Below are 144,179 nucleotides of genomic sequence, written 5' to 3'. Positions count from 1 at the left end.
AACGTTTGTCGGGACAGCTAGTCTATATAAAAATGAAATGGTCCATGTATGTAATGGCATGAGAACGGCTGGAGCGATTTGGCTGATTTTTATACCCTACATCACCATAGTGGGGAGATGTTTGTAACGCCCAAAAATATTAGTCTAACACCCAACTTAAAGTATATCGATCGACTTAGAATCATTTTCTGAGTCGGTTAAACGATGTCCGTCCGTCCGTCTGGTTGGCTGGCTTTCCATGTAAACCTAGTACGCAGAGTACAGGTCGCAATTTTGAAGATATTTCGATCAAATTTGGTACATATTATTTTTTCGGCCCAAGGACCAAGCCTATTGAAAATGGCTCATACAAATGTCCTTCCGAAATTGGACTTTATCGGTCATAAATGTTTAATTTATAAATGTATCTCCACAAATTGCGCTCCAAATAAGTTTTATATATACAAAGTTCATGTCACCAAATTTTGTTACGATCGGTCCATAATTAGTCATAGCTCCCATATAGACCCGCTTCCGAAAATCACTTTTTAAATCGCTTAAAAATGTTGGTATACTCACAAAATTTAACATAGTAAACTTTCATAGAGACATAAATCACACGACCTAAATCACACGACCCCATTCCGAAAATCACTCAAAAATATAAATTATTGAAATTTTAAAAGAAAAATGTTTTTGCTCTTTTACTTAGTGTAGGGTATCATACTTTCTTACTTGTTTTTTATTCGATTCTAAATTTTCAGGAGATAGTTTGTAAAGAAAAAAAATTAAAAAATTCCGGGTAAAACTCGGCAATTTTTTTTGAGTCCGGTCAACTGTAATAAAAAAAGCTCCCTAAAGCAGTACAAATTTAGATATTTTATTTGCAAATACATAAATAAGAACAGGTGTATGTGGGTTGGAGAAACTTGAAGAACTAACATTAGTAAATGCTACCGGGCGAAGCCGCGGCGGTCAACTAGTTTATAATAAATGTCAAAAAGTGAGCGCAGTATGACATTTCATTTGACAGTTAAAAATTTCGTAAGCTTGGTTTGACACTATCTCACAATGTATCACATAACGATGTTGTATCATCAGTTGTTGCGATGTTATTCCTTTTATAACTAATACTAAGAGAACGAGTTCTTTGGAATGTTGGGTTTAACATTAACAGCTTAACTCTATATATGAAACTCAAGAAAAGTAGTACCGAAAGCTAACGGAATTTTAATTCGTAACAGTTTACATTCGAATAAATTTCCCAACCGGATCCCTTTAAAATGTCTACATATTCGAATAACGGCCATCTGTAAGACAGTGAAAACTAAGATGAATAAAAATTTTAATACAGAAACAAAAAAGAAGAAATCAAATGTGTTTATTGGCATTTTTATTGCATGTCATTTAATATTGGCCGCAGTACGCAGCGGTGGTAATGACGGAAACATGCAGCATTTTATGGTCTTTGGCGGCAAATTTTTATATTGTTTAGATGATTGGTAGTAGTTATTTTATACATATATACATACATACGTAAACACATACATATGTGTGTATGAATATAATTTATATATATTGTAAAAAAAAAAAATTAAAATAACTCTAACCGGTTGCAGAACCTCTCAATAATGTTTAGACATTAAAAAATGCTGAGAAAATAAGCAAAAAAGAAAAAAATGAAAAGAAACCTTCTTCAAGGATTAATAGCTGATTTAAAATGGACAGCTAAAACTGAAGAGAAAAAAATGTAAAACGAGAAAAAACTGATTACAAATGGAATGCAAACATCATGGCTATTAAGTATATTAAAGTTTGATGTGATGAAATTTCCCAAACTGATGATGAACTTGAAAGAACGAATGAACGAACGAAGGAATGGACTTATGAACAAACGGACGCACATTTAATTCACATTTCACACACAAATCTGAACAGGCTGAGTGACTGACTGGCTGGCTGCTGGAGCTGGATGTAGCTTTGGCAGCATGTTTGAAAGGCATGTTTCATTTAGAAGGCATTTTTCTTACGCATTTAACAGCAGACTACAAGTATTGATTTGTATCTTTTCGTTTCGTTTCATTTTATTCTTTATTTTTTTTTTTGGTTTTTGGTTTCTTATAATATTTTAGTAGTTCTAATGTTGATGAAGTCGGTGTTGGTGGTGATGTTGTTCTGTTCGTTAGTGGTTTGTGGTAGTGTAGTGTCTAAACAGATTTTTTTAATACATTTTAATTGCTAAGGGTCTATCATGTTGTTCGATTTATGATATTCATGTTGTTCTTTTACTTTTAAATTTATGTTGTTGCTGTTTATCACTTCTTCTTAAATTTCATGCATGTTTTTTTTTTTAATTTAATTTTTGAACAAAATGTCTTTGACCTTTTCAATGCCAATTTTTGTTTTGTTTCCAATTAGCAGTTAAGAGAAATTCCTAAACAGTTTTTTTTGCAGTTGGTATCAAGTTAAAAGTTCTTTTTTTCATACCCTTCTTCAGAGATTGCAAAATTGATACGATCGTTTTTTTGATACTATTTCATATTGAAAAGACTCATTTGATACTTTCAAACAATATTCAGTATTTTTCATATAAATACTAATTTACAAATTCCTATGAACTATAGAAAATCTTGTTTATCACAATATTTTCTATAGAAAATCTTGTTTATCACAATATTTTCTATAGAAAATCTTGTTTATCACAATATTTTCTATAGAAAATCTTGTTTATCACAATATTTTCTATAGAAAATCTTGTTTATCACAATATTTTCTATAGAAAATCTTGTTTATCACAATATTTTCTATAGAAAATCTTGTTTATCACAATATTTTCTATAGAAAATCTTGTTTATCACAATATTTTCTATAGAAAATCTTGTTTATCACAATATTTTCTATAGAAAATCTTGTTTATCACAATATTTTCTATAGAAAATCTTGTTTATCTGTCAATGGAAAACACGATAGGGGAAATCTAGCTGGCAGACATTTTCCACAAGGTTATAAGGTTAGCTTGTTATTGAAAATGGGCAATATCGGTCCATGATTTCATGTAGCCCCCATACAACTGGACCCCCGGAATACTGTTTGAGCAGTCAATAATTATGTTGATTATGCGGCAATCCTGATAAAATTGTGCACAAATTCGTACTCTGAAATTATACTGTAAAGTATGGCCAAAATCTGGCAACATTTGTCCCTAGTCCCCATACAAAGCCCCCTTCAGAAAATGACTTGAACATTCATAATTGTCTTATAATAATAAATATCGTGATGAAATTGGATATAAACAAGTTTTGTATGAAATTTCTACCAGCTTGCTCCTTTCGTTTGGGCCCTATGGTGGGTATAAAAACATGAGCTCATGAGCATGATACTGCATAAACCTCCGAATAAAATTAAAGTTATCGTCACTTTTATATCTGCCAAGGGATAACATAAAGTAAAAATTATCGAGTTAAATCATATACAAATCATATTTAACCAAAGCCCTTATATAAAATATGTTTTTCTATAAATTGTCATATGAATATTTTATTATGAGCTCATAGAACGATGTTCAAATTTATTTGAATAAAGATTGTACCATAGAGAACATAGAGCGGAAACTTGAAAAAAACTCAAACAAAAAAATTACTCAAAATAATCACACATACTAGTGTTGTTTTTGTTTCCACATACGATTTTCTACTAATATATTCTCACCACTTAGATATCTGACAACTAAGTTAGGTCTTTGACAGCAGAGTTTCCGCTCTATTCTCTATGGTTTGTACCATCTCAATGGAAACAAAAAGTATCAAATTGAGGTAAAACTAAAAATTGTGAAAGAAATTTTTAATAAATCTTAAAGATTGATTGAAATTAACATGAAATCCCATTCCTCTAATTCAAATTCACTTTTATTTTTTTATGTTTAATGATTTAGAATAAAAAGGACCTAAGAAAGAAAGTATAGGTTTTTATCAAAAAATACTGATATGCTTTATCTTATATTTCAAAATTTATTTGTTAAGCTAATCTGGTTCACATACATACATTTTCCAGAAGCATACTCATTAACTTGGGGAAGCTTTGTCCATCTTGGGGTTCCTCAATAAACTTAGGATAAATATTTCTAAATTCATTAATTTACAAAGTTTACAAAAATTACCAATTACAATTTTCTAAATTTTAAAAGAAAATATTAAAACAGTGATATTTCATCATCCATTTCTTTTGCGTTGCGTTGCGTTTCAAAACGAAATTTGAAAAAGGTTTAAGGTTTTTGCTGTACTGTTTCTATTTTCAACGCCAATGTTATTCATCATAGGTGAACAAACAATTTTGTAAAAAAATCCGTTTTTTAAACATGAAAATAAACATAGTGATGTAGTCAATTGGTTTAGATTTCTGCACAAACTGGGTTCGAATCTCAATGGCGACGCAACAATCTTATATACCCTTCACCAAATTATACTTCAAAATAAAAGTTGTAAATATTTTTAGGTAAACAAATTTTTTTTTTCGAATTGTATTTTTTAAATTTTTTATTTTTGAAATTTTAAAAAAAATTTTTTGTTTTTTCAAAAAAAAACTTTTGGTGAAAAAAAATCGGTTTAAAAAATATTTTTTCCGATTTTGACCCATTGTAGGTCAAACTTACTATGGTTTTATATACGTCGTTGCAAAGGTCTGTGAAATATCTATCATTAGAAATCCATATTGTCTATATTAAAGACTTAGTAATCCAGATATAGGTCAAAATAGGTCAAAAATCGAGGTTGTTCTGGTTTTTTCCTAATATATCAGACATCCGGACCGATTTTCCAGAAGAATTCCGGAAAATTTATACCCTTCACCATCTCACGAAGGTGAAGGGTATAAAAATTAAATAAAAGTACATAATATAATGTAGGGAAAAATATATTTGAAAAAAGTACCAAAGTATGTTTTGGCCCCTTTTACACGTTATTAAGGGAATTTCAAATAGTTAATGAGTTAGTTAGTATTATAGGAAAAGGTCCTTTGGGATCTTTTTTGTCCCCCATGTAGAAATAATTTTCAAAAATGTTCGAGTTTTAAAAAAGTACCAAGAAGATTTCTAGTCTTTATTGATGTGAGCCAGATGTATATAAAATTGTATTCCTATGTTTATTTATTTAGAAGATATACTACATGTTGACAAAGAGTTCTATGGGGATTATTTTTACCCCTTATGCCCTCATGAATTTCGAATTTCAAAAAAGCACCAGACACCTGTCGGTCCTATACGCAGAGAAAAAATATAGTTGGGCATGGTTACTGTAACCATTTCAATATTGTTACAAGTTTTTTAACTATATTATAGTCACAGTAACCATTTACATGATTGTGGTAACCATAATATGGTTAACTTACGATTCACATGATTGTCTCAACCATATATATGGTTACAGTAAACATATATATGTTTGTGACAACCATTTATATGATGAAGGACTTATCATATTATGGTGCTCTCGGCTTAAGGCTTATCATAATCTGAGAACAACATATTATGATAAAATTATTCATCATAAATATGGTTGCCACAAACATATATACGTTTAGAATATCATAACTCAAATCCAAGACCTTATTGTAAATTGTCAAAAAAATATAGATATTTGAAAACCATTCAGGAAAAAAGTTCCCTCATACCACATTTTCTGTTCCAAAAGAAGATACAAGAATGAAATTCAGGAAAAGTTCATCATGTAAGGGAAGGGGAAGTGTTGTAGGGAAGCTAAAAATTAGCATACATATATGAAATTAAGTCAATTAAATTATTTCCGAATTATGTTGTTTCGTTAAGTTAAGTTTCAGCCTTAAAAAACCGGTTTCGTTCGGCCTCTAATATTAAATATTTGCGTAAATTTAATATGCTTTTAGCTGATATTTTTAATCTTAAATACAAATGAAACAAAAATAAAGACTTCACGTCTGGGACATTTAAGAAATACCCTTTTATGTAATTTACCACAAATTAAAAAGAGTGACAAACATTAAATCATGCATTAAACCACAATATTTATAACTCATCAGGTTATTGAGAGGCTTCACTGAAATCACATTCCTTCCAAGAAAATCTAAATCTACGCTTCTGGTTATTGAAATGTTTAACACACGCATGTGTATTAGGAAGGTTCAACTAAATATAAAGTTTATTTTATATGATACCATTTCTAATGAATATTGTTCTATATTCAGATGTGTTTTCTGAAAATTTCGAGTGAAACCAAATATCTTAAGCGTAATTCTGGAATCGAAGCTCTCGTGGTAAAGTAAGGCTGAGAGTCGAATGAGGAAAGGAAGATATCATGAACACTGGATGTACACTGCGGTCATAAGACCTATTTTGACCTATGGGGTAGATATTAAAACTCACATTTCTATTCTAAACTAGGTACAAAGACTAGCATGTCTTGTATTACTGGCTCTATAAATTCTACACTTCAGGCCAATCTACAGACGATGCTAAATATAACCCCCCTTGATATATATATGTATATCAAATTTCTGATTAGTCTGCTCTACGACTCAAAGAGTCGGTGGACTGAAGCATGACGGTATTGGTCACGGTATCATCCTGCAAAAGTTAGGCAGGCCAATCTTGGGTCAAGAAACGGACTACATGATACCTACACCGAATTTTAGTAGAACATTTAGGATCAGTTTACCGACAATTGGGGATGATTGGGCCAAGAATTATTTCTTAGGGACGACGTGATCTCAATTTACACTGATGGTTCAAAGACAGAAACGGGCACGGATTCGGGATGAACTGGACCTTCTGATATCTCTTCGATTGCCCGATACCTACACAGTTTTCCAGGCAAAGATCTATAACATCGATATAGCGTCGAGAAAAAACCGGGAATTGAATATCAAAAATTCGACTACACATATCTACTTTGACAGCCTTACATCAATCAAGACTCTTAACTCCAGCGTTATTAGGTCGAAATGTCTTCTCAATTGTATCCATTCACCGCCACAACTAAGACAATATCACGTTGTGTTAACGTCCCTGGACGTAACTCTTGTGCAAAGAAATATCCTCAATGGGCGTTGAGAGAGACGGAACTCAGGTGGTTAAATATCATCACTTATGGAATATCCAGAATGCTCTGGCCCACTCTGACAAAGGATAGGACCAGGACTCTTTTGTCTCTCGGTAGGAATTCGATTAGGTTTCGTACTGTGCACTATATGATTGGACACATGTCGGAACCTAAGGGTTACCCACGTTATAGCTATTGTAGAAGTTTGTTTAAATGAGGAGGAAGAATCAGTACAACACCTTTTATGTGACTGCCCGATCGTACAAGAGCATACACTATTTACTACATCTTGGTAGAGCTCTTTTTCATAAATACGATCAGATTTATTAGAAGTACCGGTTGTCACATAGTCATCGGAATTAGGGAGGGAAACCATTCTCTCAAAATGGGCCCCTCCCTAATGTACATACATCATACACATTTTCAGCCTCTTCTGTGACTCTTAGGAACTGCACAGCAAAAATTTGCAATAAAATAAAAACGTTAAAAAACAAGTAAGAGTGTTTTATTCGGCTGTACCGAATCTTGTATACCCACCATCAAAATGTGATAATAAAATATTTTTCTGATATAGCGGGGTATGGTCAATTATGGACCGATCCTCACATAAGTTGTTAGGTTCATATAAAACTTGTTTATGTCCAATTTCATCACGATATTAATTATGCACACCTATCGTGAAAAACATGTGAAATTTATGTTCCTATGAAATATCCATTTCCCTCGAAGGGAAAATTGCTATCGTGATATTCCCATAAACTTTTCATTCACAGTAGTTGATTTTGTTCGTAACAGCTGTTTATTGTTTACAAAATTCCATCTAATAATTTCACAACATTGGGAATTTTTCACGTGAACAAAGTTCATGAACGAAAAATGGGAAAAGGGAACACATTTCATGTGAAATATTAATTCGCGATAGGGACATATATTGCCCGATTTTCGCCATACTTTGCAAAATTTTATCAGGATTGCCGCATAATCAACATATTTATTGACTGCTGACTCCAGGGGGCATTTGTATGGGAGTGAAATCATACACTGATATTGGCAATTTTCAATACCAAACACCCTTATCAACAGAGAGTATTTCGTTTGGGCCCTATATTGTTTTCAACAGACGGAAGGACATAGCTAAGAATCTTACGAAGACCCATAATAAATATACTAATGTGGATCTGCGATAAATATTTTGATGTGTTACAAACGGAATAACAAAATCAGTATACCTCTCCCATCTCTTTTGATGGTGGGTATAAAAAGTTAAGCAAAATGCAGAATATTTTTTTTGTCTTTGTGTGGTTGAGTTACTTGCTGCTGTGTTATTCATATAACAAACTTTTTTTCATTCGTTTTAGGTTTTTTAATTTAAACATTTTTTAAAAGCGTTTAATTGCTCTGCAGCATCCACAACAACACTAATAACAAATGATCATCACACCAAGCATCAGCAACCACAACATGCGAAAAAGAAGTCAATAGAATAAAACAGGGTTTTCCTAAAGTGGTAAATTATTTCTGAATGGAAAATGAGGATTACCTTAGGGCCATGGATATTTGGCTTTGGTGTCGATTCGGCTGGTTGACCGGGCTTCACATACGACCTCTTACGCTTCGGGTTATTGTAATTGCTCCATTTTTCATCACAAGTAATGATTCGATGCAAAAATGATTTTATTTTGTAGCATTCAAGCATCATTTCGGACATGCAAAATCATCTTTCAAGGTCTCTCGACTTCAATTCGTATGGTATCCAATTTCCCTGCTTTTGGATGAAGCCTGCTGCTTGCAAACGTTTTGAAATTGCAGCTTGAGTAACTCCCAATGATTTTGCAAACTCTTGTTGAGTTTGACAACAATCTTCATGGAGTAATGCCTCCAATTCTTGGTCTTCAAACATTTTTGGCTGGCCTGAGCAAAATTTGTCTGTGTCATTTTAATGGAAATATGTCTATGTGGTTCATTATGTTGCCATTTAATAAACGAAAGTTTAACTACAAATATACAGGTTCAACTTAGTTTAGGGTTTTTAATTTCCCGACTTTTTTTGATTCCCGGGAATCGGGAAAATTTTTCTCTACATTCCCGGGTACCCGGCTATTCCCAAAATATATAATAATACTGTTAATTATGAATATTATAGCAAAATTTCATATAATAACTTAGTGTTATAATCATTATATCGAGCCCTTAGCGCCAAATTATCGTAAGCGACATTTTTAAAATTTTTGTTTTATTGCAGAAATTAAAATTTTATGGACCGACTGATGTTTCAGCGTTCTTAGAATATCAAAATTGTTAATAACTTCAAAAATATAGGGGGTAACATTTTATCGTAAGTCAATGTTTATATTTTACAGTAAACAAATTTTATCGTAAGCGACACACAGTGGTATAGAAAAAAAAGAGGGAAATAAATCTGTAACTTCTAAATAGTTAGATTGGTTTGAATGAAATTTCACGTGTGCAAAGAAGAAGTGTTATCGAGTTTAAGTTTTGAACATGGATCTCATGGGCCCACAAGGAGCCCGACCAAGGGCCCTCAAAGTAGGACACCTCGGGTATGTTACATTTTTAAAACGATATTATTTCTTGGTTTGAGTTCCGATTTCAAAAACATTACACATGTTGGATCTTCTCATCGAGCCCTACAAAAAACCTCGTCGTAGCTATCAATTATCTATTATAGCTTAGGAGATATTAGCATTTGAAAATTGAATTTTTAACATTTGTACCCACCCTACTCAAGTTTTTTGATAACAGCGTATCCAAATATTTCCCGCTTCTCCCCAGTTTTCCTTTATTGGACTACCAACGCATGTATTTATCAAATGGAAAAAGAACTGTTTAAAAATAATGACTAAGTCCAAAGTTATATGCATTTGAATTTAAAAAATTTTTAAAAAGCAATTTTTCACTATATTTTTGGGAAAAAATAACTTTTTATACCCTTCAGCTTCGTGAGAAGGGTATATATAAGTTTGTCATTCCGTTTGTAATTTCTACATTTTTCATTTCCGACCCTATAAAGTATATATATTCTGGATCCTTATAGATAGCGGAGTCGATTAAGCCATGTCCGTCTGTCTGTCTGTCTGTTGAAATCCATTTTCTGAAGGCCCCAGGTATCTCCGGGATCCAAATCTTCAACAATCCTGTCAGACATACTTTCGAGAATTTTGCTATTTAAAATCAGCAAAATCCGTCCATAAATAACGGAGATATGAGCAAAAATCCGAGACAACCTCTGAAAATTTCATCAAAAAACACAATGTATTGCATGCTTTGACAAAAAAACAACAAAACGTATGGTTGGATGTGCAAGCTTTGCGTATTTTGTTTTTTTTTGTGTTTTGTTTCTTTTGGCGTTGTTGTTGTTTTTTATACAACTAACCGTTTGTTTGGTTGTGTGTTGGTTTTTTTGACAAAACAGCAACAAATCGTATGTTTGGATGTGCATGCTTTGCGTATTTTGTTTTTATTTTGTGTTTTGTTTCTTTTGGCGTTGTTGTTTTTTATACAATTAAACGTATGTTTGGATGTGCGTTGGTTTCATTGGCTTGCGTATTTTGTTTTTTCTTTTGGTGTTTTGTTTCGTTTGGCGTTGTTGTTTTTTATGTTCTTGATAAATTTAGGATGCTGTACGCTGAAAGTGGGCAATGTACATACATATATACTAATTATAAAAAATAATAATGCATCCACAACAAAGGTGAAGGGTATATAAGATTCGGCATAGCCGAATATAGCACTCTTACTTGTTTTCTTTTTAAGTTATCGCAAACATTTTCTAAGAGGATGTATAAGAAATTCCTACTTTCTGAAAGCTTAGTTTTCGTAAAATATTTTAAAGGAAAACCAATTTCAAAATTGTTGTTACCGAGGGGACCAGATCCTTTCAAAAAACACCTATTTTTTATGTAAAATTAAACTTTAGGCCAAAAATTCTCAAATAGCGTATCCGATATCAAAATATAGTAACCGATTATAGGTCGTTCAATATGTTTCTAATTATTTTGTAAAGGGTCCCGATAACCCCCACCCTGGTATGGATATTATAGGCAAAAAAACTAAAAATTACCATTTTTGGAATTTTTCAACACTTTTTTGGGAATTGCGGGATTGCTGATAATAAATTTCAAAATTCGTTTATATTTTTGAATTTTAAATAGAAAAATCTACATAACTGTGAAATTTAATTAAAAACTATTCATAAATAACAATTTTATTTCAATTTGAAAAATTTGTATCTATGCAAAAATTCAATAAAAAACATTTTTTGTCATATTTTTCTATAAAGTATTCCATGAATTTTTAATTGTCAAAAGTTATCAATATTTTTGAAAAATAGACAAATAGCTTGAACGAAATTATATTATATCGCATCATAACATTTTTAATTCTATGTATAAATTTCAAAATAATCAAAAAAAACCTTCTCCTGTAAAATTTGTGTTTTGTCGCTTACGATAATTTGGCGCTAAGGGGTCGATATATAGAGCTTCGTATTAATTAATTCAATTTGAGCTTAATTCTCTAAAATCTTAATCCGTAATTAAAAAATGTCAGCCTTTCATTTCATAAATTCATTCCCAATATCTAATTCTTTAGCTTCCTTCAAAAGCTTCATTTAAATTGAAATTAATTAATAACAGAATTTATTCAAACTTTGATTGATTAAATATTTGTTGATTCAATGTTGTTTCTTCATTCAGTTTTATTTAGATTTTAATCATTTACAAAATGAATTGAAAACACTTTTCTTAAGTCTTTTAGTAAAAGGAATGAATTCAATACAACTGAATCGTTAAGAGATAAAATTTATTTTGATCTCAAAAAAGGATTCCTTCGATTTCATTTAACGCTTTTAATATAAAAGTTTATACAAATAATTTTTAACAAATATAATGACGGAAAGTTTAAAGATGAAAATTTCCAAATTATTGGATTCAAAAGTGTTCATTCACAAAATCAAGACGATATGAATTTTTGTAAGCCAACATCTGCAAAACACACTCATTATAAAGCTGTTATTGTTACTAAGAATTGCTGTGTTTCCTTTCAAGGCCAAAATCAAATCTTTACTTTAAAATACCAAATGGTATGCCGCCATCAAAAGTAGGGGCCTTTTTTCTACTAGAGTTTTGTGGAATAATTCGCACAGATCCAGCTTGGCTTTGAAGATTATTCACCTTATGTCTTTTTAAATGTCAATTCGAAAAACTCCAAATAAATAATAATAATAATAAGCGGTCTATTATTGCCGAGATATAAACGAAAAACTGTAAAAAAAACTTTTAAATTTAAAAAAAATAGAGTTCTAACTTGTTGTCTTTGTAGTTGCGTCAGTTTTTAATTCCCGGGAATCCCGACAAAAAATCCCGGGAATCGGGTAGTGAAAAATTGGCAAAATTCCCGGGAAATTTGTCCCGGGAATTCCCGGGATAAAAACCCTAACTTAGTTCTTCGTAACTAGAGTTTTTCTTTTCCCAGGAAATCAGGATTCATTTTAAAATTTCCTGGGATCCCGGGAATTCCCGCCTAGAACAAATTATTCAATTTTAAGAATGTTGAATAAAAAATTAATTAAAAACATGAAGAAACCCCAATAATATTAAATAAAATTCAATTCCACGGAAGGTGGTTTTATTCCAAAAATTTTATTTTTACTGTTTGTGAAAAAGCAAAATACTAAAATAATTCCACTTTCAATCGGATAGAATTCTGTGATGCCGTGAACATTCACGAGTTTTTGGAATATTTTGAATAATGAACTTGTTATTGGTCTATATGGGTTTTATATTTTTTCTTGTATGAATCTTTGCATTGGTTTTGGAGCTTTAAACATCTTTAAGAGAAAATCAAGTTCAAAAAAAAATAATTCGGGAATATAATTCCCGGGAATTCTCACACAATTTCCAGGGATTTCGGGATTGAAAATTTTGCGGAATTCCCGGGATTTCTCGTCCCGGGAATTCCCGTGAAAAACTCTATTCGTAACCAACCCATATAGTTACTTTAAACGTTTATTTTGTACTGCACTTTAGAAAGTAGTTATTTTACCCACCAGATGTAATCTATTGAAGGGTAGTCAGATGAAAGTTTGTTTACAAACAATCGGTTATTGGACTGTCCAGATACATATATATTTTAACTGGCTATTTGAGGACATTTAGCTTCCGCTTAGCACCAAGTAACCATTTAAGTAGCTAGTAAGGTAAGTCTCTAAGTAACTGGTATCTGAGTCCAATGCGTTGACTACTTCGGACCAGCTATCGGACAATCTCTTTGCAATCTATGTAGGATCAGGCTTAGGACATGTTATTGTTAAAATAAGTAGTCACAAAGCTATTTACACAGAAAAAAACTATATTTCAATTCAAAACACAAAAAATAACAAAAATGTGTTTTCAATTACGAAAATTATCTATTCAATAATTTTTGTATTTAAAATTCAACCAATAACGAAAATTTTATATTCAATTGTCAAAATTATCAAATTCAATAGAAAATATCAGAATATTTTGTTTTTGAGCACATGAATACTTGATTCAATTATGAAATAATTGAAACCAGTTCAATATGTGACAAATATTTGAATTGAAACGGTTTAAGAAATAGTTTTTTTTTTTGTGTAACTAATGCAAAAATCAGTAGTTGGGGGACAGTCATCCAGAACTACTGGGAATGTAGTAAGTACATTACTAAATATCAGAAAAAAACTGACCAACAGACTGACAGACGCTATCTTTTTACATGGCATACAGAATGTCTGTATGTATGTATGTGAAGTTGTAAATTTAGTTTCTTGTAACGTTTCATCTCCTACGCTTTGCGTAGCAGTCAAGTGCCAGCCAGCCAGTCAGCCAGCACTTTGGAGGAAGGGACATTAGTTTTAAATTTGTGTGCCCCTTTTTTACAGTAGTTCTTTAGCAGCTTCCAGCCATCCATCCACATCCAGATTCACATCATCGAACGTGTGGTGTGCCTGGTGCGATAGTGTAATATGACTTCAAGAATCTTGCTGTTTCTTTTTTTTACATTTTTAAATTGAAATGTTTTCTTAATTTGTGGTTGTATTTTAAATTTCATTCCTCCATTCTGTTGCTGAAATAGTATGTGCGTGCGTGCGCGCGCGTGTATGGATCTACAAGCAAACACACTTTGTATCTGTTAACTGGCGCGCCTCACAGCCGTGCAACAATCTTTTTCCACACCACACGAGTGAGTAGCAACCACCAAACACCATATTGTAGGCATTTAATATTGTTTTACTTTGATCTGTTTGATTTCCTAGTGCTGTGTTGCGTTGCTAGCGCTCCTCTATGGTTTGTATTACTTTCTTTGGAACTCGATCAATTTGCCTAAAGAATAATGGGCAAACAAGATGATTTCGTTTTTGTTTTTTCATTTTTCATTTTCCATCTTCTTAGCCTAGATAAAATAATTGATATGTGGTCCAAATAGATTTTTATTTGTGCAAATGTATGCCTGCCTAAGTATGTAAATGTGTATTAATGTAAAAGTTTATGCTTGACTGTGTTTGTGGATTCATTAATTAGGATGAATGATATCAAAGGCCAAACATTTGGTGACACGATTTTCTGTTTGTTCACCCATTTCTTTAGAAATGTGTGTTTTTGCTGCAAGTACATAACTTGAGAATTTATGGGAAATTAATTTTCTGTGTGAATAATTTAAGGTAACCTACTAAATTTTTGTTGAAATTTCTGACATTTTAAAAAAAAATATCATTTGAGCTAAATATTTTAAGAGATAGAGATATAGTGAAATATTTTGCTAAATATCTAAAGATTTTTCTTTTGTCGTTTATGAAATTTTAATATGAACAATTCCATTATGCCGAACGTGACCATCGAATACATTTAAAGAGAAAAAAATCAAAAGTTTATTTTGACAACAGGCTTAACTTTAGCTCTCAATTAGCCCTATAATTGGTGCTAAGGTTGATTTTTTGGAGCCAACAATTCAAACACCGATTTCAGCGAAACCTCAGACAATCAGCCCTGTCACAAAATTCCATTCCGATCGTATTTCGCTTCTTCAGAAAAAATAAGATGAAAATTTCTTTCAGTTTTCAAAATGGAATTGATATTTCATTGTTTTTATAAAATTTGTAAACTATTTCTGTACCAAAAACTTAACTTTTGTTTTAATATAAAAAAAGATGTCAAGTTAAAATACAGAATCATTAAATATTTTTAGAATTAATAAATTACACTGAATCTGAAGAACCTAAAACATAATCGATCAGAATAAAAACTACGGAATTGAAAGCATTCCGAACAAAATGTAAGACAGGCCTGAATATTTCAATGTGAAAAATTTTAGAATTTTGTGCTTTAATGTCTCTTAAAACTGGTTTTTGATTTTACTTAACAAATGATTTATACTTTTTGAAAATTTAATTTTAATAACTTTCGCACGGCACATTTTTTTCCATCATGATACTTATGTTCTTCTGTTGCTCTTTTTACAAAATTATAAAGGATGTTTTTTTTAATGTCAATAGAACTTACGAAAGGGTTAACTGTCAAACGAACTGTCATACTGCGTTCACTTTTTAGTATACTCTGACAAATAGCCATGAATAGATTGACGTTTAAACAACGCAACCAAATTAACCAAATTTACTTTGAAAATCAGTCATGGATTCGCGAACTCTATTACATCGAGAAAACAGCACCGTTTGGTGCAGAATAAAAAAAGAGGGAAATAAATCCGTAACTTCTAAACCCTTACGCCGATTTGAATGTTGAAATTTGATTCTTTCCAAAGTATCCCGCAATTCCCAAAAAAATCTTGAAAAATTCCAAAAATAGGATTTTTCGTTTTTGGCTATAATATCCATACCAGTGGCGGGGTTATCGGAACCCTTTATAAAATAATTAAGAACTTATTGGGCCATCTAAAATAGGTTACTATATTTTGATATCAAGTATGCGATTTGAGAATTTTTGCCCTAAAGTTGAATTTTACATAAAAAATAGGCACTTTTTGAATGGACCGGATCCCGTCGGTATGAAAAATTATAAATGTTTTTTTCATTTAAAATATTTGGCGTAAAGTTAGCTTTTCAAAAGGTACAAATTCATTATACATCGTCTTAGAAATTTTTTAGATAACTTAAAAAGAATAAAAGTACTTTTTTCCCAAAAAAAATTGCGAAAAATCGCCTTTTTTAATTTTTTTAAATTCAAATGCATATAACTTTGGACTCAGCCATGATTTTTAAACACTTCTTTCTTTATTTGATATATATAGATCTATTGTTAATCCTATAAAAGAAAAATGGATAAAATCGGGGAATATTTGGAACCGCGGTCACCAAAAAACTGGAGTAGGGAGGGTAGAAATTTTGAAAATTAAATTTTCAAATGCGAATATCTCCTAAGCTATAAGAGATAATTGATAGCTACGAGCTAGTAGTGCTCGACGAGGAGATTCTATATGTGTAATTTTTTTTAAATCGGAACACAAACGAAGAAATATGATCATTTTAAAAATTGAACATACCCGAGTTGTCCTACTTTGGGAACCCCTGGTCCCGCTCCTGGTGGGCTCATGAGGTCCAAATTGAAAACTTAAACTCGACTACACTTCCTCTTTGCGCATGTGAAATTTCATTCAAATCGGCGTAAGGGTTTAGAAGTTACAGATTTATTTCCCTCTTTTTTTATTCTCATACCACAGTGCGCTGGTGGTATCAAGGGACCTTATTTCTACAAAAATGATGCCGGAGCTCGCATTGCGGACAATGGAGATCATTGCAGAACTATGATCAATGGTTTTTTTATTTGAAAATATCAATGACATTGATCCGTGCGAGATGTGGTTTCAATACGACCGCAACCATCGATTTATTGTAATCGAAATTTGGCGACAATTTGACCTGTCAATTGGCCTCCAAGGTCGTGCGATTTGACGCCTCTCGATTATTTACTGCGAGGTCACGTGAAGTCACTGGTTTATGCTGATAAACCTGCAACAATTGACGCTGAAGGCCATCATTGTTCGTGTTATTCATGACATATGGCCAGCAATGCTGGATAAAGTGGCCCAAAATTGGACGCCTAGAATACTTTTTTGTGTTATTATTCCCTTCACCATCGTGTGAAGGGTATATATAAGTATGTCATTCCGTTTGTAATTTCCACAATATAATTTTCCGACCCTATAAAGTATATATATTCTGGATCCTTATAGATAGTGGAGTCTGTTGAAATCAATTTTCTGAAGACCCCAGATATCTTCGGGATCCAAATCTTCAATAATTCTGTCAGACATGCTTTCGAGAAGTTTCCTATTTAAAATCAGCAAAATCGGTCCACAAATGGCTGAGATATGAGGAAAAAACCAGGACAACCTCGATTTTTGACCTATATCTGGATTACTAAGTCATATTAATATAGACAATATGGATATCTAGTGATAGATATTTCAAAGACCTTTGCAATGACGTATATAAGACCATAGTTTGACCTACAATGGGTCAAAATCTGAAAAAATATTTTTTAACCCGAACTTTTTTTCACCAAAAAAAATTAAAAAACAAAAAAATTTTCAAAGATGGAAAACACAACTTTGGAAAAAAAATTTGGTTTACCTAAAAATATTTAAAATTTGTATTTTGAAGAATAATTTGGTGAAGGGTATATAAGATTCGGCACAGCCGAATATAGCTCTCTTACTTGTTTTTTACACTAAAGTTCTATCGGGCTTAAAAAACTTTGTCTATATTTAAAGACAAACATTAATTGTTAAAATTGTTGTTTAAATTAAAAATATTCAATTTGAAGTTAGAAAAACTAAATGTGAGATGAAACATATTAATATTAATTTAATTTGATATGAACAAAATTTATTTACTGAAATCGAAAGACAGTTAATTTGAGAATTAAAACATATACATAATAATGCTCTATTAGTGGATTCACAAGGTATCCTATCATATCATATTGTCATAATGTTCTAATATTTCACGACTCGGCGGCTCGGTTTAGGTGTTCGGCGCAGGTTTCTGGTAATTGGTTACGACAGCACAATAAACATAGCATACAGAGTAGTATTATTTAAGACACCATTTGCTTGAAAGACAATAACATTTTTAAACCATTGTGAAATATTAAAACATTATTACAATATGACATGATAGGATACCTTGTGAATATATTCATTCAGAATAAGAACCTGATCATAAACTAAATTAATTCATATATTAATTTAATTTCGTTACATTCCTAAAAATATTTCCTAAGAAACGAAAAAAATGCCTTTTAACACTACCCGTCTCTGTTCAGTACAAAGACAATTTCTACAAAGAGGAGGCATTATTATAAATAAATAATAATAAAAAACAAACAGCAATAACAAAAAATCTAGAGTATAAAAGCCGGGTACTGCCACAGCATTTTCAAATAAACACAATTGCACTAAAATAACAATATACATACATACATACTTATATTTATGTATGTATGTAGTTACAGTGCATTTCATAGTTTTAAAATCACAAATTTATATTTATCAATGAGACAATTCCGCAAAATCCGGGACCAAATAATAAGATACAAAGAATCGGCAAGCTGCTCCTAAAATTTCCTTTCAGCTCGATGCTGAAATAACTGCAATTCCCATTAAAATATTTGTACCGAAAGAATTGATAATGAAGTTCCTGTTCCCGTTATTCTATAAATAATTTTAAATTATGAAAATACATATAATTGAGTTTATTGAAATCTACAGAAGTTTAAATTTAACTAGCTGACCGTCCCGGCTTCGCTCAGTAGCTATTAATAAATATTTACTTCGTATGAGAGGTACCACGTCCATTGTACCTATATATGTATGTCAATTGTAAATCTAAACCATCATCGAAATCGGCCAAGCCGTTAAGAAGGAGTTCAGTTACTAAAACACATACAGAATAATTATATATATAAAGATATAACATTACTTATTTTGACTAAATTCACTATGTTTCAATTAGAAATCCAAAATATTGAAAAATTTGGCCTTTGACCTTCACGATTTAAGGATTAACATTGTTCGAATTTAGTACAATTTTCGGTTTTTTTTTTTATTTTAAATTTTCTCCAAATTCACAGAATTCAAACCACATATCGTCCCCTTAATAAAACAATAGAGTATAATTTTTTGCCATTTCGAAATAATTGAGTTTAAAATTTTTGTGTTAATAGACATCTGGAACAAAAGTAATATTTCAATTGATCTTTTGACCCACTTTGTGGAAGTAGAATTTCACCAAATGTTGACCACATATAGAATCAGTTATGTAGATTCTTATTATTTTATTATGCCAAAAAGGAATGGTGTATATGCTTATTAAGGTGGAAATTTGTTTTTGTTTTTTTTTTCAATGGAATAGCGATATAAAGTTGCCTTTTAATGAGTAAGTTAAACGTACGAAATATTACTGACCTATTTTGATGTTTTGAGGTGCCCCAACACAATTGAAAATCCAAAAATTGCCTACTTTTCATATGGTCATTAAACAACCTTATACTTTATAAACTTTAGTTTTTATTGAATATAAATATTTTTATGTATTGTTAGGCCAATATAATAATATCCAATAATTAAAAAAAAACAAATTTTTACTTAAAAAACTAAATTCACATTTCATACGTTTTACAGCGTGAATATGCCGAAGTGGGTACTTTTATACCAAATCCACAAAATCGTACTTCTAGCTTAGGAAAGTGGGCCTAATCACTTGGTTATTTTTTTTACTGATAGAGGACATCCAAGACTACTAGACATAAGGAGGGCATTGGGGACTTCCACTCCCCCCGTTTTCTAGAGACATCCATATATACGATCCACCAAATGAAATTTTTTGTGTATATTTAGGAGTTAAAAGGCAACTTTTAACAGGTATTCCTAAGCGATTACGAAAAAAATCAAAATCGCTCCACCCTAATGCTTATACATGCAATATTTAAAATACAAATTTTAAATATTTTTAGGTAAACAAAATTTATTTTTTTTCCAAAGTTGTTTTTTTCATTTTTTGGAAAATAAATTTTTTCGTATTATTTAAATTTTTTAAATTTAAAATTTTTTTTTTTTAAATATTTTTGATGAAAAAAAAAATTCGGGTTAAAAAATATTTTTTTGCGATTTTGACCCATTGTAGGTCCAACTTACTATGGTCTTATATACGTCGTTGCTAAGGTCTTCGAAATATCTATCATTAGATATCCATATTGTCTATATTAATGACTCAATAATCCAGATATAGGTCAAAAATAGATCAAAAATCGAGGTTGTCCTGGTTTTTTCCTCATATCTCAGCCATTTGTGGACCGATTTTGCTGATTTTAAATAGAAACCTCTTGAAAGCATGTCTGACAAAATTATTGAAGATTTGGATCCCGAAGATGTCTGGGGTCTTCAGAAAATTGATGGGGTCTTCAGAAAATTCAGAAATATATATACCCTTTTCACGAAGGTGAAGGGTATAAAAAATGGAGGGAAATAAATCTGTTACTTCTAAACGCTTAGTCTGATTTGAATGAAATTTGACATGCGCAAAGAGGAGTTGCGAGTTGTTAAGTTTTCCCTAATTAATTTGCCACGTGAAAAATATATGCATATCAATGGATATGATAAATATATGTATATATAACTTTTGACTATTAAAAAATTAATGGAATACTTTTTTTTAAACTATGACAAAAAATGATTTTTATTGAGTTTTTACAAAGATAAAAATTTTTCAAATTGAAATTAAATTTTTATTTATGATTATTATTATTTTTTAATGAAATTTTACAGTTATCCCGCAATTCCCAAAAAAGTGTTGAAAAATTCCAAAATGGGATTTTTTTAAAACAAGTTCTATCGTAAAGTTAAGCAATAATTATTTGCAGAAATTATAGTTATTATGTAAACAGAAGTATTCGAAAATGAAATTATACCATATTCAAGGGAGTATTTTTAATATTTATGATTGTTATACCTTGTTGGAAAAGATATCTTGTCCAGATTTTATCTTTATAATGAGTTTTGTATATATTGTTAGCAGATTTGAAATTTATTCATTTAAAATATATAATGTTTTTTGGCTTACCTACGCAACTTTGACTAGGAGTTTAACTATTGCCACCGTTTGCCGCCGATCTAGTTTTAACATAGAATTAAAGTTTAACTTATTATCTAAAAGATATATGAAAATTAGCTGCCTTTTTGTGCCTATAAACAAATGGCATGCAAAAATGTTGAGCAACTCAGAAATTAAAAAAAAAAAATTATTAACTTTTTTCTATTTAAGTTGCTTTTCATAGCTTATTTTGCTATGATAGCTTATACAAATTCATAACTATGTATAAAGTAAATTTAGTTCTTAACAAAACAGTGTTTTAATATTTTTAATCGGATAAAAATTGTAAAAGTTATTCAACTTTTCATTACCACCTTTTATAGTAATTTCTGCCTCAGCGCATACTTATAAAGAAAACAAAAAACTAAGTATAAAAAAAATATTTTTGTACAATTTTTAACCTTCACTTTACCAAAGGTTTTTTATGTACATGGTTTACCAATACCCACCCGGGTGACACTACACTTCTATAAATATATTCGACGAACGAAATTTAAAAAAATTGAAAAAACCTTATAAAAAGTTTAAAATGTTTCTATTAAATTCTATAGAACTCTAAAATTTGATCAGTGAGTATAAATTTCATTTAAATCGAAACAAAATTAAAAAAAATATTAAACCAATAAAAACGATTTGGTCACCCGGGTGGGTATTGGTAAAGCGAAGGTTAATTTACAAGGTAAATGTTTTCGAAAAAGTTTAATAACTTTTGCAAATATAAACCGATTTTAACAAGTAAAGACTCATTTTTGTCTATATAAAATTATCTTTAAAGCACTGTGCAAAAAAATAGGTTTTCATAGAAAAAAAAATTACGAAAAAACTAAAAAAATGCGAAATTTTTTATAAAAACTTACATAATTTCTTGAAATATGCAGACATTTATGAAAGACTAATTCGATGCCTCTCCATAATTGTTTAAAATTTTGATATCGGTCTAAAAATAAGTGAGTTAGAAGTACTATAGGACTATCACTTTTATACAAAAACTCAAAAAAAAAATCCAAAAATGTGTTTTAAACTGTTCATAACTTTTTTTTAATAATTCGATTTTTATGAAAAATACATATTAAAGATTATAGTCCCACCTATTCAACAAGAGAAAAATCTTAAAAAAATCCTCATCCATTCAAAAGTTACAGATTTTTGATCCGAAAGTGACCAAAATTTTCCACTGTGCAGGGGCTGGGTTATCGGAAACCTTTACAAATTAATTAAGAACATATTTGGCCATCTAAAATGGGTTACTCTATTTTGATATCGACTATGCGATTCGAAAATTTTTGCCCTAAAGTTGAATTTTGCATAATGTAAAGTTAAGTTATACATAATGTAAAGTTAGCTTTTCAAAAAGTATAAATTCCTAATACATCTTCTTAGATTTTTTTTAGATAACTTAAAAAGAAAAGAAGTTCTTTTATCCCAACAATTCAATTTTTAAATTGAAATGCATATAACTTTGGAGTCAGACACGATTTATAAACAATTCTTTGTTTGTTTGTCACATACATTTGTTGTTATCAAAAGACTGGAGTAGGGTGGGTAAACATTTTGAAAATTTAATTTTAAATATTGACAAACTTTTTTGTCAATAACTGTGAATAAAGTATGGCTATCCTATGGAGACCTAAACTCATACACAAGTAAACACTAGAATATTTCTTAAAATCCAAACTGCGGAGCTGTTGCGCCATCAGATAACGATACAACAATAATTATATCAGCTCAAAATTTTCAATATTATTTTTTTTGGGAAAATTCAATTTTTATTCAGCCCCACTGTGTGTCGTTTTAGCCACGAAACACACTGTGCTTAGGTTAGTGTATATGAATGTATGTATGAATATTGTATCGCATATAAATTGTAATGAATGTGTCTGCGCCATCCAAATGTAATGTGAAGGCAGTGAGTACAGCGTTATGTTGCACTGTGCACAGTGCTAGTTAGTGCACACAGTTCGGTGTGATGAGTGTGTTGTGGCCATTACATGTATGAATGTACGTTGTAGCTGCTGCTGTAGCTGTAGCTGCAACTAAATATAATACATGTTGCTGCTGCTTGTTTGCTATTGTTTAAATATTGTTGCTGTGTTTTATTTTCGTTTTTATTGCCATTGTATTTGTTGTTATTATTGTATGTAGTAGTTGTTGCAGTTTTTTGTTGTTACATATTAATCTGTCTTTTTACACAAATGTATGCGAATCGATTAACACTTCAGCACAAAACCAAAAAGCAACAACATCAAACACCAACAACAACAAAAAAGAAACAGCAAAAACTGTGAGATCTTGATGCCTCGTTTTTAACGCAGTCAATGGGGATGATGATGACCATGATAACGATGTTGATGCGCTATTGTTGTTGATGTTGTGTTGGCGATGATGACGATGCTGCTGTTGCTGGTGATGAAGTAAATGACGATTATACGCTTGTACTACTCTACTCGTGCTAAATAATATATGTATCTACATATAAATATTTTTTAATTTTTTGTATGCGTTTCATAGTGACCCTACAGTTTTGTAATTTTAAATATTTTAAAGAAAATTTTTAAGTTTTTACAGTTCAAAATTTTAAAAGTAAAATTATTTCATATACATACATATGTAATAGCCAGTTGTAATAAATTTAAAATTAACTGGAACCTAAAAACAACGATCATCTGTGATCACCTATATTTTCAACCATAAATTAATTTGTTTTGTATAAAAATTAAACTTAAACATAAACGTGGCTGTAATTCGGTAAATAGTGGTCCAAATGAAAAAATCACGATCATTTGTGATCTTTTATATTTTCAAACATAATAAATCAACATATTTTTTATATGAAAATTAACTAACACATAAATTGGCTGTAATACGTTAAATAGTGCTCCAAATGAAAAAGGACTATCACCAGTGATCGCTTATACATATTTTCAAAACTATTAATTTTTCATATATGAAAATTAACTGAAACATAAACCTGGCTATAAGTTGGTAAATACTGGTTCAAATGGCAAAAGGACGATAATCGGAGATCACTTATACGATAATCTGTGATCGCTTATATTATATTCAAACCTGAATCGATTTTTAAAATAATAAACTTATATATATTTTCAAGCAAAAAACGATTTTTTATATGGAAATTCAGTAAAACATAAAAGTGGCTCCAATAATGCACTGTGGTTTAGAAATGTTTTTTTCCGAAATAACTCGGTATCTCGGGAACTATTAGATATATTTTTGCCAGTGTGTGGCCCCTCATAGTTGGTCACCTCGGGTCTCATTTTTTTTAAAAAAAATTCGCCAAAAATCCATTTATAATCCGAATGAGCTGAAATTTAAAATATAAATAGTCCTTGAGAAGATCTGCCCTTACATATCGTTACCTTAATATAGAAAGGCCCTAACTCGTGTTTTTAAGTCAAGATTTTTTGGCTAAATATGATATATGAGCTGACCATATATCGAAATAAACGAAAATTTGGGCTTACAAAAAAAAAACACGAGTTAGGTCTTTCTATATTAAGGTAACGATATGTAGTTGAAGATATATTTAGGCATAGAGAAATATACATAGAGACGAGACACTCCAATTTGTCAAACAAAAATACAACAAATCATATGTTTGATACAACAACATAATACATTGACTAGCATGTATTTTGTTGTTGCAAGAGTTAGGTTTTTGACAACAGACTTAGGTTTTTGACAATTACGTCTCGTCTCTATGTTACCCTATGTATTTAGGTTTATTTATTTTTTTTTAATTTTGCTCGATTTTTTTTTGGGATTTTTAGGAAAATCAGCTATATTTGCGATAAAATTTTAAATAAAATATAAACAACTTGCTAACTGTTATCTCGTCTCGTTCAAAAAGGACATTTAACGATTAAAATATTCTAGGAAAAATGTCATTGAGGGTCACCAAAGCTACCAAAGTTGTAAGTAAATCTCTCTTTACGGTTAATTAAAAAAATTAGGTGCCACCTTGGGTCGCACATTTTTTTAAAAAATCACCAAAAATCTATTTATGAAGTTGGAACATGTAAAAAGGGCCGTATTTTTTATTTTGTAGAAACAAATTTTCTTCGGGACCATTTTTACATGTTCCAACTTCATAAATAGATTTTTGGTGATTTTTTAAAAAAATGTGCGACACAAGGTGGCACCTAATTTTTTTAATTAACCGTAAAGAGCTTTACTTACAACTTTGGTAGCTTTGGACCCTCAATGAAATTTTTCCTAGAATATTTTAATCCTTAAATGTCTTTTTTGAACGAGACGAGATAACAGTTAGCAAGTTGACTCTGACAATATGAATTTTCGCAGAAATTAACTTACAATTTTTTTTCGAGTTAGTAGCTCCCTTCGATCAGAAAATTAAAACTTTGACCAACTGTATAAAAAAAATATTCCAGCTGCACAATAAGTTTATTCTAAAACGGCTGTGCCGAATCTTATATACCCTTCACCAAATTATACTTTAAAATACATTTTTTTAAAAAAATTTTTTTTTCCAAATTTTTTTTAGAAATTGATTTAAAAAAAAATTTCCCAAATTTTTTTTTTTTGTTGAAAAAAAAATGTAGCTTAATATTATTATAGGTCCATTGTAGGCCTTATGTACATCGTTGAAAAGTATTTTGAAATATTTATCTTTAGATATCCATATTGTCTATGTTAATTACTTAATAATCCAGATATAGATCAAAAATAGGCCAAAAATCGAGGTTGTCCCGGTTTTTTTCCTTATATCTCAGCCATTTGTGGGACGATTTTGTCGATTTTAAATAGCAACCGAGCCGAAAGATTGCCCGATATATTGATGTATGATATATTGAAACAAATTACAAATTTCAACATACAGATGGACAGACGGACATGGCTATATCGACTTCGCTATCTATAACGTTCCAAAATATATATATGTACTTTGTGGGGGTTGCAAATGAAAAATGTAGAAATTACAAACGGAATGACAAACTTTTATATTCCCTTGGCACACATGGTGAAGGGTATAAAAATGATCTACTCGGCATGACCTTTCAGAATTATAGAGTCGCTATTCTGTTCCAATCAAATATATTGTCTCTATTTGTTGGACAGTGTAATTACATATTCCAAATATTATTACAATTCAAGTACATATGATAACTGTTAAATAATGATTAACAGTGATCTGCTAACAGCAAAATGGGCTGTGCTAAAAATATGGTTTATGTCTGTGCTAGTTAAATGTAAACATATTTTTTCACACATACTTTATTAAAAGATTAAAGAATAGAACTTCGACTCCAATAGAAGACAACAAATATTTTAAACTTCCGTTAAAGTTACGAACCCTAAAATATAGTGAAATTGGTAACAAGTTATAAACCTGTTAAAAAAAGATCTGTCTATATGATCTTTCATATTTTATATTTGCATGTATTTCTATCTCTATATAATGATTGCATAAATATGATTTCTGTATGATTAGGGTGCATACATTTTCCTCATAAACTGATCGTATAGCACTCACTCCTACTGGCTACATAAAATGCAAAAAAGTAAAACACAAAAAAAGCAACATACATATGAGAGGAACAGTAGTTGTTGTTTGATGTGGAGATGCAATAACACCACAAGCTATAAAATTGCGTGCACGCGTCTTTTAATGCGGGTCACGATCACGACCACGAACCAAATATTGTTGTGAATATAGTTTTTTTTGTTGTTGCTTCTTTTCTTGCTGCTGTTGTTGGTGTTGTTGTTGTTGTAGTTATGTGTGCATGCATTCATATATGTATGTATTTAGTACCATAAACTCAAATGTATAGAATGTGGCATAAGTATATTCATCATATGAATAATGATGACAATCATTATGATGTTAATGAAGATTGCGCGAAAATTTAAATTTGAAAATGCGAAAAAAAGATCATCGTGCAAGGAAAAAAGAAAGAAAAACAAATGCATGTTTTGATAAGAGAGTGTAATGTGGGGATGCTGCTGCTGCAACAACAAAACAGAACAGAACATTTCAAATTACAAATAACAAATAAATGCAAATATTTCACAAAATTCTTTGGGTAATGTTGGAATGTATGTTTGTACTGTGGTTACAAGTATTGTGTGCTGTATTGTATTGTATTTTACATGTAAAATTAACAAGATGAAAACAAAAAAAAAAGAAACAACAAAAATATTTCAATTAAACATGCAAATTTTAAATGACACGCAATGCACATACAAACAAACAAACATTACATACGATAGCACGTACAAACATAGATACATTGATAAGTATGTATACAACGAATGCACGTACATATGAACATATGTATGTATGAATGTATCTATGAATGTAAAAATGTATGTAACGGGTGAGTAAAGTCACAATCATGTTATAAGATATAAGATGTACGTACATACGTACACTAGACCGACTCACACAAAAATGTGATTTTCAGGCCTGTCCCGCCTTTTATTCCGATCGATTTTGTTTTAGCAAATTTGTAAATTCTATAAATATTTTAGTTATTTTATTATAATAGAGCCCTTGGAGTACCACTTCAATATTGTTTTCATTATGAACGTGGATCCATTATCATGTATTAACCTACTAAATGTACTACCTCTTAAATACTAACTTTGTTAAATGCATAACAGTGCACTGTTAACTGAAAAATAAGCTCTGTTACAAAATGTGGTTTGTGTCTCTACTAGGGATGCCAATACCGAAATCCCGGGATTTTTTTTCACAAATTCCGGGATTTTTCGGAAAATTACGAGGTTTTTGATAGATTTTTGAAAGCTAAATTTCAGCATACTCATAATATTTAATTCGCTGCAAATCCAATCGGAGCCAGATTTTTTTAATTCCATAAAGGAGCTGCAGGACTCCCTTGCATTGACGGATTTATACACAAGTTAATTAATAAATTCACGTTGACTTTAACGATGTTTTCGTCAGCTCCATACATTGAATATGTATAATGAATATAAAATAAATAAGAGTCTTGTATACCCACCATCAATATGTAGTTTTGGTCTTCTATGTGGACTTGAATCAGTTATGGTCCGAACCGTACAGAATTTTATTGAGTGATTCATTTCTTAAGACTTTAAATGACTTATGTCGAAATTTATGTTAATATCATTATATCATTATACTCGTATACATATAAATTATTTATTGACAATAAAATATTTTTCTACCTCACAAAAGTTGCTAGAAAAATTTATGTTCATATAAAACTTGTTTATGTAAAATTTCATCACAATATTAATTACACTCTGCTACAAAACCCCCTAATGGGGGTTATATGCCTAGGTGAGGACATACTAAAACCGTTTTCAAAGATTTTAAAGCACCCTCAAAATTTTGAGTTATTTTGAAAAAACTGTTTTAGGGTAGGTCGTAGTACTTTAGTACCTTTAACTCACACATTTTTAGACCGATTTGAAAATTTTAAACAATTATGAATAGAAAAAGAATTAAGCTTTCCTTGTATGTAGGCATAAAATGTATATTCCAAGAAATTGTTAAAGTTTTTATAAAAAGTTTAAATTTGTTTTTGTTTTCTTCGTAATTTTTCAAATTCAACAATAGTTATTTTAAATTTTTTGTATGAAAACCAAATTGTTTTTGCACATTGTTTTAAAGACAATTTTATGTAGATAAAAACGTGACATTACTTATTAAAATCGGTTCATACTTGCAAAATTTATTAAACTTTTTCGAAAAAAGTTTAAAAAAATTTACCGTGTAAATTAAAAATTTTACAAATATTCTTTTTTGTATAGTTTTTTGTTTTTTTTTTTATTCATATGCGCTAGGGGAGAAAATACTAAGAATGGTATTAATGAAAAGTTGAATAACTTTTATAGTTTTCATCCGATTTGAAAAATTAAAACCATGTCTTTTTAAGAACTAATTTTTTGTATACATTGATATAAATTTTTATAAGCTTCCATATCAAAATAATCGATGTAAAGCGACTAAAATAAAAAAAGTTGATAAATTTTATTTTGTTTGTATCAATTAATGTATGTCATTTTAAAGTGTAATCAGTTTTCTTTCCAAACACGTTAAAAAAATTTAAAATCGGACAAAAATTTACTGAGTTACAGGTCGATAAGTTGAAGAACATCACTGAAAACGGCTTTTTTAGAATAACTTCTGAATTTGAGGGTGTTTCTGAAATTTTTTGACACAATTTGTAATGTACTCAGGAAGACCTATAACCCACGCTAGGTCGTTTTCCAAGATTTTTTCCATCGTAGCACCGTGTAATTAGTGAAATATGTTTAAAACGTTAAGTGCGTTTTTCTCGTGTTTTCAATAAATCGATTTACCTAGTTTTTCCACTTAGAGAACTGAACGTTGTTTCATTCCGAAATAAATTTTCGTTTTAGTTTTTCTAAAGAAGCAAAATGCGTAATTAATTCCACTTTCGCTTAGAATGAAATGGAATGACATGGGGGTTTGTTACTCAAAATAATTACGTGGATTAAATCACGCATCTCTAATATCTATATTGTTTAAATATTTGAAATTAGTTTCAAAAAAATTAACATTTTCATAAATACAATCCCTAGAAATTCATACTAATTATGGAATATTCCAATATTTAAGTACCAGGCTGTACATTTCATATATGTATACCGTTAGATGGGACTTTCAAATGATAACCTAAATTGTATTTGTAGTCTTGGAAGAAAATGTAAATACAGTGCACTCGCGATTATATGAATACCTTAAAATATAAACACCCCAAAATATGAACACTTTTTACTTTCATTGGCTACTCTAAAATGTGAACTTAGTGTGCAAAAGCTTTAAAATATGAACAGCTTATTTCTGTTTTTTAACATATTTTATCATAGCTTAAGAAAGCCACATGATGATATCGCACGCTCAGCTCTAGATTGGAATCCTCAGGGTAGTCGCAGAAGAGGTAGACCGGCTAATACGTGGAGGAGACTGGTAGACGTAGAAGCACTGAAGCTGGCTACACGTGGCGGGAAATTAAAAACTTAGCTTTAGACAAAGTAGAATGGAGAGAATTTGTTAAGGCCCTATGCTCCTCCTAGAAACTTTGGGAATATATCGTCACCTAAAATGCAAAACAACGGATCATCAAAAAATTCGAAATTGATTTTATTATTGATTACGATTCACTACATCATATTACATATGTGTACAAAATTTTAAACTTTTACTATCAAAATTAAAAAAGTTATAACTAAAATTGAAACTAAAATATCATCAAGTACATGATTTTCTGAAACAAAATAACGTATACGCTTTGAGTAATTAATTAATAAATTGTTTTTACCTTATTTTAGGTAGTATCCTAATTTTTTTTAATAAATTTGTTGCAATTTAATATTTTTTGCAGTCTTAATGAAAATTTAATGAAGAACCTTTTTTAGTTTAAAAAAGTAGTTTTTAGTAATTAAAATAAAAAAACATAATAAAATTAAAAATGTATATATAAACTGCTTTTATTTAAAATAAAAAAAATATTTTTATTTAAATTTTTATTTTTTCATAAAAATTTATATTGATGATACGTTTTTTTGTTTCAGAAAATAACAATTCAAAAAAACGTAAGCCACATATCTTAAAGTGTGTTTGGAAAAAAATCATTTTTTTTCATAAAATATATTTCTAGAGTCATTGTAATTCAGATTTGAAAATTTTGTTTCAATATCTCAAGTAGTTTTCAATTTATATCGTTTTTTGCTTCTCCTATAAACTTATGAAAAGTGATGTTACGTTATTTTGCATTTTAGGTGACGATATATATATTAATCTTTTGATAAATTTTATATATTTAAGCGTTGATTTGCATCAAATGCATTTTTGCGATTTATTTTTCATGTTTGCAAATAAAAGTCACAAGCTGACCTTTACGAAAAAAATAAATTATAAATCACTCATCCAGATTATTTGTGTTTGTTTCTTTTCTGTTTCTCTCAACCCCAAACCTAAAATGTTCTTGAATAAATCACTCTCTCAGTGATATATCATTTACCGTTGAAATGAAAGTGAACCCGTTATTTTCGGTCTCTGCTATCTACACAGAGTTGAAATCGAAATCAACAGGGTAGTGGCTAAATTTTAATTCAACTGCATAATAATGGGGATTTTCTTAGCTGTAGATGTGAATTAGATGCCATTCGCAAATATGAACAATCTTGCAAAAGTGAAATGGCCTGGTTTAATTACTTCATATTATCGCGATTGCACTGTATTTGCAAAATACTTGAAAAAAATTGGTTTTTTTTCATGAGCGGTTATCATTATACCGAAAATATTTTGGGAAACTTCAAACAACAAACCAAGGTATATTTTGAGGAGGTAACAAAATAACCTTTTTTCCTTGTCCATACGAAGTGAGTCGCTCTAACATACACATGTTGCGTTGTGCTACCCAGCAGTTCCGGGAAATTGTCCCGAAGTAGTGATTTTATCTATAATTTATAACTAGTTACATAACGAGCTACGTTACAAGTTATTTTAACACTTGTAGTTGTCACCCTAAATAATAGGTAAAATCACTAGTTCGGGACAGTGCCCTAGAACTGCTGGGTGTGTAGTGTAAATTTGTATGTATGAATGTGTGCCGGAATGTATGTTTGTATGTAAATATACTTGAAAATGATTCATACGATATTATTATCGTCGTACCTAAAAAATGTACTAAAACTAAACTAAACACTTTGGGAAATTGGAACACCCACTCACGCATACAAATGCACGCACGCACGCATGCTTATTTTCAAACTTACATACATACATACTTGTAAGTACATGTGTTTGTACGCTAACATTTGCATTCATAGAGATATTTAGCTTAGCCGGCATTTTGTCATTATTATTTACAAATCCCACTAAAAACAAACACTCTTTATCGACAAATACCTCTCAGAGAGTTAAAAGTGTTTATTCATTGATGTTTTAACCTAACTAAAACAATGTACGTATACTTGTTATAATTGATATATAAATATTACTCATACGTTGTAATGTAAAATAAAAACTTAACAAATGGCCCCACTATACTGAAAAAAATAGAAATAAAACTGTAACTTCCGATTTTAATAATAATAAAAGTGTAGAAGTGTTTGAATGCCCCAAAGTATGGGTACCTCATGTATATAAGAAAATACATATATACAAATAAAATAATAAATATATATGGAATGTAAATTAAAATTCTTATTTTTTACCTACCTTAGTCTGGTTTTTTGCTAATAGCGGATCCAAATCTTTCCCGATTTGTTGATATTTTTTTTTTTATTTAAAAACAAATAACAAGAAATATTTATAAAAAAAATATTTCTTGTTATTGAATCACTATTCCTTAAAGTTTCAGTATTACTTCACCATAGATAAAATAGATTCTTTGTGATGCCAATCGTATGCTTCATTTAATTTGATAGATACTAGCAATATAAAATCAGTTGACAGAGAAGAATTAAAAAACACAAATATTTGTCACCACAACGCACCCTTTAGTCTGAATTATTTTAATAAGTTGCAATAAATTCGGTTATGAGAACCAAAACTATTTTCTCTGTGTGAGAAAAACAGAAGGAAAAAGATGCTTAACATTTAAACTTCTAATGATATTCATGTTTACTGATAATAATGACAATAATATTGGTTTATATATATTCAGTTTTGAAAAAGTTTTCTTTTATCCAGATTTTACTTAGTCAGGCCACTTAAATCCTTTAATAAAAGTATATATTGTTACGAAATTGTACTTGAATTCAAATATAACGATTTGCCTTAAACTGAGTGCCTTAAAGTGTGTTGTGTTTTTCAAGTAAATTCGTGTACATTATAAATTGTGTCTGTATTTCTGCGAATTTACAAACGTGTATAAAAAACATTGAGTGACTATTTAATTCTGTTGTTGTTGGACATTTGAATAAATAAAGTGTTGTTACCATTTTCAAACTACTAAACGGCTTTTATTTGCAATCAAAAGTATCCGGTTAATTTAAAAGAAATAAACCAAACGTTTTGAAAAGGTTAAAACGTAACAATATGTACATTATTTGAAAATTTTTACTGGTTTTTGTCTTAATTTAGTATTATAAACTGATTTTTTTATTATTTCCCGGAAAGGGTTCGATTAGCAACTTATTCGGTTGCTTCGACGAATTTGTTTTTCTATGTATCATATTTCATAAATATGTTTTTTAAATAACAATTCTTTGAACTTTGAGTGAAAATTAGGAAAGTTTAAAATATTGATTTTCCTGAAATTCACTTTTGTCAAAAAAGGGGAATCCTGGATCATCGACCAATGTATTTGATTAAAGCCAGGCTAATACATATATTGTGATAAATCAACTTTTTAAAATATCAGTGTTCAATGTGTCTTTTAAACAACCTTTCAAAAAATCTGAAAAGTCATAAAATCTATATTCTTGTCAACTGATCCAACTCATCCGCGTTACAAAATGGTTTCTTAAAAGATGTTTTAGTTTTTTTTAGTAGAATCATTGACAAATTAATTTTTAAAATAAAATTGTTCAGTGAATTTGTCTTAAATATGCATATGGGCAATAACGTTTTTCTATATAACTCCTGAAATAATCGAGTCTACATCGAAAATTGTTTGCAAGAATGTAGTAGAGACATAGCAGACGATACCAAGACCTTAAAACGAAAATAGTGCGATATATTAAACAAAATCCTGGTTTTTCTGATAATGATCGCGCCAAAAAATATAAAAGCCGTCGTAGTACAGCAAGAAGAATACGCCTGGATGCTGGCTTACGGTCATATCGTAGCACTAAATATCCAAATCGTACAGAAAAGCAAAATATTACAGCTGTAAAACGGTCTCGTTTACTTTACGATCAAGTTTTGACAAAATTTAATAACTGCCTTATCATGTATGATGTAACGTATGTGCAAATGGACCTTCAATTTTATGTTGCAGAAATATAAATATACAAAAATGGATAAATTTGGTAATAATGTAATGTTGTGGCAAGCTATTTGCAGTTGCGGTCTTAAGAGTGCTCCGTTTGTAACCTCTACAACTATGACTTCGAATATCTACATCAAAGAATGTCTTCAAAAACGTTTGCTACCCTTTATTAGACAACACCATTCTTCAGTAAAGTTTTGGCTCGATTTGGCCTCTTGCCACTATTGCAAAGCTGCCATGGGTTGATATCAAAACAAAAAAGTCGATGTAATACCAAAACATATGAACCCACCCAATTGTCCCCAACTTCGGCAAATTGAAAAATATTGGGCTATTGTCAAAGCTAAATTAAAGAAAAATGGAAGCGGTATTATCGACAATAAAATAATGTTATCTGCTTAGAATAAATATGCAGCACAGGTGGACCGAAAAGTTGTGCAAAAGTTAATGGGTACGTACCATCAAGTCAAAAACTAGAATTTTTATTAAAAATAAAGATATTTAACTAGTTTTCATAACTGTTAATAAATAAGATTAAATTTACGGTTGAACTTTATGAAATCGCATTTTTCTTTACGTAGATATTAAAGCTTAAGTGCGACTGGATTTTAAGTGAACAATGCTTTATTAACATTTTAGTATTTTTTCCTATTCAAATTATCTTGAAAAAAGTTTAGTTTTTTCAATAATAGTTGTCATTCTCGTGGAATTGCTCATATGTATGAAAATTAAATTCATTATAAAGAAGTTTTTTTAGCTAATGTAAGCCATAGTCGGGCAGAGCTTTTTAATAATTTTCTATTTTTTTTTTTCATTGTTAACCAACAAATTATTAGAAATTTTAGTAAATTATTCCAATAACTCGATTAATAAAAAAATTTTATACTTTTATTCGATTAAAATTAAACTCCAATAATCGAAAAACTTACTACTGATGTGCTTAAAAAAAATTTTAAAATTTTAATTCAGCACGTTAAAAATTAAAATATTCTATAATAAATTCTATACATATTTCCAAAAAATTATATTTACTATATTTAAAATAGAATTAATTATTGCACAAATGTAAGAATAATATTCATGTATTATCTTGAAGTAACAATAAAATTAATGAAATTTGCACACAATTTGCAAGCTTAAATCAATTTAACAAATTACAGTTATTTACGTTATGTGTTATTGAAATCTCTAGTATCCATCGACTTGTTGCCATGTATTTTTTTTTTCATTAAAATAAAATAACGGAAAAAAATAAACAAATTGATAGTTAAATAAAAAAGAGCTGATGCTTCTCTCATGCATCAATTAAGAATAAATTCAATAACTTAATTACAGCATTGACAGTGTTAATAGATTCCAGTTAGAAACAATAAATTTATACAATTTATGCAGCTATATTGCAATCGTTTTTTGTTTTCTCAAACATAAATTAATTCTTTAAAGGTTTATCTCAATGACGGCGGTCACCCGCCCCTTCCTGTTTGATCTTGTAAACACTCATAGATAGACAGACAGACAGACGTATTTAGTATTAGTAGAACATAGACCACCACCACCATAACCACCCATAAGTCATAGAGACAATAATAAAAACAACAACAACAAGAACGCACACACTCAATTACAATGCAAACGCATTTATGTTTTGTTGTTGCAGTTGCAGTTGTTTTTATTTATTTTTTTTTTTGCATTACTAATAGTTGTCGTTACAATTCAATGATGATGATGAAACATTTAAATATTTCAAATATTCTCAATTCTTGTCCTCGTCTTCTTCGTTTTGTTCTGTTGTCTGTCTGTCAGTCTGTTTGTCTGTCGTGTTGTTTCGTTACTTTTTTATGTTTGTGTTTTGTTGCTGTTGTTTGTTTTTTTTTTGTTGTTGCTGTTAAATTTCACTTAAAAAAAAACAGCAGAAACACAAAAGGATTGTTGTTACACATTATTTTAAAACTGTTGTTGTAGTAGTTGTTGTTGTTATTATTATTTTCTTTCTTTTTCGTGTAATGTTTTTCTTGTTGCTGTTGTTGGTTGGTGTTGTTTTATTTGCACTCTCTTCTACAGCAACAAAACAAAACAAAAAAAATCGATAAATTGCGTTTAATTTAATTACATGCAATTTAAAACAGAAGACAACCAACACACACTGACACTCACACACAATTCTTGAAACGTTTATTTTTGTTAATATATTTATTTATTTCTTTATTTATTTATATACAATTTGTTTTATTTATATGCCCCTGTGTGTGTCCGTCTGTCTGTCTGCACGCTGTATCCGTTTATTTTCAATACTTTTTATTTATTTATTGTTATTATTGTTGTTGTTTGTTTTGTTTTATTTTCATTAAACTTCTAATTAGATCGTCTTATAGATGTTTTCTGTTTTAAATTTTCTTTTTTTTTTTGCATTAGTTTGTTTGTTGTTGTTTATTTTTTTTATTATTTATTACTTTAACCCGTTCAAACAACCAATTTGTTGCTCCTGCGAAAACCAACTGATCGATCGCAATTTTGAAAACAACTGCGTTTGCTGTCAACAACAGTTTATTTAGTTGGCTGCGCCTCGCTGTCGCTGCCACAGTGTGTGCATAAGCATTGATTGTTTGCTGTGTGCTGCTGGCAACTGGCAGCCGTTGTTAGTAGCAGCAGATTATGTTGTTAATGTTGCTGTTAATGATGTTATACTGTTAAGTAACATTAATTATGTTAATAACATGTTTATGTTTTTATTGCTGCTTTCATTTGTAAGCATACGAGTGAATATTACCGTTAATGTAATGATAATTAGTAACGTATTTTGTTATTTAAAATTATTCTGTTTATTTTATTTTAAAATGTTTAATGAAGTTATTGATTATGATTCTGAAAATTTCCCTAGATATTGTTGTTAACATCAGTATTTAATTTAAAAAAATGTTTTGCGCTATATTTTGTTAATACATATGTACATACATATTAAAAGATAATCAGTGGGAGTCACATTTGGTTGCTTCAAAAAGTTATAAATTAGCAAGTGCGTTAACATGGTGAAGCAACAGTTTATTATTTGGGCTCATTTCAATATAATCTACAATATCAACATATTTTACATCTACCTGAGCTGTAAATGATTCATTCTTTTTTGATTTTAATTCATTATGAATTAGCTAAATTTTGAATTAATTCATTGAATTGAAAAAATGAATTGAATGAAATTTGAATCAATTCAAACGAATTAGGCAGAAATGAATTTCAATTCATTTCCAATTCAAATGAATTTGTAAAAATGAGTTGCAATTCATTTACAATTCATTTGAATTGAATTGATTTTGAATTAATTCAAATGAATTAGAAAAAAGAATTAGCAATTCAAATGAATGATTCAAAAATGAGTTGCAATCAATCAAATTCAAGAGCAGATCTCTAGGGGGAATGAAAGATTTCTCCTACCAAAATGAAAATATCCAGTACAAAAATTGAAAAGCCTTGTCCTGTATGGTGTTTGGAGTTTATTTCTTCAAGAAGAACAGATTTTTATTTTGAAATACATTGAACGACAAAACATATTTAATATTCAAGAAGCAATTAATAATTTTTGAAATTTTGTGACCCACGACCACCCAACAACAAACTTTTTGCTAATATTTATATTATATTTATTTAAAAAAAATAAAACTATCTTCCAAAAATAATCAAAAATCAGGAAAAATAACAATGTATGTAGTTCAAAACACAATTGAGTTTCATAAATAAGGCTAATTAGATTTAATTAGAATGCATCATTCACCTTAAACAACAATAGCTTTTCAAAATTATCATCTGAAAGAAATCCACGTTTAGGGATGTTTAGAATAGAGGCGTACGAAAATAATCTTTCAACACCAGCTGACGATGGTAACGGCGCATTATATTTAAAGGAAGACTTTTTAACCGTCGATTAATTATACTGCATACTTAATGACATTGAAGAATCTGCTAAATATGCTGCGAATTTCGCGTCGGAGTTGGAAATGAATTGCTAATTTTTTTTCTAATTCGTTTGAATTAATTCAAAATCAATTCAATTCAAATGAATTGTAAATGAATTGAATTAATTCAAAATCAATTCAATTCATTTGAATTGGAAACGAATTGCAATTCATTTTTACCAAATTCATTTGAATTAATTCAAAATCAATTCAATTCATTTGAATTGGAAACGAATTGCAATTCATTTTTACCAAATTCATTTGAATTGACTCAAATTTCATTCAATTCATTTTTTTGTGTGAATGATTCGCGAATTAATTCAAAAATGAGTGATTCATTTACAGCTCTGACATCTAACCAGTAGGTTTCAATAGATTTACACTGGATCATCCTGAATAAAGATAATTGAATCGAATGAATTAACTTAATATAGAAAGAAACTAACTTGTGTTTTTTAAGTCGAGATAATAATACTACATTTTGGTTCATAACTTACAAACTAAATTAAATTTGTGTCCACCTTGAAAATTTGCAAGATTATAAAAGTGAGTTTGTTTTGAATTTCAAAACGGTAGGTTATTGAGATACAGGCCTTTATTCGGTAGAATATAGAATTTCTCAAATAAAAAATACTTTTTTGAAAAATATGACAAACATTTTTTTTTATTGAATTTTTGCATAAATACAAATTTTTGTACCCTTCACCTTCGTGAGAAGGTGAATTTTCCGATCCTATAAAGTATATATGTATATTCTGGATCCTTATAGATAGCGGGGTCGATTAAGCCATGTCCGTCCGTCTGTCTGTTGAAATCAATTTTCTAAGGACCCCAGATACATATGCTTTCGAGAAGTTTGCTATTTAAAATCAGCAAAATCGGTCCACAAATGGCTGATATATGAGGAAAAAACCAGGACAACCTCGATTTTTGACCTATATCTGGATTACTAAGTCATTGATATAGACAATATGGATATCTAATGATAGATATTTCAAAGACCTTTGCAATGGCGTATATAAAACTATAGTAAGTTGGACCTACAATGGGTCAAAATCGGAAACAATATTTTTTAACCCGATTTTTTCACCAAATGGTTTTTTTCGGTAAATATTAAAAAAAAAAATAAAAAACAAACAATTTTTTTTAAAATTAAAAAAAAAATTAAAATTTAAAGTAAAAAATTAATAACAATTCGAAAAAAAAAATTTCCAAAAAATTAAAAAACAACTGGAAAAAAAATAAATTTTGTTTACCTAAAAATATTTAAAATTTGTATTTTGAAGTATAATTTGTTGAAGGGTATATAAGATTCGGCACAGCCGAATATAGCTCTCTTACTTGTTCAAATTTAAATAAAATTTTTATTTATAAATAGTTTTTAGTGAAATTTCACAGTTATTCTGAATTTTCTATTTAAAATGGAAAAATAAAAACAAATTTTTTGCCATAAAAAAAGTACTTTTTTCACAAAAAATTTGCGAAAAATTGGGTTTTTAAAATTTTTTAAATTCGAATGCATATGAATACTTTATGAATTTTTAACCAATTCTTTTTGTATTTGAAAATTTTTAGAAAATCGGGAAATATTTGTATCCACTGTTATCAAAAAAAACTGGAGTAGGGTGGGTAAAAATGTTGAAAATTTCATTTTCAAATATTTTCTAAGCTATAAAAGATAATTGATAGCTATGACAAGGTTTTTTGTAGTGCTCAATGAGGAGATTCTATGTATATGCGTAACTTTTTTGAAATCGGAACACAAACGAAGAAATAGGATCGTTTTAAAAATTTAACATGCCTGAGGTGTCCTACTTTGAGGACCCTTGGTCGAGCTCCTGGTTGGCCCATGACCAAGTTCAAAAGTTAAACTCGACAACACTTCCTCTTTGGGCTTGTGAAATTTCATTCAAATCGGAAGTTACATATTTATTTCCCTCTATTTTTTTCTATACCACTGTGCGACGCATTATGTCGCATTTACACAGTCCATCCAAGAAATGATAAGTGTTTCTATTTGCGTTTGCTATTAGTCAACATTCGTGGCCCAAGATCATTACACTTTGCGAACTATATATGGTGAATGTCGAACAGTGCGATCGCCAAAGTTTTGCAGCAAAGCAAACCGATTGTTTGGGATGAGTCTATAATGGAGCAAAAAAAGTATTTGGAGGCATTAGACAGAACGTTGTATTAGACAAAACGTTGCACTACCGGTTTGGTGGTGTGATGATTCTGTTGGCAGGTGATTTTCGGCAAACATTGCCGGTGAATCCACGGCCACCGAATCAAAATCCGAACTCATCCGAATGGTGTTTCCAAACATTGCACAAAATTACAAAAATCATGATTGGTTGAGCAAACGTGCTATATTGGCGGCGAAAAACATTGATGTCGTCGAATTGAATTTTAGGTTTCAGAGTGAAATGGCTTTCGATTTGATGACGTACAAATCGGTGGATTCCGTTACTTCCCAAGATTATGTCGTCAACTATCCAACCGAGTTCTTAAACTCGCTGGAATTACCCAGATTACCGCCTCACAATCTTCAACTTAATGTCGGATCGGTAATCATAATGTTACAAAACATAAACCAAGTACGTCTTTTTAATGCGGTTAAAAACCTGATGAATAGCATCATCGAAACTGCAATACATAAAATAAAGTACAAATGAGAAGACATTTTCGGTGAACTGGCAGAAAGCGACGGGAAATTGAATGCAGTGGGTTGAAATGTCAACCGCGATTTTGCCGTTGCCAATATCCAGCAAATGTTTGGAAAATTCTTCTTCAGATTGATCATTCTGCAGCTCGACACGCATGTTCACAGTCAATTTGAGTTTCTAGATGTGTTTCCACAAAACGGATCCCAATGGCTCCGATCGGTACGGCTTGCATTCGCAATGACAATCTCAAGGACAGTTATTGCGTGTTTGCGGCATTTACCTTTGAAAATCCATGCTTCTGGCAAGATCAATTGTATGTCGCCTGTTCCCGTGTCGGAACACCATCATAGAGCATTGCAATGAACGAAATTATGATTCACAGCAAAGTAATCGAAAAACTGTTTTTATACATTTCAAACAGCTTCTCACAAATTCACAAATCGAACACAAACATTTTTCTAATTTTGACAGGACAACATCTGTCAGATCATCTAGTTAATGATTACTAAGTAAACATTTATAAATTCATTAATTTAGTTAACATTTTCTTTTAATATTATATTTAAATTTTTCTTTTATTTACAACGAGATTTAGCCATTAACATTCAGTCTTTAATTTATAAATTTTTAATTTTTTTTAACTTTATTTAAACATTAATTTGGAAGGAAACAAGCACAAAAATGATTTTACATGGTTATGACAACTGGAACTTTAAAGCAAATAACATCTTGATTGTATTCATTAACCGCTTCCCAAAGCATAGTGCCAGAGATCTGTAAAATTTTATTTGTTTATTAAGTTAAATTTGTTTATGTTTTCGAACTCAATCAAACTTACCGCTGGTAAAGTTTTATTGACCAAAACCGTGGCCCAATAGAATTTCCCATCATTATCGTTGGACAAACATTTTTGATTGCCATCACAAGGATCGGGTGTAATGTGAGCCTGAGTCTTAATGGTATTAAAAATCCAACGTACACGATGTTTTAAATATTTGGTATTGTCACCTGGTGTTGATAAAAAAAAATAAATTGCATAAATAATAAAACATATTTTCACTAAGAATGTATTTTTGGAAATTGGAATGTGTAGGGAGTAAAATAGGTAACCTAATATACATATATTCATCTACTTATAAAATTTGCAGACAAGTATCTGGTACTTTTTTGAAATTCGGACCCTTTAGGGGCTAAAACGAGTAAAAACTATGCTTTGCCACTTTTTTGGCAACTTATCTATTTAAATTTAAATATAGAAAGAAATCTTAAATCGTATTCTTAACATCTCAAAAAATACCAAATACGAATAAAAATATGGGTAAAAATATTATTTATTTTTGGTACTTTTTTTCATAAAATATGTTTTTCTGTAAATTGACATAGACATGTTCCCACTATGATACTAAAATTTATTTGAACAACTAAGAATGCTATATTCTGATGTGCCTAATCTTAGATACCCTTCACCAAATTATACTTCAAAATAAAAAGTTTATATATTTTAAGGTAAACAAAATTTATTTTTTTTGCAGTTTTTTCTTTTTTTGGTATAAAAAAATTTTCGAATTGTTTTTTTAAATTTTAAAAAAGTTTTTTTTTAAATTTAAAAATGTTTTTGTTTGTTTTTTAAATTTTTTTTTTAATATTTAGCGAAAAAAAAATTTTGGTGAAAAAAAAATAGGGTTAAAAAATATTTTTCCGATTTTGACCCATTGTAGGTCCAACTTACTATGGTTATACAGTGACGGACAATACAATAGAATCACTACATATGAATTCGATTAAAGCGGTAAAACTACAAAATTTGATTTCAAAATTTAAAATTTGTTCATTATATATTAATGCTCATAACGTAAGCAATAAATAGAAAAAACCAAAATAAAAAAATAACACATTCTTATGTTAAAAACGATGTCAAATCTAAAAGACTAAATAAAATATGCGACATTCAAATATAATCAATCAGTCTTAAAATGATTAAAAATAAAAAATCATCATAAGAATTCGTTGTTTTCTTAATATTTTGTTGCATATCAATTATTTCTAATAACAGCATCAAATCTTTTGGGGATTGAATTTAACAAACTTTCGCATGTAGATCGGGAAATTGCATACCATATTTCCTGAATTTTCTGCCAAAGTTCTTCCTTGTTTTTCAATTTTTCAGGTCCGAGTTTGTCTTTTACTATTTTCCATAGGATTTAAGTCTGGTTATTGAGACGGCCATTCCATAACATGAATTTTGTTATATAAAAACCATTTTTTGGCAAGACCTGACGTGTGCTTTGGGTCATTATCTTGCTGCAAGAGCCATTTTAAGGGCATATTCCATTCTGCATGTGGCTTTATAACATTCTCCAAAATATTTACATACAAGTGCTTATCCATATTTTCTTTAATCCAATAAATTGGACCAACGCAATATCAAGAAAAGCTTCCCCATATAATAATATTTCCCCAACCATGTTTAAACTTTTTTGGTTTTTGCCATTTTTTGGACGTCTAACCCATGTCTTATCATCACTACCAATTAAATTAATGGTCGTTTCGTCCGTCCACAACACATTTTGCCACTTTTTTATATTTTCTGGCCCACACCAATCCTTATGATTGCTCCTGGTTTTAAATGAAATATTGGTAGTGATTCTATTGTAATGTCCGTCACTGTATATACGTCATTGCAAAGGTCTTTGAAATATCTATCATTAGATATCCATATTGTCTATATTAATGACTTAGTAATCTAGATATAGGTCAAAAATAGGTAAAAAATCGAGGTTGTCCTGGTTTTTTCCTCATATCTCAGCCATTTGTGCACCGATTTTGCTGATTTTAAATAGCAAACTTTTCGAAAGCATGTCTGACAGAATTATTGAAGATTTGGATCCCGAAGATATTTGGGGTCCTCAGAAAATTGATTTCAACAGACAGACGGACAGACAGACTCCAGTATCTATAAGTATCCCGAATATATACATATACTTTATAGGGTCGGAAAATTATATTGTGCAATTACAAACGGAATGACAAAATTATATATACCCTTCTCACGAAGGTGAAGGGTATAAAAATACCTATAATTACTTTTTGACATAATTGGTGTTTTTGTAATGCATATCTTGTGGCAATCTTGCGGGTTAGAGAGTTAATAGTACTTTTTTTTGTTTAATAACAAGCTCGTTCTTTTTCCATTTGGACCACTATTTATTCTTTTAAGCACATTTATGTTTCATTTAATTTTCAAATTTAAAATTTTCTTTTGTTTAGAATAAAGTGATCACAGATTAACCAGCCATTTTTAATTTGGACCACTATTTCTCGACTTATAGCCAGGTTTATGTTTCAGTTCATTTTAATTTTCATACGATTGGGCGGCGAAGCTCACCTTTGCCTTGGCTTGTCATATGTCATCAGTTTGTCAAATGAAAACTTATATATACCCTTACCCATAGCTGACAACTAGATAGGTAACTGAGAGCCAAAAACCCAAGTCTATTGTAAAAAACCTAATTAAGACATTTCTCTCTCCTTCCGTTCTAAGTGTCTATTCCATTGTTAACCAAACTCTGACAACAATAGATTTGATTCGGATTCTAGTGTTACGATTTGTGTACACTGAACCAAATTTCTTATGAAAATATCCTTCACTGGCAACACTTGTAAAATAACTCATGTTCGTTTTTTTTAATTTCGGTTTCACATGTATAAGAAACTCACACATAGACGGTGCCCGCGGGCGTACTGCTGGAGACCAATGGTCTATTCTATGCCCTTAACACTCATGGTGCCGGGTAATGAAATCTTCAATATAATTAGCTTGCAAGTTTTAACGTTAATTTATCGTTAATAAATCGGGAATCTACTGTATTTAATTGTTGTCTACGTTTCATAATTATTATTTTATGGCCATTGTTTGCTACTGTTTCTTTAAATAACCAAATAGATAAAGTGCCTCAACTTTTAGGGATCTTATCGTCAACAACCAACAAATATACATATATATATATATATATACAAATATCAATATGTATAGAGTAGAGTATGTGCTATAAATCTTTTTATTAAAATGCCATAAATAATTGTGTCAATAAACAAATAGTAGTATGTACCACTATAAAACTATTAGCACTTTTTTTATAAACAAAATAATTTTATTGTATAAATAAACAAAACTAAAATTTAAGCGCCAAGTCAAGCAATATTTTTGTTTTAATTTGTTGTTTATATTTTTAGCACTTTGTAAGGTTCATTGAATTGTCGAAAGTAGGGTTACAATTAGAGCAACAAACAACAATATTTTCTTATTCTGAACTTTGTAATAAAATTAAAACTGTAATAAAATAGTAACAAAATTTTTCTATGTTAGCAAAAACTATTGACAACTGAAATGTATTTTCCCAAGGTGTCAAATTATTCATAATATTTTAATTGAAACTACAAAGCAATTTCTAATTGTTGTTAACCAAAGTTTGTTATTGTATTATTAACAATTACTTTTGAATTTGAAAATGTGTAAAGTTGTGTTGTACGTATTTAATAGTTTTAGGTAGCAAATTGACAGCTACAGTTTATTGCACTTTATTCCCTATGTATGTATAGTAGGGTGGCCTCAAAAAAATTAGTTTTTATGTTCTCAACTAAAACACTAATCCCCAATATTCATAAACAGTTTTTAAATTTATCAAAAGTTTATAAAACAAATTTTCCATACAAAAATTTATTTATAAACCCTTGATAATTTTAAAAACTGTTATTCATAATAAGGCCTTAAAACAAGTAAAAATATTGGCCCATAATCATAGTCAGAAATAAAGTATATTTTAATAAAAATAAAGTCGTCTTTACTTAAGAGTGGACTTTAGGTCTACCATAGACAAGTTAAAGTATATTTTTGACGTTAAAGTCAATTGTAAATATAAAACAAGCTGAAGCTGTTATTAACTCATTTAACAACAGCATCAGCTGTTCTTCGCCATATAAAAAAGTTCGGCAAAAAGTAAAAAAAAATTAAGTTACAAGAATTTGGGAGAGATTTTGCAATTATTGAACAGTTATCAATAAAATTAGTACCAAAATATTCTAAATATGATACTAATCTTATCTTTTCCATTTTTCCACCACAAAAAACTTTTTTTCTTTAGTTTTCCCGGTTACTTTTATTGTTTACCTTTTTTAGTTTTTGTTTTAATTTTCTATGTCAGCTGTTCAGCGGTGCCACTTGTCTGTATTTCCTTGTATATTGTATGAAAACATTTTCTACATGTGAGGCGACACCCAGTTAAAGTCGGTTCAATTTAAAACATACTTTAATTTTGACTATAGTTGGGAAATAATATAAAGTGGGTTTTTAATTTAAAGTTGTTTTTAAAAAAAACCGACTTTAGTGTTTGACTATGATTATGGGCCATTATATTCGGCTGTGCCGAATCATGTATACCCACCATCAATATGTGACAATAATGTATGTTTCTGATATAAGGGGTTATATGGGGGGTAGGGTCAATTATGGACCGATCCTCAAAATAATTTGGTAGAAAGATTTAGGAAGGGGACCTTGTATGGGGGCTGGGGACAAATGTTGATCGATTTTTGCCATACTTTACAGTATAATTTCAAAGTACATAGAGAATTTGTGTAAAATTTTATCAGAATTATGGCATAATCAACATATTTATGACTGCTCAAACAGTATTCCGGGGGGACATTTGTATGGGGTCTAAGTGAAATCATGGACCGATATTGCCCATTTTCAATACCAAACAGACATTATGGAAAATTTCAGCCAGCTAGCTCCTTTTGTTTGGGCCTTATCGTGTTTTCAACAGACAGACAGATGGACGGACGGACATTATGAGGACCCAGAATAAATATAGTAAAGTGGGTCTACGACAAGTATTTGTGTTACAAACGGAATAACAAAATCAATAAACCTCCCATAATCTATATATATAAAAATTAAATGGTCCATGTATGTAATGTCATCACGTGAGAGCGGCTGGAGCGATTTGGCTAATTTATTTTTATTCGATTCGAAATTTTCAGGAGATGGTTTGTAAAGAAAAAAAATTCCGGCTAAAACCGGCATTTTTGAGTCCAGTCAACTGTAATAAAAAAAACCACCTTAAAGTATGCAGTACAAATTCAGATATTTTATTTGCAAATAAATAAGAACAGGCAGGTGTATGTGGGTTGGAGAAACTTGAAGAACTAACATTAGTAAATGCCACCGGACGAAGCCGGGGCGGGGCGGTCAACTAGTAAAATAATAAAAGTTGAAAAAGTTTACCATCCCGTAAACCGGGATTCTACAAATCTAAATATCCATGGTGCTAAGGTAATGTATTTGGTGGGACCAAAAGGGTCCTATCTATTATGAGCTGACCAGACCATCACAGGGAACCACTACCGATCGCAACTGATTCGAGAGCATTGACCGAAAAACGCCCAGAATATGCAGCCAGACATGAAACTGTATCATTTCCGAAGGTATTACAAAGGATTATGTTTTTATTAATCGGTTCTCCTGGGACATTTTGCAAACAAACATATATTTCGTTGTTTTAAAGTTAACCCTCTAACCCGCAAGAGTGCCTCAAGGCATGAATTACAAAACACCAATTATCTCAAAAAGTAATTATATTTTTTTTTAATTTAACTGTGACTTACAGATTTGTTAACATTTCCCTCGAAGGTCGAAATAAATTTTGACTTTTAGTATTTGTTCTGTCAGCTGTTTTGTGAGTGATGCCATAATTTTAACACGTGAAATTTTGTGTAATTTTTTTTTAAATCAAAGTTTTACTAACTTTTTGTTGCCCGATCTATTCGAAATATTTTTTATTAGTTCTTTTTCGTTAGTTTTTCAATAAAATCGTATTATAATTATTGTTTTTTACACCTAAACCGGCAACAATGCCCTGAGGCACTCTTCACCTTTTTGCACCTGGTTCCTAAACTTAATTTGCAAATTTTTTTCTGATGGCTGTTCTGAGTTTATTGGGTCATAACTACCCTTAAAAAAATTATTTGACAACTTTTATTTAGCTTTTTAAAGTTTGCGGGTTAGAGGGTTAAGAATCAGCATACAGGAATATTTATCTATTTCCTTCCATCTAAACGTATGTTCATACATTTTGGTTTATAAAGTTTTTTTTTAATTTAAAAATCTTAGCCATAAGGGCCACCCTAACAATCATATTCCAAAATAAAATATTGCTTTAATTTCGTTTGTTTTGTTTAATTTCAGATACTTACTATCATCGTCAAATAACACATTCACATCTACCGTAGTACCACGACGCATTAGACAGGGTATCGTAGTGCAACTGGAGATATTCAAATACAATATGAGATATTTAGAGCCTGTAATAATAAAGAAATTAAACAAAAATGGGGTAAGTGATTTAAATTATTGTTAACAAATTACGAAATATAAAACAAACATGAATCATGCGATTTTAATATAATTATTTGCATTAGTACAAAGTCTATTAGGGTTTAAATTGCTGTCATATCTTTAGTATAAAGTTTTGTGGAAAATTTAATAAATATTGAAATTGTTGCCATCTTAGTTATAATAAGAGTTGAATGTTAAACAATTAGATTTACTTTAGCTTTGAAAAACTTATCGGGCAATTAAGGCACATACATACAGCCTCAGATGTGAGTATACACCAGTGAATTTTTTGATGTTTTTAAGATCATAAAAATCATTATATTTCGACTTAAATCTTCTTTTTTCAGAACCGAATCAATTATTAAACTCAATCTCCATCAAACCAAAACTTTTAAATTTGAATCAATGGATAGATTTTAGGATTTTCATTATCTTAAAAAAAATCAAATAATTTTTGGCGTTTACTCACTTTTGAGGCTCACTGTATAAGAACTTAGATAATTTAATTTAATATCCATCCGAAAATAAGGGGACCACTTTAATTTCAGCGGTTAGTTGGCAACATTTATCATTTAAATTTTATTTTAATTAATTAATGTTCGAATTTTTTATTTTTAAATCGATTTTCTTTTCATATGTAAAGGTCAGGTCAAGATTTTATGGTATATTTTTTATATAGTCACACAAACCATTTTATTTTGGAAATAATTCGGTAGTTCGTGAACAGTCAAGGTTTGTAGGTGGACTGAGTGGATAGATAATAAGCATTATCAACATGCATTTGGTATCGTTTCAAAACTTTAGAACTTGAAGATTAATATGTTATGGATAAAATGTTTCCGATCAATTTTCAGAATAACATTTACTATAAAAGCTTGAAATTTCATGATGCAGTGATTTTTCGTGAATAAAAATTTACAATTGAATTAGTCTAATATTCGAACAGATTAAGATATCGCAGTAAAATTTGGAACTTATATCTAAAGATTTATTTAAATACCAAAATTCCTAAAACGGGAAAAATATGTTCCAAAAATTTAGTTTTTTAAAAAAGGTCGCTCTGCCGTTATTTGCCCTGAGATATCTTATTATCTTTTGGTGAATTTAGATAACATATAGGACCTTCCAAAAATAATATAATTAATACATATTTTTTTATAATCTGGGCTTTGCGTTTTGTGAAATTTTTAGATAAATCTGAAATTTTTCTTTCTTTTCACGCATTTACGTATTTTTTTTTCAGTCCGTCCATCCCGACCAAAAACATGTTACCATATATGAGAAATATGACCAATTGTAGACCAATCGCCACGAAATTAGTTCCAACGTAGCGTGATTGATACGCAAAAAATTCTTAGATGTGATTTATTTGCTAGTTTAAATTTTCAAAACAAATATCCCTTGATCTAAAACAGATAACCCAAACATGTAAGGGTATTATTTAAAGATATTTTCAAGTACTATCTAAATGTATAATTTCTTGACACTCGGATAATAACTGAATATTCTGTGATTTTACTGAAGACAGGTGATTAACTGAAGACATCATTAAGTTATCTGCAATCGTTCACGAGCTACCGAATTATTTCCCAAATGCCTCCGCCAATATTATAACTTGTTTGTGTATTCCAGTATTTTTCCCTTCGGCCGTCTTACAAATATTCTCCCATCACTGGCTCTAAAATTGTATTTGGATACATCCGTAAAGAGAACAGTGTTCCGATAACATTCAAGACCTGCCGCATTTATATTACAACTAAAAATTTTTGCGGCATCCAAAATCATATTCTAATAGTACTTTTTCTAATTTCATTTAATAGTTCAATTTATTTGCATATTAGAGTAGTTTTGTGTTGCAAATCATCTATAAAATATTTTTATACTAAAGATTATGTATAAAAAATACTTTTATATTGAAGATTTTTATAAAAAATACTGTTATACTGAAAAATTTTAATAGAAAATACTGCTATACTATAGAAAATACTATAACAGAAGAAAATACTGTTATAAACAGGGCAACCAAAAATATGCAATATCATATTTTTTGCTGTGCATCGTATAAACATATGAGTTAGTTATTTATCCGTTTCAGACAATTAGAAGAATTTTGGCATCGATTTGTTAGTGCATATTTTTGCATATTTTGCTCTTTACTGCATATTTTTGCATATATTGCGTTTTATAGCATATTTTTGCATATTTAACTCATAACTGCATATTTTTGTGGCATATTTTCTTTATTTCCATTATTTTGTTTTCTAAATATAATTTTATTGCTTGTATTGTAATTTTTCATTTCTATATTTTACAATTTTGTTAAGGTCCAATGATAATTTGCCTAAGCTACTTAAAGAAAAAATTAGAGTACCCATAATCGACTTATCTTCATTAAATTTTCATTGACTTAAGGGATCTTAGTTTCAATATATTTGAATTAAATTAATAATATTCACACACAAATATCAAAATTTAACAAATAGTAAAAAATACATAAAAAATTAAAAGAAAAGAAAATGGGCAACTTCTTAACAAAATGTTGGATACATTTAAAAAAAACTTAAGGTGGCTTGAGACAGTTATGGTTGGGCATTAACAGTTTACCACTAATGCAGAATTAAACAACTTTTCAGCAAATGTTCAGAATATTAAGATCCATCGAAAATATCACGTTCAAATCACGTTGATAGATTTACACAAATTATAACAAAGATATTAGGAAATCATTAAAAAACAATCAATTGATGAGAAAGGAAAAAACATAGAAAATGTCACGGTATTTTGAGTACCAGTAATAAAAATGCAAAAATGTTTTTTTTATTTTTCCGCAGTTTTAAAGAAAACAAATCATTTCACTATTGTAAGGCTTTTTGATAATTCTGTTTAAATTTTGGAAATCAAATTTAGATGTTAATCTTCATATATGATGAATGCTCCAAAATCCAATACAATTTGTTACCAAACAATTACAAACGCTCTCTATAGTGATTTCGAAACATAATGCAAATGATAATAAAGTAGATTTTAAGGAAATTCTTGATATCCTCTCCCTACAATATTATACAACTAATTACTGAACAAACTTTTATTTACTTCTTATATTCTTTTTAATAAAACATTGAAATCAAACAATAAACAACTATTTTTAAGTGCATATTTTTTATATTTTAAGAGCATATTTTTCGTTTTTAAGTGCATATTTTATGCGCATAAAACACTTTTTTTAGAGCATATTTTTGGTTGCCCTGGTTATAAATAAGAAAATACTGTTATAAATAAGATTTTCTATAGAAAATACTATAATACACAAGATTTTCTATAGAATACTGTTATACACAAGATTTTCTATAGAATACTGTTATAAATAAGATTTTCTATAGAAAAATGTTTTATACACAAGATTTTCTTAGAAAATGCTGTTATACACACAATTTTATGTAGAAAATACAATTATATACAAGATTTACATTGATAATACTGTAATAAACAAGATTTTCTATAGAAAATACTGTTATACACGAGATTTTCTATAGAAAATACTGTTATACACGAGATTTTCTTTAGAAAATACTGTTATACACGAGATTTTCTATAGAAAATACTGTTATACATGATATTTTCTATAAAAAATTATGTTATACACAAGATTTTCTATAGAAAATACTGTTATATGCAAGATTTTGATAGAAAGTTCTGTTATACGGAAAAATTTAGATAGAAAATACTGTTATGCTGAAGACGTTCTTTAATACAACGTTTTTTTTACAGAAACCACTGTTCTATATAAGATATACAGCAGAAAATCATTCTGAGTCCATATTAATTTGCAAATTAGTATTTATACCAGGCGCGGATCCAGGTCAACCATTTGGGTGGGGGTGTATTAAAATTTGTTCTACATTTTCCTTCTTATTCCTTTTTTTATATGAAAACTTTTCAGTTTTGTGGGGGAAATTTCCTATTTCACCCCCTCTGGATCCGCCCCTGATTTATACAAATACTGAAAGTATCAAATGATTCTCGGGAGTATCATAATACTTTTCAATATTAAATAGTATCGAAAAAACTACGATCGTATTAACTTTTCCATCCCTGATTGATAAAGTCGTGGGTATTAAATTTTGGAAATTTCTTAAACTTTCTTGCTATTAAATTATCTCTCTTGGAGTAGCCAAATAAAAAAAAGCCAAATATCCATGGCGCCAAGGTACTTCTCTGTATTTGGTGGTAGCAAAAGGGTCCTATCTATTATAAGCTGGTAAAATCTGAAATCACAGGGAACCTGTACCGAACGCAACTGATTCGTTTGAATCGAGCATTGACCGGAAAACGCCCAGAATATGCGGCCAGACATGAAACCGTAATATTCCATCGTGACAACACTCGGCCACATATTGCAATACCTGTTAAAAAGTATTTAGAATGAAGTGGTTAGGAAGTTTTGCCTCACCTGCGTTTTAGTACAGATTGTGCCCCGTCCGACTACTATTTGTTTCGATGCAGAACGTTCTTTCTGGGATACGTTTCACTTTGAAACAGAATATCCAATATTCAACAATGGCCAATACTTTGAATAAATTTATATTTTATTTTATTTTTTCAGCATTTCTTCTAATTTAATTTTTGATTAATATTTCTATGAAAGAATATTAATTTGTATGCTAAATTTTAAAGATAATTTTGTATTAAATACTCTTAAATTTCACTTTTTCAAATCGTCTCATAAAGTTAGAAACTTATTAACTTTTCCACACAATATTAATATACTTTTCCACACAATATTAATATGGACACCTAAAATTATGCTATGAAAAAAATAGAAAATCAACCATATTTATTTGTATTAAAAATCAGAGACCGAAAATAACGGGTTCACTTTCATTTCAATGGTAAATTTTCATTCGCAGCCATTTTAAAATATTTTTTTGTGATATATCACTGAGAGAGTGATTTATTCGAGAACATGATAGGTTTGGGGTTGAGAGAAACAGAAAAGAAACAAACACAAATAATCTAGATGAGTGATTTATAATTTATTTTTTTCCTAAAGGTCAGCTTGTGACTTTTATTTGCAAACATGAAAAATAAATCGAAAAAATGCATTTGATGCAAATCAGCGCTTAAATATATAAAATTTATCAAAAGATTAATAACAAATTAATAAAAAAGTTCTCATTTCTGTTGCTCAGACTTCATTACTTCATATTTATCATACATATTCTTTCTATAATCAGTTAAAAATTACTAACAACAAAAGAGAAAGTAACAGTTATTAAAAACAAGAACAAATGAATTGTTTATCTCACATCTAACCAATAAAAAAAAACGAATAAAGGTCATACAAACCATTTTATAACTGTTATTTTCAGTGATTTATTTTTATCACGAAAATATAAATCACAATTTGGGTTTTTTGGTATATGGACGAGTTAATTTCGATCTCTGATTAAAAATGTATGATTAGTTGTAGAAAAAGCTTAATAAATTTTATAATTTATAAAAGATTTTTATAAAAGTTGACTTGTATTCAAAATAGATTGTTATTTAAAGAAAAAGTTTAAAAATGTTACATTAATGTCAAAAACTCAGAAATAAATTTATTTCATCAATTCTAAATCAGTGACTACTGTTGTCCTTAGAAATCAATTATTTAAAGACTTCTTTCTAATTTTGACACATTTTATTAAGTATTTTGAAAGTCATTTTAAAATGTCTATTCCTTACTGTCAGTTTCGAATTTTCTCACACACAGTGCGTATGACTAATTGCAACAATCATACGTAACGTAGGGCAGTTGTTTTAAATTCACATAGATATATAAATAAATTACATATAATTCCTATTATTATACTAAAATACTAAAACAAACATCAATAGAATTTAAAAAGTACATTTATAAAATGTTTATCAATGAGTACATTAAATTGAAAATGAGTCAACAATAATCACAGTCTATTTAATTAACAACATGTCTGACACCATTCATTAATTTTCTCTACCACAATACGCACTTTCGTTGATTCTGTATTTTTTCTTTTTGTTTTGTTTGCATTATTTTTTTCTTCTTTTTTTTTTTGTTCATTTCGTTTATTTTAATCAGTGACAGTTGAATTTCAAAAATCAAATTCATGCCAATTTTATGGGTTTCTTTTTATAACTTAGTTTTTATAACTACAAACATAAATGTTTATACATTTGTCACTAGCTAATTAGCTGCTGACCATAATTTCTAATCTTTAAATAACGATAATAATAAATACATAATAAATATTCTCAAATGAAATGGTAGCACTATAACTAATATTTAATTATTTGTTGGTTTGTTTGTTTTTGTTATACTTAAATCACCAGTTATTTGAAAGACAACTGAAATCCCCATTTATTTTTGGAAATTCTTTTTATTTCGTTTTTTTTTTTTTTTTTGATTGTCATTAAAGCAATTCAATTTGATTTATAGAGCCTCATGACTTATTGCTAACAAAATTTTCCCACCATATGTAAGTCACACGTTACCATAACTTTAATATTAATTTGCTATATGACAAGAGATAAGAAAACATTTGTCCATATTTGTTTAATTGAAATAAATTTTCCGTCTGTTATTTATTTGCCTTGAAAATGTCTAATAAAGCTGCAGTTTTTAAAATGATTAGTTTTTAGTGGAATTTCAATAAATAAATAGATTTAGCATTTTTGATACTTTCTTGCATAGAATAAATACATAGAAGAGATGGAGAGTGAAATGTCAATGAAATAAATTAAGCAAAATTACTCTCTTTTCAAATATACAAACACATGGCAATACATCCTCATGCATCCACGGCTTTTAGCTTTCTTAAAATAGCACAGAGTGATTTCATATTTCTGACCCGATTTTGCATCATGCCCTTGGCCGTTGAGGTGGCAAATCCACCCAACTATCCAGATCTTCGGCCTGTGGGAAAGTATTGGGCTCTTGTAAATAAATAATTAAAGAACACAGGAAAGGTATCCCAGGACATGTCCGATTTTAAGCGAAAGTGGACCACCTTCAAAAAGTTTTTTGTGGCTCACTCTTCACATATCAAAGGATTGATTTTCTAAATCATATTTAATATTTTAACCATTCCATTAATGCATTCATTCCTTAGTACTTCAAACATTCTTCATAGAATCATTAAAATTGTCTTCAACTTAAATCTTTTACAAATAATCTTTAAAACATATTTCAATTGATTAAATGATTAAAAACAAAATTGAATGAAAAAAAACATGTTCATTCAATTTCGATTAGATTTGAATTAACTAAAATTTTAATCATTTAAAGGTTGAATGAATATTATTATGAATTACTACAACAATGATTGGATGTTATTAAAATAAAAGCCTTTGAATGGAGCTAAGTAATTATTTAATTGGAAATTATTTAGCTCCATTCAAATTTATTTACATTAATAGAACCCATTCATTGTTGAATTAATTTGTCTTCTTCTTCCCAGGCATTCACAAAAAACGGTTTTTGTTTATAAAATATAAGAAAAACATGACCACTCTTAGTGTGAGAGAGAGAGCGAGAGTGACAAAATTTGCTTTAGAGAAATCGCAATGAAAATCAAATAGATTTTGTGCGAATTCTTTGTGTGTTTTAAGTTGTCAAAACTTTATATACAAAAACCACTGAATCCTAAGATAACCATTTAGTCCGAGTCCATAATCAATTCCAAAAAAGTAATTCATAGACATATAATTTCAAATTGACTTTTTTTGTCGGCCTGTGCTATTATAAAATAAAATCAAGTTAGGTTCTTGAGGATTTATATTAGCAATATCAGAAATACAAAGAGTTTTCAAAATCCTTCTAATACAGTCCTCATTTGTTTGTTCCTCTTTGGGATTGACCACCAGCAATTGTTGCTGATTGATGATGGTCATAATAAAAACGTTAGAAAACAACAAAATAATCCAACGATGATAAGCTTTTAAAATATATTGGCCAGTAGTAGCTGATCAGTAAATAAAAATTTGATTATCGTTAATAAAATGGAACGAAATTAAAATTACGACCAAAACAAATAAAAATTCTTTTAACTGTAAACAATACTGATAGAAATCAATATTTTTGTATAAATTTTTTTTTTTTATTATTTGCATTCCTAAACAAAAGTTTATATTTCATATTAAATAAAGAACAAAGTTCAAAAACTATACAATTACGTTAAGTTAAATTAAGTTGAAATTGAGTTTCAATGATAGCGAGTCTTTTTAAAATCTATTAATAGCTTTTATAGATTTGCAAAACGAATATTGCATACAGGGAGTTATAAAATTTAATATTTGTTGAAAGGTTTTAATGTTTTTCTATATTGATTCAGAAGCAAAGAAATTGAGAAGTTATTAGACGTATCTCTTTCACTTTAATTTTTATGTTTACATGTTGCTAAACTAAGGCGAACGTGTTTTTCATGTAAATTAAATATAATTACAAAATAAAATGTATGAAATAAAAAAAATTTTACTTTCCTTAACTCAAACAAGCAAATTTCCATTTCAACTTTATATGTAATTCAATTTTAATTTCCATTTCCATTAACGAAAGAATGAAACATAAAAATACTCAAAAAATCAATTACGTGCCTCGTTCTCCATACGGGAAATGAGAATGCCAAAACAAAACAAAAAAAATGTTTATTTATGTATTTATTTTATGCATGATTTGGGACATCAATAAGTTATGGGCTGTTCAATTTTAATTGGGCTAAAAGATCAATGACTTAATTTAATTACACACTCGTTTACAAGACGATTAACAAATTATTTTCATTTTGCTAAATAATCGTTCTAAACAAATGCATTATTTACAATAAATATACTGTGTTTCCTTAAACAAATTTTATTATAAAATAATAGTTTAGTTTTTCAAATTATTCGCTGTATTTATGTTCGTTGCTTACAGATCGGTTTTTCAGTTGTTAGTTAAACTGCAGTTTAATTAAACATATTTTGCCGAATGAATCCATAACCCCCTGCCCATACCTGATACGCCATAATGTTTGTCAAGATAAAAAATGATCAGGTATTGTTTCCATTTATTAATATTATTGCTTTGTTATGATATAATTATTAGTGCTTTTGCTCAGACAACTTTGTCTTGACAGCAAATGTCATTAATTGTTATGATAAATATTTGTCAAGTATAGACAGGGTGTAAGAGTTGGAAAATTTGTTACCATCTTAAGCGCACCATACACTATCAAAATACTCATCAAGCACTATGGTAGTATTAGTGAAAATGTGTTTGTATGTGTGACACCGACAACGCTTGACGGAAAATCAAAAACATTTTGATTTTTAGCATGCTTGATGTCACTTTTTGATAGTGTATGGTGTTTTCTCATCAATCACGAAGTCATTTACAAAAATATTTCAAGGCGTGAGGTTGATGAGCGTGTCGGATGAAGAGAATAATTTTTTATATTACATATTTCGCTTATTATTTTGTTTTTTTTTCTTTATTCTCAACATGTTCTCGTTATTGCAATTAAAGTTGCATCCGATATTGACATTTTTAAATACATTTTAGTGCAAATAAAAATTAAATATAATTCCCGCTATTGGTGTTAACACCACAAAATGGAAAATAAAATGCAGATTGACGAGTCATCAATCAAGTGTACATCAAAGCATCAAATTACACGTACACGAAAGTGACATCAAGCATTTTGATAGTGTATGGTGCCCTTTAGTTACGAAAATAAGTTTAACTTCAACATTCTTTATCAATTTTAATCAATTTTTAAATGTATCAAAGGTTTATAAACCGAATAAGACGATTAGTTAATATTATAAGTTATAAATACACTGTGAGTGAGTGATTGATTATACAAAAGAAACATTTTAAGAAAACTATATTCCATAACTTCAGTTTTCAGAATATTTAATTACAATAAGTGAATTTCAACTTTTTTAACAAAAATTCATTCAAATGTGGTTATTATACTTCTTAGCATTGCACTATAGTTCAAAGTATCACTTTTTCCGTGCGAAATTCCAATTTCGAAGTTGTTATTATTCATTATTTTTTATTGTCAACCTGTTACTAAAACTCCAATGCAAACAAATTCGCAATTGGTTCTTGTAAAATACAAAATACGGCTTGACAGCATGCCTTCAAAGTCAAAGTTTCGATAAATTTTTAAAAAATTTTGAATAGTATCAATATTATATTGTAACTTTTAACCGTTAATTGTGGAAAGTGTGTGAATAATTTAAATAATGTTTAAAATGGAAAACAACGAGACGTCTAAGTACTTAATTTTGCTTTCCTAAATATTTGGAAACTATTTCCCTTTATATTAAAAATTACAATTTTTAAACATAACCTTAAAGTAATTTATTTTGATTACAAAACTTTAACTTTATAGAAGCTTTTAAAAAAATGTTAACGTTTGTTAAACTTGAAATTAAAATAAGTAAATATACTGAAATGTTGTGAATTCATTTCACTTTATTTCATACTGCGCATTTTTGCGCTTTCTGAGTAATTTAATTTTTTCTAGGTTACTGTGCTATAAAAAAAATTAACTTTTTGAAATTTGGCTAAAATAACGCCCAAAAGACACAAAGTATGATGCTATTATTAAATATATTGTGAAGAAAATTAGTGCTCGTGTTATTCCTAAGGGCTGTAAGAAATTATTGGATGAAAAAGTCCGCCATTTTGTCTACGATTACTTAAAAGTAAAATGTCAAAAATGAAGAAGAAAGGAAGATAATTTTCGAAATGAAAACACTATATGGCTTAATGGTGATATATGCTTTCAGATTTGTATCTTAGGTTACCAATGACATCCACAGCACACAAGCTATTAATACATTCGAAGCAGATGATAGAAAACACAGACGAAGAAACAGGATCGTTTTAAAAATTGAACATACCCGAGGTGTCCTACTATGGGGACCCCTGGTCGCACCCCTGGTGGGCCCATTCGGTCAAAATTCAAAATTTAAACTCGTCAACACTTCTTCTTTGCGCATGTCAAATTTTATTAAAATCTAACTAAGGACTAAGGACTTAGAAATTACAGATTTATTTCCCTCTTTTTTTTATATACCACTGTGCGAAGTTTTATTTGATTCTTCAATTAATATTTTGAATCAAATGTGTTTACAAAATGAATTACTGATTCAACTAAATTGACTGAAAACTAATATGAAATAATTTTTTTTCTGATCAAAAGCAATGAATTTACTCTATTTTTCTCCTGATGGGTGGACAGAGGGTTAATTTTTTCTTAAATTTGTTGAAAATATAAGTATTTCTACCTATGGTCCAATTTTAGTATCAAACTTTACTGTTGGATACTAGTTAAACTTTAATAGTTATTAATTTCGCACGGAAAAAGTGATACTTTGAACTATAGTGCATTGGCAAAACAATGGAAACTTTTAAACTTCTGCAATAAAGAAGACTAAATCAAAAACACAAAAATAATATTTAACAAGTAAGAGGAGCTATATTCGGCTGTGCCGAATCTTATATACCCTTCACCAAATTATACTTCTAAATATAAATTTTAAATATTTTTAGGTAAACAAAATTTTTTTATTCCAAAGTTGTTTTTTTTATTTTTTTTAAAAAATGGTAGTTTAAATTTATTTTTTTTTAATTTTGAAAAAAAAATTTGGTTTTTAAATTTTTTTTTTTGGTGAAAAAAAATTCGGTTTAAAAAATATTTTTTTCGATTTTGACCCATTGTAGGTCCAACTTACTATGGTTTTATATATTGCAAAGGTCTTTGAAATATCTATCATTAGATATCCATATTGTCTATTATCCAGATATAGGTAAAAAATCGAGGTTGTCCTGGTTTTTCCTCATATCTCAGCCATTTGTGGACCGATTTTGCTGATTTTAAATAGGAAACTTCTCGAAAGCATGTCTGACAGAATTATTGAAGATTTGGATCCCGAAGATATCTGGGGTCTTCTGAAAATTGATTTCAACAGACAGATGGACAGACAGACGGACATGGCATAATCGACTCCGCTATCTATAAGGATCCAAAATATATATACTTTATAGGGTCGGAAAATTATATTGTGGAAATTACAAACGGAACCCTTCACCTTCTCACGAAGGTGAAGGGTATAAAAAGATGTATTTCAATATTTTGACAACCTGTTTGACGGTGCCGTGCAGTGTTGCCAATTCATGGTGAACAAAAAGGGCTAAAACTTAGAAAAAAAGGCTAAAAAAGGTCTAAAAAGTGGCTAAAAAAGGGCTACAATTTTTTCATTAAAAAAATACATACATTTGACACAAAAAACAACTTAGAATGTTACATTTGGCTATGCCGAATAGACAAACAAAAAACGCGTATATCATACGCCGATGTATTTAAAGCCTCGTATTTATCACCTGTCCTACAAAATGCTCCTAGGCAAATTTTTTTATATGAAAGACAAATTATGTATAAAGTAATCCATTGTGATAACTTCAATGGAGAATATTTTGATAAGTGAATATATGGCAAATATGCCTCTCATGTAATGCAGAAAAAAATATTCTAAAAATTATACACGTCGCCGGACAGAATTGATTTTCATTAACAAAACATAAATTTTGCCATTAGTTAGTAAACATATCAAAACTAAGATAGCCAAAATTTGGAAAAAAGTTAATTTTCTATTTTGATCAGATAAAAATGATCATAGCTAAATTATTATCGATAATGAACTGAATTTTTCTTTCTAAATTGGTTGGATTGTAGTCTTTGAAAACGGTATACTTACTACATGGCATGTGTTATAAAATATTTGTTAAAGTACTATATTTACGTCAATACATCGCCCAGATAAAGTTAAAAGTATTCTCTTTAACCCTATATATGATTTTATAAACGCCCGGACCCGCGCGTAAAACATTAACATATTTATTAACAATTTTTATTCAAATAACGTCCATTTTCTCTATATCAGTTATGGCATGTTTTTAATGTATGGAAGGTCCAACAATTTGTATGTGCTTAAATTGTTTACTGGTTCAACATTTTTAGTTAACTTTTGTCATAATATCCCTGCCAATTTTTTTGAACTGATTTTACAAATTTTCAACAGCAAAAATTTCAGATCATTAGAGTAAATATATAATTTTCATTAGAATAAATATATATGGCTAAATGAAAATAAAAAAGGCTAAAAAAATGGCTAAAGGCTAAATTAATTTTTTTGTGGCTAAACAAGATTAAAAAGAGCTAAATTTAGCCCAAAAAGGGCTAAATGGCAACACTGGTGCCGTGGGACAGTCTTTTAGCTATTGGCCCAATTCAGGCGCGGATCCGTGCTACTCATGGTAATGGGTATAAAAAGAAAAAAAATATGTAAAATGAATTTTATAAATGAAACTATGACTGAAATTGGAAACAAATCCATTTAAAACTATGTTATGTATGCCCCTAATTTTGAGATTCCAGCACGACAGTGACTCGAAATACATCTCTAAGGTTGTAAGTAACTAAGAGGTTACAATTCAATGATGTACATGTTTTGAAGTGACCAGCCAGATCTTAATTCCATAGAAAACCTATCTAAAATTGTAGATCGAAAAATATGGACTCAAAGTTATACCACTAAGGAAGCTTTTTCATGTGCGGTTAAAGGGCATGACAAAATATTTTAAAGAAAACGATTGTATCTTTAATTGGTTCAATGCATCGTCGCTGTAAAATGCAGTAAAATTATAATTTTGATATGTTAATGATAGACTTCTTCTTAATAGCTGGCATTCACATTACATTGATAACACGGAAACCAATACAACTTTATAAATACATCTTCTTATATTAATAAAAAAACAAATGTCGTTCGTTGGTAATTGCGTCAGTTGAGAACGGCTGGACCGATTTGCACAATTTATCTTTAAATGTTCGTTGTAGTCCAACTTAGTTTTTTAAGGAAATAAAAATTGTCCTACACAAAAACAGGAAGCCACTTTACGCCCACTTTTTTTGATTTATCTAAGATTGGAAAACGACTGCACCAATATGGCAAATTTTTTCTCTAATTGTTCGTATTAATCTAATTTAAGTTTTTCACTGAAATAAAAATTAACCAAGCCCACTTTAATATATATTTCTGTGTTTATCGTGACACACAAAAAACTTCTTGGTGAATTTTGTTTGTTTTTTGTCCGGTATTGTTCTTGAACATCACCATGTCCATCAGCCACATAAAAGTCTTGACCCCGAAGTTGTGAAAAGTATTTTTTTTTTTTTTTGCTTCAAAATTCTTTAACGCTTTGCGATCTGGAATTATCTGAACTTTCTAAGACTTCAACCCAGCATTAGCTTTGGTTCTGAGCACAAAAGAATCAGAGTATTTAATTTTATGAGCTGCTTTTCTGATAGAAGTGTTTGGTGCTCTTCGAAAGAGTCGTTCGACTTCTTTTGGCCTACCAATATCTGTTAAAAATTTGTTTCTTCCTGATCCAGATTTTCTTTACTTATACTGTTTAATGGCTTTTGAAACAGTGTGACGATGAACCTTTAGATATTTTGCTATTTTTATGAATAACTTTCTTATTGAATCATTCAATTATTCCTCAATGCAAACCAGTTACAAACAATTTGTATTCATACAGTTTTAAATTAATAAAACAAAAATTCAATTATTCATCTATTCAAACCAATTACTAAAATTGTTTATTTATTCAGTTTTTAAATGATGAATTTAAAATGTTCATTCAAAAAATATACATGTAATTTATCTTTGATTAAGCCTTAAGTTAACCGCCCTAAAACAAAACAAATTGTATGAAAAAAAAAATGTTATTAAATTTGGATTAGATTTGAATTAACAAATATTTAATCATTCGAAGGTTGAATGAATTCTATTATTAATAACAACAACGAATGAATTCTATTCAAATAAAAACCTTTAAATGAAGCTAAATAATTAGTTTCTTTGGTAATAGATTAAGCATAAGGATTTTGTTGAATTAAGCTTAAATTGAATTAATTAATTTTAAGCTTTTAATTAGTATTTCCTAAACCACTTAATACTCACCACAATCTTCAAAGGGTAATGATTTCGCCATTAAAAGCTTTTTCGCCACATCATTTACTTTGCTTAACGCAACTCCTTGCACAGTTGGGCCATTTAACGATAAATACAAGTAGAGCAATAAAATTTTCAAATAATAAACACCTCTCATCATTCCCGTCAAAGGTTCTTGAAAGAAACTACTTCAGTTTAAACTTTTCAACGTTATTTATAGTAAAAGCAATAAATAAACTTCAAAATATATCGATGGGTTTTTTAATTGAATTGCCACTTTAGTAATCACTGTCACTCTCAAACGTCACTTTCGATTTAATGACATAAAATGTCTATAGTTATATTGTATAGGTATACATACCACTTGTTTAGTAATAAAAATAATATAAAAACTTAATATTGGCCTAACAAATTTTGTCTAGTTCAAATACGAACACGATATTTACTCAAGACGTTCGCGAAAGAAATGTCGTACTTTTGGTCACTGATATTGTTTAAACAAACCGATATTTTTTTTATTTTTCAGTTATTGATAATATTAAAATGTCTAAGTATTGGTAGTAATAATCTTCGTATCGACTTTTCTTAAATATACTTCGTTTACTTTACTTGTGAATACCAGCCTACTTTTTCGCATTTAAATGATTGGTTTACTTATTTTTTATATTTTGTCCCATATCGTTATTTTATCACCCAACAATTATAATCACTTGTTTTTGAATAATTTTGATTTAATACTGCTCATAATTCACTCAAATGCGAATTTTTCATGAGCGTCACACTACTCCCTTCTTATCATTTGAATATTTTTCAATATTAATCTATTTTTTATTTGTTGTAGTTGTGATAAAGTTAGTGGTGTTGAAGTGGTGGGATTTTTTTTTTAATATGTATGTATTAAATTTCATTGTCATTTTGAATTTATATTTGTTAAAATAAATGTATTTATTAATACTTAAAATTTCAATTTAAAAATAGCTCATTATTAATACTTACTTAAATAATTAAAACATGGCACGATTTTTTTTAATTATTAAAATTGGAATACATTTCATATCGCGATTTTGTCAATTCTCATATTAATACTCTTAAATATACTGGCAGACAGTGCATTAAAAAAATCTTTGTGAAAGTCAATGTTTGATAAACTTTTGTAATGCAGAAAATATGTGGATGTGGATATGAGTTCTATAAGTCGATTGTTCGAACAATCGACTACGTATTACAAAAAAGTCGAAAAATCACGATATGGCGTTGGCCGATCGGAGAGATTGTGGAATCCATAGACATCGCACATTTAAAAAAAAAACACAACCTGCGAAGCTTTTGCTTGACTGCAGATACACCCAGAGCCTCTGGCGGGAATCGATCCCGCAACCCTCAGATTGATAGCCCAGTACACATATATATGCAAATTTCATGGCAAAAATCCTTGAGTTAGGCTACGAAATGATCTCTCTTCCGCCCTATTCTCTGAATTTAGACCCGAGTGACTATTTCTGGTTTCCAAACCTGAAGAAATGTCACGGCGGAAAGAGATTTGACTCCTATGATGAAATCATCTCACAAAAGATACCTAATTGGAGAAACGTTGGACAAAGTGCATAGGATCATATAATACTTGTTTATTATGTCCAATTTCATCACGATATTAATTATTATAAGGCCTTGTGTGGGGACTAGAGACCGGTTATAGCCAATAGGCTAGGTTGTTGAAAAAACAAGTAAGAGAGCTATATTCGGCTGTGGCGAATCTTAGATAACCCTTCACCAAATTATACTTAAAAATCATTTTTTTTTTTAATATTTTTAGGTAAAAAAAAATTAAATTTTTTTTTTCGAAATTTTTTTAAAATTTTTTCTTTTCGAAACTGTTTTTTAAATTTTTTTTTAATTTTTAAAAAAAAATTTTTTTAGAAAAATAATTTATGACAAAAAAAAATTTGATGAAAAAAAAATTCGGCTTAAAAAATATTTTTCCCGATTTTGACCCATTGTAGGTCCAAGTTACTATAGCTTGTCACTCATGGCGAAGGGTTTAAAAAAGTTGCTCGATTTTCGCAGTTTGATTTTGGAATACTTAGAACTAATTTGTGCAAAACTTTATCAGAATTGCCACTTAGGGGCATTTACATTATGACTTTAAGTCATGACTAAAAATCATGCGAATTTTTTTGTACTAACAAATTGTGACGTCTAACCAAAAGGCAAGTATTCTGTTTTTCAAGACTTTTTTTGATATTCTTCTTTGAGCTCTTTTCTGATTGCTTGTTGAAACGATTATGTGCCAAAAAAAGGCAAACATGGTTGACAAAAAAAGGCATCGTATAAATGCTAGGGGATTTTCGTAGGGGTTTTAAAAGAAAAATAAAAAAAGACATGACTTTAAATCAAAGTGTAAATGCCACCAATTCAACCAGCTAGCTCCTTTCGTGTTTTTTAATATTTTGATATTTTACAATCGGAATTACAAAATCAATATACCCCCATCTTTCTGGATGACATTTTATTATTATACGTGAGTTTTTGACAAGTATTAATACTCAGTATTGTAATATGAAAATACCTTAAATAATAAATAAATATGTATTTGCTTTTTTTGAAATTAATTGAACTAATCCTTATCACAAACGTGACGTAAAATATGAAAATTAGAAATGTCGCATGCTAAATCCTACTAAAGGTTATAAAAATAAAACATATGTTTTAACATGACATCTGTCAAGAGAGTCCAATATCCCGTTTTTTTTATTTTCCTAGAGGCAGTCGAAAACGAATTCTATTTTTGACGTCGTTCGGGATTCCACATTTATTGCTAATATATTAGAAAGATTTTTTTTCACCAAAACTTTATTTCCCAATTTATTTTCACCAAAAATTATTTTTATACCCTTCACTTTCGTGAGATTTGTAATTTCAATATATATCATTTCCGACCCTATAAAGTATATATCGTTAGCTTAGTACGCAAACGTAACAAGTCCACTTTTGATTGAAATTAAGATTTTGATGCAGAAAGATAGTAAAACATAAGATACATATTTTGCATTAAAAATTTTGTTATTTTGTTTCTAACTGATGATTTTTCAGTGATACGCAAAAGTGTTAACTCCACAAAAAAAAATAATAATAAGAAAACATGCTATGTCCAGCAAAAAACATTGAATATGCTATTTAAATCTACTTTTTCAATAATATTTGCTTAATACTTTGAAGATTAACATTTTTCGATGTAATCACTATAGTATTGTTACACAATTCGCTGTAAAATAAAAAAAAATAAATTTTGAAGAAATAATAATAAAAAACAAATGAAATAAGACTGTTTTTGTTATGTATATAAGTCCAGCCAAAAAACACAAAATCATAAAAATCAAAAGAGCTAAGTCCCTAAAAATGGCTTCAGTTTCTAAAGTCATTTCAATTATTTTATTTTTTCAACTGATACTTAAAGCCAACAGATCATAGGAGAGAACAGCGTTTTTTGTCTTTCCTATAAAATTCAAACAATGGGACTTAGCACGTTTGCGTACTAAGCTAACGATATTCTGGATCCTTATAGATAGCGGAGTCGATTAAGCCATGTCCGTCTGTCTGTCTGTCTGTCTGTTGAAATCAACTTTCCGAAGCCCCCAAATAACTTACATACATCAATATCTCCGGAATTCTTCCGGCTTGGTTGCTATTTAAAATCGGTCCACAATTGGCTGAGATATAAGGAAAAAACCAGGACAACCTTGATTTTAGACCATTTTTTTTACCTAAATCTGGATTACTAAGTCATTAATATAGACAATATGGATATCTAATGATAGATATTTCAAAGACCTTTGCACCATACCATAGTAAGTTGGACCTACAATGGGTCAAAATCGGAAAAATATTTTTTAACCCGAATTTTTTCACCAAAAGTTTTTTCCGCTAAAAAATTAAAAAAAATAAAAAATTTTAAAAAACAAAAAAAAAACAAAATAAAATTAAAAAAATACTTTGAAAAAAAATTTTACCTAAAAATATTTAAAATTTTTTGGTGAAGGGTATATACGATTCTGCACAGCCGAATATAGGACCCTTACTTGTTAATTATACTTTGGTGAAGGGTTTATAAGATGCTGCACAACCGAATATTGGACCCCTTACTTGTTTCTATACACATTATCAATCATATTAACAAATATGTTAAGAATCTATCAAATATTTTCAAATCTATGTATTTTATTTAAAACTAGTTGATCGCCCCGACCCGGCTTAGCCCGGTAGCATTTACTAATGTTAGTTCTTAAAGATTCTCCAACCCACGCACAACAGCCTGTTCTTATTTATTTGCAAATAAAATATCTAAATTTGTACTGCATACTTTAGGGAGCTTTTTTATTACAGTTGACTGGACTCACAAAAAAAAGAATTTCCGATTTTTACCCGGAATTTTTGAATTTTTTTCTTTACAAACGATCTCCTGAAATTTTTTAATCGAATAAAAAAAAACTCAGCCAAATCGCTCTCACGTGATGTCATTACATACATGGATCATTTCATTTTTATATACATATGTATATAGGGTTGTATAATAAACACATATTTTCTGCAGTACAAAAATTGATCAAATGTTAACTTTCGGAAAGTTTGAATTTGTCTTTTCTGTCTGAATGGTGCCATGTCTGACCAGGAACAAATTGTCTGCAGAATTTCGAACACACATTTGTTCATGTTCTTCTGTGTGGTGAAAACGTAAAGATTTTCATGATTTTCGTTGTATTTCTTTAAAATGGCAGTCTGTTCGTGTGAAACTGACATTAGATGGCAGACATCGTTGTACGAACAAATGTTGTTGCCGAGTGAACAAATTTGAGGCTCTTCAAGACGGACGATTAATTAAATTTTAGCTATACCATTATTTGCTCACAATTGTAGTTTCCAAAAGTGCCAAAACAATAAAAAAAACGCATATAAAATATCTTGTTTTTGTTTATACAATTAATTATCTACAACATTAAAAGGAATATTTTAATAGAATTATAGTTAAAGCTTCCAGACATTTTGTTATTTAATGCGTTCTCTACTAATTAATTCATTAAGTAGTGTGCTAATACATTTAAATAGCCTAATAAATTAAATATATAAATCATGATTAATTGGAAATATTATTTTGTTTCACTTTTGTGAATGCAATTCATTTATATGTTCATTAACATTTGGGCAAAAAAATATGAAAAAATGTAAACGCAGTATTAAATCAAATTTACAATCAAATTTCTTTGTTAATTAAAAAATATTCGCACGTTCCTCATTAATCAAGTAGTATTAAAAATCATATATAACAAAGTATCCCAACTTAAATTGCTTTGTACATTTTGTGAAGAAAATCTGAAGATTTGTTAAAAACACATCGTCGGGAAACAGTCAATGTATCCTTTATAGACTGTAATTATCACTTGGCTGACTTCTGATGTAATTTGGTTACTTTATACACCCCATATATGTAACCTAAAGTGATGACACTTGTCACTTAAGTGTTTCTATGTAATCTAGAGCGTAGTCACTTTAAACTCTTATTTTGTACTGCATTTTTTTGTGAGTATTTTGTGACAAACTGGTGTTATTGTGTTGATATAATTCTCATGCAGTTCATTTTCTTTTTTACTGACATCCCATGTAACCTAGCGAGAAGTCATTTGTCACTTAAGTGTCTCTAATTTACCTAGAGCGTAGTCACTTTAAACGTTTATTTTGTATTGTACTTTAGAAAGTAGTTATTTTACCCACCAGAAGTAATCAATTGGAGAGTTGTGGGACGAAGGTTTGTTTACAAGCAATCGGTAATTGGACTGTTTACGAGATGTCTTTTTATACCCTTCACCTTCGTGAGAAGGGTATATATAAGTTTGTCAATTGACCCACTACTTAGGGACATGCGCATGTTTAAATAACTAGTCACGTAGCTAGTTATGTAACTAGTTGTAAGAACCGTAAGAGTCCTTAAATCCACTGGATGCAATTAGTAAGGGTTGTGTGGACTGGACATAAGTTGAGGGTGGTACGGTCAATGCGGGGCCAGTAGGCATTTAGCCTGTTGATCCATCTTGTGCTGTAACCCGTCTGTGTATCTGCTATATGTATCCAGCGTGTTGCATGTTCGTCCAGGTAATGAAGAGTATTGTGGATGATTTCATATCCCATATTTGTGTCGACATAATTGTGCATTCGCCCATTTATGAAATCGCATCCCCTTCTTGTGGAGATGTAGAAAGTTTAAAAATGATGTCATAAAACAGTAGTGCCGATAAGACTCCTTGTTTAACTATACGGAAATATTGAGCCTATGCTCTACACTCTACGAGTGACTGACGGCCACTCAAACAATTTAAAACTTCAAGTACCAAGAATAGCGTACTTTCACAAGGCCTCTGAGGGTTTAATTCCTGAGTTCGGTTAATTATTTAATAGTAATCAATAGTCTTTGCAAAAGATGGCAAGGAAGATTCGTCTAGGTTTAATCCTTTTTTTAGGCGATGGCTTATAATTAGGCTCCTCTCTGACAGATTAAAGGCCGTTGTCAGGTACTTGACATCCTCAGACCAAAGTGTTCCAATCTAGAGTTTCGTATTCGATTTTAACCGAAACAATTGTTTTCGAAATTAAATATTGTTGCCTTACACCGATTGTACACGGAATACAAAGATCGCCCAGGCCAGTTAAAAAAGTGTGAAGACGACGAATTGTTGTTAAACTCAACAGGATCATGCAAAATCATTGGGAGCTACTCAAAGCAATTTCAAAACGTTTGCGAGCAACAGAATACATCCTAAAGCAAGGAAATTGGGAACCATACGAAATGAAACCGAGAGACCTTGAAAGACGATTTTGCATGTTCGAAATGATGTTTGAACGCTATTAAAGAAAATAATTTTTGCCCAAAACTTGCGATGAAAAATGGATCCATTACGATAACCCGAAGCTTAGCAGATCGTATGTGAAGCCCGGCCAACCAACCGAATCAAAACCAAAGCCATGGCGCTATGGTAATGCGATCGCTATATAAATTCCAACAGCAAATACTTAAAAATCGGGAAAAATATTATTTAACCCGAAAAAAATGAAAAATTAAGGAAAACTTGAATAAGTGTTTATTTTGTTTTAACATTAAATGGAATGTTCTTCTAAGATTGCAGATATTTTATTAAATAATAGTATATTAAACAAAGTATATTTATAAATAAAAAGGTAGCAATAAATTATAAAATATTATCGATGAGTAATTATATTTGTATATGCTTTATTTCATCGCTTCTAGGAATAATGCAATTAATTAATGTAGTCGATAATACCCTTTAAATTATTGGTATTTTTTATATCACGAAAATCTGCACGTAATTGTATAAATTGACGCACTACAAACTTGTCCAAATAATTCTAGAAGAAATAAAATATTTGATTTAAAAAAAAAACACACACACAGAAATGTTATAAATCAATGATAGTGCTAAATTTACCAATGTTTCACCAGTGCAAACTTCTAATAGATTTTCCGGTTTAACCAATAGCAAATTACACAAAGCGTGTAGTATGTCAAAGAGTTGGGTGACCAATGGGCTATCCAATTCTCGTATACATTTGCGGTATTCATTGACATCACAAATGGCGCACATTGCTCCGGCCGTATTGAATTGCATCGTTTGTAAATGATCATAAATAACACGATGTAAACGTACACCAAATTCGTTTAATATGAATTTTTGATTTTCACCATCGATACATTTTTTTATTTGTTGTATAACGGGCAACATATTTTGACACACATGTAAACAGGCCTGGAAAATATTATAATTTTGAATAGAATTTTATAGGAAAAGAGACATATTAACAACCTACCGCCGATGATAAGGTATCAAAATCCGAATCTGGTTTGTTGTAATCCGTTTTCTTTTGCTCATTTTGTAAATAAAATTTAACCCAGCCAATGATGGCATTTAGAGTACGATCTAAACCCAGATCAAGTTTACTTTCTATTTGTTCCATCATCATGCGTTTTTTAAAAACATAATCCGAATACTTGGCTGTATTGCTAAAAATATACAGAAAAACTTTCATTAAATTGATTATATTTTTTGTCCATAACTTACACTACACAGGGCACCACAGAAGTGTTGCATTGATCTTCCAAGAGATGTGTAATTATGTTCGTCTTTTGTACCACATCAAAAAAGTACAACTGCGGAAATGTCCTTCCGGTGTCAGCAATCGGTATTATATATAAACCCAAATCCAAAGCATAGTTGGCATGTTCGTGCATAAGAAAACGCAATAGTATATCATTTAATTTAACAATGTTTCCGGGTAATTCCGCTTCGTTTGATAGCAGACGACAACGTTTGAGGGCCGCATTGGCTTCTTGCAACATTTTAATGGCCAATTCTTCGGAGAGAAATGTTTCCCCACCATAATCTTCAACTTGTGCTATATTTATGTTGGCTTTAGTTCGTATAAGCACTTGAACATCTCGCTTGAGTTCCTGGAAACGTTCGGTTGGTTTCTTTTGATGATTTTTACTAGCATAGAATTTTTCCAATTCGTTTGAGCATTTTGTTTGCAAGAATTTCGATTCAATTTCCACATAATTTGTCAAATGTTTTTGGAAAATCTGCTGGGTTAATTTGTTAAGTAAGTCATCGTCCATGGCTGACATGTAGTGTTGTAATTCGGAAGATAGTTTTAGGGTACTAAAAGACAATCAAACATTTATTTTATTATAAGTTTTTTTAACAAATTCATCAAGATTTCTGCAAAACTTACCGCGAGTACAGCTCATATAAAGTTTTCAAATATTTCTCCTCGTCCCTCTTGTCATCCAATTTAGTCATGGCATATTGATGTAATTTCAACTGATAAATATTCAGTATAAATTTGGTCATAACCTGCTGTGGATTGGCAAATACTTTCTTTATAATCTCATAATGATGTTTGCACATTGGCACGATACCAATAAATATGTCTTTACCGCCATACGGTGTCATCTGGCTCTGCTCAATGTAGGCATCAATACACTGGGCATAGCCTTTAAATTGCGACAATATTTGTGCTAACTTTTTCATTTTTTCTATATCTTCATTCTTTTGAGCAGCAGCAAACTCCTCAATTAATCTTCTCTCTACTTCATCGTATTTTCGTTCGATTTTTCTCTTGGATTCGGTAAATTTCTCCAAGGGCAAATCTTGGGCAATTGCATAAAGTTTCTGTATAACATCGGCTGCTTCATAGAGACGTGAGGGATCCGTAAAGATATCGTTAACAATGGGTCCACTTATTAGAAACTCCGACATATAGTCAAGTAATTTTTGGGCTTCCACCGTGCGGCTACGTGGAGTATTGACATTTTCAAGTTGTTCTCCTAAGTGTATAATTTTTCCAGCCACCGAGTTGATTTTCTCATCCAATTGCCAGAAGACGTCCGAAGCCAGCTGATGACGCTCTTTTAGTTTGAGTATATTTTTTGTATGGGCCTCTTGTTCTTGCTTCAACGATTCCTCTAGACGTTCACATTTAGCCTGCTGCTTTTCCTGGAGTTTTTTCAAGTCTTGTATTGTTTGTATGAATGTGTCATGCAAAGCTGTAGGATTGAAATCTTTTATTTCGGCAGCTATAAGATTTTCCGAAGCTGATTTTTTGCTATTGACGCATTCGTTATTGGTACGCCAGGTTAATCTTTCAACAAATTCACTGACCTCAAAGGGTTCCTATATCAGAGTTGTCGCTTGTTAGTAATTATAATTTTTTGAATAATAATTCAAATACCTGTTCAAATTCTTCCATATATTGGGATAACATTTTTTTCAATTGTTTTTCTTCTTATGAATTGTTTTGATTCTAAATGTTTATTAATATTTTTCTTTAAATTTCTTCTAAAGGCGTAAACATTTACTGACATCTGTTTAATGTCAAAACAAAGAATCAGCTGTTTTGTGACGTCATATCATAATATGAAGTTGCCATATTTATTATTATTATACAGTTTGTTTTATAGATAAACGTATAATTTTAAAAATATTCCCTGCTTCACCATAATCGGCACCGAAAACGAAATTCCATACATTTGCACCGAAAAAAAGTTGTATGGAATTTCGTTTTCGGTGCCGATAACGGTGTATGCGGAAACGTAGCTTAAGAGAGCTATATTCGGCTGTGCTGAATTTTAGATACCCTTCACAAATTATACTTAAAAATATTTTTTTTTCATATTTTTATGTAAACAAAATTTGAATTTTTTTTTGCGAAATTTTTTATAAAAACATTTTTTTTTTAATTTTTTAAAAAAAAAATTTTTCGAATGCGAAGGGTATAAAAATGGAAAAATGTGTTATTCATATTTCATAAGTTCAATATTATTATTTCCATTCCGGCCTAAATCAATATCAAGACAATAGCTTGTATTTTAATATTTTTTTGTGTTGATAGATCTATTAATTATAAGCATAACGTTAAAATTTTTGCCTATTCTCTCTTAGTTTAGCAGTTATACGAAAATTAAGTCATGATATATAATAGTAAATTGATTATACTTTTGTTTTTATAAAAATTACAGATTTTGATGTTTTATCCTTCAAATTTTTCCAAACTCATTCATATCAATAATACCATACTACACTGCCTTTCATTGACATCTGAGGTAAAATGTTAAAAATTGTTACCGACGCAGTATTATGATAAAACATAATTTTTTCCAAAAAATTAGTCCTGGAAAATATCTCAAGAATTTTTTTTGCAATTTTATCTGCATACGTTAGTAAGTATGGAACAAATTAGTAACAGCACAGCCAGAATTTGAATAATTATACCCTTCACCAGGAGTGGTAGCATATTTTTGTTCCCAATAAGCGAGTTTAGATAATCTCACGATAATATCGGAGATAGAGACCAGTTTCTTGTTTTAAATCAGTGATGTTCATCCCATACAAAGTAAATTAATAAAGTAGCGACAGTACTACAACAAATACAACATTTACAAAAACCACAAGCAATTTTGTTTTTGGTTTAAGGTCTGAGCTGTCAAAGTTGCCTGTTGTTGTTTTTGCTTTTGGGCTTGTTGTATTTTTCGCCACAACAACCACAAGTGAATTGACAGTTCAGACCAAAGTAAAAAAAATAGTCAGCTGTTCTACTGAGTCTACTTTATTAATTTACTTTGATCCCATACAACAATTGTTTAAAAAATTTAAACACATTTGTTACGCTCTTTTAAAGAGCGTAATAAATGTCTCATTTTTTCAGAAATTCAATAAGCATTGTTGTTGGTTGGTTTTTGGATGAAGCATAGCAAACACACGCGTTTTAATTACAATTGAACACAAAAAAACAAAGTTAAAAATAAATAAAAAATTTGAGAGTATTTCGGCCGTATAATGTATATTCTTTCATTTCCTTAAAATTTAAATTATATTCATTTAATAAATTGGTTTTATTTGACAAAAATTCTAAATTTAAACTTTCTTCATTTTGTTGTTATTTTAAGTGTTTGACATTATGTTTGCTGGGTAGCTCTCTCACCAAATATCTTCATTTTTATTTTTGAACATCACTGTTTTAAATACAACTCTGTCATTATTATCAATTTGACATTTTCACAGATGTTGTTGTTTTTGTTTTCTTATCATTTCTCGTACTCTTCTTTATTGTTTTCCATTGTAAGTACAACAATTGAAGAAAGTTTTTTATCTGCAACTGCGTAAAACTAGAATAAATAACAAATTGATCACAATTGAACAAGGAAACTATTAATAAAATGGCATTGGCTAATGTTTTAATGTTAAGCCAAATAACCGGACATGTTATAGTGGGCATATTATCGTTTTGTATCATTGTACCCTTAAGCATTAATCTGCATGATTTCTGGTAAGAATTAATTGCATTTATTTCATATGACAGAAGAAATGATTAATACATTTAAAATGTTTGTGTGTTTGTTCAATAACTTCGCCCAGTGGTCATTGTTTGTTATTTACAACGGGCAAGTGGCGTGAAGAAGATGGTATGTTTGATCCCAGCTGGTCTTCATCGGGATTTTGCAACTTTCCCTTGGTAACAGGCATATTTATGTTGATCATATCATGTGCACAAATCTATCGTTATGCCCGCATGAAAGATGAAGAAGGATTTTTGGCTCTATTCATTGATGTTGTCTTAAGCATATGGATGTTGGCAATGTCCATCATATCGTCAATAATGATAACTTTAGGCTTTATAGTTTGGTGTGATGGTATGACTGAACGTTTTCCTACATGTGAAATAACTGCAGGACAAAATATCATACATGGTAATACAGACAATATAGATACTTCTGGTTTTTATATTGAAATGGGTACAGCACAGGTGAGTTCAATAAACATTACCTTCACAATATTTTATTACTATTAATGATTTTTCTAAATGTTTACATTAAAAACGAAAGTTTGGAGCTTGGGGAGCATTTGCCATAAACGTTGGCATCGGTGTTATTGCCCTTTTGAAGTTGATTAACAATCATCAAGTGCGCAATATTAAAGTATCCATGTATTTGGAACGTCAACGTTTGGTCAATCAGCATCAGGTTCAATCAGATGGTCGTTCAACACCACCTGCTGTTAATTCCAGTGATTCCGAACAAGCCAAATAGTCAAGTCAATATTATGCACAATATTGCCTTCATCATCCCCATCATGACCAGAAAAGCCATCATGAAGAAATTGTATTTATATGTTTTATTATATACATGTATCTGTTAATATTATTTACTCATTTCATTGTAATTATTATATATGATGCTTCCTCCCGCTACGGGATGGACACAATTTAAGTTAAGTATTTTAAATTTCTTATATTAAAATAATCTAGTATTATCTAATATTCATGGCGAATTATTATTATTACGTTTGTAACTTTATAATTCACTTGTATGGCAAAATGTATGAACAAAACTTTGACTACATAAATTTAATCTCAATTATAAATATTATAATACTATACATATACGAATATAAAAAATTTAATTCTTTAATAAATTTGTTTTAAAAAAAGAATTGCAATAAAGGATTATTTCCACTCTCGTATATATTCTATGAAAGACCTGATAAGTAAACATTTCTATACCCTTCACCATGAGTGGCAAGGGTATATATAAGTTTGTCATTCCGTTTGTAATTTCTACATTTTTCATTTTACATAGATAGCGAAGTCGATATAGCCTTGTCCGTCTGTATGTTGAAATCAACTTCCGTAGCCCCCAAATAACTTACATGATTCATACATCAATATATAGGGAATTCCTCCGGCTCTGTTGCTATTTAAAATCGATACAAATGGGTGAGATATAAGGAGAAAACCAGGACAACCCCGATTTTTGACCTATTTTTTTTATCTATATCTGGATTACTAAGTCATTAATATAGACAATATGGATATCCAATAATAGATATTTCAAAGACCTTTGCAAATATAAGACCGAAGTAAGTCGAACCTACAATTGGTCAAAATCGGGAAAAATTGTTTTTACAACAAATTTTTTTTTTACCACAAAAAAAATTTTTTTTTATAAAATTTTTTCACAAATAAATTTAAATTAAAAAAAAAAATTCGCTAATAAATTAAAAAAAAAAAACAAAAATTATTTTATTTCCGTACAAATATTTAAAATTTTTAAGTATAATTTAGATAAAAAAAGATGTAAAGAAGACTGGATGGATGGTTTGTAAAATACATCAAAACCCAAATAGCAAATTAAACATTTCAAAAAATTTCACATCTTTGGAAACAATAATCTAATTAGTCTTCTATAGATGTTTCAGTAATTTATAATTTCCTTATTTAATCATTCAAGTTAAGTTGTCTATAATTCAAAATCGTTACAAATTTGCTTAAAGTATTTACAAGGTTTTAGTGAATTAAGCTAAACGGGCCTGTCACAGAATTTCATTCCGATCGATTAATTCCGTATTTTGCTTCTTCAGAAAAAGTAAAACGAAAATTTCTTTCGGAATGAAACCACTTTCAGTTTTCAAAATGGAATTATTGATATTTGATTGTAATTATTTGGTTTTCTAAAAATTCTAAAACTTCTCTTTTGTTTTAATATAAAAAACGCTGTCAAATTTAAATCAGAAATATACAGACCTGTTACACATTTTGTTCGGAATGGTTTCAATTCCGTAGTTTATATTCCGATCGATTTCGTTTTATATATCATAATTCTGTATTTCTGATTTTAATTTGACAGCGTTTTTCAAATTAAACAAATGTGAAGGTTTTGGTACAGAAATTGATTAAAAATTTTAAGCAAAAATTTAATTAATAAATTCGAAGCTATGGTACAAATCTCTTTTCACACATACGGGTGTTACAAAAACAAAATACATGCAATACATTCTCATGAATTAGGTTTCTGACAACAGACTTAGGTTTTTGGCTCTCAGTTACCTATCTAGTTGTTGTCTATGGTACAAATTATGTATAAGTTTGTAATGTCTGTTATAACGATGACTTTTTTTTCGTGATTTTAAGTCATGATTTTTTGAGTTTGTGGATAAGAGGGGTGGAGTAAAAGCAACTTCAAAAGAAAATTAAGAAAAAACGACGTCGTAAAAATCATGGTGTAAACCGGCACTTATTTCATCATCGGCACGGCACCACTGTGTATGATGGAAAGCTTTTTAATGTCATAAAATGCAAAGGTTTAATATAAATTGGCATAAGACAGGAAACACAAAACATGATTTAGTTTTTTTTATAGCCTTTTTTATTTGTTTTGTATCTTTTTTTGTAATCATTTTAATCAATCAATCATAGTGTAATATTTTCATCTTTTTGTTTTTTTTAATTATAAACATATAATCGTATGAATAAGAATCAAGAGAATGTGTGGCTGAGTGTGCAGTAAGATTTTGTGAATATGTAGAATAGTAGTTTTTTTTTTCTTTATTTTTAATTTATTTATAGAAGAATAACTTTGTTGAACAAATTTCAATTTGGTTTATTGATTTTAAAAAGCATTATAAGACAGACTAAAGGAGGTACATAAACATCTTAGGAAATATTAATCAAAAGGTACCTTCTCAAAAAATAAAATTAAAGGAAAACAAATTTGTTGGCATAAACTATATGGTTGTATGGTAGTGGGTGGTGTTTTTATGTGTACAGTTGCTATTTTTTTATCATAAATTTGGTATTGATAAATTTAATTTAACAAAATAATAAAATTTGTATTTTACTGGAAATAATAAAGTTGTATGTATGATAGAATCAAAGTGGGTTGATTGTGGGCGTTATTATTTGTATAAGTTGTGTTATATTTTCGTTATTTTATTACAAACATTTTTGTAAGAAAAATAAAATTATCATCAACTCATTTTTGTTGTCCTTTTTAACTATATTTTTGTTGTTGTTGTTTTTGGCAGCATTGCTGTTTTGTAATTCTTAGTTGTTTTTATTATTTATTTACTTGTATGCATTAACAATTTGTTTCAAGGTTTTTAAATCATTAACGACGTTGTTGGGAGAATTGAAACGGTTGATCTGATGATACTGTTGTTGTATTGTGGGACTTTGAAGAGGAAGCTTGTAAACTTGTATGCATGTGCGTTGTGGTAGGTTTACTACTGCTGCTGCTAAGAGTGGTGGTGATGGCATGACTGCTGCTGCTACTGATTACAGACTTCAATGTGGCGGCAACATCAGGCGAATTTAATTGTTTTTGCTCCGCTATTAAATTTAAAACATTTGTGGCTGTATTTGCCGACGAAGCTAAATCTAATGTTTGTGGTGTTATTCGCTGGCCATCGGTTATATTAATGCCACCAGTTATTGTCGTTGTGGTGCTGGTTGATGTTGTGCCTATTTCGGTTATGGGATTCTCAACAAGTTGTTGCAGATTTCTCAATTCTGATGATCTCAAACTGGTGGATAGACTTTCACTCGATGCCAACGATGTTGACAGTGGTGAGTTCCGTTCCACTGACGAGGCTACATCTAAAAGAAAAACATATGTTTTAAAATATTGGAATTGCCAGAGTAATATGATTGTGTGTTACCTGTTTTATCTGTATCTGGTGAACAGCAGGCATTACCTTGGGCCACTGCTAAAGGTTTGTGTAGAGACATCATAAATTTCTCTTCCATTTGCATTATTATAGTTTTTTGGACTTCATATTTTTTATTTAATGACTTGAATTAAAAGAAAAAATAAAGTATAGATTAATAGACTGCTTCCAAATTTGTCGGACCCAAATTAGTTTAAAAAAACTTCTGGAAAATATATGAAAATAACTTGAATTTTGGAAATTGAACAACAAATTAAAATTTTTTGTATGTATTCTCCTGGTCCTGGTATCATCTATATTGAGGACAACGAGATTGCAGGTGTCCTTGCAAACCTAATTATTTCCACTATTAGGTTGCAATCAGTCATGTCATCCAGTCCAACATAGAAATGACTGCCCAGATAATTAAGTATATGTCTCTGCTGCCTAGGGCAATGACAAAAGATGTGTTTCATTGTCTGTAACTGTCCACTCTCACAGCCTCCCACTAGACAGTGCAACCATATGAAAGTATTGGTCTAACGACCGAGTGTAAATCCAGTTTACCATATTCGGTCGCAAGCCCCAATCCTTTCGTATGGAGTTTCTGCAAGCATAATAGATATTGGACCCCCATTTGAGTCTCTGGTGAGTATTCCTTTTTCAAGATAATTTGCTAAATAAATGTTCTAATTCTTAGCTTACTTTAAATTTCTCCTCGTATTCATCCTTGACAGCCTTAAATAGACGTTTTTGCTCCGTTATCACTTTTTCATTATTCAGCAATTGGGCCTGCAATTCCTGTATTTTATGTCGGGCACTTTCTAATTGTGATGATTTTTCATCTAAACTATGTTTAAGTTCTGCAATTGTACGAAAAATAAAAAAGATTTATAATTGAACATTTATTTTTTAGTTAGATAGAGCTTTACCCTTTAACTCCATATTGAAGGTTTCCTGCAGCACATGTAACTCCTCGTCCCTGGCCCGATAGTTGTCCATTTCGGCCAACTTGTCGCGACACTTAATCTGCACCTCTCCCATTACAATGAAATCGGCTTCCAAGCGACCCAATTCTTGGCGACATTGTAAACCCATGTCGGCCTGTTGTTGGGCATGTTGTAGTTCGGTGGTCAAACTGAATACCTGACCACGTAAAGCTTCCAACTCATAGTTGATATCTTTGCGTTGGCTCAACTCTTCCTTGAGTTTGGTTTGCAGATTTTCATTGGCCTGACGCAAACAGCGATTCTGTTCCAATGCATTTTGATATTTTTCCTTTATGGCTTCCAGTTCCTCTTGATATTCGCATTCTCGTTCATTTGTGGCCTTCTTGGTCTTATCCAGCTGCAAACTCAACTCTTTGTTTTTCGTTTCGAAATCTTTGAGTTGCTCTTTTAAACGATCACGTTCCATTTCAAGGCTTCTTTTATCACGGGATCGTCCCATAAGACGGCGATTGCGTTCTGCATGTATCTCCCTTCTGTAACGTTCATATTGCAGTTGCAAACATATTAGTTGAAACTGTTCCTGATCAAATCTATCCATGCCATTGTTACGCAGTCCTCTAGCTATGAATTGTTCTAGAATCTCATTTGGCGTTTGCCTGGTCGCTTCATAAGACGAACGGTAATCTTTACTTTCCATTAGCATTTGAAGTAGAGAATTTTCGTGGTTCTGCACGGGTACTGCTTCCAAAGTCTGTACTGATTTGTCTTCCATCAACGTCTTCACTTGGTGGTGGCTAGAGGTCTTTAAAACGGATGCTATGGCCAACATTTTGGGGCATTTTTGTAAAGGCCTTTCATTAGTCGTTGCTGCTGAATCTTCCTCGTTGGTATCGGAGTTTTCGCCAGACGCCTGTGAAGTCTTCGAAGAGGCCAAATAAAGGGAGGACAACGATTTGGTACGTCTAACTTTATGTGGGTTAATAAACGACGATTCCACAGAATAGTTGTTGCCATTCACACCCACTTTTTCACAACTCTTCTCATTGCAACAATAACTGGTCATGCGATTGCGTCTCTTGATGCCTTTTGCGAACATTTGCATTGAACGACTTGTGGGCATCTGTAGGCCACCCTCGGTACACATGGTCTGATCAGTTTCATTGCATTGATCACATACTTTGGTTATAGGGATTTCCATAGGAGTGCTTATGGTATGCAGGGGTAGTGGTGTGGATCCTGGCGTAGGTGTTGGTGTGGGTGTTGCTGTCAATGCCGATAAGGGTGTTATGGAATTAGAATGAGGGTATCTGCCACCAACTGCCATCGTAACATAGCTGCTGGTGCTGCTGGTCATTTCAACGTCTGGTGTTCGACACATATCACTCGGCGTTTGAAAGCCCATTTTTGCTGACTGGGCTTCAATCGTTTGAAATGGACTCTGATTTTGCCGACGATCTTGTAAAACCTGCTGCAGTTTGCGATCATAATTGGTGTTACCTCTGCCCACAGACGACGCGACATCGGGAAAGTTAAAATGTTGCTGCTGTTGGTAAGTGTGTGCATGGTGACCGTAAAGAGACTCTTTTCCTCTGTGGGGTGATGAAGGCTGACTAGAGGCGAATATATCTCTCACAGCTAATGGATTTGCAACACTCGAAGCTCCTCCCAACGAGGGCCTCTTCAGGTCGCGATTATCTTTTAACGGTGTAGTTTCCGGTGTAGCTTCTACAGCCGCCTCAGGCGGGGAACAACCACTTACCCCCAGGGTACCCTGATTAAGAGCCGATACTGCGGACGACGTGGGTAAAGGCATCATGTATGGTGTCGGCGTGGGCGTTAAAGGGGTATGGCTTGCATTCATTATTTCGTGATAAGGACTCCATATGCCAGAGTTGCTGCCAATGCCACTGCCACCGCTATGTTGCAGACAACCAGCTGGCAATCTTTGCTGGTGTGGTTCCCTGCTGTAGGCTTGTCGAACTAACAATGAGTTAGATGTTAATTGATAAAATGTTGTCATAGTGGTTGTAGTCGTAGCCGCAGCCGCTATTATATCATTAGATCTGGATGCCGAAATACCACCAACTCCACTATCCATAGATGTTATATCCTGATATTTCATAGGCAAAGATAAACACATACATTCAACCACAACATCATGTGGCTGTATATCTTTCCATCTTTCTGAATTCATTTCAGTCTCTACCGTCGCTGTTACTAGCATGGGATGTAGTCGCACCGTTTCCAATAACGGCTTAATTGTGTGCTGAAATATGGCACCCTTTTCTTTACGTATGAAGTCCGTTAAGAATGCCACAAAATTACATGGAAACATACCATATAAACGATGAAATAGCATTTGCAAACCCAGCTGCAAATGTACCAATTTATCTTCCGATAAACGTGTCGTATGTTGATTATTCCACGAGGCCAGGTGAGCGAAAACCGCAAATAAATCATTGAGGAAATTCGGTACCAAATTGGGTATTATCGGTAGTAATGTTATTATGGCCAATAAAGCACTCATCAGTGGCACAATTTCTTTTTCAATCTACGAGATAAATGGAAAATAATTAGTGAATTTGTCAATAATTGGAAAATTCTCTTACTAAAATAGAAAATAATTACTTTTTAACGATGTACCACATTATGATATGTCAAATTAAGAAATAATATTTACTTATTTTATTTGTTTTTTCAACAACCTAGCCTATAGGCCATAATCGGTTATAAATTTATACTTAAAAATAGTTTACATTAAAAAAAGTATACATCCAAATAAATGCCCCAATTTACAAGATACCCCTGAATTCCATGCTTTTTACAATAATTTGAACCAGTAGAAATACAGAAAATCTTAATTAAACTTAAAACCATTATTTTACAATACTTTTTTTTATTTATAATACATACATATACCTGTTGATTTGCTATATCCATTGAATAATACGAATAATACATAGAATTTACCAAATCTTTATGTTCACAAAATTAATAGTTTTGTAGAAAAACCCATCTATTTTTAATAAATTTGTTAATTATGTAAAATTTCAAAATTAGTTTATATCGATGGCTTAATATAAAAAAGGCGTAACTATATTTTTTTTAAAAAATATCAATAAAAAAAATAAATAAATTTTAAATGAGAAATAAAATGTGATGTATCTTCTTATATAAATTGCATTAAAATTGTTTTTGTGTCTAAAATTGTATGGATTTTATTAAGTTTTTTCCTTCACCTGTAAATAACAAAAAATCTAGTTATGAATTTTTATATTAAGCCATCGATATAAACTAATAATAAATAAACATTTTTTTTTGCTTTCTGAAAACTTTTGTTTTCTAAAATAGAGGATTTTGAATAAAGTCTTTCGATATCTTTCATTTTCTTAATTACTTGTATGGCTTGTAATTAATTGTATGGCTAACGACACATAAACATTTCAAAGTGAGGCATTAGGGGATCTCGAGTTAATATAATAAAGCATTCTTTCTTTTTAAGTTTTTTTAAAACTTTGAATTAGTTTTTCTCAATATTTTATTTTTGTGGCATACCGAGTGACTGCAGTAAGCCCTTCTATTTTATTTAACCAAATCATGTGTCTTAAAACTACTCACTAAGAAAAGTAGCTTTATAGATAAACAAAAAATATATCTGTATTTAGTGTACATACCTCTAGCTGTTTCAACCAGTGCAACATGTCCTTTATTAAACGATGTTTTTCCACTTTAAACAACCATGTGGGATGACGACGAACAACAAAGCAAAACAAATTTAATGAATGAACACGTTGTGATGGCGTTTTCAACCAATCAGCTAAACGATCAAACAGATAGCCATCGTGCGGAGACTGAGCCTTAACCAAAACCTCAATGATGCGAGCAGAACCAGTCTTTAAATAATATTCCATCATATTGTGAACCAGCCATTGGTCTTTGGCTGTAAAGTATTTGTTTATTAGATATTGCATATTAATTTAATTATAGTGCAAGAAAACTTACTCAGTGTAAATTGATCCGCTAATTTCTTTTTGGCTTCTTCACATTCATGATTTTGATTGGATTCCAAATCGTTAAAAATTCTTTCTAAATCCATGTTTCAATGTGTTTAGGTGTGCTTTTTTATACTCTGAACAAAATAAAAATTAATGGATAGTATTTGGATAGTACAAGGATGATAATTGTTAAATTTGTGGAAAATGTTGGACTCTTTTACTTCGTGTTTCTTCTAGGGAGGAGTCTTCCTTTTTTTTGTTCTTTTATTTAGAATTGATTGAGTGTAGCAAGTTGAAATCTACGTCAGAATGGCAAGTTTATGAAGGTTTTGTCCTGGGCTATTGTAGTTGTGGTAGGAGAATTTTGTCGGGTGCACCACCACTTCCAATTGTTGTTTGTTATGGTAACGGCTTGCTGCTGTTCGATGTGTCGGTTTAATAATAATGGGGGACGTTGTATTGGTGAAGAAGAAGGAGGAGGAGGAGTAGGATGTCGTATCTAATTTAGTAGTAGTAACTGCTACGTCTTCGTCTTTTTCTGCTTCTGTTCTGCTTCTAGTCTACATTAAATAGAAACCAAACACAAAACACTATTATTTTACACATACAAATATGTTTATTGCTGTTGTGTCACAAATTAATCCATTCAACAAATTATCAGCTACTCCATTAAAGTATTTGTCGTAGCTTTACAAAGTTATGTCTCGTATTGAAAGTTTATGTCAACCATCTGTCGTCGTCTGAGTCAATGGCAATGTTTTTGTTTTTGATGATATTCAACATCCTTTTCATGTTTTGTTTTATATATGTATATTTTTTGCTTTTTGACCAAGACAAAAAATAAAAACAGCTGGCTATCTGTCGTATGTGACCGAACAAACATACAGGCAGATGACTGCCTCTCACACGCAATATGTAGGACCAACCCGATATGCATGCTAGTCAAGTATCATGTTCCACTTTGTACAAATCAAATCCGTCAGTCAGTCAGTAGTCTTCATGCATTTTTATTTTTCATTTCGTGTCATCATTCTTTCCTTTGCAGACTGTCATTTCAATAATTTTATTTTCTTTATTAAGTCCGCTGCTACTGCGAAAACCTAACCAATCACCTTTACAACATACCTTCTCTTGTTTCATTGTTTTATTCTTCGTGTCCTCCAGTTGAGTTTCTTCTTGGATTACCTCCTTTCTAATGCAAGTTGTATTATGTTTTGTTCCGAATAAATAATTTCCCTCTACTTCCCTTGGGTGGTTGATCGATCTTCTTTTGGGTCTTCCTTTTTTCGCTGTCGTTGTCACTAAGTGCTGCTTGATTGGTTGGGTGCGTGAATTGTTGCAAATTTCTGTCGATCAGAAATTGTAACAATATAAAATTTTATAATTTTTGTAAAATTTTACATTTCATCGTGCACCTTGTCGTATCATTTATGATTTTTTCTTCTACATTCCTCCAAAACGAGCGATATTACCAGAGTAGAAGTAGTAGTTAGTTGGTGGAGGAGCAAAAAGAAGACAAGTAAAACAATAGAATAAAGTATAAAAAGAACAGAAACGAAAAAAAACTGTTGGAGGCCCCAACAACAGTGATGGTAATTTAGTGATTTTTACTGTCAAAACAAACGATTTTTAAATCGGTTTATCGTAGATAAAAGTGTTTTGCATGGTGTCTATACAAGAAAAGTTTTTATCATAACGGATAATAAAATGACGACAGAATAACGGACAAACAGAATTTATACTAAAATAAATAATAAAACTCGAAATAACGTTTACTTGGTGTTTATATTAAAGAAAATTTAAAAAATCTCATTTAAAAAAAAATTTGCCATTAAGTACATTACTTTGCACTTTAACTTAAGAGAATCGAAATGTTTACCCAATTGTCCTTCTAATGAGATATAAAAGAAATAATAATATGAAAATTATGACAATAGCTCCTATAGTTTTTCCGTATCTGTAATTGAGAAAAACTAATTTTTTGGCCATATTTTGTCGAATGAACACAATTTCCTTACTGTTATGAATTTTAAGTAAACCCTATTCAGAATATTATAGTCCACGTAATTTTAAATATAGTCGGAAAACGTTAACCTTTAAATCGTGGAGACTATATCTGATACATATTTTTCTGATACATACCATTTTGAAATATATCATGACAAAAATGTATCAAATATAGAAAGGGGTAATTATCATAACGTTGAAATGACATTAATAAATGATGTCTATATATGATAATTTTTTCTACTGTGATTACCAGTAGAAACGTTTACCAAGACAGATATTTATCATATTTAGACTCCATATTAATATTAAAACAAAATTGTGGGAGCACACATTTTAACAACTTTAATATAAAGTAATGGCTGGTTGTACATCAATACATCCATTTTGTATTGTTATAAAACATCATTTAATTTATTTTTTTTTTTTAGTTTGCTTATTACTTTAGATGACATATATATTTTTATATTTTATTTTATATACTTTGGAGCGATTTTTTAATAAAATAGGTTACCACACTGGTCCCTAATGACATTTTTTAACGTAACGTCATTCAAACAAGTGTCAAATCAATAGATGAACAATTGGTGTTGCCACTCCTGAGAACCGTTGAAATTTAAATATTAGTATCATGTAAAATAATCAGAGATCGAAAATAACTATTAACCTGAAAATTAACACGTCAAAATGGTTGTCAAGATAAAAAATTATCAGGTATAGTCTCCATTTATTAATAATATTGCTTCATTATGAAAAAATGTTTAGTGCTTTTGCTCTGACAACTTTGTCTTGACAACAAACGTCATTAATTGTTATGATAAATATTTGTCAAGTATAGACAGAGGGTAACAAATCTAATGCTAGGTTTACACGTTACGATAAATCGTACAAGTTTCAAATTAGTAACGTGTATCATGTTGTCGTGCTAAAAAGTATGAAAATCAAACATTTTTGATTTTTTGAAGTCGGAGCTTCGATAAGTACATTATTTATTATCGTGTCTCATGCTGTCGTACTACGAAATTTATTTCTTCAAAGGCTTATTCATATACATATGGGCAACTCCACAAAATGACAACCATGACTGAATAAACAAAAAGGATTGAAACTTTTTTTCAAGTTGATTTGAATAGGAGAAAACACTAAAATGTTACTATGTGAAAGTATTAAGAACTTATTACAACGAAGACTTAGCTCCCACTTAGCAGGTAGTATGACATGAATTTGACTCTGATTGTTTTTTTGTTATTATCAAATTGTTTATTGAAACCGAATATACATATATTTTCTATTAATTTTTTTAGTTTCTGTCACATAAACATACATAAATTGTTTTTATTTAAATATGACGGATTGTAAAGGAAAAATATTTGGTTTAGTGTAAGAAATTAAATGAAAACATAACGCCTCTCCCGATTTGCAAATTTTCGCATATTCCTACATATACCTCAAAATTACTTCAGTTTTATGTCACGTACGATATACTCGATATTTTTGACAACAATATTTCGAAAGAACTTATTATTTTTCTAAAATATCCTCTGAATGGAACATAAAGACCAAATTATTTTTCAGATACTCTTATTTTTGCAAAATCTATTCCACTCTATAGACGAAATATGTAAAATTTTCCTAAAATGAACTATATACAGACCACTACTTCAACCTCCCGTATGCCTAATATACTATATTTTGTGCACAGGGTTTATCGTTATTTTGTTAATTAAAATTAATCCTTAGTAAATATCTTTGCGGAAATTCTATGTTTAAATTTATCTAGCTATAGGATTGTTTAAAATTTATTCTTTATTTTTTATTAACATTTTCTTGTGAGTATAACAAACAATATTAAAGATGGCAATACCATTCATGAATCTAACCAACAAAAAATAAACAGCTGAGTTTTGTTTTGCAACCGTTTCGTAAATCGTTTTTGGTCTATTGAATTAAATGAGCACAAAATGTTTGAAAAATTAATGTTCTTAAATCAAAAGTGTTTAATTAGAGCTTATGCTACAAAAGCTCAAACAGCTAAAGTTTTAAAGGGGTAAATAATGGAGTAGTTAAATACAATTTAACCATGTAATTAATTAAACAACAATTTTAGGAAATGGAAAAGTGTTGTCGGTTTGGAAGTACATGCTCAAATATTAACGGATTCAAAATTGTTTTCTGGCAGTGGAACAACTTTTGGAACACCTTTAAATTCGGCAGTTTCATATTTCGATGCATCCATACCAGGCACATTACCAGTTCTAAATCGAAAATGTGTTGAGTATGGAGTTAAGACTGCCTTAGCTTTGGGCTGTAAAATAAATGAAGTTTCAATGTTCGATCGAAAACACTACTTTTATGCGGATTTGCCGGTTAATATCAAACAAATTAGCAGTGTAATAGATGTTTTTTTTTTATTATTTATGTTTCTAGACAGGTTATCAAATTACCCAACAACGAGCGGCTTTAGCCAATAATGGTGAAATGACATTTCCCGTCATACAACCGGGTAAAAAGATTTACTACAAAACTGTACAATTATTGCAATTGCAACTAGAACAGGACAGTGGCAAATCTTTGCATGATGATGAACTTAAAAGAAGTCTAGTCGATTTAAATCGTGCCGGTTTACCTCTTATGGAATTGGTATTTGCCCCAGATTTAGAAACTGGTGAAGAGGCAGCCTCCTTAGTTAAGGAATTGATATTAACATTGAAACGCCTGCAAACCTGCTCGTGCAAAATGGAAGAAGGTGCCCTACGTGTCGACGCTAATATATCCATTCACGAAGAGGGTGAACCTTTTGGAGTACGCACTGAAGTTAAAAATATCGGCTCTGTTCGTAGTATTTCCCAAGCTATTTCCTATGAAATCGAACGTCAATTTGGGGTAGTTGCCCAGGGTGGTATTATTACAAATGAGACAAGATCTTGGGACGCTGAAAATCGGTGTACCGTGGCAATGCGTGATAAGGAAGTTTTACAAGATTATCGTTTCATGCCAGAACCCAACTTACCGCCTCTGATATTGGATATGTTGGATGAGAAATCTGATTGCAATGATCCCTCTTCATTAGTTTCAGTATCGGCCGTGGCAAAAGAATTACCCGAATTACCAGAAGAGACAAGAAAACGTCTTGTGGAGGAGTATAAACTAAATCAGGAGGTTGCAATTATATTGGTAGTAAGTTGAGAAAATCTTTAATTCATTTTTATTGTTTATAAAGTATTGCACACAAGAATTCAAAAGCAAAAAGTAATTTCAAATGATTCACTTAAGTTTAACTCAAAATAGTAAAACTTGGTAGAAATCAAAGAAATAAACATGGTTTTAAAATCTGTGTGAGGTAATTAAAAGCATAAATACTTACACATAATATATTCTGGAAACACAGTTTAATCGTCCGTGGGATAAAGTTTAAATCTTTCTACATTATAGTCAAATAATAGTGATCTAATTATCGTTTCCACGACAATTGGATCTTCGCAATGGAACAACCCTAGTTATACTTAACCAAAGATTGTCAACTCAGCGACTGCTGTGTCAACTGAAAGTTTTTTCTTTTCCAAACATTTTTTTCACTAAATTTTTTTTAATTTAATTTGTTTTTATCAAAATGTTTTTTGTTTTTAAATTTTTTTATCACCATAAATTTGTTTTACCAAAAATACTTTTTAATATGTTAAAGTATTTTTTGGTGAAGGGCATTTAAGATTTGGCACAGCCTAATATGGCATTTTTACTTGTTTTTATATATATCATGAATACTATAAGTCATTAAAATAACGATATGGATATAAAATGTTACACATTTTTCTTCCCAAAATTTTTTTTAACAAAAATTATTTTCAATCTTTATCTTAAAGTGTACTTTGGTGTTGGTTATATAAGTTTAGGCAAAACCAAATACAGCGCTCCTACTTAAAATACATAAATCATTACAGAATGAACCCATACTATTGGAGCATTTTATGAATATTATTAAAAACCTGCCAGCAATACCAAAAAAACTTGTAACAAACTTCCTTATTAACGACTTTCTGACTTATTGCAATAAAGCCAACATTGATTTGGATAAATGGTAAGTAATACTTTGATATTTAAAAGAAAGATAATTTAAAAAATGTTGTTCTTATGTTTTCCATTCAGCCATTTAAGTTACAACCATTTAAAGGACATACTAAAAGCTTTACATGCTGAAGAAATTAATTTACAAGCGGCCAGAAAGTTAATTGAGTTGGTAAATGATTCACAAACAGAAATCGATAAGGTAAACGAAGTTTTTATAACCACCTATTCAATAAGCTGGTAATAATCTACCATTTTTGTTTATTTTCAGCTAATTAAAACTCACAATCTTCAGCAAATTTCTGACATTGAAACTATAAGAAAATATTGCAAACAAGCCATAGAAAATCAATCCAAAGCTGTTAAACAATACCAAAGTGGTAAAGCCAAAGCATTGTTCGCCATAGTGGGTGAAGTGGCCAAGTTGTCGGATCAAAAAGCCAATATGAAAATTGTTGTTAATTGTTTAGAAAATATGCTTAAACAGAAATAAAACCAAAACTGATGAAAATTTAATTGATTTTAAATAATTCTTTTATTTTTAAATAAGTTGTAGGTAGTTTTATTTTTTTTTAACACAAATTAACTCAATAATTCGGTGCTTAACACTTTGTTCACATATAAAATATACAAAAAGGAAAAATATAGTAACTTTTTTTATTTTGTTCATATGTAAAGTGACTGTAAAACATTGTTCTCTTTTTAAAACAGGAGAACCGTAACAGTATTTCTGAAAAAAAATCTAAAAAAAATAAATAAAAAATTTCCTATTGTATTGAACACACTATATACGATTGTCTTTCTAAGCAGACAACGATAAGCCTTCTTTAAGGATTTGTTTCAGGATGTTGGTTGTTGTGTGAGTGTTTTATGTTTTTAAATTGTTTTATAATGAGTTCAAATAATGAATGGGTGTAAAAAAACGTTTATTGTTATATAAATTTTTAATAAATGTGTGTTGCATTGACCAGATTTGTTATTTTTTTCTAACTTATGTTATAATTGTGTTGGAATATATTTTTTTTCGTTTTTGTGCTGTTTCTGTTAAAACTATTTTTATATATTTTTTTGTTTTTTTGTTTAGTTAACATTTTAAAATAAATGCATTAGTTTTTCTAATTTTGGTAGGAATAGGGCAGTTGTTTAAAGTTGTATTTTACGAATTTTTAATGTAGCATTTGGCTTAAAAATCCATTTAGTCCCGTTCATAGTCTCTGCAGGTTGATGGTGGCAAACTCATGGAGACAGCATTATCCAATCTAAAATAATGTAAAATATTTTAGGATTTATTTGAATATCAAAATTAAACTAGCTAATAAAATGTCACTTTTTCATATTATGCCAAATTTTTCCTGTTTTATAATCGTAACATGACTAAGGTGTTTTAATAGGGTTAAATAAATCCTTGTGGTATCTAACCCCCTGCCTATACTTGCTAAATTTTCATCATGATAAACGTCAAAATGATTGTCAAGATAAAAAATTATCAGGTATAGTCTCCATTTATTAGTATTATTGCATCGTTATGACAAAATTATTAGTGCTTTTGCTCAGACAACTTTGTCTTGACAACAAACGTCATTAATTGTTATGATAAATATTTGTCAAGTTTAGACAGGGGGTAAGGGAAATGTTGTTCATTAGTAGTATCTAAATTTAGATGTCTCCGAGTACAGGCAGTTATTGTGTATTTCGATTCAAAAGATTTTCGAAACACAATTAAAAATACAAACTCGAATGATTTTTTTTTTCGAAACGAGTTACAAAATAGCCCCCAAGTATTTTGTTCGAATAGTTCTGCTGTTAAAATTTAATTAAGTCGGTCTTAATTCCATTTTTGTATAAAAATTTTAAATAAATACATTTCCGGGATTCCCGACAAAAATCCCAAATATCGGATAGTGAAAAATTGGCAAAAGTCGCGGGAAATTTGTCCCTAGAATTGCCTGCTACAAAACACTGTAGATTTATAGATTTGTTTGATTTGACGCTTAATCCTATGTCTATACCTGATACATTTTTGTCATGATAAACGTCAAAATATTTGTCAAGATAAAAAATTATCAGGTATAGTCCCTATTTTTTAGTATTATTGCTTCATTATGACAAAATTGGTAATGATTTTACTTAGACAACTTTGTCTAGACTACAAACGTCATTAATTCTCACTATAAATGTTTGTCAAGTATAGCATTCGATTTATTATGACAGGTTAAATAACTACTTTCTTATATACAATACAAAAAAACAAGTTTCAAATGTCCCCATCACTAGATTACTTAAGACCAGTAAAGTGACGACTGTCTCGTCCTTGCAATACCTGGGTATGTTTAAGTTCCGATTGTATCCACTCTGCATTACAACGAGTACATTCGGGACCCAATACATACATGTTAGAGTCAACCCGGTGTTCAGACAATAGTGAAAATTACTCGGGGGATTCAAACGGTCTGCTATTAAGTCATATTGTCATAATGTTCTAATATATTATGATAACTTAAACAAATTGTTGTTGTGCATCATATATTAACGCTTTTGCTATTAAGAATCTCGAAAATATTAAAAGTGCTAAATTATATTGCCTCCACTTTCTGTATAGGAAATCACAAAAACAAAAAAATTTTGCATACTTTTGCCAACTTTAATCAGCTCTTAAGGGTTTTGTATTTTCGCGATATTATAAAATGAGAAGGAATCATTAGAAATAATTATAGATGATCACATTTAGTTTGAATTCTTTCTTTATAAATCTATAATGCCAGTCCAAGATCCTGGCTATATTGCCTTTTGCCGTACAATATGGCCGCAAATGCTATTTGTATGACGGGAAATTGTTGAATCTACTATATCAAGACTTCTCTGCTACTGAGGGTCCCTATCAGGTCTGAGATTCAAGACATTGGGATATCACTTCTTTTACGACCTGCAACTAAATGGTTTAGGTAAGGACTTATTACTGTCGCAGGAGGTACTGATTCAGTATTCTATACCTTGAACTTTTCGTTCCACGTTTTGTCTATACAAAGAGAAAACGGAAGAAGAGAGAAATGTCAATGAAAAAAATTAAACAAAATTACAAAATACATGGCAATACATTCTCATGAATTTGGGTTTCGACTTCTCTCAGTTACCTATCTAGTTGTCATCTATGGATCAAGATTTTATCTATATAAAGAAACCTATCGTTAGGAAATATGTCCCTACTCCATGGATCATCCTGTTTATGTTAACCTACCAACCTATACAAAAGTTTCTCACCTTCTTGATTCACTTTCCAAAAGATTTGGATCCAAAGGATGCTGAGATACATGACGTAGACTGTCACCTAAAGTATTTCGTAAGTGCTGCATTTCACGGTTAGCTTTCGAGCTGCGCAAAATGTACTGTTGACGACGTTTTGCCTCCTGAGCTAACTGTTCGCGTAGCATAGAGATCTATAAGAAAATATAAAATAAAAATTAAACTTCCTTTTTTTTTTGTTTTGATGCGACTTCACCTGATTTTCCAATCGCAACACTTGTTGTCTGTGAGCCTGTTCCCTGGCATCTAACAGCTTTTCAGCATGCATTTGAGCACTTCTATAGCGTTCAGAATCTAAGCCATCCATACATTTGGCACTATCATGTATGCGTGCCTTACAACGGGCCAATTCTGATTCTTTTTCCGCTAGCAAAGTTTCCAAGCGTCTTACTTTCAAACGCAAATCACGATTTTCATGCTCAATGACAGCATGATCCAAGCCACAATTAAAAGTTCCACCAACACCTGCTGCACCGGAGCTTTTAAGATAATTATCGTTTTTGCCAGCATTATTTGTGTCTAAGCGATTAGAGTCGTAATTGCCATCGTAATAGGATGCAGAAGAGTTTGGACCAATACCACCACCACCAGCAGCTGTTGTTGCCTTTTCAGATCTATCATAGACACTGTCACCGGAAAATTTACTTTTGCGTTCATTTTCCAATTGTTTTACCTTGTCCTGCAGCACCTGCAGTTTGGTGCGTAACTCAGATTTTTCTCTTTGTGACGATTTTAGCTGGCGATTCAGCTCGTCTTCTTCATTGCGTCCGTTGGGACCATTATTTTTATCGCCGGATTCTTGATTCCATTTTGCAATGCGTAATTGAGATTCCAAAGCTGATCGTTGAACTTCCAAGTCGTTGACTTGATCTTGCAAACGTTGAGCACTGTCCAATTGGGCCTGTTGACCGCGCCTGAGTTCATTAATGGATGATTGTGCTTTTTCAAGGCGCTCAGCAAAAATGCGTTTTTCATTTTCGGCCGTTTGTAGAGATTTTTGTAACAGCTTAAGTTTATCCTCATTTGTTTGGGTGCTATGTCCTTGATCCGTCAATTCTTTATGAGCAGTCTTTAACTCACCTCTCAGCTCAGCCTCTACAACAGCGGCTCTTTGTAGTCTCTCTTTCATTTGATCTAGGGCCGTCTTAAGCGAGGCACACCTGTCTTCCAATTGTACCATGGCTCTGCCTTGATTATCTAAACGTTCTTGAGCCTGGCGTATGTTGCAGTCTTTCTCTTGCAGAGCCATTTGTAAACGCGTGAGATCTCCCTCCATTGCCACTCTTTGTAAATCTAACTTTGTTGCCCTGCCTTCGATCTTAGCCAACTCCTCTTGTAAATGACGCTTTTCATTCTCCAATTTAGCGCCATGTTGTCTACACTTCTCTAAACGATCTTCGTTTTGTGAATTCTCTTCGGTGCATGAGTTTAATTGCATTTCAGATTGAGCCAGTTTCTCTCGTAACTGTTGGCATTCGTCTTGTTTTTTATGGAATTTGTCCTCTAATGCATTTATGGCAGATACTTTCATGCTGCGCTCTGTGTCGAGGTTGCTCTTTTCCTGCTGAAGATGTCTTATCATCTGTTGAAGTTTCGAAACTTTGGAATCACACTTTAATTGCTGTTCGCCAGCATCTTGCAATTGTTTCTTGGCTGTTAAGAGCTGCATTTTGTAGTCGTCTTTCTCCCGCTCAATTTGGGCCACTTGATGCATAAGGCATCTAACACCTTTGCGTATAAGATCGGGGTCGCAGTCTAAGGCAGGTCCATCGGGACAATGAGAAGTACTGCGCGTTTCAAAGTCATGACAGCTGGGAGCCACACCACCGGATACACTACGTACGGGAGAGAAGCGACGTGATGGACTAACCAGACGATGAGATAGATTAACGCTACCATCAATTTGTATGCCTGCAATACGTCTAAGAGTGTGAATAACGGAACTTAATTTATGTTCGATTTCACGCTTATGTAGCTCAACACATGCTAACTGTTCATCCAAAGCTCGTATACGCCCTTCCGCTCCACCTAGCCTGGCCTTTAGTTCTTGTATTTGTTGTGTAGCATCGGCTAAACATACTTCCAAATTATGTTTCTGATCTTCCAAACGTTTCTCCCGACCGCGAGATTCTTCTATGCGAGCCACTAATTCTTGTTCCCGGTTGTGGAAACGATGTTCTTCCTGGTTGGAATGACATCTAGCTCTACCCAATTCTTGGCGTGTAGCACAAAGATTAGCCTCCAAATCGGCCAATTGTTTCTTGACCTGGTTCAGTTCCTGTTGAGCCCTTTCCTTTAGCTCTGTCTCAGATGCTAGTTTATTTTGCAACTCTTTGCCACCTTCATCTTTCTGGGCAAACTCTACTTGAGTCTTTTGCAATGTATTTCTTGTGCTACTTAATTCTTGGCTTGTTTTAGATAAATTATTCTCTGTCTCTTTGAGAACGGTGGTCAAACGGGTACGCTCATTTTCCAATGTATTTTTGTTCTCTTCCAAATTGCTTATTTTCTGTAAAGCTTCTTCTATTGCTCTAGCCTGCTCTCGCTTGGAACTTTCTACGCGCTTAACGTGATCCCGCAATTCTTTATTGCTGTCGGAATACTTGTCACGTTCGATGTTGCTGTCCGCCAACTGTCTCCTTGTATCAGTCATGTCTTTGCGCAGACTTTCTATATAACCCTCGCCTACATTAATGTTAATATATATAGAATTGCATGTGATTTGTATTGAAATTATGTATGTATGTATGTATGTATGTATTTTACTTACCTTCTTTGGCTTTTCTCAAGGTGTCTTGTAATTCATTCGTAATCGATTCCACTCTGTCGTCTTTGAGGCGAATATCCATTTTCAGTTCATCGCTAAGCCTTAAGAGATTATCTCTTTCCTCTCTCAATGCATTCATTTGTATTTCTTGTTTACGTATGCAATCCTCCAATTTAATTCTGTGAAATATAAATTGTATATTTTGTGAGTAATTTAGAAAAAGAGAACGTGGAAAAGGCCAATATTTTTAGTGAACTTACTTTTGTTCTTCTTCTTTTGTTCTCATAGCAACTATTTCATCCTTTAGCTGAGCTATTGCACTACGTTGCTTTTCATCCCGAGTATTATGCTCTCTTTTGGCGCGCTCCAAGGCATCCTGTTCATTCTTCAATTCTCTTGCTATGGCTTCTAATTTCTCTTGAACAGCTTGTTTGTCACGATGAGCTGTTAATCAACCACAAAAATAATATTATTTGCAACTTTTATTACTGGGAGGAAATTTCCAAATTTGTTAAAACTTGGTATACAGGATCAACAAAAATTTGAAGTTTCTTAAACATTTTAAATTCGTTTTGGTTTGTCTATTATCGAGGTTCAAAGATCGATTTTTACATATGAATGGTGTAAAATTGCTCAATTTGAATTGTACAAAACTCAATAACTATACTGGTGGGGTACCATTTAAAACTCAAATCGTAAATTGGTGGATTACCATTTATAACTCAACTTATCAACTGGTGGAGTACCATTATCACTCTTAATTTTAATAATTAGGTTTAAGCGTTCCAGCTTCCTATATGAAGATATAGGTCGACTAGGGACGTACTTGAACCAACGTGGGATACCCTGGCGTTTTACGTATTGCTTAGGCATTAACTTTTTATCAAAACCAAGTAAAAATAGTATAATTTGTGCCAAATATTATCGAATTCAGAAGAGTAAAGGTACAAAAATTCGAATTTTTGTATCGAAATTTTTCGTTTTGTCCACTTACCTATAAGTAAAGCTTGCTGCTTCTCATTCTCTGCTCGAATTAGGGCTTCTTCATGTTGCTGTATTAGACTTTCCATATGAGTTTGCAGAGCATCCAAACGTTCCTGCTGCTTTTCAATTTCATCATCCTTGGCGGTTTGTAGAGCTTGCAAGGCTTGTTGCATACGTTTTTCTAAACCATTACGCAATTGCAGTAATTCGTCGGCATGCTTTTTACCAGTCTCTTCGGCTGCTGATTTTAGATTGGCAATCTTTTGGTTGAAATCATTTTCAGCTTCACGAGCAGCATTGAGTAGTTGTGTTTTGGTTTCTTGAGCTCTACGCTGGCACTGCTCCAAGTCTTTTTGTAAGCGAGCCACATGATTTTTTAACGTTTCTTCTCGAACCAAGGCTTCTTGTAATTCTTTTTCTATTTGGGCTCTTCTTTCTTCGACGGCTTCTAAGTTTGTATTGGTATCAAATAGAACAGCGTCAAGAGATTCTTTTTCTGAGCGTAAAGCTGCCAAAAGTTCCTAGACAAAAGTGGAATAAAAAAAATGGAATTTAATAGTTAAGGGGCTTTGTAAAAATAAGATCAAATGAGAACTTATATAATGGCGGTCCAGCTTTAGAAAAAATTAAAATTAACCCACCTGTAAGCGATGAGTTTCCTTTTCATGTAAATCGATAACAACCTGCTTTTCTTCGACATCTTTAACCATCTCTTCTAGATTACGATTCAGACGATTATTCGTTTCAGTTGTCTGTTCCAATCTCTGGCGGGTGCGCATTAATTCCTCATTTAGAGACTCCTTTTTACGACACAGCGCCGTTAACTGATTGTGTATATCACTGCGATCTCTTGTAAGACATGCCAGATCTTGTAATATTTTCTCCTTTTCCATTTGCAAACATTTCACCTTCTCACTGAAACCAAGATTGTCGGTTTCCAACTCCAAACGTACCTTATCCAAATTACTTAACTCTTTGCGGACATCGGCCAGTTCATTTGATTGATCCTGTAATTGTTGCGTTATTTTTTTTCGATCTTCCTGTACTTCGTGTATATTGTGTTGTAAGATTTTTAGTTCATCCGTAGTAGACGAGCTGTTGTTAGAGATCTTCTCCAAGCGTTCTTGAATATCACATTTTTCCAAAAGTATTTTATCTAGATCATATTCCAAGTCGGCCTTTTGTTTTTCCAATAAATTGATAATATTATCGGATTCTATACGCTGTTGTTCGAGTAGATCACGATTTAAACTGACACGATTTAATTCCTCTCTTAAGGATATAGTTTCCTCTCTTAAGCGACTACCGCGATCTTCTTCGGCTCTGTAAGAAATGCATGATAAATGATTACAAACAATTATTAAAGTTAACATGGGATTGCAACGTCAACTTTGTATGTAAAATATAAACCATTGTTAACTTTAAAAATCGTTTGTTTGCGGATGTTATATTTTCGTAAATAAGATAGAATTCGTAAGTACCTTAAATTCAATTCAGTTATATTTTTATCCTTCAAAATTCTTTGAATTTCCAATTCCACCGCCTTTTTGTCCTCTTCCAAAGCATCAATTTTCTTTTGCAATTTGCCATAGTTAAACTGCAACTTTTCAAAATCGACACTCAAGTTTTCAAACTAGAAAAAGAAAAGAAACGATATTTAATAATAAAACAAGTTAAAATATTTTAAGATTTTTACAGCATTATTTATTTCGGCTTTTCCTTGATCAGACTGCTGCTTTTGATCCCGTATCTCGTCCAAGGTTTTTTGCAAACTATCACGTTCTTTCAATAATTCCGATAGTTTTGAATTACTGGCATCCAATTTTTCCGTTAGCTGATGTATCTTTGTGGTCAACAAAGCTTTCGTGCCTTCGCTAGTGTCCAATTGTGTTTTAGTGGAGCGTAGATTTTCATTTGCATTCTGGAATTTCACTTGCATGTCATGTAAAGCCAACTGATATTTGTGCAGCGCTGCTTGTACAGCAGATATGGTGCCCTCAGCAAAAGCCTGAGACGCTCTTGCTGTTGAACGTCTGGGCGATTTAGCTGATGCGGACGATGTAGTATCACGCGTTAAATGCATGTGCTGCATTGAACCCCCAGTCGTATCTCCACCACCTGACGTTGCTGCATCAGCTGCTTGTTCACGATCTGCTATCTCAGCATCTAAGACTACGGCCTGAGCTATCTCTCGTATTGAGCTGTTTAAACGTTCTATTTCGTCATTGTAGCGACTTGCCAGCATTGCTTGTGACTCAGCCTGTGCACATCTATCTTCTAGCTTTTTCAGTTGATTAACAAGATCTAACAAACGTTGATCACGTTCTAAAATCTCGTGACGTGCACTCTCGTGTTGTACTTTTAGTGTGGCCAACTGGTTTTGCAGCTCATCGTTTTCACGTTTAGCTTGGGCCAATTGCTCATCGGAGGCACGTTTCAGTTGCTGCATATTAAAGGCCACATTACCACAAGTCGAGTTGATATCTTTGGCCGCCCCGTTGACTTCTAAACCCATTTTGGCCACTTCATTCTTCATGGCCGTTTGCATGTCTTTAAAGGCTCGTTTAACAGCAACCACTTCACGCCACATTTTCAAAAGACGATTATGTTCGCTATTATAATAGTCTTTAAAAGCCTGATTACAAAAATATAAATAAAAATATTGAAATGTAGTTTTAAATCCCGGATCTTCTTATAACATAGATTTTAGGGATTATTATTAAATTGTTTGATTTGTTTTTCATTAATCATTTACCTGTTCCTCTTCTTTAAACTCATCCTCCTTTACCATCAGTTCATCTCTCAAATTCGACCAATCATTTGTTAGTTTCTGCAAATCATTCGTTAGAGCCTCATTTGTGTGATTCGATTCAATGAGTTGTTGGCGTAGAGCATTATTTTGGGCTAATAATTGTTCGGCTTTTTTATGTTCATCTTCCAACTTACGACACAGTTCACTGCTATCTTCGTGTATAACAAAATCTCGTCCTGTACCTCCACATGTCGGTGGTGAGGGCGGTGTTTCCAATGACGAGGAACATGGCTGACTTGAGTGTCCCAGAGTTAATGAAGTTGAACACTAATAATGGAAATAAATAATACACTTTTTATATTACTGTGAATTTCAATAAATAAAATCGTTGGAGGCCCCTCCAAAGACCTTGTAAATGATAATATTTAAAATCGAGAAATATATTGATATTGTTTAAGATGTGTAAAGGGGTCCCTAGATGGAAGGGTTTCAATTAAATTGGTTCCTAGTTCTATCAGTTTATATGAAAAGGAGATTTCATTTTCCAATGCGGAATTCAATGAAAAAATATATGTAATTCCTTCAGTGCAATATAATTTACGTTGATTTCCTTATATTGGGTCTTCCAACTACAACAGTTCATAGCAGCCATATTGTTGAAGCTATATAAATCTGTTGAATTGGCTGATTTATACAGTTTGTTTTGCCAAAAACTTTCAACAAGCAAATTATAAAATTGATTTATCAAAATGGGTTAATCGGGTTGCTGCACCAAAACAAAAAGGAATAGGCTGGGTTGGAATGAGGGCAGTGAAACATTTAATTTTTTTTATTTGTGGCCAGCTAAGTTGTTGTCAAGAAAAAGTTGTCTCAGCTGAAGTACTAACAACTTCGTCATAACTCCCTGTCTATACCTAATAAATTTGTATCATGATAAACGTCAAAATGGTTGTCAATATAAAAAAATTATCAGGTATAGTCTCCATTAGTATTATTGCTTCGTTATGATAAAATTATTAGTGCTTTTGCTCAGACAACTTTGTCTTGACAACAAACTTCATTAATTGTTATGATAAATATTTGTCAAGTATAGACAGGGGGTAACGTTGCAATAACACTAATAAATGAAGACTATACCGATAAAGACAGGACAAATTAATTCAATTCGTTTGAAGTACTAAGGAATTAGGCCTATGAATTAAACAAATTAATTTGATTTAGAAAATGTAATTAAGAATTAATTCTTTCGAATCTTTAAGGCGGAAATATTTTTAATTTTTAAGAAAAAAAAGCAAGCACAAGAAAATATCGGAGAACAACGTCAAGCGTCGTACCATTTCGTTCGTTTTGAAATAGATTTAAGTTAATGTGCTGTTTTTCTATAGCGAACGAGTACTTCGAGTGGAAATTTAACATGTGTTTTGTTATTGTAACAAAAACAAAATACATGTAAAACGTCCACTCAAAACGCTCATTCGCTATAGAAAAACAGCACATAAATCCTTTTAACATTTTTTCGAGCAAAAATAAAAATAATTTTAAATATGATTACTTCAAATATGTATGAAAAAGGCTATAATTAAATTCTTCAATTTGAACAGTTTTATAATTATTTAATAACGATTAAAGAAATTTGAAATGTTTATTTTACCAATAATCTGAAATACATACCATAACCTGACTAGAAGTTGGTCCGGTGGTGATTTTTGGTGTATGGCATGGTGTAACTGGTTTAATGGTATCCTGCATACGATCCTCCAAATCACTGCAACGTTGGCGATATTGTTGAATTTTAGACTGCAAACGACTCACAAGAGTGGCCTGATTCTGTTGAGCCTGCTTATAGGTGTCCAATCGTCGGCGATAACTATTGGCTTCCTCGGCTAAGCGTTGTCGCAACTCTTGATTTTGTCGCAATAAAGCTGATGGATTGCCAGGATTTTCGGAAGGTGTAGGACTTAACATTCTGGGAGTTGTTACTGCTGCAGCACCGGCTATTGAACCATTCGTATTGTAATCGTTATTGACACTACGGCTGCGATTGTTGTTGCCTTTAGAAAATGGTAGTCTGCTTGAGGCGGAAGGAGGTGGTTGTTCCAAATTCGAAGGGCAAGGTGTTTGCTTGAAATTATCGCGATATGCTTGCATCTAAAGGAATATACATACAATCAACATTATTTTCGAACTTTATTCAATAATTTTACCATAAAAAGTTTTTGAAAACTTTTTTTTTGTCTTTTCACCCTAACCACAAATTAAAAAGAAACTTATTTGCCAATATAATGACTGTTATGACTTTGTAATGTGGCTGTGTATGAAAGTATGTAGTTGCACAGGGAAATTACATTGATTATAACCCTATTTTTTTTGTTTCAATAACTGTAAATACAACCAAACACCAAACATCCGGTCACCATAGTTTTTAAAGCCCTTTAATCTAAATTCTTGTAACAATAGTTTCTCATAAATATTCGATTGAATTCTAAGCAAAAAATATTGTAAATATTTATGAAACAATTATGAATTCACAGAGTCTTCATTTCTTGGCATAGTGGCTGTTTATGATTTTCAAACACGCATTACACGGTCTGTCACCATAATACCCCCAACCCCATTTTCTCCCTTAAAACAGTTTCGAAATCAACAATTCATTTATGTTGTTTATTTATTAATATGTATTGTATCCATATTTACAAATAACCTTAATATGTTGTTGCCGATTGTACTATAACTAAATATATACATATATTTACATAGATACAACAAACCTTTTACCAACATACCTGAGTATTCAATGGATTTAGAAAGCATAAAAATTGATTTAATTTTTCAGATTCCATATTTTGTTATTGGCTCTTGCATGCATATTGCATATTTTTATACCATTTTGAAAACGTATCACGAAACCAATTTTTATTCATTTGTATTCATAATTTTATGTCTGAGGTTTTTTTTATTATAAAAAGGGAAACCTAAGATGACAAGTTGTTATGGTAATAAATATATCAAAAAAGAATATTTGATACAAACAAAACTATCATTGAATTCATGTTACTTAAGTATCTTTAAAATAATATTATTTGTTAGTCTTTAAGAAATTAAAAAAAAATATATATATTTTTCTACCCTCCACTTCCACTATTAGTGAGTTAGGGTATTTATATTTATATGTTTGTCATTCCGTGTGTAACATTGAGAAGTATTCATCTGAGTATATATATTATTGATCCTTGCGGAATTCTAAGTTAATTGAGCTATGTCCGTTTGTCCATCCGTATGCCCGTGTCCTGTGTCTGATTTCTAAATTTACTTATTAGCATCATTACGTTTAATTTTCTTTTGAAAAAGGTCTAGTTTTTTAAATTCAGTAAAAAAAGTGAATGAATGAAATCGTAATGAATCTATAGTAAAAGTATTTAAATAAGCATTTATGTATTTTAAACTTTGTAAATTATTGATTAAATAATAGAAACTGATAGCTGATCAGTATTATACAAGCTCAAGAAGATGGTAAATCCATGGATGATATTTTGCTCCAATTCTTTATTAGCAAATCCACGGTATTGCGAATTACATCGCGATTTCGTCTGAGAAACAACGTGGAAAGAAGGTCAGGAAGTGGTATTCAACAAAAAACTACCGCTCACCAAGACCGTCAGATGGCAAAAGTGGTAAAATTGTATCCACGAAAGACGGCAGTGGATGTTGCTATTTATGCAAATTAACACCTATTGGCGTTCACAATGCTAGACGTTAATTAACTGAATTAAATTTGTTCGCCAGGCGACCCGCCAAGAAACCACTCACAAGTAAAATCAATAAAAAGAATCGCCTGGACTTCGCGAGACGATATATTGGTTGGTCAAAGGAGCAGTGTTGAGGAGCGTCAAAAGTCAATTAATTTATTTGACTCAGATGGAAGCTGGCCATCAAAACAAATATATTTTCCTAGATATCAATTACCAACAGCCAAACATAGTGGCGGATCAATAATGTTGTGGGGTAGAAAATAATATTCATATAAGATTGAACGTAGCTCATTTATATATATTTTAATTAGGTGCTTTCTCTGATGGTATTGGTCGTATAACAAGAATTTAAGGAAATATAAATAATGGCATTTATTGTGATTCAACATGACAATGATCCTAAGCACACAACTTACTTTGCAAGCAACGTTTTAGAGTGGCCGCCACAATTTGCCAATCTCAACCCCATAGAAAATCTATGGGAGCTTGTAGATCGGGGAGTAAAGAAGTAAAACCCCACACATTTAAAAGATTTAGAAACAATATTAAAGACAGAATGGGAAAAGTTTGAAGGAGTTTGTTTTTTCATAAATTAAACAAAAAAAAAAATTGAGTGGCTAGTTTGGATATAGTGACTTACATATCTTCCACCCAGTTCAAAAGTGACACAACTCAAAATTTTAATTTGTCAGAAAGCGAAAATAAATATATACCAATTGAAACATAATGAAAGACATTAGTGTTTTTTTAGCCACAGTTAACAACAACAGAATATACTGATATCTTTTGTATAGATAAACAAGTGTATTGTGCATAGTTTAGCGTAAAATAAATTTTTCGTGTTTATATAACCCGACAAATTGAGGAGCCGCAGAACAAAAGGTACTTTTTCGCTCATTTAAAATGTTTGGGCAAATGAGTTTTATTTCGTGCCCTTAAAAAACTGCATGAACCTGGAAATGGTAACAAGTTTCTTACTTATCAATAGATACATATTAGTGAATGGTATGACAAGCTAATAATCGATTTTCGACTTTTCGATCAACCATTTTATTTTTGATTTTTACAGACGATTAATCGAACCCAATAATCGATTTTTTAATAATCGACCTGCATTTTTGGGAACTATAGCAATTACCCATATACGCTATAATTAGGGATTAAAATCATATTTTGGAGTATTATAACTACTTTATGTTGAGGTGCTCATTTTATAAACCGTAACGGCAAACATTTGACAACATTTTATGGAAAAAATGTCGTAGCATAAAAATTTCTTAAGGTTGAAAAAATTTCGCATTAAAAAATTAGGTCCACCGTGAATATTTTCCGATGTCAGCTGAAGATTAATATATTGCAAATTTTAATGAAAGCAAAAAACGTAGACAATACTAAAAATTCCGAATTTTATTTCTATTTCGATTAATAGTTATCAAAAATCGATTTCAGCATAAAAATCGGAGTATATAATCGATCACGAAATTATTTTTTTTTCGACCATAATCGTTATCGATTTACCATTCACTAATACATATAACTGTCATAAGTCACCACATTAAATGTTAAGGATGTTTGATATAAAACCATTTTAATATCGGAAAAATAACCTTTTGTTAAAAAATAAAGAAAAAAAGTACATTTTGTTAAAAACTAACGATAATATTAAAAAAAATTACTCATTGAAATTAAATTTTTTTTTCGTTTTATACTAGTTTTGTTAAGCACAAATTTTTTTAGAACCCATTTACTTAGTAAATAAAGTTTGCTAACTTGATTGTTTCTAGAAGATTTCAACCCAAATACTATAAAAGTAACATAAAACCAATTTTTGAAAAAATGCGAAAAAGTACCTTTTGTTCTTCGGCTCCTCATATGTAAGTTAACTATTATTGTAGAAAATAACATATTAATAGGATGCAGTTTTAAGCCATTTTTTTACTGGCAACTGTATTTATAAATGTCATTATTTTCGGAGTTGGCCTTCACTGATTCAACTGCAGTAAAGAACTGCATACATATAAAACATTTTAATGTCATTTACTACAGTAACAACTGACAGTTTATGTCATTTCATTTGGTACAAACTACATATGTATGTACATGTAAATATTAATAATATTGGTAGTGAACAAGTTAAAATAATATTGTTGGACATCTTTACAGGAGAAGCATGTTTGTGATTGTTTGTATTTTTCAAACACTTGGCTGACTCCAATGTTTTGGGTCATTTATAACGTATGTGCTCTTTGTAGTTTAGAGAGTCATCCCAGCTAATCTAGCGTAAAGTCAATTGGCACTTTAGTGTCTCAAAGTAATCTAGAGTGTAGTCACTGTAAACCTTTATTTTGTACTGAACTTCGAAGAGTAGTATGTTTAAATTTTATGGATAATCCATTTTTCTCACTATAAATTTTATAATGCAATCTGTCATTTCAAAAGTCTATTATATTATTAAACAAAGTGAATTACGAAATTCTGGAGAACCTTAAATTTTGTATTAATTTAAATTTTAAATTTATTTTCATTTTTAATTTTAAAAAAAAATGTTTGAAAATTTATTTAAAAAAATTAAAAATATGTTCCCGATTTTGACCCATTGTAGGTCCGTCTTACTATGGCCTTATAAACGCCGTTGTCTATATTAATGACTTAGTAATCCAGATATAGATCAAAACTAGATCAAACATGGAGGTTGTCCTGGTTTTTTTCCTTATATCTCAGCCATTTGAGGGGCGATTTTCTCGATTTTAAATGAACCGGGTCTATAGCGGATATATTGATATATGAATCATATATGTAAATTATTTGCCCGCTACGGAAAGTTGATTTCAATATTCAGACGGATCCAGAATATATGTATATAATTTGTGTGGCCGCAAATGAAAAATGTAGATATTACAAACGGAAAATGACAAACATGCCATTCATGGTGAAGGGTATACAAATCTAAAAATCCCTTGTAAACGCTTTTTTAAATCTAAGAACCTATGGCTCGTTGGTTCAAAATTTCAGTCACAGTATTTTGCACTTCTTTGAATTCGTATTGATTGCAAAATATGTTTTCAAATGCGTTATAGGACTTGAAAAATGCATTGATTTTTTTTTTGTTGTTATTTTAAGAAGTGCTTTGAGTTTCTGGATTTAGCTGGGAATACATACATACATATTCCATATAGAAATAAGAGTTTTAAAATCAAGTTTCTAAAACATGATGAAGCATATTTTGTCTTTAAAAGCATATGTATGTATGTATAATGTTTTTAAATTAATTTTTACACTATTTATAGATACGGACTCAGATTTTTTTAACATGTACGAATTGAAATATTTTTGAATCTTGCTAGTTTATTTGGTATATTTTCAAATAAACTGCAAGATTCAAAAAAAACTTTATATAAATTCACATTGAAACTTTAAAAAAGTTTTAATTGAATTGTTGACACAAAAAGTGTTTTAAATAATTATTGAATAAAGTTAGCGAACTTGAAACATGCAACATTTTTTTAATTTGTATTTTTTTTTTAATTTCAAATTAGTAATACATATTTTTTTATCCAAAGTTTATTTTTTATTATTCATATTTCTTTATAAATAAAAGTTCAAAAGTACACTTTTTGGTTTCTTAATAAAGTAATTATTTTTCTTTTAATCTGACACAGATTTTTATTTATTTTAAATTTGATAAATTTTTCTGATATTATTTTTCAACTAACCGTAAATACAATCCAATCCGCTCAAATTCGTTTCAGTAAATATTTTTAATATATTATTTATTTTCAATTATATATTTTTTTTAATGAAAATTAAAAATTATATTGAAATAATATTCATTTACTTTTCAACGCGTTAGATTCTAATTCGTTGTTAACCGATTAAGTGTAAATTGAGAACTTGGAAATTCTTAACTGATTTGTTTAACTTAACGCCTCGTTTTTTGGAGTTCCAATTATAGTGTTTTTGTTGGCATAGATACAAAAAACTTTCTTTACTATTTTTTGTATTAAATTCTAGGAATATAGAGAAGCACAGTGTTCAAAGACGTAATAACTTTAACAAAAATAGCAAACAAACAAAAAAAAAAACGAACCGTTAAAATACTTCCTTGTTTTAGAACTCACAGTTGAAATTGAAAAAAAAATAAATACATTACTAGACTTCAAATTCTCATGAGCGTTAAGTTTAATATTCCTTGTGTTAAATTCAGTTGGGGTGGTGGGGTTTGCAGAAACAACGATGAGCATTGAATTAACAAATTCCTGGTTTCCAGGGACACCACAAAAGAAATAAAAATAAAACGTGATTTACCGCAAATATTTTATCCACAAAGCATTTTTAGTAATAGACGACAACAACATGGTGCAACAAATTGCATCTAATAATGCATTATAATGGTACTCTTTTTTAGTACAAAAAAAAAATAATAAAATACTGAAAGGAAGTAGTAATAACTATGTATGGTAAAGGTACAGTGAATTTTGGTTAATAAGACCATGGGGACTTTTCAGGTTTCTGGAAAAAAATTATTTTTGGTTTTCACTTCGAATTCGAAATCTATACTGAATGATGTTTCTAAAAAAATACAAGTGACTAAAATAGGTTGACAAATTTAGGAGTTATTAAGAATTACCCCGATCTAACTGTGTTAACGTTCCCATCGCATGCCAAAAAAGTCGTCCCAATTTAAACGTTTTCAAAACTTTGGGATATTATTAAGTATATATAAGAGTATAAAGATGAACTAGTAAGAGTGTTATATACGGCTGTGCCGAATATTAAATACCCACATTTCTTTTTATCATATTTTTCTTAATTTCAATACCAAATGTTATGGATACCACTATTCTATAGACATTTATGGATCATAGAGCCATAGCCTGGGAAGATATTTGTATGGGTGCTAGGAGAAATCATGGGCCGATTCTTACCATTTAAAGAAAATTTAAAAAAAACTAAACTTTTGACCTGTAGAATCAAGAGTTAACTTATTAATTTCTTATTATATTACAGTAAAATTGGCGTATTTTAATTAAACTACACCATTTCCAATTGTATTTCAGAAGTTTCTAATTGAATTTCAGAAATTTTCAATTATATTTCAGAACTTTCCGATTGTTTTTCAGAAATTTCTATTTGTATTTCAGAATTTGTAATTATTTTGAAATTCAATTAGAAAATTCTGAAATACAAATAGAAATTTGTAAAATTCAATTGGAATTGGTGTAGACAATATGTATGTCAAGTGAATGTCTTATAAATACAACTTTCGATAAAAATATGTTAAACCCGACTTTTATCAACATTCTGAAGGCCCCAAATTTCGTAGGGACCCCGGGCGTTCAAGAAATCATTGGAAATCAAGAAAATCGAAAAATGACTGAATTAGGAACAAAAAACCATCACAAATTTCAAAAGTTTTTGGGATTGTTGTCATCCCTATTTGTGCAGAAAAAAGCATTGAAAAATCAAAAACATTAAAGTTTAAATTAATTTATTGTATTGGGAGTAACTTACAAATGCGGGATACACCTTCGTGAGAAGGGTATATATGTACATATATGTAAGTTTGTCATTCCGTTTGTAATTTCCACAATATAATTTTCCGACCTTATAAAGTATATATATTCTGGATCCTTATAGATAGCGGAGTCGATTAAGCCATGTCTGTCTGAGAAAATTGATCCACAAATGGCTGAATTGATCCACAAATGAGTCAAAATCGGAAAAAATATTTTTTAACCTGAATTTATTTTCACCAAAAGTTTTTTTTCGCTAAATATTAAAAAAATTTAAAAAACAAAAAAAAAAATTTTAAAAACAAGTCGAAAAACTTTTTTTTACGAAAAATGAAAAAAACAACTTTGGAAAAAAAATTAATTTTGTTTACCGAAAAATATTTAAAATTTTTTGGTGAAGGCTATATAAGATTCGGCACATATGTCATTTTGAAATGTACGTATCTGTCATTTATTCTCACTTAGTTATTGACCATTATAGTGTAAACAATAAGTTTTTAATTTTGTGCCAACAAAGCGTCATATGCGGGAAGTTTTACTTTACTTCTATAATTTGAAAAAAAAAGTGCCGTTGAATCAGACCGATTGTTCACCAAAGCTTATGGTGAATGTTTAAATTAATTATTGTTCAGCTAAAGAAAAATGTTGTCTTGAATCTTGTAAAATATCGAAAAGCTTACTTTTTAAACAGTTTACTTGAAAAACTTGCCCTGGCTTATTTATAAGCAAGTATTAATCATTGTCTAGTGTATGAAATATGAGCAATTCAATGAAATGTCTGTCTGAGCGGGGTATTTTTCCCCAACGTAAAAAATATGTATTAGTTATGTTTCTGGTGTTATTTAAGTAGATCCATTTCAACATAAGAATCATTTTATTAATCGTATACATTTTATAATGCCCGCCCTCAAAGTCTAAAGTTTTTATATTTTATTCGGATCACAAAAGGTTATCTCTTATTCAGCACTAGTTTATAGTTATATATATACATAGGTACATAGGTATGTATGTTTTGTTTTGAGATGTTTAGTTTCTCTCCTAGTTACGGTAATTGAAATATAAAAATTCTTTAGGTTTTTATTTAATTAAGTTTAAATGAATGTCTTATTGCAAAATAAATATTGGAATTCTTATCAACAAATTTTGTGTTTTTTTTCCATTATTTTGATTTAATGATCTTTACAACCTTTTCTTCGACCAAATATCATACAATGAATGAGTGGTCAAAATTGTATATACCTACATATAAATATACTACATTTGTAGATGTATCTACATTGGCGAGAAGAATGTCATAATTCGAAAATTTTAATTTGCAAAAACTGCAATTAAAATAATTTATTAAATACTAGAGGTCTTATTATACCCTTCACCTTCGTGAGAAGGGTATATATAAGTTTGTCATTCCGTTGGTAATTTCCACAATATAATTTTCTGACCGTATAAAATATATATATTCTGGATCCTTATAGATATCGGAGTCGATTAAGCCATGGCCGTCTGTCTGTTGAAATCAATTTTCTGAAGACCACAGATATCGTCGGGATCCTAATCTTCAATAATTCTGTCAGACATGCTTTCGAGAAGTTTCCTATTTAAAATCAGCAAAATCGGTATACAAATTGCTGAGATATGAGGAAAAAACAGGATAACCTCGATTTTTTACCTATTTTTGACCTATATCTGGATTACTAAGTCATTAATATAGACAATATGGATATCTAATGATAGACATTTCAAAGACCTTTCCAACGACGTATATAAGACCTTCAATGGGTCTAAATCGAAATAAATATTTTTTAACCCGAATTTTTTTTACCAAAAAAAAAAATAAAAAACAAAAAAAATTTAAAATTTTAAAATAACAATTCGACAAAAAAAATATTTAAAATATGTATTTTGAAGTATAATTTGGTGAAGGGTATATAAGATTCGGCACAGCCGAATATAGCTCTCTTACTTGTTCATAATCAATTTTTAAATTTATTACAGGTTTATAAAATTAAATTAATTAATTAAATATAGTTTATGAATAATCTATTGTTATATTATTTACATACATATGTATATCGAAAAATAACTCAATGAGATAAGACATTAAATTTATTTCGAAAAGGCAGTAAGTAATCATAAATAAATACACATTGATCGGAAACTCTCCTGTCGAAGACCTATCTCAGTTGTCAAATACCTAAGTTGTGAGAATGTATTAGAAAAAAAACTATGTGAAAACAAAAACAAAACTCGTATGTATGATTTTTTGAATAATTTTTTTGTTTAAGTTCTTTTCTAGTTTCCACTCTATAAGTATTTCTGTATGGCAGTAATATTGAATCACTGCATCATAATGCAATTTTATGATTCGAAATTACATACATTTTTGGCATCATTGCTTTACGTCACACGTTGAATGCATTAATAATGCACAATTTTATTGCATTTAGAAATGTACCCTATATGTTTTTAAGTTATGACAGTCTTTCCGCAAATAAACCATATTAATTTAAGATGTATTTCTATTTTAAAATAAATTATTATCAACATACTTCATATATAATATAGAAAATATAGGTGCAAATGATAATAAAATAATTTATATTTAACAATGTTCCTAAATACGTACTAGGTGGTGAATACCACAACAGTGCCTATACATTTTTTAAATTGGATCATTTGTTTATTTGTTTGTGAATCTTAATATTAATTATTTGTACAATTATCTCCTATGGAAATAATACAATTGGTAAAATAAATAGTACATTAGGTGGTTGCGATTAAAACTTAAAATCCTTAACTATGAGTTACTTCAAGACTCACAGCAACTAGCGATTTATTCCCATTTTCACAATGTTTAGTAATTTTTTAAACTAAAGTTATACTGACAATAATTATTTTAACAGACATAATAACTTTTTTTTATTTATTTATTTATTTTTCAACAACCGGTTATAAATTTAGGTTAAAAAAATAACCAGACATCGTAGAAATGGGGCTAAAAATTACATTTTTAAAATCTGCAAACAAATTACTTTGAACTAGGGATGTACGATTAATATCCTAAGATCCTGATTAATCAATTATTCGATTAATGAAACATTTAATTATTCATATTCATAATTAATTAATTGAATAATTTTGTTTTTTATTGCTCAAAGTTCTTGAATTATTGATTAGTCAAAACTTTGAATAATTTCCAATAAATTATTTAAATTTTGTGTAACATTTGTTATTTGCAAGCTTTTATTTAACTTGCAATGTTTGTTTGCTTATTAGTTTGTATGTATTTTTTGGTAAATAGACTGAAGTTTTGCATTCATGCTTTCAAAATTATTAAATTTTTTTCAATTAATTTTTTGGGCACTGCTACACGTTCAATATATATTTGGATCGCGATCCATTGTAATGGATCACGCAAAATTAGCTTATTCTGCGATTTGGATCGCGATTCATCAATACAGCATGCTACACGTTCAATAAATATCGAGATACTGGATCGCGGTCAATATAGTATATTGAACGTGTAGCAGTGCCCTTTAAATGATTAATAGCAGAACAAAACTGAATGAAGAAAAGATATTTTACCCGAATTTCAAGTTTCTAGCTTTAGCTAGACCTTGTATTTTTATATACATATGTTTATGAATTTGAATTAACAAAAATTAAATTCTTTAAAGTTGAATGAGTTCTATTATGAATTAAATCCATTCTGAATTTATTGAACGATGAATGAATTATATTTAAATAAAAGCCTTCGTATGAAGTTAAATAATTATATGTTGGGAATGGATTTATGGAAAGAATGGCTTATATTTTTTAATTCCTAATTAAGATTTTAGCGAATAAACTCAAATTGAATTAATTAACTCGAAGCTCTGTTTCTTATTAATTTGCTTATTTTATGTTTTTTTCTTTTAAATTTTGTTGAAAGCAATATTCAAATTTGACAAATTAAAATTCAAATTAATTGATTTTATAGTTTTGGTTAATCAGAATAGTTGATTAATCATTATATTGATTAATCCCATCCCTACTATAAACATTTTATATCTACTGTGTTTTCATTTTATCTAATGTTTTTCCATAATGGCGGTTAAATCTTGACATTCTGTGGGGACTATGTTGTTTTGGCGGAGTGTGTCAAATATGGTGTATATTATATAGTCAATGATGCCAAATATTAATGGCAAGTTACTCGATTTTGTAGTTCGTCCAAAAAACTTTATTATAGTGGTCGATAGTGTGCATTTTCGGATAAAATACTATGTAGCAATTAAAATTGGGATATGTGTGATGACTCCAAACCGCACAAGGTCCGTATTTTCTATAACATCGTTGCAGAGGCCATCACGGCGAGCGCTACAAATCAATGATAACCAATTTATTTTGTACGTTATGGACGCGGGCGCCATGTGTTTTCAGGAGCAGTTATTATTTATTTGCCCTAAATCTACACATATAGTTCTAGACAGATTTTTAATTTGTAATAACAAATTGTTCATCATTATTTCATAAATTATTTGTAACTACAATAAATATTTTATTTGCCATAATTCTTTATATAAATATTAAAAACAATTTTTGCAATTAAGTAGTTTGTAATATTAAATATTTTGCCATCATTTCAATTGAAAAAAGTGAGACACCAAAATATCGACGCGACGCCGGTTCAATTACTTATCAGTTGACGGAGCAATAAATATGCATAATATTGAATTTATTTTAAATGCAATTTTGAAATGTTTTATAAGAAATACAAACAAAAAAAAAAGAGGATCAAAGTACGTGATAATACAGATCGCTCAACAGAGCAATGGGCCAAACAGAGATTAAAACATCAAGTAACACAACAGCTAAAACGGCGGCAACAGTTTTTGTTTTAGACATTGGAAAACTTTAGGCACAAAGATTGTGATTTTTATACAAAGAACAATAATTAACTTTTAATTTTAACTGGTGCGGCAATATTTTGACAGATTTTGAACTAATTATTGTGGCTTTTATTCTTATTATTGTGGTATATATTCTTAACAAAATCCTAAATAGGAATTCCTAATGCTTAGAATTCTATCGAAGCTTATAAATACCTCCGATTAAAGCTTATAAATATTTCCGATTAAAGCTTATTGAAACCTACGATTAAAGCTTATAAATACCTCCGATTAAAAGTTATAAATACCTCCGATTAAAGCTTATAAATACCTCCGATAAAAAGTTATAAATACCTCCGATTAAAGCTTATTAAACCTACGATTAAAGCTTATTAAACCTACGATTAAAGCTTATTAAAACCTACGATTAAAGGGAATTTTAACAAATCGAAAGTTTTCCAACTTTTATATTGCTTTCATCCGTCCCGCACTCCTCAAAATTCCCAAAAAAATAAGTTCGTAGAAAAAAACACACCATAGAAGAGGTGTCAATAAAACGCTTTTCTATGGATGCGGAACTATTTTCAATCGTTATGAAAAATATGTTCAAATTTCAGCAAAGTCTAACATAAAACTTAATTTAAAAAACCTTTAAATTACCTGTTGAAAAATTAAATTTAATTTACATTTTTAAAGCTGTTATAATATTTTGATCTAATATTGTATTACGGTTTAATACAACTAGTACATTAATTATAATGAAATAATTTTTAAGTGCAACGAAAATAAAAATATAAATAAACGAAGATCCAGTGAAATATTGGATGTGTGATGGATGATAATATGAATGTGAGTCGAAATCGATTGTAAAATAAAATAAAAAAACAGGCAAAAACAACAAAATCGGAAAATGATTCCTCACGTATGCATCGATTATGGATGAGATACTACTACTAACGAAACAACATCATTGATCAATCGAAAGCAGACCGTACTGCAGATCTGACCGTTGCGAGATACGAGCGCGAATCAAATATATTTTATTAAAATCATAATAATAATAGCAATAAAATAAATAAAAATACTCGAATACAAATCTATAAACGGAAAGTAATGAAATTCGCGACATTTTATAAGATTTTACGATTAATATTTTAATTGCAACTAAATTAAAATATTTAATTAGTGCATTGTGTACTACGGATATTATTAACGATATTTCAAATTAAAAAAAAAAAATGTCAGACTTTCAAACGAAACAAGATTATGCCCGTCAGTTACGTTATGCACGCTCAAAGTTTCGTCGCATCAACTCTTTGGATCTAATACCTGAAAATCCCAGCCAAGAGGAATCTGATGACGAGTATATAACTACACCATCTATGAGTCGCTCCAACACGGGCATCAATAAGGATTTACTCAATAAACCAAATCTGCCCACACAGCCATTTGGCAAACGTGTACGCGGTATTTTGCTATTCTGGCCAAATCTTTTAGTGAATCTGATTGTTTTGATACTACGTTATCTTCTGTATATACCTCTGTCTATAGCAGCACCCAGTTTTTGGCTATCGGCATTGTTATGGATTTTCTGGAAACTTTTAAGAATACCCGTCGAACTATGTAAATGGATTCTGAGTACAGATACCGCTACTAATCATGAGTTGGGTTCACAGAACGGAGCACACAAGCGCACTGTCCTCATAAGTTGTGGCAGCACCATGCAAACCTTACATTTGGCACGTAATTTTTATTCTTCGGGAGCACGTGTAGTTGTTTTCGAATTTGATGGATTATTTGGGTTAGCTCGTTTTTCGACGGCTGTAGATAAGTTTTATGCTGTGCCCAAACCGAATCCACACCATGTGGATAATTATGTATCGGCGCTCTGTCATATTGTACGCATGGAAAAACCCTCTGTCTATATACCGGTTTGTGCTACCAGTCCTGCATATTACGATGCCGTAGCTAAGCCTCATTTGGAATTATTGGGTTGTGCTACATTTATGACCGGTGTACAGGAGACTTTAATACTAGATGATTGTCTACAATTCTACCAACGCTGTGCGGCCCAAAATATTGAACTACCTCCTTATGTGGCCTTATCCTCGGTCCGTGAATTATGGGAATTATACGAACAGGGCTTCATACGACAATTTCGAAACATTTTGGTGGCCGTAGGCATGCAAGGCATTTTGGAACGTTTTAAGTACATGTTGCCGCGTCAAAGACGTGACTTACGCTTCTCCCATGAAATTAGTGAACGTCAACAGTGGTTGGTGGTTAGAGATGTGCCAGGCGAACAATATGTCACTTGCACTACGGTGAAAAATTCGCAAGTGGTAGCAAATGTAACTTGCCGCGTAGAACAGGACACAAAAAATCTTGTACCCGTCACATCGACTGTGGCTACCACGGCCACTGATGCCACCTTAATAGACAACTGGCTCAAAACTTTCTTTGCCAAAGTACGTTTCCAACGTCCTATCAATTGTCACATAAGTTTTCGTTTGATTAAATGTTCAACGACCGGACAGTTTCTGCCACTGGGCATACGTTTGGGCGTTTCTCTGCCCTATATTTGCTATAATCGTTCACACGCTCAAATACTTTGTCGCACCATGAAGTGTGCTCACATGCGTCCATTGAGTCTAGTGGGAACTAATGAAGAAGAATCGTCTCTGGCATCTTTAACAGCCCAATGGTGTTCTCTTGAGGCAACAAGTGCATCCGCAGCCCTAGATAAACGAGAAGCGTTATTTACTTATTGGGATCCATTGCCCTATTGTGCTTATTATCACTTCCAGTTGCCTTTGGAATCGGTAAAAACATTCCTACAAAAAAGACACAAAACAAAGGCCAAATCTCCTCGTCTCACAATACCACCGGTGCATTGAATGAAAACTACTGGCGAACGCTACTACAGTAGCGAATAAATATATAAAAAGAGAGTCGGCTAGAGTTGAAAATACCCGATAAGCAAAGATGATCTAATGATGGCAAAAATATACCTATAAAATATTTTGCTAGAGAGAGAATACTATAGACTGATATTGTTTTGATTTTTGTTGTTTAATAATTTTTCGATATTTGTTTGTTTGTGACTTTCGAAGATTTATTTTTATAAGAATTATTATTTGTAGCATAAGTTGAAATTTATTTTTAATACAAACATACATTAAACTATGAATTAAATTTAAATAAATATTTAATTTTTACGCAATATAAAAAGTACATTTATAATATGTACAACGAATATACATAATATATACATATATAATACATATTGTATTTACCCAATAAAAATTTGGTGTTTTTATTATTATTTATTTTATATTAAACACATTTTATTATTAGTTTTCTTTCGACCACGTTAACAACTTCGTAACAACTAAATTCTCCTTGTGTTAATTTCATTACCAAAAGGGGGTTGTTAGTTTTGGCTAGTTTTTTGTTTTGTTATTGTGATGTGTCTGTCCTAAACCATTTTAGTTGATCCTTTTTCTCTTTGTCTCAATGTGAGTGAGTTAGCGTTAGTGTGTGTTTGTGTGTCAACATTATTGTTTACATGGCAACGCCACAAATTTTATTTTCATGTTACGCACCGTAGAACCAACAACCAGTGCGACCATTTTATCTTTTTTCAAGCTAAATTTAGCTTTTTTTTTTTGGATTTAGCTTCAAATATTCCATTTAGCTCTTTTTAAAAGAGAATTTAGCTTTTTCTATCCCTTTCCGTATTTCCATTTAAAAAGCCCTAACTGAATTATAATTTTTCCTGGGAAAAACTATAACATATTTAAATTTTATTTATTTTGATTTATATAAAAATAGTATTTTTCTCTTTTAACAAAACAATATATATTCTGTAAATACACATCTGCTCAAAATAATAGATACACCTAATTGGAAAAAATTTAAATGGCGGTAACATTGAAAATTTCCTCGCAAGCGTTAAGAATACATCATATTATTAAAATTTCTATCTGGCAATGTCATGTCAGTCAAAAATCTGGCAACTATTTGCTTTCATGTTGATTTTTAAAAACGAATTTATTTGAATTACAAAAAATTATTTGCTCATAAAAATAGATACACATCAGTAATTTGTAATTTGTTTATATACAATTTTTTTTTTGTGCAATTTTTTGTTCCTATTTACGTGAAACAGTAAGTATAATTTAAATTTTAGCAACAATTTTATAAAAAATAGGACTCTTTTGAAGAAAATGGGACGAAATCATCATTGTACCGAAGATGAGAAAAAAATTGTTCAAACGATGAGAAATCAAGGAAAATCATTACGGGAAATAGCAAAGAGCATAGGAAGATCTTTACATTTTGTCCAAAATGCTTTATCTAAAAAACAAAAAAGAGAAACTCGCGGTAGACCAAAGAAAACCAGTCCAGAAACAGATAGGCGGATCGTCCTTATGGTTAAAAAAGACCCTTTCATATCATCGAAAGCTATTTCTGCGGAGCTATGTAACGAAATCAGTTCACAAACAGTTCGTCGTCGTCTTTTACAAGCTAAATTGCCGGGAAGAATTGCCAGAAAAGTGCCACTAATGCGCCAAAAAAAATATCAAGACAAGATTAGAATTTGCTAAAGAGCACTTACAATGGTCCGGGTGTGAAGGCGAAAAAAAATGGAGAAATATTTTATGGAGCGACGAAACAAAAATAAATTTGTTTGGAAACGACTGCCAAAGAAATGTACGCCGACCAAAAGGAAAAGAATTCCACGTTAAATTTACAAAAAAGACGGTAAAACATGGCGGGGGAAACATAATGGTTTGGGGTTGCTTTTCATGGAATGGTGTTGGTCCGATATTCCGAATAGAAGATACCATGAATGCTAGTGGGTATAGAGACATATTGGAAAACGTAATGCTTCCATATGCATCGGAAAATATGCCATTAATATGGACATTCCAGCAGGACAACGACCCAAAACATAGTTCAAGATTAGTTAAAAACTGGTTCTTGGAGAATAACGTACCTGTTTTAAGCTGGCCCAGCCAATCCCCTGATTTAAACCCAATAGAAAACTTGTGGAGTGAATTAAAGATAAGGCTTTCGAAGGAAGTTTTCAAAAATAAAGACGATTTATGGGAGAAAACGCAAAAAATATGGTACGAGATTCCATTGGAGAAGTGTCAGAACTTGATATCCAGTATGCCCAGAAGAGTGGAGAAAGTTTTACAAAACAAAGGTGGATATACTGGATACTAGCTTTACTTTAATAATAAACTAATTTTTTTAAGATAAAATTTATTAGCTTTTGTTTAATAAGAATTTTTAAAAATGTATCTATTATTATGAGCACCAAATTTTTCGAAATTTAAGAAATTTAATTTACTTTATAATATTTATTATTAATTATGAAATATTTTGTTTTTGTTTTTTACTCTCCTTTTAACTATAAATAAAAATCGACTGAATTTTTTTTATAATTTTACAATATACCATTATTTTTTTTCGTTTTTAAAAAATAAATTTTGGTGTATCTATTATTTTGAGCAGATGTGTATATGTATACAAAAACTAAAAAAGTGAATAGAAAATATACATTCGGTTTCAATAAACAATTTGACAATAGCAAAAAAACAATCAGAGTCAAATTCATTTCATACTACAAGCTAATTGGGAGCCTAGTTTTCGCCGCAATTTTAGCTTAAATTAAAATGTTGTAATTTGATCTAAATACTTTCACATAGTAACATTTTATTATTTTCTTCTATTCAAATCATCTTGAAAAAAAGTTTCAACGGTTTTTGTTTTTTCAGTCGTGGTAGCGATTCTCGTGGAATTGCCCATATACATATTTCCAATGAAATTTGGTTATTTTACATAAAACTATTATTAAAGAGTGAGTAAGAAAAAACTTATATACACTATTCAAACCAAAACTTATCCTTGGTCCAACAAATTATAATTTTTTTAATCACGTTAGCTTCTTAAAAATTTTTCGAAAAAAAGTATTAATTTAATTAAAACTTTAAAAAAAATCCAATATGGACCTTAAAAAAATAGCAAAAGATCTGAAGGTTCATAGTCACTCTATTTCAAAAGCCGTTTTAGAACTAGGAGAAAACATGGTCAGTTTTGAATGAAATTCTGTTGGATTAAGTCAATTAGAAGTAAAAAATTGCTTTATTTACAATATTTTCTCTAATATATTGGGGGAGTATAAATTAACTGAAATGCGAAATTTCAGAATGTATTTCGAAAAATTGTGTAATAACTTGTGAACACGTATGACATATAATCAGCGTTATATATTCACGAATTACACTATGTTACACCAAAAATATGCAGGGGTTCTCATATAGCAAATGCTGTTCCATTGAAGTCCATAGCGTATTTAGTTTTTCTCGATCACTTTGTTTAGTACTTCTTTTATTACAAATGTAGTGAAATAACGAAACAACTTCAAAAAGTTATAAGTATGTTATTTTGAAATTAATTTTAAAATTGTTTTCTTTATTAAAAAGATAAATGATTTACAAATAGAAGAGACTTCTTGAAAATCGGTTGGAAAATGGTTTAACTTTCAAAAACACACATTTTTCAAAAAACTTGTTTCTTATTTTTGTGAAAAAAACACACTAAATTAACAAAAATCTTTTTCAGTTTAAAAGATAAAACTCATGTCGTTCAAACTAAAGAAACAATTTTAAAATTAGCAATTTATACAGAAGTGCACTTTTTGGATAGCCATTTAGGACAGTTCTGGCAACACTGCTGTCAAAATATATGATTTTACAACAACTCATGTATACAGTTAGTATTTTTTTCTCAGTATCTCTTCCATGTTATTTATTCTATTCAATTTTTCTTATCAGTTATAAGAGATTGTGGTTTTGTTTTCACAAAACAAACCCAAAACCACCCTCAAATTAAGGTTTAGTGTAAACTTTATCAATTAAATATAGTGACAAATAACACACGCACACATACTTATTTTGGAACTAAATTTTTTATAAACTACATACTAATAAGCTGCCTTGATCGTCTGGTCAGTCTGATTTACATAAGTATGTTTATTTTTTTTAATAAATGTAATAGAGTGACATTAAAAATTAGCAAGGTTGACCCCATTTAACTCAATTACCGTTGCCGCTAGTCTACCTTTACCGTAATAATACACAGTGGTTTAGAAATGTTATTTTTAATAATTCGGTATCTCGGAAACTATTGATATACCGTAAAGAAATTTCACAAGATTGGAGCTGAGGTGCTTTTGAGTTGACTTACAGTTGTTCAGCTTTGTAAACAAAATGCGGGGCCAGTGGGTGGCTTATCAGAGTTTGTCACCTCGGGTCTCACATTTAAAAAAAACAACCAAAAATCCATTTATGATCCCAATAAGCTCAAATTTACATGTGTAGGTTATCTCTTTAATATATTTATTTTGTTTTTTTAATTTTGCTCGACCTTATACCAAATTTTCTTTTAAGTCAGTATGTGTTTGAATTCATAAGTTACATTTGATATGTAAGTTTGCATGCAATATATAAAAAGAATAGCAACTGAAACAGCCGCGGAACGCATATCACGTCTTCAGGAAAATCGGGAGAGGACATCTACGTCTAGAGACGCGGAAACAGAAAGATAACGCGAATCACGTCTGGAGGAAAATCGCGAAAGGACATCTACATCTAGAGCCGAAGAAAAGGAAAGAGAACGGGAATCATGGCTTCAGCAAATACGTCGCAATGCATCTTCATCGAGAGCTTCAGAGACACTCGAATAACATATCGAAAGACTAGAAGCCAATCGCTCCCGAATGGATCGAACAAGAGAAAGAATCGATTTAAAGTTGGCGGCAAATCATTACAATACAGGAATCACAAGGACGCAATGAACAAACTTTTTTTAAGATTCTCCGGGAAATGAAGCTACAGAAACCGAACGGTATCGACGAACATGCGTGTGCATTTCTGCTAGACCCTTCTGCCAAAAAATTCTCAAAACAATTGTTGGAAATCGGAAAAATTCCAAATGCAAATGAATATTCAAACCTTTGTTGACAAGGTATTCCCAAGTCTTACAAATTGATTGACACAGTAATAAATGAAGAGCAAGTCGTCAATTATCTTACTGAATTTTTGAATTCATTGGTACCAGCCGGAATGCCACCACATTTATTAACATTGACGGTTGGACCACCGATAATGCTTCTCCGAAACTTAAACGCGCCAAAATTACGCAACGGAACAAGATTGACCATCAAAAAATGTTCACCAATTTTAATTGAGGCAATCGGTGGCAGATTCAAATGATTTCAAACGACTTACATACAATTTGAATTCAAGCAGCTCCAGTTCCCGTTTCGTCTTGCCACCCTATAAACATTAACAAATCGCAAGGCCAGTCGTTGGCTATTGCTGGATTACATTTGGAAAATTCATGTTATTCACACGGTCAGTTGTATGTGGCATGCCCCCGAGGTAGCACACCAAATAATTTAAATATCTTTACTCCGAAATATAATATCCCATTTGGCTTTCTTTTTTAAGGTCATAGCATGGCACTGTACTTATAGATATCTACCACAACTTTGTCATAGGACCACCTCATCCGCCTTTATCTGGCTGCAGATAATAAGTATTTCGGGTGCGAAGTCAGGTCGGGGGAGTACGTGCTTTAGTTTTGTCCGACACTAAAATCGAGATGCAATATAAAACACTAGCTGATCCCGGCCCGCGTTGCTGGACCTTAGAAAAAATACATATGTATGTCTTGCTTAGGAGCGAATTGTGCAATTGACGACCGATGAACATCGCCGCAACAAATTGTTAGCCCACAACAACCACTGCACTATTAAGAGTCTATCTGGTTCCAATAATAATAAAAACAGAATTGCCAAGAAATGCGCAATTCAGATCTACCGCCAATTTGTCGAACATCCCAACTCGCAGAACCGGGACAAAAGATATTCAATAATCTCAAACGAGATTCTGAATACTATTCATTCACTCCCGCTGAAGTTGAAAACATCATCTCCAAATCCAAACCCTCTATAGCTCTTGGCCGTGATGGCATATCTATACTGATATTAATACTACGGTTGAATCGATTTTTCGACTATTTTTTTTAGATTTTTAAAAAGTCTACTTTTCGAACTTTCGACCTTTGCTAATTTATGAAAAATCGACTTAGATAGATTTAAAGTTATAGAATAGTAAACAAATGTACATTATGATTCGAGATAACGTTATTGTTCTTTATTCCGACCAAATAGTTGATTTCGACATTTTTCAGCAAAAAGTCGATTGGTCGACTTATTGAACCCTAGTTTATACCCTTACTCTTGCCCTCACGGTGAATGGTATAAAAAGTACACTTTGGACTCGCATAGGGTTAACCGTTACAGTAAAAACATATGATTGCATTGTAACAACCCTGTGTTAATGATGCAATTATCTTTCGTTCTTTTGCAAACAGAAATACAAAGTACGTGAAATGTCGATAATAAAGAAAGTTTAAGTATTTTTTTGCAAAATAAACTAAAGAAAAGATTATAATTATTAGTAGAGTTGCAACAAGATCTATAAAATATTAGTTGCAATAAAATTGTTAAATTCCGATAAAAAATAAATCAAAGAGAGAGCAAAAAAAAAACTGAAAGTATGAGTAACAACAACAATACGCGTAATATTTACAATACAACAGCAGGAAGAACAAGTAGTAGCAGCGGTGGCCATGGCGCTGGTGACAATGATGAAATGGAAGTGCTTCTTAGTCAATCCAATGCATCTCAACATGCAATGGGAAACAATCAGACAGCAATAAATATTGAAAGTGATATGACACCAGGAACCAGTCAGCAACATCTGCAAAGGCAACAACTATTACAGCAAATGCGAAGAGATGCCGTCGATACGACAAGAATTAACATGGATTTGAATGTTGCCAATGTACAAAATGCTAACGGTGCTGAAAATGCAAATATTGATGAAAGGCAAAGAATGCCCAATTTATTTGCAATGTTGCGCGAAGCTAGACACCAACTAAACCGCTCACAATCTCTACGAGATGCTCATCCTGCTGTAGCGACAGCAAATGGCGAATACACTTCTGCCAACGCACATCCACGTACTTGGCGTGAAAATTTATATGATGTTTTGTCATCGCCTGTATCGCCGCGAACTGATGTTTTACGTGCTATCTTTGCACCCGTTTCCACAGCTAGTGTTCGTTACGACACATTGCCTACAAATGATGCACTACCAGACGAACAGTTCCATTTCTTGATCAATCGTCAAAATGAAGCCGATGTGCAGCCCCCTTTCAGAAGTCATAATAGTAGCGGTTTAGAAACACAGTCCTCTTCCTCCTCGTCTGCTTTAAGGTTATCAAGGCAAAATTCACGTTTGACAGACGACAGAAGTTTAAATGAAAATTCCTCTTCTGCTCCCCAAACACCGGCCATCGATATACCCATAGATAGTAATAGTGCTGGTGCTGGTGGTGGCAGCAGAAGACAAAGTAATGCAGCTGCCTCTGCCACAAATGCTGGACGTCTACCACAAAGACAAACGTCGGCTACTGGTAGTACAACTGCTCCTACCATCGATATGATAGACGATGCAGACACAAATGCTGTAGGAGAAATAATTGTCAAACTCGTTACTCATTTTGTTCGCTACCTACCTTTCATCTTTATCATATTCGTTAAGTTTATACACGATCACCTTCTGGGCATCCTTGATATTTTGATACTACACGGTGTAGTGTATCAATTAAACAAATCTTTAAAAGATCAAATCGCAAAACTTAATCAAAAATCTTATGCAGTTCTAGTACGTGACATGGCTTTAGTTGTTTGTGTTGTATCGTATCGTTTTATTTTGTCTACCTCTAACCCTGATCCCTTTGGTCTTCTCATAAATCCTCCTGGAGCAACTATAACATTAGATTTGTTCTCAGCGCAAAAGACGGGATCTTCAAATGTAGTATCTGCGGATGAGCTAATAAATCAATTCACGAATTCTAAAAATCAAATAGATGAAGTGCCTTCTTCCCCCACCACAAACCCTTTGAATAGTACAATTTCTGTTACTAAAACTATATCATTAGGAGCTCTACTTTATTACGTTGCTGTAAATGATTTAATATTAAAATTGTTGACGCAATTGATTAAGGTAATCGTGACTATGTTGCCAACTAAAGCTGTACGCCACAAATCTCGGGTAAGTTTGACAGAATAAATTTTTGTAATTCCTTCTTATTAAACGAATTTTAATTTTAGGCTCGTTTATATGCTCTAATTGAATACATTTCTCAGTTCTATCGAGCATTAGTTCCCATGAGACAATGGCTAACATTTTTATTTGAATCATACACAGGCTTAGAAGTGGTAATTTGCTTATTGTATAGTTTTGTTTACTATTTTAAATTTAACATATTTTTCTTACAGATCTCTGGCATACTATTTTCGGCATTTTATATGGGTGCCAAAGGATTTGAGTTTGTTGAACGTGGTAAACCATTAAAGAAAGCATTGATTAACTTTGTGCGTAATATGGTAAGTATTTTAGTTTTTATTCCTTTTATATCGAAATAAAATAAATTTTCTTTTATTTACTAAAATAGGACTATGATCGTAAGCCGACCAAAGATGAATTAGAAGCTGCAGGCACTGTTTGTCCTATCTGTCACGACTCGTATACAACGCCAGTGGTGCTAGAATGTGGTCATATCTTTTGTGATGAGTGTGTTAACACTTGGTTTAAACGTGAACAAACGTGTCCAATGTGTCGTGCAAAAGTTAGTGAAGATCCTACATGGCAAGATGGTGCCACTACATATTTCTATCAATTATGCTAAGTTTAAAGAATTTGCCGTCAAACTGTTTTATTAACCATTCATTAGGTTTATTATGTATTGTATTATTTTTTTTTATTTTAATTAATTCGAAATTCTATTGGATTTTATTATTTTGTTTAGGCCTAAATTATTTAAAAATTAAGAAGCATTCCTTAACTTTGCTATGTACATACATACACTTAAATACATATTATTTAGTTAATATAATCAATTATAAAATAACGATAAATTTCGAAAATTAATTCGGAAATTACAATTTTTAATGGCGAGAAACCCAAATATATATAATTTGTTTTATTTTAGAAAAAAATCGTTTATAAAATATATCAGCAACATGAAGAAATTTATGCATTAAAATAAAGAATTGGCCAAATCTAACACAATTATTTGTGTTAAATTATTTGTTCTGATCACAGGAAATCGTTAATCCAATAAATAATAAATAACTTGTTTAACGCCGTAATCATTAGAGCCTCCATCATACGTATAGATTTAAAGCGCCAAAATGTTGTGCTGTAAACAAAAATCCATCCTTAATTTCCATTTCGTAATAAATAACTTTGAGAGCGATGACTGTATGTGTCAAATATAACTTAAATCGAAATTATAATGAAAAAAATATTAATGTTTTTGATACAATTAATGAATTAGAGTAGTAATTTTTTATTATTCGAACGAATAATGAGTGAAAAATATTCGAATAATTTAATAAATTATTTAAAAAATTAGTAGAGAATTTAGCAGGGACGAAAATAAATTTAAAAAATATTTGGGAAACTTCTAAAAAAAACCAAACTTTTTTGAGGGGGTAAAAAAAGCACTTTTTTCCTCAATATGAATTGAGTCGCTCTAATGAACATACGTATAAATTCGGCTTTAATAAAAATACATATGTATATCGATACCTTAATATAGAAAGGCCCTAACTCGTTTTTTTATGTCGGGATTTTTTGGCTAAATATGATATATGAGACTATCGAAATAATCCAAAATCTGGGCTTTCAAAAAAAATACGAGTTAGGGCAATTCTATATTAAGGTAACGATATGCAAATTTTAGATAAACTCCCTTTACAATAAAAAGCTGGTGTGGTCAGATTTTGAAGTTTTATTCAGAATTAATAAACTTATATTATAAGTGTTAGAGAAACCATAAATTTTAACTAAGTGGGAAACAGCTATTTCTTTTGGTTAATCAATATTTTCGTAAAGTATTTTGAATACCTTAATAGGTATATTTAAAATAATTAAATTGAGGGAAATAATAATTTTCCACAATCAATACAGTTTAGCCAATGTATTTTCCTGGAAAAATTCACCATCACCCTTTGTAGCTTCCTTATTTATGGTCTTATGTCGTTCCTTTGTCACAATTTCCTCCAGAATTTCACCATCGCCTTTTATTAATCTGGGCCGACCCGTAACTGGATCAATTTCTCTTCGTATACGATTTTGACGCTGTTGGTATTCCTCCGGAGTTTCTGGAGCATGTGATTTACTATTCATTAGTTCAACTGGTATGGCAAAATCGTCATTGGACTTATCATCTACAGCAACGTCGGCGAGTTTTTCTTCATCGGTTTTCTTTTCCTTATCCTTTTTCTCTTTTGAATGTTTTTTTAATTTTTTTGATTTTTTCTTTTTCTCCTTGCGTTCTTTGTGCTTGTGTTTTTTCTTTGATTTATTCTCGTGTTTATTTGATTTTCCCATGTTGAAAAATTCAAGAAGTTGTTTTAAAAACACAAAATAAACCTTTCTATTTTTATTTACAATTTCTGCATGTACTAAATTAATTGTATGATGGTTTGTATGATTTTCGGATTAACAAGTCATATGTTTTGGAGGCTGATACAAACAAACCAGTGTTCGGATGTTGTTTCCCAATATAGAAATGTGCCTTTGTTTGAATTTTTGGCATGCTCTGTTAAATTTTTGTATTCTTCAAGTGCTACTCAGATGTAGATTCACTTGAATTTGTAATTTTTCAGAACTAAGTCGTATAAATCTGACTAGCACTGAGATGGATCACGACAAAGTTTTTATAGTAATTTTGGAACAAATCAAGATCCCAGTAGCAGTTTATATTTTCATAATTTTTTGTTGGCCGGATGCAGGGACTTTAATTTATGGAGTGTTCCCAAAGAATTAATTCTGCTAATGAATTTATATTGAATTAATTCATAAGCTTAATTCCTTTGTACTTCAAATGTATTAATTCCTTTGAGAATTAATTTTTTATAAAATTAATTACTTATTGAATCATTAAAATTTTTTTTCAAAACATTTGATCTGAATTAAAAAAAATAATCATTCAAGGACTGAATGAATTTTGTTTTGTGTTAATACAACTATGAATGAATTAATTTTATATAAAAGAATTTGAATGAAGCTAATGAATTTATAGAATGAATGGCTGAAATTTTTAACCGAGCACCGTTTTCATTAAAAACTATTTTCAAACGAAAATTCTTACAGGTAAATGCTTCTTTTATTTACTATCAATATCCCAATAGAATTTGAATTCTATTTTCCTATTTACAATTTCATCTCCATCAGATTCTTTCTACTTTGCGGTTGTTGTTTCTGAATATCAAAAATGTTTGAAGTACTGTTATATATATAAAAAATACAATTTGGAGATCTATAATTAGTACAGTTCAAAATCAAACCATTTTCAAAATGCAAAATAGCATTAAAAAATGGGCGATTGTTTTTATGTTCACTGCTAGCGCCATCTATATTCCTATCAAATATCTAAATTTAATTTAAGATATTTATGTTCCATCTCTGAATGCAGCTGTCGGCCATATGTGTGTAAGATGTTTTTGCATTAGAGAAAAAAGGAAAACAAAACATTTTAATAATACTTGTCTCTGTCTCTAGCGGTGGAAGTACTGCAAATTTTAGTAGTATTTGATTGTTAAAAATATTTTATTTTATAAATTTAAAATAAAATGGATGAGTAATTGTCTGAATTTGTATAGTTTAATTTAAAATTTGATTAATAATTTTACAAATTGGTGTAAGTATTTAGAAAATGTGTTAAAATTACTTTTTAACCAAGAAAAAACTGCCCTGTTTGCGTTAAATACTACTACGGTTTTTGTGCGTTGCAGCCATGTTAGTTTTATAAGTTCGCTTCTAGCGCAAGGTAAAAAAAAGAAATTGGCGACGCGTTTTAACAATTATAAGTTGGAAAAATATTAAAGAAAATTTAAGAAAACTGTGTTAATTTTTATTGAATTTAAATATTAAAGAAATCTTTAGATTTCAATGTGAATTATTAATGAAAATAGTGATTTAAGCCACGTCATTGTGGATGTACTTTACGGGAAAAACGGCAGCTTAACACAATTTTACTTTTTTTATTATAAGTTTTTTTTCCAAACCATTGTTCCTCACACATACACACATCAGAGACGTGTCGTAAGTTTTTATATTTTTTTTTTGTTAAGAACACAATGAACGGCGGCGTTAGTGGCAAATGAAAATAGTGGTGGTTGTTTGTTGCTTCTGGTAATTGGGAAATGTTTAAGGAACCTTTAAAACAAAAATTATTAATTATGAAAACGAATTCAAATTAAAAATAGTAAAAGTGAAAAATAATGTTTAACGTCGTGTAAAAAAAATGTATATTTTTGTGGATAAAGATGCCTTTGTTGTAAATCAATAGGGTTGCCAAATCTTATAAACTTAGTGAGGGTATAAAAAATGTAAAATGTTTTCATTTATCGATAAATATAAATTACTTTTTATTAAGATGCAGTTATTATTTGAATTCTAGGTAGATATTCCCTAATTTTAATCATCTAATTTTATAAAGTGAAATCGACATCAATGTTGTCAACTTTATTTAAAAATCGCTTAATTATATTTTCATGAAATTTGTTTGTGCATAAGCAAGATCGTCGAAACAGCTTGTATTTGAATAATTGTTTTGGTGTTGATAGCTCCCATAATTAATTATAAGCACAAAAACGATAATATTTTTGCCAGCTCTCTCTTAGTTTAAAGTCAATATGTATATATAATAATAATAAAATGATCTTATCATTATTGGTATCATTGACTAGTGCTTCAAAATTCCTTTTACATGATATATAATATGGTACTGTTTATTAACATTGTGAACCAAAAATTCCATTTTGAATTTATGACAGTACTTCAGAAAATGTTTGATATAGGTACCGAAAAAGTGATTTTTTAGCGATGCCAGTGTTCGATACACCCCGGAATTTTAAGTCCCTTCGCCCTGCCGAGGGCCGAAAAAAAATAACACATTAATCACTTATCCGATTTAATTGCCATAGTCCGGCAATTAAATAAACTTTTATGCGAAGCCGGTGTTCGACATACCATATATTTGAAAAGCCTTCAGTCATAGGCCGGCAGACAAGAAAACTTTTTTGCAAAACCGCATTTCGACTACCAAATAGATTGAATTTGATGATATTGTTTCACAATGTTAATAAATTGGACAAAAATTCTGTTTTCCTTTCAGGACTTTTCGATCATGGTTTCATAAGGTCCGAAAAATATATATGTTGTAGGATCTACAACCAATATTCGATGTCTTGTTGTGGGTAACTGATTCAAAATCAAAAGCTTACTTTTCAAACTTTTTTATATATAACACATAAACTAATAGAGAGCCGAAAAGCGTTTAACATTTTTATGTTTATTATATTTAAGCTATCATCAAAAAAAAATATTAAAATGTGAAGTTCTTTCTTTTTATGCCAAAGATTGAAATAAAACAATTATTTAATAGAAATTCTTTTTGATATTCACCCAGTTTCGTACTAGATTAACGAAACAATTTGCATTCTATCTTTAATCTAGTACGAAACTGTCGTAGGCCTAAAACGTTTAAGTCAACCACGATAAGGGTGATTTAAAATAATATATATTTTTTTTTTAAATTTGAATTGTGGTGGATAATTATATTTCAAAATAAAAATTTCTCGTTTATTTTTTTGAACAAATGAAAATTTATTTTAAACAGTAAAGATATTTACTTACGCAAAATTTGCTAAAATTTAATACAAAATCGGTCTATCGGGGTTGTCCAATCGTTGTCGGAATCGGTTTTGAAAACGACAGAAAAAGTACATTGGTCTCGTGAAATTGAAAGTTCGATCTAGAATTATATTATTTATCGATTAAATAAAAAAACTACATTGGATTTCATAAGTCAAATGTACATTTTGTAAAGGTTTTAAAACCGATTCCGACAATGATTGGATTCTATGACAACTCCGATACGGAGTTGTTTTACCAATCGTCGGATATTACGTTGATTAAAATTCATAGAATTACACAAACCCCATTATTTTCATACTTCCTGTCTCAAGCTTAGGACAATTGTGCTGACGGCCTCATATATGATGGGCATAATCTAAAACAAATCGAAACTTTTAAAATTTAATATTAATTTATTTTTATTCATTTATGTGGCCATGTGGCCAATAACAAATTTATTACACAATCTATGATTACATCCATAAATTCTGTTCAATTAAAAAATAAGACAAAGAGTTTAAGATCCCTAATTATAAGCATTTTTCAAATGTGTGGTGGCATATGTCTCTTATCCATAAACATAAATAGATTTAGATTGATCAAATATTGGAAAAATGTGTAACGAATGCTTATTTGTATTAATATCGTTAACACTATTTATTACTCAACCAAATTTTGTAAGGATAGGACAATTATAGAAGCTAGTTTCTACAATTGGTCTTCTTTCGAAATAAGAATCACGCCATGTCCATCACTCTGGCTGGCTGTCCATATAAACTTGAGCGCAAAATAACTGAATTAAATATGGCACATACCTATGTCTTATTGACATATGTGTCAATTCAATCATTTTTAATTATTGAAAATGATTGAATATTTAAATCGGTGAATAATTTCACCTAGCCACCATACAAATCTCTCGGAATATTGTTGTAACACTAATGAATATCTTCATCAAGTCCTTTAATTATATTGAATAATTCACCATAAAACTTATTAAACCTTGCTTTTATTTTTTGACAAAAACAAATGTTTTGAGAAATGGTATAAGAAAAAAAAAATTTAGTTAGAAGCATAGTGGGCCCCCTAATGAACATATACATATTTCGATTGTCAAAAAGAGTTACTTGGCTACAATTTTTATTTATTAGGTTTAAAAAGTTGTCAACTCTTAATCTGCATGTAAATGCAACCCTACATGGCCGGTTTTTTTTGCATTTTGCTTTTCATTTTAGTTTTTCTTTGCTTTGTTCATTTTCATTGTTTGCAAACGTTTACATCTCTTTTATATGAGTTAGAAGAGTACAACTATATTCGGCCGGTATTTCACTATTTTGCAACTCTTTCTATCAATCATCATCGTCTTTTTAATTCTTGTCAAACGAAGAACCATTTCTGCTGTAGTTGATTTTGTTCTAGTGTGTTTAACTTTTTAGTATTTTTTGTTTAATTAATTGTTTGCAAAAAATAATACTTTTATCGTGCACATAATAGTTAAGAAAAAGTATTTTTTAATACTGAAATATATAAATATGTACGTAAGCTTTCAGAATATTCATAAATTACCACTAAAGAAAAAACAATGAGTCTCGTTCTTTTTTTTTTCCTTCTATGAGGCGCGTTAAAAATTTGTATGTGTTTTGTGTTTGTGTCATGTAGTATGTATTGTATTCCGCAAAGCGCCAACCAAAAAAAAATAAAATAACATTTTAGGCCACGAAAATTGTGATTTAAAATAATATTTCAAATACTAGCTTGTGAAATTTACCTTATTACTGATATATCGTGTTTTTATTTAAAAAAATTTATTGTGTGTAATTTCTTATCTGCTCTGTTTTTTTTGGTAAAAAATGTTATAGCTTTGGCTTAACTAAAAAAAATCAAGTTCATGACCTTAATTTTTGTTGTTTTTACTACTTTTTAGGGAGGGTTGAATATAGAAGATACTCTTGAGATGCGTAATTTAATTCCAATGATTAAACTAGATAGGATTTAAGCCGTGCATTTAGAAATCCCCAAACAAATGTTTATTTGCGGTTCGTAAGATTAGAAAGATTTAATACCTATTATGTTCAAACATCTAATACGTATTACAATTTTCACTATTGCTCTGTAGTTCATTTTGGTTTCCAGGTCGAATATGTATATTGTTAAAACTTTAGTAATATTAATTAACATTTAGCATAAAAACCATTCAATGTTATGTAGGTACTTTTTATTTTACATACAGTAATATCTACAAAGTATCACAGATCTTAGGGTTAGTCAAGTAAATGTATTTTTAATTTCATTATGTGTATTTTCCAACAATTGTTATGAAAATATTAAACTATTTTTCAACTGAATCAATTTAATACTAACGCCTATTTTCCTATTCCTATTTTTTTTTAGTAAACCTCAAAAAAGTCCAAAAGAGCCTGACTCAGCTATTTAGCGAACGTATTTCAAACAAAAAAAATCTTATATACAAGAATATATGTAAATTAAAATAATCAACTATTTTGTAAGTAAATTTTATCGGGCAAAATATCAACTGCAATGATTGATTAACTACAATCCAGAAGAAAAAACTTAATAGTACCATAAATTAAAAAAATCGTTATACCTAAATAAATGTAGTTTTTTATGAGAAACAAAGCTTTTACTATATTTTTTTTATAAAGTTTTAAATAAATATTCTACAATATGCAAAATTTAAACATTCCATTAGAGCAGTAGATTAGATTTATCAAATATATAATAATAAAACTCAAAATATTTAACTTAACATCATCTACTCTATATACCATAAACTAATAGGCAAGACGGATTAAAGGATACTTAAAGAAGACATCCAAGTGGATTCCTTGTAAAGCCAACCACCCAAAATTTAACCTGCCAAGCAAAACATACAAACAAAACAAGTTTATACTAAAGTCAGCCACAAAGAGGTCAAAGAATATAAACATCCAAACGTGTTTTATTAAGAAATATATACATATTTAAAGTATCAAAAGTATTCGAATATTTTTTCTTCTAAAAAAATATTACCAACAAGCAAAGCAACAGGAAAAACATACCGAGTTATTATATAATATTTATATCATTCAATAAGCTCCTCTCCCGAAAAATTAGAATAATTTTTACTAATGATACTACTGCATACTAAAATAATTATTATTTAAAAGTAAAACAAACGTTTTAGCGTTAGTTGTGTGAGACTAAGGACCTAAGGAAACAGAAACTGAAACAGTATATCATCAATTTTATATATATACGTGTATATAATCCATATATTAATTAAAATAAATGTGTGTGTTTGTAAGCAAGAGGATTATTAATAACAAATCATATAACTACGACAACAATAATCGCAACAGCAACATCAACAGTTACTGGAACAGTGCTAAAAACTGCAAAAGATATCGCAATTACACTTAGAACAGAAAGATATAAGCAGCAGCTGCAACGGTGTTGCAGAAACGCAACTCAAAACTCCATAGGAGCAAACAATTTTGGAAAATTATTAATATTAAATACTTGTATACATTTTTAACAAGCAACCGTGAATCAACAATCATACAACAGCAATAAATACATAAAAAACAAAAAATCATACAAACAAACAGAGCAGATCTGAGTGAGATACGTGTATATTCAATCTCAATTAGCTCCTAAAGTTTAAAATAAACAAAAATCAAAGGCTGCTGTCCCTTGGAAAACAAAACAAAAAGTAGAAAAAACAAGGGCAAAGAAGAAAAGCTCAGGGGAATAAAAACAGTTGTATCAACATTCAACAATTTTAAAACATAAATAATAATAAAAAAAATACATAACTATAGGCTAAGTAACTTGAAATCTATTTCAAACTATAGAATACAATATTATAGATAGATAGCGTAGCCAAATCCAATTATAAATTTAACACAAACATCCATCCAACCATAAACCAACAACACCACAAAACAGAAATTCTAACCACAATGGACGAGACACAGCCGAAAACGTTGTATGTAGGGAATTTGGATGCATCCGTGTCTGAGGACTTATTAATTGCTCTATTTAGTCAAATGGGCTCAGTGAAAGGTTGTAAAATTATACGCGAGCCCGGCAACGATCCCTATGCTTTTATCGAATATTCATCTTATCAATCAGCCACGACCGCCTTAACCGCCATGAATAAACGTTTATTTCTTGATAAAGAAATTAAGGTAAATGAATCCACCCACACTATAATACCCCTTTTTTAGAACTCAATTTTAATCTCATTTAATTTTTCAAATAATTCTAGGTTAACTGGGCCACTAGTCCTGGCAATCAGCCGAAAACAGACATTAGTTCACATCACCATATCTTTGTGGGCGATCTAAGTCCTGAAATAGAAACCGAAAGTTTACGCGAAGCATTTGCTCCATTTGGAGAGATCTCTAACTGCCGCATTGTACGTGATCCGCAAACCATGAAGTCGAAAGGTTATGCCTTCGTATCGTTCGTTAAAAAGGCAGAAGCGGAAAATGCAATACAATCGATGAATGGCCAGTGGATTGGTTCACGTTCCATACGTACCAACTGGTCGACGCGCAAGTTAGCACCACCACGCGAAAGCAGTAAAACCAATGCGGGCGGCGGTGGTGGAGGTCTAAAAAACAACTCACGACAAACTTTCGAAGAGGTCTACAATCAGTCAAGTCCCATGAATACCACAGTCTATTGTGGTGGCTTTCCGCCAAACGTGATTACCGATGAACTTATGCACAAGCATTTCATGCAATTCGGTCATATACAAGATATTCGTGTCTTCAAAGACAAAGGCTATTCCTTCATCAAGTTTGTTACAAAAGAATCGGCTGCCCGAGCCATCGAACACACACACAATTCCGAAGTGCTCGGCAATACGGTCAAGTGTTTCTGGGGCAAAGAGAATGGCGGCCTCAGCGTGGCTGTCAACAATGATAATCAGATGAATAATATGGCAGCCGCATCAGCAGGTGCTGCTGCTGCTGCGGCGGCTGCAGCTGCTGCTGGAGCTATAATTGGTCCCGGTGGTATGCCAACAACACAACAACAAGCAGCCGCACAAGCGGCAGCAAATGCAGCAGCTGCTGCTGGTGCCACGATACCCGGACAAATGATGACACAACAACAACTTGCCGCTGCTGCTGCAGCAGTACAATATCCTTATGCGACGGCATATCAACAAATGGGTTATTGGTATCCACCAGCGGTAAGTTTCCAATTATTTTTGTGGTTAATTTTTGTGCACACATATAATAGGGTCACTTGTCGCATGCTTGTATAGCCTTCGCCTTCACTATGATGTAAAAGGTTATACAAGATGATCTTTTGTAACTATCATAATATTGTGGATCGCTATGGATGTTGATGTAATCAGTCGAAAGAAAATTTTTTCGAATTTCCAACTAACATTTTCATTACTTTAGAGGAGAAGGAAACAACTTAATAAAACTTAAAGTTCTGTAGACTTTTATGATGGTCTTCAACCAATTTAATGTTGTGACATTTAATTTTATTTTATTAATGGTGTTGGGAAAAAACGAGTTAGGGCGTTTCTATATTAAGGTAACGAACTTCGAATGATGTTTTTTTTTTTTGATCGAATTACACAATAACCATCCAGCATTCTCAAGCTCCCAGATAACTTCCAGTTCTAAAATTGTGTCTATAAATAGCAAATGCCTATAAATGTATAATAAACAAGTAAGAGTGCTATATTCGGCTGTGCCGAATCTTATATACCCTTCACCAAATTATACTTCAAAATTTTAAATATTTTTAGGTAAACAAAATTTAATTTTTTTTAGTTGTTTTTTTCATTTTTTGGAAAAAAAATTTTCGTTTGTTATTTTAAATTTTTTTTTTTTAAATTTAAATTTTTTTTTTTTTAAATTTAAAATTTTTTTTTTTGAAAATAAAAATTCGGGTTAAAAATGTTTTTCCCGATTTTGACCCATTGTAGGTCCAACTTACTATGGTCTTATATACGTCGTTGCAAATGTCTTTGAAATATCTATCATTAGATATCCATATTGTCTATATTAATGACTTAGTAATCCAGATATAGGTCAAAAATCGAGGTTGTCTTGGTTTTTTCCTTATATCTCAGCCATTTGTGGACCGATTTTAAATAGCAAAATTCTCGAAAGCATGTCTGACAGAATTATTGAAGATTTGGATCCCGAAGATATCTGGGGTCTTCAGAAAACTGATTTCAACAGACAGACGGACAGACAGACAGACGGACATGGCTTAATCGACTCCGCTATCTATAAGGATCCAGAATATATATACTTTATAGGGTCGGAAATGAAAAATGTAGAAATTACAAACGGAATGACAAACTTATATATACCCTTCTCACGAAGGTGAAGGGTATAAAAATTGCTACAGCAAAGGGGAATGGTAATACTGTTTTGATGACAATAAATACCACCTAAAATAAACTTGGTGAAAAATATGTAAGCCTTCAGCAACACTCGAATGAAGTAGTAAAGCTTAATATTAGCGTCGTAGACGATGGAGTCCAAATTCCGACTGACTAAAAATTTGGTTGCGTTGTTTAAGCATCAATCTATTCATGATAATTTGTCAGTACACTGATCATAAATATCAAAAAGTGAGCTCAGTATGACAGTTCGTTTGGCAGTTAACCATTTCGTAAGTTCTATCGGGCTTAAAAAAAACCTCCATTATATGCACATTAGAGTGATCCAATATTGTATTTCTGAAAGAAATTGCTAAGCATCAGACCCCCTAGAATTGTTCATAGACTGTAGAAAAACGTTCTGACAAATATTAGCATGACGTTAACTGGTGGTGGACGCAACGGCTCTGAAGTTTAGAACATCATTTACAAGAGGAAAAAATTTATTATTTTTTAATTTTTACATTTTAATGTAAAATAATCGTAATGTGTACGTAATTATTAGTATAATTACTAGTTATTAAAAATGTCCCAGATCATTAACGTGTATCTTGAATATGAAATGTAGGAAAAATTTTAATAAAAGCATATTTTTACTTTAAATGTATTTGCATTTAATCGTATGTTTGATTTTTTATCGGAAAGATATAGGATATCCGTGTAGATATAGCCAAGTCCGTCTATCTGTTGAAATTAACTTTTCGAAGCCCCCAAATGGCTTACATACATGATTGATGCATCAACATATCTGCTAAAGTCCCGTTTACTATATAAATTATTGAAATATAGAGAAAAAAACACTACCTCGATTTTTCACCTTTTTTATCTATCTGGATGATAGACATTTAAAAGACCTCTCCAACGATGTATAAAACGCCAATAGACCGCCAATGAATCAAAATCGGGAAAAATATTTTTTAACTCGAATTTTTTTTCCATAAAATTTGTTTTAATCAGATTTTTTTAACCGATTTAACCAACAAATTTCTTCAACAAATATTGTTGTCTTCAATTGTTTCTGATCAGTATTTGTTATAAACTCATTTTTTTATATTTATATATTTTAGGGCTACCAAGCAGCGCAAATGCAAACGCAATATATGCAACAGGGATACTATCCATACGCGTATGCAGCAAGTGCGCAACAAGCTGGAGGCATGCGTAAGTTTAATGAGATTTATTTTTACATTTAAAACACATACATTAATATAAATAATGATTTTTTTTTGTTTTTGCAAAAATTTTGATATTTCTATTTGCAGCTGCTGGTTACAGAATGGTTCAGCCGAATGTAGCTTGGGGAGTACCAGGAACAGTAGTACCCGGTGTTACAGCAGCAGCCACAGCAGCAAATGGTTCCCTGGGGCCTCAAATGATGTATAGCGCTGCAATGCCACAATATCAGACCCAATGAAGCTACTAAACTAGAGCATGTTTTGTACAAATTTTGTTAGAGCCAAAACAAAATTATTCACGAGTGTTGTTTTTTTTTTACTTGTCATGAACGGACAAGAACAAATGTGTATTCGGACAAATGAACAAGTGTGATGTTGTATTATTAAGATATAAAAAAAAAACTAAAATAATTTAAAAAAGTGAGAGAAAAACACATTTTAAATGTTTGTGAACACTCTGAAAACATTTCTATTTTACAACTTGTACACAAACATGCCTAAACAACCATTTTCAAAATGCTGTATGTCAAAAGAAAAACAATTTGACTTGAGATCAATCATTTTTTATGTGTGCGTCAAAGAATAAGAAGAACCAGAACCCCACAGGAAACAATCGATATAAATTTATATGAATGAGACACAAAACATAAAAGATAAATAATATGAAAACAGAAAAACAAAACAGAAGAAAACCACAACAAACAAATCTCTCTCGCTATATTCCTTGATTGTTTGCGAATAATACAAAATATATGTAAATTACTTACGTACGTGCGTATATATTTTCACCAACAACAAACACACCACAATAATTAAAAATTTGCTGGCACCATCATGCCTGCCTACTAAGAATATGAAGACCAACATATTGTTACACCAGCTCCAGTTTCATTCAGTTCATCCCTACAACTGCAGACAAGTCGATTGTGTCAAATCAAACGATTGCTTTAATATCAAAATAATTTTTATACATTTAATTTTAAACACTTTCAACATAACTACACTTTACCATCTTCCACATTACATATAACTTCTACCTACCACCTACCTAACTACAAAACAAAAAGTCTTGGGAAGAATTATTTTGTGAATCAAAAAAAAAAAAATCAATTGCTTTTGACGAAAGAAACTTAAAATCAAAATTTCTCCCATTTCACTTTTATTTATTACAACTGCTTTATTTATTGTGTGAAAGAACTAGCATTCGATTAAACAACGAAAATACTTCATCGTTATTTTCAACTTTCTGTTTAAAATGCAATTGGACAACAAGATCAACAACAAATTGTAATTATTTTATGATAATTCATCATTGATTCTTGCAACCACAATACTTTACAACTTTTTGATTCTAAAGCGAATCATATTCTCCCAACGTCCTCTCTTCCTCCTCCTATACGTCACCATATATATATCTTGTACTATTCGCTTACAATCTCAAAACAAACAAATAAAAAACAAAAAACATAGATGTTAGGTCGTTGTTAATTAAATTATATTTAAAATAAAAAAGAATAATTATAATAAAAATAATAAAAAAAAATCTTAAAAATAAACTGCAAAGAAAACTTTATTGCAAGAATGAAGAAAACTATAGAAAACAAAACCAACAACAACAAAAAACAACAAGTGATAGTATAAACTAAGGAATCTGTCACTGTTTCGTCCTTTTTCACATTTTATTAATATTATATTGTCGTTACCATCTATCTCTCATTTCTTTGCTTAGCAAACAAAAAAGAAACTGATTAATTAGTCATAAATCATAAAATATTTTTTCTACAAAAAATTGTAATTTATGTATCTAAAACAAAACAAAATCTTTACAACAAAATTTCGTGTGAGGCAACCAAAACACCAACAACAAAAAAAATTAAATTAAGTAACTACTCAAACAAACAAAAAATGTAACGTTTAACAACGTCAAAAAAAATATAATTATGACTGGGATTTTAATCTCTATAAAGAAATCCAAAAACAAAACAAAAATATTAAATTTATTGTTGAAATGATAATTTATTTTACTAAGATACAATATTAGGATGAAGTAATAAAAATGCAGCAGAAGAACGAAAATTAATACAAAAATAAACTACTAAATTATTATAAAGAAAATGCAGAAAAAATATATTTAAGAGACGCCATTTTTAGCGTTAATAGAGAAACAAACAAAATGAAATTAAAAACCATGTAAAAAAAAGATAAAAACTGAATGCGTTTTATGTAAAAAAAGAACAAAAAAAGAAAATAAAATAAAACTATAAAAAAGAAATTAATGTTTTTTTTTTTATTTTTGTAAAATAAACTTAAAATTTTTGTCGATGAATCACATAAAATAAAGCCTGTTATTAGTTTCAAACTAATTATTAAATTGAAACTTTTACAACAATTTAATTCATAGAAAAATTTTTAATTTTAAACATTAAATTTTTCTTTGCCAAGTTTTAGTCAAACAAGGTTTAATTCCGACATTGAATCCAATGTCAAGCATTGAATTATTTGTATATTACGCTTTATATTAATAGTAGGTATAGATTTAAAATAACCAATCAAAGCGACCAAAGCAAACTTCATTAAAGAAATGAAGAAAGACATGGAATCAACAAAGTAAGTATTAGGGATCAATACCTCATAGGGATTATTAATACAGCAAATGTTTCACAAAATCGGGATTGCCATAAAAAAGACAATTAAAATATCATTAGATCAAAATAATAGTAAATGAAAATAAAAAACAAACAGCATTATTCATTTTCATATTTTATAAGCAAGCAGTGCACAAAATTTGCAACAAAAAAATCAGTAATCAAAATCAATCAGCAAACAAAATAAAATATAACCGGAGATCAGAAAAGTAAGGAAGAAGCCAAGAAGCAACATTTTTTGAACTCAATAAAAAAATACACCGACGAGAAAAATATTCGTATATATGAAAAATACCAAGATATCAGAAAAATTCACAGGTGTATGTATGTATAATAATAATTAATATTTATTATCTGAAAACATGATCTCACAACCTTAAAAAATAAAATGTTTGCGTAGCATATAACAGGCTTTCAGAAAAATAAACAAGCCTCCCTTAATCAATCAAATAAACTGTGTTGTACAACAACAATTGCAAGTATGTAATTGCTTGATAAACCACCAACACACTAGGCTTTCAGAAAAAGTAACAACAGCCATGCCATATGACGATAAACACGCAAAATTGTGCATATAACATTAAAGTAGTCAATAAAAATATATTAACAGGCTAAAAGAAAAAACCACAACAGTCCAAGTCGTGGAAAGAAATGATTACATATCAATTAATATTTTTTTTATTCGTTTAAGTCATGTTGCACACAAAACACCAGCAGATCATAATAGTAGCAAGCAACAATTTTCGAACTTATGTTTGTAAGTAAAAATTAAAGATTTCGTGTACAAAATATACCAGGTTATCAGAAAAAATCACAGCAGGTTGAAAAACATTTTACAGATATTATTTATGTTTTGTGTTTCAGTTGCTAATAGAAGTTACATTTTTTAATTACATACATACAAAATACCAGAAGATCATAAAAAATCACAAGCAATCATAAAAAATAAAAATGTTTTCTTGATCAGATCCTGAAAAAATAGTAAATTCTTTAAGTTTATGTAACATGTTACACAGGCGTTAAGAAAATTAAGCAAGCAGCTATGAACATTTTTTAAACAGGTTACAACAACACTTATTATATAAGTGTTGCCAACTATATGTTAATTCATTTCGTAATAGAGAAAATCATAATACCCAAAATTAAAAATTAGTTTTTGTTAAAAAAAGATTAATACTTACGTTTATACTTATTTCCTGTCCTTTTTCTTTGGTCTGGGTTTTCCACATTATTTTTCTTTTTATCATTCATTTCTTCTCTTCACCTCTAGTTCACTCCTAGTTATATTTCTAAAGGGTATCACAATGGATCCTATCAGTCTGCGAGTGGAAGTGTACATCTTATAGTACACACCCCTTCAAATCTAATATATATTCCTCGTATTTGTAAATACAACTCATAAATGTATATTAAAGGAAAATATAGAAAGTTCGTTTGATACACCTACTTCTATTATCAAAACGTATCGTTTATAAATATGGCCGTAATTTGTATACCTATTCACAATTTTGTATTAATCTTACAAAATGTAATTTTCATAATAAGTATTGTGTTTAATTCACATTTATTATTGTATTAGCTAAATATATCAAAATGATTAACACAGCAAATTCTTATAATTGTTTTATTTTGTTAATTCTGTTTTTCCAAAACAAATCTGCTTGATGACAACCCTGCTTATTATTAAATTTAATCCGTATTTACAGTTATTCCTTTTAGTCATCATAAAAAAATGGGTAAGAATTATACACATGTATGAAGAATGTATGTGGAAAGTATTTAAAAAAAAAATCTTGTCTATTATTATGATCTACTGATATACAGAATCAATTTTGTTGTTTTATTTCACAAAAAATATTTTTTTTAGAACATTTTCCAAACTAATTAATACAAGTATGTGTATGTAAATACCAGGGAAACACAATAAAAGAGAGTATGTAGTATGTTGATTTTTTTAAATGCAAAAACAGTAATAAAGAATGAACATGATGAAAACAAGTAAGAAAGTATAGTCGGTCAAGCTCTCTATATGATACCCTACACCGAGAATATGATTATAAACAGTTTTATCGGAGTTATGACTAATTGTGGACCGATCGTTACAAAATTTGATGACATGACTTTTGTATATAACTTATTTGTATTGAATTTTATTGTAATACCAAAATTTTTAAGAGATTTAAGCTAGTTAAAGAGATTTTCGGAAGTGGGCCTTATATGGGAGCTATGACTAATCATGGACCGACATCGGACATCGCATAATCGACTCAGAAAGTGATCCTGAGCAGATTGGCATACCTCAAGGTGGATGTTGAGACAATATTTTTGCACGTTACAAACATCAGCACTAACCCAATATACACTCCCCACTATGGTGGTGTAGGGTATAACAATTGTTTTATTAAAAAGAAGACACAAAGCACGTAAACATTTACTCGCTATTTAATATGTCCTCCTGGTATTACTTATTTTAAAACAAAATAAACAATAAAAAACCATCAACGAAACAAATATATCAATGACAAAAAAACATTATTTTATTGTTTCTAGTATTCTCATATTTAATGCGTAAACAGTTAGTTTTTTTTATTCCTTTTCGTCATCGTAGGTTAAACAAATAAACACACAATTCCACATACATATATAGGCAATTCCACAAGAATGACAACAACACAACTGAAAAAACAAAAACCCTTGAAACTTTTTTGAATATGATTTTAATAGGAGAAATCACTAAAATGTTACTATGTGAAAGTATTTAGAGCTTATTACTACATTTTAAGGGCAAAAAAATAGTTTAAACTGACTATATTTAATTTTTTAATTTAATTGGTATGTAAGGGGAAAGAGGCTAAGATTGCGGCCTCTTGAATTTTACCAAAGAATATAAAAGAATATGATTTATACCTATAGGTATATTCTTTGA

The 144,179-nt window shown here is 30.5% G+C and overlaps 11 protein-coding genes across 13 annotated transcripts in view; 5 read left to right on the top strand and 6 right to left on the bottom strand.

Annotated features, from left to right (window-relative positions):
• Nucleotides 1-35,963, bottom strand: part of Kal1 (Kallmann syndrome 1) — a 55,772-nt gene extending 19,809 nt beyond the window's left edge. The window contains exon 1 of one of the 2 annotated variants that reach the window (XM_065515291.1): nt 35,822-35,963. The gene's annotated coding sequence lies outside the window, so the exon portion shown is untranslated. The remainder of the gene's footprint in view (nt 1-35,821) is intronic. The other variant, XM_065515290.1, reaches the window with a different exon arrangement.
• A 5,399-nt stretch (nt 35,964-41,362) lies between these two features.
• Nucleotides 41,363-63,482, bottom strand: Npc2f (Niemann-Pick type C-2f). Its single transcript, XM_065515288.1, has 4 exons — nt 63,179-63,482; nt 47,995-48,102; nt 41,579-41,748; nt 41,363-41,514 (listed from the first exon to the last, which is right to left on the bottom strand). The coding sequence occupies exons 1-4, from the start codon at nt 63,327-63,329 to the stop codon at nt 41,428-41,430; spliced, it is 516 nt and encodes a 171-aa protein (XP_065371360.1). The 5' UTR covers nt 63,330-63,482; the 3' UTR covers nt 41,363-41,427.
• A 6,796-nt stretch (nt 63,483-70,278) lies between these two features.
• On the bottom strand, nt 70,279-73,098 carry Sec10 (Exocyst complex component Sec10). The gene is made up of 6 exons (XM_065515285.1): nt 72,959-73,098; nt 71,960-72,900; nt 71,290-71,886; nt 71,039-71,231; nt 70,660-70,977; nt 70,279-70,579 (listed from the first exon to the last, which is right to left on the bottom strand). Exons 1-6 carry the CDS (start codon nt 72,989-72,991, stop codon nt 70,472-70,474), a joined length of 2,190 nt encoding a protein of 729 aa, XP_065371357.1. The 5' UTR covers nt 72,992-73,098; the 3' UTR covers nt 70,279-70,471.
• A 1,722-nt stretch (nt 73,099-74,820) lies between these two features.
• LOC135963441 (transmembrane protein 179) lies at nt 74,821-76,215 on the top strand. The gene is made up of 3 exons (XM_065515284.1): nt 74,821-75,052; nt 75,142-75,529; nt 75,609-76,215. Exons 1-3 carry the CDS (start codon nt 74,943-74,945, stop codon nt 75,810-75,812), a joined length of 702 nt encoding a protein of 233 aa, XP_065371356.1. The 5' UTR covers nt 74,821-74,942; the 3' UTR covers nt 75,813-76,215.
• A 1,689-nt stretch (nt 76,216-77,904) lies between these two features.
• Nucleotides 77,905-85,657, bottom strand: Tsc1. The gene is made up of 7 exons (XM_065515283.1): nt 85,277-85,657; nt 84,159-84,711; nt 83,831-84,096; nt 80,139-82,707; nt 79,912-80,069; nt 79,219-79,351; nt 77,905-79,156 (listed from the first exon to the last, which is right to left on the bottom strand). Exons 2-7 carry the CDS (start codon nt 84,250-84,252, stop codon nt 78,669-78,671), a joined length of 3,708 nt encoding a protein of 1,235 aa, XP_065371355.1. The 5' UTR covers nt 84,253-84,711; nt 85,277-85,657; the 3' UTR covers nt 77,905-78,668.
• Nucleotides 85,658-88,085: 2,428 nt separating this feature from the next.
• GatB (glutamyl-tRNA(Gln) amidotransferase subunit B, mitochondrial) lies at nt 88,086-90,736 on the top strand. Its single transcript, XM_065503927.1, has 6 exons — nt 88,086-88,205; nt 88,266-88,524; nt 88,586-89,335; nt 90,097-90,233; nt 90,302-90,422; nt 90,492-90,736. Exons 1-6 carry the CDS (start codon nt 88,120-88,122, stop codon nt 90,711-90,713), a joined length of 1,575 nt encoding a protein of 524 aa, XP_065359999.1. The 5' UTR covers nt 88,086-88,119; the 3' UTR covers nt 90,714-90,736.
• Nucleotides 90,737-91,084: 348 nt separating this feature from the next.
• On the bottom strand, nt 91,085-102,171 carry Root (ciliary rootlet coiled-coil, rootletin). The gene is made up of 11 exons (XM_065503883.1): nt 101,695-102,171; nt 100,027-100,350; nt 98,968-99,906; nt 98,753-98,904; nt 97,913-98,594; nt 97,282-97,792; nt 96,548-96,731; nt 96,291-96,466; nt 93,717-96,205; nt 93,479-93,654; nt 91,085-91,479 (listed from the first exon to the last, which is right to left on the bottom strand). The coding sequence occupies exons 1-11, from the start codon at nt 102,169-102,171 to the stop codon at nt 91,416-91,418; spliced, it is 6,174 nt and encodes a 2,057-aa protein (XP_065359955.1). The 3' UTR covers nt 91,085-91,415.
• Nucleotides 102,172-115,363: 13,192 nt separating this feature from the next.
• Nucleotides 115,364-117,459, top strand: LOC135963439 (uncharacterized). The gene has a single exon (XM_065515281.1). It carries the CDS (start codon nt 115,392-115,394, stop codon nt 117,048-117,050), a length of 1,659 nt encoding a protein of 552 aa, XP_065371353.1. The 5' UTR covers nt 115,364-115,391; the 3' UTR covers nt 117,051-117,459.
• A 6,162-nt stretch (nt 117,460-123,621) lies between these two features.
• Nucleotides 123,622-126,279, top strand: LOC135963438 (E3 ubiquitin-protein ligase RNFT1). The gene is made up of 4 exons (XM_065515280.1): nt 123,622-125,354; nt 125,414-125,521; nt 125,582-125,689; nt 125,758-126,279. Exons 1-4 carry the CDS (start codon nt 123,792-123,794, stop codon nt 125,989-125,991), a joined length of 2,013 nt encoding a protein of 670 aa, XP_065371352.1. The 5' UTR covers nt 123,622-123,791; the 3' UTR covers nt 125,992-126,279.
• An 804-nt stretch (nt 126,280-127,083) lies between these two features.
• On the bottom strand, nt 127,084-127,754 carry LOC135953775 (ADP-ribosylation factor-like protein 6-interacting protein 4). Its single transcript, XM_065503782.1, has one exon. The coding sequence runs from the start codon at nt 127,698-127,700 to the stop codon at nt 127,269-127,271; it is 432 nt and encodes a 143-aa protein (XP_065359854.1). The 5' UTR covers nt 127,701-127,754; the 3' UTR covers nt 127,084-127,268.
• Nucleotides 127,755-129,147: 1,393 nt separating this feature from the next.
• Nucleotides 129,148-140,486, top strand: Rox8 (TIA1 cytotoxic granule associated RNA binding protein Rox8). Of its 2 annotated transcripts, XM_065515286.1 has the most exons (6): nt 129,148-129,416; nt 133,404-133,515; nt 133,812-135,202; nt 135,283-136,215; nt 138,501-138,594; nt 138,696-140,486. In XM_065515286.1, exons 3-6 carry the CDS (start codon nt 134,975-134,977, stop codon nt 138,845-138,847), a joined length of 1,407 nt encoding a protein of 468 aa, XP_065371358.1. In that variant the 5' UTR covers nt 129,148-129,416; nt 133,404-133,515; nt 133,812-134,974; the 3' UTR covers nt 138,848-140,486. The 2 variants fall into 2 exon arrangements, with proteins under 2 accessions (XP_065371358.1, XP_065371359.1); XM_065515287.1 differs by lacking the exon at nt 133,404-133,515.
• The last annotated feature ends 3,693 nt before the right edge of the window (nt 140,487-144,179 follow it).

The sequence above is a fragment of the Calliphora vicina genome, chromosome 1, assembly GCF_958450345.1.
Source record: "Calliphora vicina chromosome 1, idCalVici1.1, whole genome shotgun sequence".
Taxonomy (NCBI): Eukaryota; Metazoa; Arthropoda; class Insecta; order Diptera; family Calliphoridae; genus Calliphora; species Calliphora vicina.
Note: the sequence above shows the minus strand (reverse complement) of the source record. Positions and strands in the feature narration are given on the sequence as shown.

Coding starts and splice junctions, on each gene's coding strand:
- Root (XM_065503883.1), bottom strand. CDS start 102,171: ATGCAAGCATATCGCGATAATTTCAAGCAAACACCTTGCCCTTCGAAT. Junction 98,905..98,967: donor AAGCCGAAATAAATAATGCT/GTAAAAATCTTA, acceptor TTCTTTTTCTAG/TTTGAAAACTTGAGTGTCGA. Junction 93,655..93,716: donor TGTTGCGATTGGAAAATCAG/GTGAAGTCGCAT, acceptor ATTTTCTTATAG/ATCTCTATGCTACGCGAACA.
- LOC135963438 (XM_065515280.1), top strand. CDS start 123,792: ATGAGTAACAACAACAATACGCGTAATATTTACAATACAACAGCAGGA. Junction 125,522..125,581: donor CATACACAGGCTTAGAAGTG/GTAATTTGCTTA, acceptor TTTTTCTTACAG/ATCTCTGGCATACTATTTTC. Junction 125,690..125,757: donor TTAACTTTGTGCGTAATATG/GTAAGTATTTTA, acceptor TTACTAAAATAG/GACTATGATCGTAAGCCGAC.
- GatB (XM_065503927.1), top strand. CDS start 88,120: ATGTTTGAAAAATTAATGTTCTTAAATCAAAAGTGTTTAATTAGAGCT. Junction 90,234..90,301: donor AACATTGATTTGGATAAATG/GTAAGTAATACT, acceptor TTTTCCATTCAG/CCATTTAAGTTACAACCATT. Junction 90,423..90,491: donor CACAAACAGAAATCGATAAG/GTAAACGAAGTT, acceptor GTTTATTTTCAG/CTAATTAAAACTCACAATCT.
- Sec10 (XM_065515285.1), bottom strand. CDS start 72,991: ATGTTATCCCAATATATGGAAGAATTTGAACAG. Junction 70,978..71,038: donor TTGATACCTTATCATCGGCG/GTAGGTTGTTAA, acceptor AATATTTTCCAG/GCCTGTTTACATGTGTGTCA. Junction 70,580..70,659: donor TTTGCACTGGTGAAACATTG/GTAAATTTAGCA, acceptor TATTTCTTCTAG/AATTATTTGGACAAGTTTGT.
- Tsc1 (XM_065515283.1), bottom strand. CDS start 84,252: ATGGATTTAGAAAGAATTTTTAACGATTTGGAATCCAATCAAAATCAT. Junction 84,097..84,158: donor AGCGGATCAATTTACACTGA/GTAAGTTTTCTT, acceptor AATACTTTACAG/CCAAAGACCAATGGCTGGTT. Junction 80,070..80,138: donor CTTCAATATGGAGTTAAAGG/GTAAAGCTCTAT, acceptor GTACAATTGCAG/AACTTAAACATAGTTTAGAT.
- LOC135953775 (XM_065503782.1), bottom strand. CDS start 127,700: ATGGGAAAATCAAATAAACACGAGAATAAATCAAAGAAAAAACACAAG.
- Rox8 (XM_065515287.1), top strand. CDS start 134,975: ATGGACGAGACACAGCCGAAAACGTTGTATGTAGGGAATTTGGATGCA. Junction 135,203..135,282: donor TTCTTGATAAAGAAATTAAG/GTAAATGAATCC, acceptor AAATAATTCTAG/GTTAACTGGGCCACTAGTCC. Junction 138,595..138,695: donor GCAACAAGCTGGAGGCATGC/GTAAGTTTAATG, acceptor TTCTATTTGCAG/CTGCTGGTTACAGAATGGTT.
- LOC135963439 (XM_065515281.1), top strand. CDS start 115,392: ATGTCAGACTTTCAAACGAAACAAGATTATGCCCGTCAGTTACGTTAT.
- LOC135963441 (XM_065515284.1), top strand. CDS start 74,943: ATGGCATTGGCTAATGTTTTAATGTTAAGCCAAATAACCGGACATGTT. Junction 75,053..75,141: donor ATTAATCTGCATGATTTCTG/GTAAGAATTAAT, acceptor AACTTCGCCCAG/TGGTCATTGTTTGTTATTTA. Junction 75,530..75,608: donor TTGAAATGGGTACAGCACAG/GTGAGTTCAATA, acceptor TAAAAACGAAAG/TTTGGAGCTTGGGGAGCATT.
- Npc2f (XM_065515288.1), bottom strand. CDS start 63,329: ATGATGAGAGGTGTTTATTATTTGAAAATTTTATTGCTCTACTTGTAT. Junction 48,103..63,178: donor ATTACCCTTTGAAGATTGTG/GTGAGTATTAAG, acceptor TTATTATTACAG/GCTCTAAATATCTCATATTG. Junction 41,515..41,578: donor TCAATAAAACTTTACCAGCG/GTAAGTTTGATT, acceptor AAAATTTTACAG/ATCTCTGGCACTATGCTTTG.